The sequence below is a fragment of the Dichotomopilus funicola genome, assembly GCF_033296635.1.
Source record: "Dichotomopilus funicola strain CBS 141.50 unplaced genomic scaffold C8A04scaffold_9, whole genome shotgun sequence".
Classification (NCBI taxonomy): Eukaryota; Fungi; Ascomycota; class Sordariomycetes; order Sordariales; family Chaetomiaceae; genus Dichotomopilus; species Dichotomopilus funicola.
The window spans coordinates 1-118701 of NW_026944030.1; the positions used below are offsets into that span (position 1 = coordinate 1).

General features: G+C 56.1%; 30 protein-coding genes across 30 annotated transcripts; 16 read left to right on the forward strand and 14 right to left on the reverse strand.

Annotated features, from left to right (window-relative positions):
- Window positions 1-369: 369 nt before the first annotated feature.
- C8A04DRAFT_25767 (RecF/RecN/SMC) lies at window positions 370-4222 on the forward strand (the record flags this gene model as incomplete). Its single annotated transcript, XM_062779685.1, has 4 exons — window positions 370-407; window positions 510-3336; window positions 3401-3848; window positions 3930-4222. The coding sequence occupies 4 exons, from the start codon at window positions 370-372 to the stop codon at window positions 4220-4222; spliced, it is 3606 nt and encodes a 1201-aa protein (XP_062639634.1).
- A 673-nt stretch (window positions 4223-4895) lies between these two features.
- On the forward strand, window positions 4896-6666 carry C8A04DRAFT_25768 (uncharacterized protein; the record flags this gene model as incomplete). The annotated part of the gene is made up of 3 exons (XM_062779686.1): window positions 4896-4919; window positions 5050-6405; window positions 6538-6666. The coding sequence occupies 3 exons, from the start codon at window positions 4896-4898 to the stop codon at window positions 6664-6666; spliced, it is 1509 nt and encodes a 502-aa protein (XP_062639635.1).
- Window positions 6667-8768: 2102 nt separating this feature from the next.
- C8A04DRAFT_25769 (uncharacterized protein) lies at window positions 8769-12627 on the forward strand (the record flags this gene model as incomplete). Its single annotated transcript, XM_062779687.1, has 2 exons — window positions 8769-8818; window positions 8889-12627. 2 exons carry the CDS (start codon window positions 8769-8771, stop codon window positions 12625-12627), a joined length of 3789 nt encoding a protein of 1262 aa, XP_062639636.1.
- Window positions 12628-13499: 872 nt separating this feature from the next.
- Window positions 13500-15283, forward strand: C8A04DRAFT_9879 (uncharacterized protein; the record flags this gene model as incomplete). Its single annotated transcript, XM_062785666.1, has 2 exons — window positions 13500-15135; window positions 15210-15283. The coding sequence occupies 2 exons, from the start codon at window positions 13500-13502 to the stop codon at window positions 15281-15283; spliced, it is 1710 nt and encodes a 569-aa protein (XP_062639637.1).
- Window positions 15284-18680: 3397 nt separating this feature from the next.
- C8A04DRAFT_25773 (uncharacterized protein) lies at window positions 18681-19799 on the reverse strand (the record flags this gene model as incomplete). Its single annotated transcript, XM_062779688.1, has 3 exons — window positions 18681-19304; window positions 19394-19641; window positions 19790-19799. 3 exons carry the CDS (start codon window positions 19797-19799, stop codon window positions 18681-18683), a joined length of 882 nt encoding a protein of 293 aa, XP_062639638.1.
- Window positions 19800-20389: 590 nt separating this feature from the next.
- On the forward strand, window positions 20390-22346 carry C8A04DRAFT_34992 (chaperonin Cpn60/TCP-1 family; the record flags this gene model as incomplete). Its single annotated transcript, XM_062783008.1, has 4 exons — window positions 20390-20448; window positions 20641-22033; window positions 22099-22272; window positions 22329-22346. 4 exons carry the CDS (start codon window positions 20390-20392, stop codon window positions 22344-22346), a joined length of 1644 nt encoding a protein of 547 aa, XP_062639639.1.
- An 8595-nt stretch (window positions 22347-30941) lies between these two features.
- Window positions 30942-35062, forward strand: C8A04DRAFT_25775 (uncharacterized protein; the record flags this gene model as incomplete). The annotated part of the gene is made up of 3 exons (XM_062779689.1): window positions 30942-31200; window positions 31423-31809; window positions 31950-35062. 3 exons carry the CDS (start codon window positions 30942-30944, stop codon window positions 35060-35062), a joined length of 3759 nt encoding a protein of 1252 aa, XP_062639640.1.
- Window positions 35063-38796: 3734 nt separating this feature from the next.
- C8A04DRAFT_9931 (siderophore iron transporter mirC) lies at window positions 38797-41041 on the forward strand (the record flags this gene model as incomplete). Its single annotated transcript, XM_062785687.1, has 3 exons — window positions 38797-39035; window positions 39090-39220; window positions 39270-41041. The coding sequence occupies 3 exons, from the start codon at window positions 38797-38799 to the stop codon at window positions 41039-41041; spliced, it is 2142 nt and encodes a 713-aa protein (XP_062639641.1).
- Window positions 41042-41205: 164 nt separating this feature from the next.
- On the reverse strand, window positions 41206-42630 carry C8A04DRAFT_9918 (Saccharopine dehydrogenase-domain-containing protein; the record flags this gene model as incomplete). Its single annotated transcript, XM_062785683.1, has 3 exons — window positions 41206-41363; window positions 41460-42515; window positions 42576-42630. 3 exons carry the CDS (start codon window positions 42628-42630, stop codon window positions 41206-41208), a joined length of 1269 nt encoding a protein of 422 aa, XP_062639642.1.
- An 831-nt stretch (window positions 42631-43461) lies between these two features.
- Window positions 43462-44599, forward strand: C8A04DRAFT_25778 (60S ribosomal protein L43; the record flags this gene model as incomplete). The annotated part of the gene is made up of 8 exons (XM_062779690.1): window positions 43462-43500; window positions 43601-43611; window positions 43994-44025; window positions 44086-44121; window positions 44235-44249; window positions 44305-44336; window positions 44425-44474; window positions 44536-44599. 8 exons carry the CDS (start codon window positions 43462-43464, stop codon window positions 44597-44599), a joined length of 279 nt encoding a protein of 92 aa, XP_062639643.1.
- A 2110-nt stretch (window positions 44600-46709) lies between these two features.
- C8A04DRAFT_9831 (uncharacterized protein) lies at window positions 46710-49111 on the forward strand (the record flags this gene model as incomplete). The annotated part of the gene is made up of 3 exons (XM_062785646.1): window positions 46710-47109; window positions 47199-48932; window positions 49008-49111. The coding sequence occupies 3 exons, from the start codon at window positions 46710-46712 to the stop codon at window positions 49109-49111; spliced, it is 2238 nt and encodes a 745-aa protein (XP_062639644.1).
- Window positions 49112-50885: 1774 nt separating this feature from the next.
- Window positions 50886-52242, forward strand: C8A04DRAFT_34998 (39S mitochondrial ribosomal protein L46-domain-containing protein; the record flags this gene model as incomplete). Its single annotated transcript, XM_062783009.1, has 3 exons — window positions 50886-50925; window positions 50992-51854; window positions 51961-52242. 3 exons carry the CDS (start codon window positions 50886-50888, stop codon window positions 52240-52242), a joined length of 1185 nt encoding a protein of 394 aa, XP_062639645.1.
- A 444-nt stretch (window positions 52243-52686) lies between these two features.
- Window positions 52687-55590, reverse strand: C8A04DRAFT_25781 (uncharacterized protein; the record flags this gene model as incomplete). Its single annotated transcript, XM_062779691.1, has 3 exons — window positions 52687-52956; window positions 53064-53500; window positions 53646-55590. The coding sequence occupies 3 exons, from the start codon at window positions 55588-55590 to the stop codon at window positions 52687-52689; spliced, it is 2652 nt and encodes an 883-aa protein (XP_062639646.1).
- A 4442-nt stretch (window positions 55591-60032) lies between these two features.
- Window positions 60033-61282, reverse strand: C8A04DRAFT_34999 (uncharacterized protein; the record flags this gene model as incomplete). The annotated part of the gene is made up of 2 exons (XM_062783010.1): window positions 60033-60629; window positions 60692-61282. 2 exons carry the CDS (start codon window positions 61280-61282, stop codon window positions 60033-60035), a joined length of 1188 nt encoding a protein of 395 aa, XP_062639647.1.
- Window positions 61283-61947: 665 nt separating this feature from the next.
- Window positions 61948-62883, reverse strand: C8A04DRAFT_9933 (uncharacterized protein; the record flags this gene model as incomplete). The annotated part of the gene is made up of 1 exon (XM_062785688.1): window positions 61948-62883. One exon carries the CDS (start codon window positions 62881-62883, stop codon window positions 61948-61950), a length of 936 nt encoding a protein of 311 aa, XP_062639648.1.
- Window positions 62884-64109: 1226 nt separating this feature from the next.
- On the forward strand, window positions 64110-66787 carry C8A04DRAFT_9851 (uncharacterized protein; the record flags this gene model as incomplete). Its single annotated transcript, XM_062785656.1, has 3 exons — window positions 64110-64260; window positions 64329-66109; window positions 66206-66787. The coding sequence occupies 3 exons, from the start codon at window positions 64110-64112 to the stop codon at window positions 66785-66787; spliced, it is 2514 nt and encodes an 837-aa protein (XP_062639649.1).
- Window positions 66788-67553: 766 nt separating this feature from the next.
- C8A04DRAFT_25785 (Nnf1-domain-containing protein) lies at window positions 67554-68885 on the forward strand (the record flags this gene model as incomplete). The annotated part of the gene is made up of 3 exons (XM_062779692.1): window positions 67554-67994; window positions 68241-68365; window positions 68486-68885. 3 exons carry the CDS (start codon window positions 67554-67556, stop codon window positions 68883-68885), a joined length of 966 nt encoding a protein of 321 aa, XP_062639650.1.
- A 598-nt stretch (window positions 68886-69483) lies between these two features.
- On the reverse strand, window positions 69484-70748 carry C8A04DRAFT_9836 (uncharacterized protein; the record flags this gene model as incomplete). Its single annotated transcript, XM_062785648.1, has 2 exons — window positions 69484-70141; window positions 70213-70748. 2 exons carry the CDS (start codon window positions 70746-70748, stop codon window positions 69484-69486), a joined length of 1194 nt encoding a protein of 397 aa, XP_062639651.1.
- Window positions 70749-77726: 6978 nt separating this feature from the next.
- C8A04DRAFT_9919 (putative ntf2 and rrm domain-containing protein) lies at window positions 77727-79536 on the reverse strand (the record flags this gene model as incomplete). The annotated part of the gene is made up of 4 exons (XM_062785684.1): window positions 77727-78023; window positions 78100-79152; window positions 79227-79301; window positions 79363-79536. The coding sequence occupies 4 exons, from the start codon at window positions 79534-79536 to the stop codon at window positions 77727-77729; spliced, it is 1599 nt and encodes a 532-aa protein (XP_062639652.1).
- A 2289-nt stretch (window positions 79537-81825) lies between these two features.
- Window positions 81826-83756, forward strand: C8A04DRAFT_35004 (white-opaque regulator 1; the record flags this gene model as incomplete). Its single annotated transcript, XM_062783011.1, has 3 exons — window positions 81826-81885; window positions 82113-82712; window positions 82770-83756. The coding sequence occupies 3 exons, from the start codon at window positions 81826-81828 to the stop codon at window positions 83754-83756; spliced, it is 1647 nt and encodes a 548-aa protein (XP_062639653.1).
- Window positions 83757-84325: 569 nt separating this feature from the next.
- Window positions 84326-85927, reverse strand: C8A04DRAFT_9883 (uncharacterized protein; the record flags this gene model as incomplete). Its single annotated transcript, XM_062785667.1, has 5 exons — window positions 84326-84567; window positions 84733-85331; window positions 85409-85513; window positions 85605-85623; window positions 85714-85927. 5 exons carry the CDS (start codon window positions 85925-85927, stop codon window positions 84326-84328), a joined length of 1179 nt encoding a protein of 392 aa, XP_062639654.1.
- Window positions 85928-86509: 582 nt separating this feature from the next.
- C8A04DRAFT_25790 (uncharacterized protein) lies at window positions 86510-87778 on the forward strand (the record flags this gene model as incomplete). Its single annotated transcript, XM_062779693.1, has 3 exons — window positions 86510-86519; window positions 86623-87209; window positions 87263-87778. The coding sequence occupies 3 exons, from the start codon at window positions 86510-86512 to the stop codon at window positions 87776-87778; spliced, it is 1113 nt and encodes a 370-aa protein (XP_062639655.1).
- Window positions 87779-87951: 173 nt separating this feature from the next.
- Window positions 87952-89243, reverse strand: C8A04DRAFT_35007 (peroxisomal adenine nucleotide transporter 1; the record flags this gene model as incomplete). The annotated part of the gene is made up of 2 exons (XM_062783012.1): window positions 87952-88851; window positions 88947-89243. 2 exons carry the CDS (start codon window positions 89241-89243, stop codon window positions 87952-87954), a joined length of 1197 nt encoding a protein of 398 aa, XP_062639656.1.
- A 3731-nt stretch (window positions 89244-92974) lies between these two features.
- Window positions 92975-94476, reverse strand: C8A04DRAFT_35008 (SCA7, zinc-binding domain-containing protein; the record flags this gene model as incomplete). Its single annotated transcript, XM_062783013.1, has 3 exons — window positions 92975-94080; window positions 94153-94296; window positions 94452-94476. 3 exons carry the CDS (start codon window positions 94474-94476, stop codon window positions 92975-92977), a joined length of 1275 nt encoding a protein of 424 aa, XP_062639657.1.
- A 1763-nt stretch (window positions 94477-96239) lies between these two features.
- On the reverse strand, window positions 96240-99582 carry C8A04DRAFT_35009 (kinase-like domain-containing protein; the record flags this gene model as incomplete). Its single annotated transcript, XM_062783014.1, has 4 exons — window positions 96240-97196; window positions 97267-97336; window positions 98345-98824; window positions 98915-99582. The coding sequence occupies 4 exons, from the start codon at window positions 99580-99582 to the stop codon at window positions 96240-96242; spliced, it is 2175 nt and encodes a 724-aa protein (XP_062639658.1).
- A 1130-nt stretch (window positions 99583-100712) lies between these two features.
- Window positions 100713-102812, reverse strand: C8A04DRAFT_35011 (uncharacterized protein; the record flags this gene model as incomplete). Its single annotated transcript, XM_062783015.1, has 1 exon — window positions 100713-102812. One exon carries the CDS (start codon window positions 102810-102812, stop codon window positions 100713-100715), a length of 2100 nt encoding a protein of 699 aa, XP_062639659.1.
- Window positions 102813-105163: 2351 nt separating this feature from the next.
- Window positions 105164-106047, forward strand: C8A04DRAFT_25796 (nucleotide hydrolase-domain-containing protein; the record flags this gene model as incomplete). Its single annotated transcript, XM_062779694.1, has 2 exons — window positions 105164-105701; window positions 105791-106047. The coding sequence occupies 2 exons, from the start codon at window positions 105164-105166 to the stop codon at window positions 106045-106047; spliced, it is 795 nt and encodes a 264-aa protein (XP_062639660.1).
- A 276-nt stretch (window positions 106048-106323) lies between these two features.
- Window positions 106324-107123, reverse strand: C8A04DRAFT_9907 (uncharacterized protein; the record flags this gene model as incomplete). Its single annotated transcript, XM_062785679.1, has 4 exons — window positions 106324-106419; window positions 106501-106580; window positions 106661-106751; window positions 106953-107123. The coding sequence occupies 4 exons, from the start codon at window positions 107121-107123 to the stop codon at window positions 106324-106326; spliced, it is 438 nt and encodes a 145-aa protein (XP_062639661.1).
- Window positions 107124-108695: 1572 nt separating this feature from the next.
- On the forward strand, window positions 108696-115658 carry C8A04DRAFT_9904 (uncharacterized protein; the record flags this gene model as incomplete). Its single annotated transcript, XM_062785677.1, has 9 exons — window positions 108696-109022; window positions 109085-110504; window positions 110578-111765; window positions 111868-111954; window positions 112197-112357; window positions 112462-112565; window positions 112848-113833; window positions 113918-113986; window positions 115318-115658. The coding sequence occupies 9 exons, from the start codon at window positions 108696-108698 to the stop codon at window positions 115656-115658; spliced, it is 4683 nt and encodes a 1560-aa protein (XP_062639662.1).
- Window positions 115659-117157: 1499 nt separating this feature from the next.
- C8A04DRAFT_25799 (uncharacterized protein) lies at window positions 117158-117401 on the reverse strand (the record flags this gene model as incomplete). The annotated part of the gene is made up of 2 exons (XM_062779695.1): window positions 117158-117311; window positions 117370-117401. The coding sequence occupies 2 exons, from the start codon at window positions 117399-117401 to the stop codon at window positions 117158-117160; spliced, it is 186 nt and encodes a 61-aa protein (XP_062639663.1).
- Window positions 117402-118701: the final 1300 nt, after the last annotated feature.

The window sequence follows — 118701 nt, forward strand, 5'->3', positions numbered from 1 at the left end:
TTTTTGGATCAGCCGCCGGATCAGCCACTATGGGGCGGGTGTGGTTATCCTCCTGATCCCCTCGAATAGGTAACATCACGTGATCTGGCCCTTCAAGATGGCCCGAGCTTTGCGGATCGGATGGAACTGGTGGGTTGCCCTGCAGCGCGCGACGAGACGCGTTTGCGAAAGGCCCCCTCCACAACGCCAACCCGTGATTTTGCGCTTGCGATCTGGACGATGCAGAGCCGAGCCACCGCCCATTCCACGAAACCGGATACTTCACTCCGAAATTGATGCGCGCATAGCCCCGCCGACCGACTGCATACTCAATAACTTTTTCGTGGATGTGTTGACTCGGCTGTCGAGTAGACAGCGCCCGCGGAAAAGATGCACATCAAACAAATTATCATCCAGGGCTTCAAAAGGTACAGAGAGTCCCACTAAAACGCTCCCTGGAAGTACCGCCTCCGATATGACTCGGACTCGCTGACGGCTTTTGCTTTGTGTTTTTTCTTCCCTGCGTACAGCTACAAAGACCAAACCGTTATCGAGCCGTTCTCGCCAGGGACCAATGTCATCGTCGGGCGTAACGGTTCGGGCAAGAGTAACTTCTTCGCCGCCATTCGATTCGTTCTCAGCGATGCCTACACCAACATGAGCCGGGAGGAGCGGCAGGCGCTGCTCCACGAAGGGTCCGGGTCTGCCGTCATGTCCGCCTACGTCGAGATCATCTTCGACAACACGGATAAGCGATTCAGCGAGCCAGGCGACGAGGTCGTGATCCGCCGGACAATCGGCTTGAAGAAGGACGAATACTCCGTCGACAGAAAGGTTCAGACTCGCGCCGACGTTCTCAAAATTCTTGAAACCGCGGGGTTCGCCAAGGAGAACCCGTTCTACATTGTCCCACAGGGCCGTATCGCAGCCATCACCAACATGAAGGAGTCCGAGAGGTTAAATCTGCTGAAGGAGATTGCGGGCACGAACACCTACGACGACCGGAGGATACAATCGCTCAAGATCATGGCTGAGACGAACAGCAAACGCGAGAAGATTGACGAGACCCTGGTGTACATCGAGGAACGCCTGAGCGAATTGGAGGAGGAAAAGGACGAACTGCGCGATTTCCAAGAAAGGGACAGGGAGCGACGATGCCTCGAGTACGCCCACTGGCACCGTCTACAAGCCAACAACGCCGAGGCTCTGGAGCAGATCGAGGAGGTGCGGCAAGGCGGGGCGGGCGCGTCGACTAAGGACCGCGCGCAGCTTCAGCAGACGGAGAAAGAGATTGGGGCGCTGGACCAAAAGTCACATGAGCTCAAGCAGAACTTGGAGTTGCTTGTGATGGAGCGGCAACAACTCGATGACGATCGCAAGGACGCCGCCCGAGCACGCGCCAAGGCCGAACTCAAGACGAAACATCTGGACGAAACTAGGCACGCCCGGGAACAGGCACAGCAAAGACAAGAGCTGGAGTTGCAGGATGTGCGGGCCAAGATCAAGGCGGCCGAGTCAGATATCGCCGAGATCACGCCCGAGTATGAGGAGCGAAAGACGGAGGAGGCTGAGTTGAGACTGAAACGGGACGAGGCAGCCGCCGAGAAGAAACGCCTGCTCACAAAGCAGACTCGCAGCTCCCAGTTTAAGACCAAGGCGGAACGCGACAAGTACCTGCAGCAGGAAATCACCGATGCCACAGCCTCGTTGGGCATGCAAAAGGCCAACGAGATGGATGCGCGCGAACAAGTAAAATCTGTCGAGAAATCGATCGCACAGCTCGAGGAGGCCATCCGGGATATCCGCGAGAAGATCGAGGGCTACGGCGGGAACCGCGTGACACTCTCGGAGAAGCTGACCAAGGCTCAGGAGGCCCGGGAGCAGCTGCACGAGGAGCGGAAACGGTTGCGCCGTGAGGAGGACAGGCTGAGCTCACTCCTTTCCAACACGCGGACGGAGCGGGACCAGGCTGAGTCCTCGCTCTCGCACTCCATGGACTCGGCCACCGCCAAAGGTCTCGCGTCGATTCGGCGACTCAAGCGCGAGAGGGACATTCCCGGGGCGTACGGGACGTTGGCGGAGCTGATGAACGTCCCAGTCGAGGCGTACAAACTACCGGTCGAACAAGTGGCCGGCAACAGCCTATTCCACTACGTCGTTGACAACGACAAGACGGCCACCATGCTCTCCGATCACCTCTACAAGTCATACGGTGGGCGGTTGACGTTCATGCCGCTCGAGCAACTGCGGCCGAGGCAGGTTAAGATGCCCCGAGCGGCCGACGTGCAGCCGTTGATCAGCAAGCTCGAGTATGAGCCCGAGTTCGACAAGGCATTCCAACAGGTCTTTGGCCGCACGATCGTCTGCCCGAACCTATCGATCGCGTCCCAATACGCCCGGTCGCACGGACTCGACGCGATCACGCCAGAGGGTGACACGACGAACAAGCGGGGTGCAATGACGGGCGGGTACGTCGATGCGCGGCGATCACGTCTCGACGCGGTGCAGCGGGTCGGCCAGGTGCGTAAGCTGTACGAGCAGCAGCTCGCAGACATCGACAAAATCCGCAAGGAGGTCGAGGTGGTCGACCAGCGGGTGACGAGCGCGAGCGGCGAGGAGCACAAGCTGGAGCAGCAGATGCGGCAGTTTGAGATGGGCTTTGAGCCGCTCAAGACGGAGCTGCGGACCAAGAACGCACAGCTGGACCGCGAGCGAGCGCACCTGGAGGCGGCCGTGGAGCGCCAGGCGCAGGTGGACCGCAACCTCAAGGAACTGGACGACTCGATCGCGGTGTATCAAGCCGAGATGTCGCAGGATTTCAAGAAGGCACTGTCGGCAGCTGAGGAAACCCAGCTGGCGCAGTTCACGGCCGAATTGTACCAGCTTCAGCGGGAGCTCAAAGAGGTCAGCAAGAAACGGTTCGAGCTCGAGGGCCGCAAGAAGCTGCTCGAGACGGAACTGCAAAGTCACCTGCGGCCGCAGGAAGATCAGCTGCGCAGCCAGGCCTTTGAGAACTCGACGGCGGGCGGCACTGAGAGCTACAAAGACGCGCAGCGGGAACTCAACAAAGCGCAGCGGGCCATGGCCGAGGTGGAGCAGCAGCTGCAGGAGAACGAAGAGAAAGGGGAGAAGGTCGCGGGTGATCTGGCCCGGCTCGAGGCGCGCAAGGCGGAGAGCGAGCAGGAGGTGCAGGAGCTGCAGAAGCGCATCGACCAGCATCAGAAGAAGATGGAGAAGAATATCCAGATGCGGGCCCGTCTCGTCAGCCAGGCGGCTGAGTACGCCAAGAATATCCGCGATCTGGGTATCCTGCCGGAGCAGGCGTTTGGCAAGTATGAGAAGATGAAGCCGGAGCAGGTACGTTTCTTTTTACATATGTGATTGTGGCTGGGTAGACAATCATCTCTAACAACAGGCCTAGATCGAGTCAAAACTGCGCAAGGTCAACGAGGCGCTCAAGAAATACAAGCACATCAACAAGAAGGCCTTCGACCAGTACAACAGCTTCACGACACAGCGCGACCAGCTGCTCAAGCGGCGCAAGGAGCTCGACACCTCGCAGCAGTCGATCGAGGCGCTGATTGAGCACTTGGACCAGGAGAAGGACGAGGCGATCGAGCGCACGTTCAAGCAGGTGTCGCGCGAGTTTGCGACCATCTTCGAGAAGTTGGTACCCGCAGGCCACGGGCGGTTGGTCATTCAGCGCAAGGCAGACCGTGGCGCTAGGAAGGGCGCCGCGGCGGCTGAAGAGTCGGAGGATGAGGCGACGGGGGTGGAGAGCTACACGGGTGTTGGTATCTCGGTGTCGTTCAACTCCAAGGTGATGGACGAGCAGCAAAAGATTCAGCAGCTCAGTGGTGGGCAGAAGAGTGAGTTCTTTTTAAGTGTTTTTTTTTCTCCAATCCCCAGCCCCATATCATCATGACATTTAATACTAACCTCTCGATCAGGTCTCTGCGCCCTCTGCCTAATCTTCGCGCTCCAAGCGGCCGAATCCAGTCCCTTCGTCATCTTCGACGAGGTCGACGCCAACCTGGACGCCCAGTACCGCACGGCCGTGGCCGCGCTGCTGATGAGCATCTCGGAGGAGCAAAAGACGCAGTTCATTTGCACAACCTTCCGGCCGGAGATTGTGCACGTCGCGGACAAGTGCTACGGCGTGACGTTCCACAATAAGACGAGTACTATTGATTGTGTGCCGACGGAGGAGGCGCTGCATTTCGTGGAGGGGCAGAAGAAGTAGGGGGTTTTGTTTTATTTTATCCCAGTTTTGCTCGGTTTCTATTTTATGTTGCTTTGCGTTGTGGTTTAAGGAAGGGAGGGAAGAATCGAGAGTGGGTGAAATGGGAAGGGGATATGATCAAGCTGGGTTGCTTGAAGGGATGGGGGAGATGTAAATGGGATGGATGAGAGTGACACTTGGTCAGATACGGGAAACATATTTTTATCAGTGGCTGTATATTCAGGAGTTCAAGTTGATGGTGCGGCTTGTTTCTTGCTTTGGATGATAAAGTTATACCTCGGTACGCTGATATGCTAGCTATTCTTCTCATGGCGGTATGGACGTAGCCTTGCTCCTATGTGTATGCTGACGGTGAGGCGATGGAAAGATGTTACAGGGAACGGTCTGGACGGAATGCCCAACATCATTTGTCATTGTTGGCGCTAAAGAGCTCAGAAGCTTATGTAGGCGCTGCTCTCCGACCCCACCTAAGCGCGAGCAGAGGATTCGAGAAGCTACCCCGCCATCGTGCAGTGACCTGCTTGAGCTGCAACGACCTCAGCCTCGACATCGCGACACCCCAAAAGTCAACAAACCCGTCTACATCAGTCTTGTCATTAGTACACACCATACATCACAACCCAACAAGAAACACTGTTGATTGGAGTTGCGGCCACGACCGCTGATAGACACCATGCCTGTCGACTACAGCAAATGGGTGCGTGAGATCCTCGGATTTGCCCCTCCATCATACCCGTCACAGCCTTACACCCTTGACCATCCCATCGCCTTCTACCTCTCGTCCCATCCCCTCTATGGGTTTGCTAAGCTAACCGTGACCACTACAGGACGCTCTCGAGCTGAGCGACGACTCAGACGTCGAAGTGCACCCCAACGTCGACAAGCGCTCCTTCATCCGCGCCAAGCAAAACCAAATCCACATGGAGCGCCAACAACGCAAGCGACAGATCGAGACCTTCAAATACGAGCGCATCATCAACAACAGCCTGATCCAGCGCATCTCGGGCCTGCTCACCTCCCTCCAGGCCCACGCGGCCGAGGCCAAGGCCGGAAACCCGGGCGAGGTCGCCTTCCGCGCCGTGATGGAGTCGGCCGCGGGGCTGGACCCCCAAGCCGACCAGCCGCCGCCGCGTCCGGAAGGCGTGCATGGCTCTGAGGAGCCGCTGCCGTCGTATACGAAGATGATGGCTACGCTGCTGGATCAGGTGAACAAGGCGTTGGACGAGAAGAAGGTTGAGCAGGGTGAGCGGTATGATGGGATGGTGGCGGAGATTGGCGAGCATCTGAAGAAGGTCACGGATCTGCAGGGAGAGCTGGAGAAGCAGCTGAAGGAGTTGGAGAAGGTGGAGGCGAGCAAGATTACGAGTGAGGGGATCCATACGGGCTTTGATAGCTCGTTTGTTAACAAGTCGGCTGCTTCTACTTCTTCTGCTTCTGCTGGGGCGGCGAGTAGTAGTGGCTCGAAGCCTGAGCTGCTCAACCCCAACTTCGCGGGCGTTAACGCGCTTCCGGCTGCGTCTTCTTCAACTGGTAAAGATGACGACGATGACGATGACGACGACGAAGTGGCCGCCTCGCCGCTAGCCACAGAATTCGCCAAAATCAAATCCACCTCCTACCGCGACTCACACGCCTTCCTCTCCCAACACCCCGAAATCCTCACCGAAAAAGAAACCGACGGCCTGCTCATCCTCGCCTTCAACGCACAACTCGAAAACCGCGCCGACTACGCGCGCAACTGCGTGCACCAGGCCCTCCTCATACAGTACTGCCGGGCGCTCGGCCGCGACGGCGTCGCCCTCTTCTTCCGCCGCGTCACCACGCCCGGCCACCAGGCGCAGGAGGTCTTCCTCAAGGATGTGCAGGACACATACGCGCGGATCCGTACGCGCACGCGTGAGATTGCGATGCAACGGGCGAAGGATGAGGCGGAAGGAAAGGGGGGCGCGGAAGGGGTTGAGCAGATCCAGTTGCATGCTGTTGAGCCTGGGACGGAGATCAAGATCAGGATTCCGGAAAAGGGGGCTGGGGATGAGGAGGAAAAGAAGGGGCGGGAGATCTTTGAGGGGTTTTCGGCGGATTTGAGGAAGGCGTTGGAGACAGGGAAGCTGGATGAGGTGAATAAGGTGTTGGGGGAGATGAAGGTGGAGGAGGCGGAGGAGGTGGTCAATTTGCTGGGGGAGGTAAGCATTCATTTGTCTCTTTTCTTCGTCGGTTCCATTCCCCCCCTTTTTCGAGTTATCGTATCCTCTCGCAAACTATATCCTCCCGTCCCATCTGCTATCTACGCTCTACTAACATCCCAACCCACACAGGCCAACATTCTCAGCTTGGAAGGCGGGGTCATCGACGCCACTACTGAGGAGGGCAAAGACAAGTGGAAGCAATTGGAGGCAGAGGCCGCAGCAGGGTCCACGAGCGAGTTAGCCGACGACCCGGAATAAGAGGCAAGAAAAGGGGACTGGTAAGCCACAGACCGACTTGGCGAAGTGGAGTATGTATCATATATATGTCTAGGCTCTTACCGATGCCCTCTGTCGTGGTGTGCTCCAGCTTGTGCCTGTTGGTTTTCTGTGTTTTTGTAACGTATATTTCTGTTCCTGTCTAATTATGGCGGATCAAGAATCTCGGTCCCTGAACAAATTCAGTCAATGCCTATAGGAATATGTCTGCATCTTCACGTGCATTGCAGCTGGAACTAGGAACCCGCTCTTTGTTACAAAAGAATCATCTCCTTGTTAGTGTTCCTCTACTAACGTTTAACTTTTCACAGCCCCTGAACGACGTAGTAAAGCGAACAGGACTTGTGTCTGCAAGAAGGTTTTGTTATCTAAGTCCATCAACGTTAAGAAAGGTTGTCTTCAATTTTCACTCGTCTATGAATCCAGTTAATCATTTCATTTTTGGCTGTATTTTCAAAGCGATCTTAATGAACTTGTTAGTGCATTTTCTATCTATCAAGTTCAACTTTTCCTGGTGTTTTCAAAGCTTGTTAATTATGTTAGAATTGTCGTACTTGTCCCCTCCCTGTCTCTAAACTCCTTTTCCTTGCTCTGTTCAGTCCTAACCCTCAGTGTTGTCAAACTTCATTTTTCCAGCCCGAAACCCCCGACTAACATGGTGTTGTCGAACTTACTGCTGTTGTTGTTGTTTTCAAACTTGTGTGTGGTTGCTCTTTTCAATCTTGATTCTCTCCGCATGGTCAAACTCGATTTGTTCGGTCTGAAAAGTTCGAAAAAGTCGGCGTTGTCGTGGCCAATTCTTTTCTTTCTAAAAGACTCGATTGCCTTGGAGTTGTTGAACTCCATTCCCTTAATCTTTTCGGACTCTTGAAAACTCGACGATTTCAATCTCGTCCAACACATTCACTTCACTCCTTTCAGACTCGTTTATCTTTGTTATTTTCAACACTGCTTCTATCAGGGGTTCAAACTTGTCTACGCTGTCATTTTAAAGTTGACATTTTCAAGTCTGAGCCTCAATGCTCTTATTACTATGAGTGACGCTTCTGGACGTTAGGGTTTATTTCTCTCAACGACAACTCTTGTTAGTCCCTTCTCCTTTACACTGTGGATTCACTCTGTGATAGTATGAATAGACTGTGCGCCCTGTCGGTGATTCTCTTAGTAACGGCTCCTTGCCAATTTCTTTGTGGGATAATCACAGAAACACCACGCCCTACTGCCCCGTGATGTTTTGACAGTAACATGTCGCCAGCTCCCTTGACTTCTCTCGGCGGAAACGGATGCGGGCCGTTCCCCTTGTCGTTGATTCTCTCGGCGAAAACCGACCTCCTGATTCCTCGCGGACTTGAGGTCTCTCGACGACGGCCATCGCCAACTTCTTTCCTTCCAAGACTCTGATTTCTCTCGGCGGAATCCTGTCCAGGAGAGTCTCTTTGCCGTTTATTGTGCTGGCGGAAATATGCCCCCCTGTTCTTCATAGACTTGTATTCTCTCGGCTGAACTTGGCACTGCCCGCCCTCCTTCTCGTCGATTCTCTCAACCGCAAGATATCGCCCACTCCTTCTCGAAATTCGTTTCCTCGTGGCGTCGAGGTGTAAGGATGTTCTTTTTCTTCATTAGGGCACTCCTTTGTTTTCTTGATTCCTTTCGCCCACCATGATTTATTTAACCCAACATCTTCAACCTTCTTGTGCTTCCTACACCATCCTTTCACGACATACGCCCTATCTTTTCCACCCTTTACGCCTTCACAACACTCCACCATCACGTTCTTCGGTTATTCGTTTCTCTTCACGACATTTGATTACTCAATTTATCAATTTCTTACCTCTATCTGCGTCGCATCAACCTTCCCCGTCTCATTAAGCGTCGCCAAAATCAAAAACATGGAACACAGCCCAAATTAAAAACCGTCGGAACTCAATTCCAAACCCGGAAAGAAGACCCAACTCAAAAAGTAGAGAACGACACAACAGACGAGAAGAGAGATCAGACGAGACGATAACAAGCAAAGCATCAACAGCACTTGGGACGGACAAAACAAGTCCTCCCTCTCTCTGTGTCTCTCCCATTCTACCAAGATGTCGTCACCCTCGGGAGACAGTGGGCTGGACAAGCCGGCCGATAACAGGTTTGAAGAACACCCTTCGACAGACTAGACAGACTTTACGAGGACCATCAGCTTACCAAATCTCCAACAGACTCTCGAGCAGCTTCATCAAGTACAGCTATGGCGGGCTGTCTAGAGCGCAGGCCGAGGCGCAGGAGATGGAGAGGGAGAAGGACAAAAAGAAGAAGGAGAAGGAGAAGGAGAGAGAGCAAGGGGCTCAACAGCCAGCAGTGGCGTCCTCTGCTCCTCCTCCTCCTCCTCCTACTCTTCGTCCTGGTCTTGCAGCCCCCGCCGATGATTCTCCAGCGCCTGCTCCGACTCCTGCCAAAAGGATGGTGTTCATCGACCTGACCCTCTCCTCGGATGACGAAGCTAGTCCGACACAGCCTGCTCCGGCGCGGTCTACTCCGGCGCAGTCTACTCTGACTCGGGGCCTGGGGAAGAGCCCCGGGAGCAAAAAGCGGAAGCATCGCCATCGCGACGGAGGAGATGGCGAGGAGAGTGGGGATAAGGACCGGGCGCATCGCCATCGTCATCGTGATCGAGATCATAAACATGATGAAGACAGCAACGACCATATCCGAAAGAGAAGAAAAGGAGAGAACTCCGACCAGGCCCACGATTCACGCCCATCAGGCCCGGATCATCCAGCGCCACAGCAACAGGAAGGAAATGCCAGTAGTGATGGTCCCACAGCAGCAGCAACAGCAGCAGCAGTGGCCGCTCTGCCCCGTCTACACCAACCCGTAGAATATCAAACCGGCGGCAGCAGTCTGACATTGGCGGGTCTGGGCATCGGTAATCATGTTCGGCGTAAGACGATGCGTCAGCAGAACGATCAGCTCTGGCTGAGAGAACATAAACGACTGCGGGAAGCATATCGTCAAAGAAGGCGCCGAGCATCAAGCCCGTCGCTCCAGGGTAATTCCCTCCAACATGACCGCGACGTCGTCGAGCGGGCGCAGACCCAGGAACAGGCTACGGCCACGACCACGGCCACAGCACCTAACCGGAGCTCGGAGGTGGCGCTGAGGAGGATTGATACCAACAGGACTATGCTGAGTTTGCATAGTCGGATTCGGGATACTGAGGGCGAGGAGGATGAGGGCGATTTCAATATCAGGAGCCACCGCAGGGCGAGATCGCCCTCTTTTCTTGACTCTACGGTTCCTAGGTCTGTGATACCTAAGACTGTGGTTCCCAGCGGTGTGGGCTCCAACACTAAGCCCGCAGTCCCCAGTGCGCTTCCCAAGGACAAGCAAGACGACCATACCCGAGATGATGAAGAGTTTATTCGCAAGTTACAGGCCAAGCAGCCGGAGAAAAGAACGTCCCAGATAGTCTCTGGTTTGCCGCAGAGTCTGAAGAGAGGGGGTGATAACAAGAAGAGTGAGGCCGGAAGGAAGACTGGGCAGGCGCTGAAGGGGCAGTCTGGCCTTGCCCATCCTAGTCAGGCCCCGACTTTGGCTTCGACGGGTTTGATGAGCGGTAATAACGGGGGTAATATCAATAACAGCACCAGAAACATCGATAACAATACTGACATCAACATAAATATCAACAGAAATATCAACAGCAACACAAACAGTACAACTCCTGTGGCACCTACCTCAGGAATCCGCAAGACCAACAAACCGCCCGCGGCCCCAAAAATATTTCTCCCCAAGCCCAAGCCCAAGCCCAAGCCCAAAGCTGCGGTCCCTCCCAACGCCAAAGCTCGTGGACAGGCCCTGAATCAGCCGGCCCCTCCTGTCCCTGCTCCAGCTCCAGCCTCGGCCCTGACCCCGGCTTCTGTCTCGGCGCCTGCTCCCATAAACATAACAAGTCAACAGCAGCTCACCCTCCCCACGCCCGCGCAAACCCAGTCCCAAGACCAACTAACCTTCCAACAACAGCCAGCTCCCCAACAGCTGCGCGAACCTCCCCCTTCCCCCTCCCCGGAACCCATCTCCCTCCTCGAAGCCCTCGGCCCAGACCGCACGATAACCAAATACATCGTCTACCGCACCGTCCCTTTTTTTCCTCCAACCCGGTCCGAAGTCCGTGATATCCGTGCCAAGGCCGCCCGCGCTGCCCAATACAACTCCCACTATTCCTCCTCTTCCAGCAACAACACCACGTCCAAGGACAGCACAGCCAACAACAACGGTGACGATGGTGACGACGACGATGCACAAGACGACAAAGACCGCTACGGCTACCCACGCACAACATACACCTCCCGCGCGGTCCGCTGCACCGAGCACCTCTCGTTGCACGAGGCGAATACAGCTGCTGCGGCACGGTTGGATCGGCCAAAGGCCGGAGTCGTGGGGAAGATATGGCGGTTGGCGCCGACCACTTCGGTTAGGAGTACTACTGCGACTGCTGCTGGTTCTGGTGGTGGTGAGACTGCCGGTGAGACTGAGGGCCAGGGCAAGGGTCAGATGGATGAGAAGAAGGGGGGAGAAGAGGAACAGGAACAGAAACAGAAACCGACCGCCCCCCAGCTCGGCCGCGGCCGGATCGAATACGCCAATGGCAAAGTCCAGCATATCTGGGTGGCGCAGGAGACGTGGGATTTTGAAGCCAACAGTGCCAATCTCGCTGCTCTCGCTTCTCGGTCTACTATTACCACTACTACTGCTGCTGCCAGTAACAGTGGTGGTGGTAGCCGACGAGGCCAGCAGATACATGCCGGCGGCGGGTTTGGCAGTGAGTGGGTGGATAAGAAGCTGGTCGGGGTGTATACGCGGCACCGGTTTGATGTGTGGTCATCGGTGGTGTGGTTTACGGGGGGCGTGTGGGCGAGTGGGAGGGAGATGAGAGGGGGGAGTGGGCAGTGGGTTGTTGTTGATTGTGGGGGGGATGAGCAGGATCAGAAGGATGAGCAGGATCAGAAGGATGAGAAGGAGGAGAAGGAGGAGAAGGAGGTCCAAAAGGGAGATGAGATGGATTTGGAAGAAGATGAAGAGGACGTTGAGATGGATGATGCGGGGGATCAGGAGGAAGATGGGATGGATGAGGGGGAAGACCAAGAGGAAAATGAGACTGTGGACGGTGACGAGGACGTAATTATGGAGGATGTGGATGAAGCTATGATGGGAGATGACAAGGACGATGCGGTGGAAGAGGAGGAGGACGACACCATGGAAGTTGAGGAAGACAAGACAACGGGAAACAAGCAGAACCAGGACGACAAAGACAAGCAGGTCAGGACGATCAACCCCCACGGCCCCAAAACCATCACCCACTTCGACGACGATTCTTCCTCCGATTCCTCCGACTCGTCCTCCTCCTCTTCCCAAGACGACGAACTCACCCACCAAATCAGCCCCCCAACCCCAACCCCCCCACCCACAACCCCCCTCGACCACCTCCGCATCAACACCACCCACCACGGCTCCTACACCACTCTCCTCCTGGCCAACACCGCCGCCCTCTCCACCTTCCTCGGCCTCACCCGCCCGCAAAACAGAGCCATCGACGACAACCACTACTACCACCACATCGTCGAGCCAGGCATGCGCGCCAGTTTTGAGGACGCCGGCATGGGTGCGGAGGGGTGCACTACCCCGGCCCTGATGGAGTGGGATCCGCCTATGGACCGGACGCATCGCTGGCCTTTTTCGAGGGTGTTGGTTGAGGTTGTGAGGAGTGAGTTGGTGGGACCGGTGGATGTGGGGGATATGGTTGTTGAGGGGCCTGTGGGGCGGGAGGAGAAGAAAACTGAGGAGAAGAAGACCGAAGAGAAGAGGATTGAGGAGGAGGAGGAGGAGGAGGAGGGAAAGAAGGAGGAGGAGAAAAATGAGGTTGTAGAGGAAGAGGCCGAGGTCAGCGAGGAGGAGTAAAACAAGAGGGAATTAACGGTTTCAATGCGCGTGGTTGCGCAAATATACATTAGCTACAAGAAGTATAATAATTCACTTTTGGCGGACTCGCCGCCCCAAATATCATGGCTCATTATTATCCTCAAGAGTCTGGCGATGTCCGTGTCTTGGCGTCAGGGGAAGTCAACAATGCTGGTGTTGACATTATTGGCCAGGCAACGCACGATGCTGGGTTTGAAAATACTGTGGGCATGCAAAATGACCGTGGAGGGTAGACGGAAGTGATTTCAAAACTGCACTGGCAACTGGTTCACCCTCCAAAAAAGGGGATTTGCACCTCTCAGAAAACGATTCAACGGCTCATTCTCCGTACCGTTGATAGGCGATGCAGGATGCACATGTCTGGTCCAACAGCTTGCATGGAGCGGCAGGTGCTACCCAGCGCGGCACCTGATTCGTCGGCCGACCGCTGAAAAACGTGCTGGCCCCGCAGCGCCGTTGTAGAGCGGCCCAGGCCCCAGACGTCATCAAGCAGTGCCCGTCCAACGGTCGTCGCTTTTTCCCTGCTGTCGACCAATTGAAGCCATTCCACCCGTTGCGCCAAAACGCCCTTTCCCCGTCTGCCTGTCTTCCTTTGCCAACCGCCAGCAGCTCTTTTTTCCACAATCCGGCATTGGAATATATTGTTATTTCTCTTTTACATGGCCACGGGTGTCGCATTGATTGCTGCTTGTGTTGTGCTGGCCTGTTGATTCGCGCGTTTGTGCTGCATTGGATTGTTTGGAGACGGGACGTCGAGTCGTGAGGAAGGGAACCAACTGGGGAAAAGAAGACAAAATAGAAGGGAGGACAAGAACAACCACTGAGACAGTACCACCACAACCACCGCCACCATGTCCGAAACCCCCGCCTCCGAGCACACGCCGCTGCTCCCGGCCGAACCCCCATCTCCCGAGTCCGTCCGACCGCCGAAACCACAACGAACCGTCACCTTCAACCCAAACCCCGTCACAAAAACCATCGAACCAGCCGCTGCCTACTCCCAATCCCCTCCCCGAGTCTCCTACCTCCACCACCGCGCTCCCAACACCCCATTGAGCGCCTCCGCCATCAGCACCGGCGGCCCGCCCATGCTTTCGGCCCTCAACAATAAACTCCTCCGCCGCAACAGCCACGCCGGCGTGTCCACCAGCAGCAGCGCGGGCGGTGGCAGCCAGCTCGCAGGGCTAGGGCTGCCCATGGTCGCAGCGGCAGCCGGCCTGCCCAAGATCGGCCCCCAGCGCAGCACCAAAAACGCCCAGAAGCTCAAACTACTCCCGAACCCGGAACCCGAAGCCGACGAGGTCGACGAAGAGAGCGGTCGCGATGTCTACTCGCAGTACACCCGTATCAAAGACCCAACCGCGCGGCGCGATGCTGCGCGGCTCGGCAAAGCCGATCGGGACAAACTCCCGCGTGTGACGGCGTATTGCACGGCGAATCGATACCAGATGGATGGGCTGCAGCGGTTTTTGAAGGGCGGCAGGGGGAAAGGGAGGGGGGCGAATCCGAAACTGATTGATGAGTGCATTTATACGCCGTATAGTTATAGTTCGAAACAGGTGCAGACGGAGCGGCAGGAGAGTTTGCTGGAGGTGCATTCGAACCCGGAACGGCGGTACTCGACGGGGGATCTCGACGAATTGCCTAGTCAGTCGAGTCAGGCGTCCGACGATAGTTTGGTTGCAAACGGACGGCCGTCACACCACGATATGTCTAACAGCCATCACGGTGGCGGTATCGCCGATGACAACGACATTATTCCCCATGGCCTATCCGACCACGATCACCACCCCCACCACCACCATGGCCATGACCGCGATCACTCCAGCAACCCCCTCGGCAGCGAAATCGCCGACTTCGACATCAACGTCCACACGCCCGAAGTCTTCCTCTTCGACTACGGCGTCGTCGTAATCTGGGGCATGACCGCCTCCCAAGAACAACGTTTCCTCAAAGAAATCTCCAAATTCGAAGTCGAGAAACTCGCCCCGGACGACGTCGAAACCGAAAAATTCAACTTCTACTACACCCACGAGTACCAAGCGCGCATCTACAACGACTTCATCGCCCTGCGCGACAAGCGCAACTACATGACCAAGCTCGCCATCTCCCACGCCCTCGCGCAGAGCGTGAAAACCTCGCTCTTTGAAGAACTCATCGCTTCGACGATTGACACCTGCAAGAACATCCCCGCGCAGCTTGCCCTCACGGGGAAGATTGCGCTGTCACGCGCGGAGATCAATATGCAGATTGGCGAGCTGTTTATTCTGCGGATTAGTATTCATTTGAATGGGTCGGTGCTGGATACGCCCGAGTTGTTTTGGGTTGAGCCGCAGCTGGAGCCGGTGTATCAGGCTGTGAGGAGTTATTTGGAGATGGATCAGCGGGTCGGGTTGTTGACGGAGCGGTTGGATGTGATTGCGGACTTGTTGGCTGTGTTAAAGGAGCAGTTGAGTCATGGGCATGGGGAGAAGTTGGAGTGGATTGGTGAGTTCTTCTTTCTCTTTCTCTCTCTCTCCTCACACCCCTATTGTTGAATGAGTACTAACTAATCTCGACAGTCATCGTACTAATCGCGGCTGAAATCGCCGTCGCCGTCGTCAACATCATTGTCGACCTGTGGGCGGGCGTGTAATCAACCAATCAACCCTGGACATGGCCACAAGTATCGATATCGAGGAGCTCCATCATACATAATAGTCATTATTCTCACCGGGCCCGGCGTTTCGGATAGTGGACAACCCAAACAATCAATCAACCAAGCGGGCAGTCAGGTTATCAGGCGTTTTGGTTATGTTTTCGTGTCGGGTTGAGAAAATCATGTCTTTTCCTGTTCTTTTCGTTTCGTTTGTCATAGTTTCTATTCGGCCTTGGGAAAACAGAGTTGGTACGGGTCCATATAGGCCGGCATTCGATATGTCTTTTTTTTTCCTTTTAGCTAGTTCCAGCGAGCAAGAGGGCGGTAAGGGGGTAGTAGCAGTGTACAGTACTTTTACGGGGTTGTATATCTATATCCTCACAAGGGGGCGTTGGGGGTGTTGAATAAAAAATACCTTGCATTGCTACACAAACGGACGGCATACGGCTGGTTGTCATTATTCTTAGGGCGATTAATGAAGTATCATGGTATCATGGCGGTAGAAAGATGAGTGTCTTTCATCCATCTAGGACTCAGTTGGACTGACTGATTTACTTACTCACTTACCCACCCCACCCATCCATCATCCCCAGCGCCCGCAAAACGGCGAGCGATCTCGGGGTCAACCTCACTCCAGGAGTCTGCACCCGACTCGTCGGCATCGGAAGCGGAAACGCCCTGCTCCTGGCCACGGTTGGACAACATCTGGTCGGTCGGAGAGATCGGCACGCGCGTGCGATTGTAGTTGAGGGGGATCGGAGCGTTCCTATCGCGGTTGCGATGGGGGCCGCTGCGGCGTGTGGCAGAAGTCGGCCGGGAGGATTGGCGGGAGCTCTGTGGAGTGCGGACCTGCTCGATAAAGGCGTCTGTGAGTCTCATGTTGTGCTGCAGGGCAGCGGACAGGTCCCGACGCTGCTCAGCCAGCTGCTGGATGAGCTCGGAGTTCTGCTTCAAGGTGGCATCGTTCTGCTGGATCAGCTGCTGATTCTGCTAGTAAGACTGGTTGAGAACGACGCTGGCAGCCTGCAGCTGCATCTGTTGGGAAGCCGCGGCGGAAGCATGCTGTCCACGCCCTCCCGAACTCCCGACACATGGATCAATACTTCCCTCTCTCAAGAGCCCGTATCACCATCTTCAGAAATCACACACTCACAAGCGAAGCATAGGACACCCATGTACATAACAATACACAGAATCTTGATTTGATCCTTATATCTACCATACATGATGTCCCCTCCTCTTTTCGTCCGTCTCGCCCAAAAGCAACACAAATGACTACTCAGCGAGGGGCAGTATACCCACACACAAGCAAGCAAGGGGAGAAAACAACCCCGCCGCTTGGTTTTTTTGTTGTTTTTTGACCATTCTCTGAACGCCTCGCCAAAGGAAAAAGACGACGAAAAGAAAAGGAAATGAAAAGGAATCAAAAGGAAAGAAATGGATGAAAAGGGAAAGAAATCAACGCAATCAGTCATCTCCCATGCGCCGTAAATCATCGGCATCAAGACCCATTCCATCGTCTATAACAGACGTCCAATGCTCATGCCTTGTCCTGTTATCCGTCCCAGCCCGAAATCACAACGGAGAAACCCGGCGGCAAGATCGAATCGGAAAATCAACGATGAGATGGGAAAAGAAAAGAAAGAGAAAAGGGGAAAGAAATCTGGCAGGAAATACAGGGGTATGTGTGAAGGGCAAGAGAAGAAAGAGATAGGAAAGAAAAGAAAGGAAACGAAACGGAAAAAAAGAAGAAAGAAAAAAAAAGACCAGAACCGGTGGACCCGAATGCCATCAGAACTCCTCCCCCAAATCAGTCCTGTCGCTCCTTCTTGATAGGCCCCGAATCAGAACCACCCTCAGGAGCCGAACCGGCAGGAGGAAGAACCTCAGGAAAGAACCGCGGGTTAGGCAGTCGAGGTAACCCATCCACCTCCATCCCAGACGTCATCACTCCTCCTCCGCCCATGTCCATCCCAGACGGACGCGAACAATCCCCAAATCCCCTTTCCCCTTCCACAGTGGGTTGAACAACACCAGCAGCCCCCAAAACCGACGACCAAGCAGGCCGATGCGCAAGTTGCAACACCGGCCTCGCAGGTTCAGCGAGATGGAACCGAGAACGCGGCGCGGGCTGCCCCTGAGCGTACAGGGCCCCCCTATCAACTTGGTCTTCATAGGTTTCGTACGCCTGCCGGGCCTGGCGGGTTTCGTGTGCGCGCAGGGCGACGTGGACGAGATACGCTTGGTGGCTCGGGTGAGACGGGTGGGAGGGGTCGGTATCGGCAGGGTTGGTCGGTTCTGTGGGTTGTGGTTGAGGGATCGGGGGATGGGCCGGGGCCGGGGTATGTGCTGGTGGAGGGCGCATTGGACGTTGTTGGTCTTTTCGGGCAGCTTGCTGGGCGCGTTGAACGGCCTTGTGGACTTGCCGGGGACCTTTTGGTGCCTTCCTGGACGAAGGCAGGGGCTTGCGCGGAGGGGGTCCACGTTGGGATGCTGGCTGGGGACGAACAGGCCCAGAAGGCAGAGGAGTTCGTTGGGCAGGTGCCAACGACCCAGTAGCAGCATTGCCCAGAGGACCAGCCGGATTCGCGGGATACGGCAGCCCAGACGGGTGCGACGAGGTTGGGAAATTAGACGGAGGAAAAGATGAACCACGATGCGATACAGGGGGGTTGGGAACCAAAGGAGGGGGCTGGGCTGGGCTGAAATATGAAGCATAATGCTGTGAACGACTCGGATTCAGAGGAAACCCCGGCGGCGGTGGTTCAGGTGGCAACCCAGGACGGGCCAAGGACGGAATCGGGGCAGGATACGGATACCCTTGAGGTACTTGCCGAGTCGGGTTCGGTAGGTAATGATGATTGCCCTGACAGATGCCCGGATGATAACCCTGATAGAAAGCCTCGCCATGAGAACGCCCGCCCGCAGTCCAGCCGTGGTGCTGTTGATACTGTTGATACTGTTGATACTGCTGATGCTGGTGATGCTGGTGATGCTGGCCTTGAGGACCCGGTTGGGCTGGGGAAGACATAACCGGGACTTGGTAGGGTGAGTGCCTCATCTCTGTGGGTGCCTGAAAACCGCGTCTGAATTGCTGTTGCTGGGGCGCGATGCTGCCAAACCCCAAATAATTCTGCTGTGAATGAGACGCGCCTTGCCTGCTATTCGTACAAGTCCCGCCAAAATAATGCTGTGTCTGTGCCTCTTGCCGATAATTCGCCTTCCTCTCTAACTGTAAAGATGTTCCTGCCGGCTGCTGATCGTACACTCCGCCTCGCGTAAAGAGGCTTTCCACCTCCCTGCTCCGATTGCCCTGATGATTGCCAATGCCGACGGGTTGAGCGCTTGAGTACCCGCCTGGCCGACGCATGGCGTCGCGATGGCCAGAGTAATTCTACTCCTCAGGCTTCTCCCCCTGTGTTTCCTGATCGGTGTCGTAATTTGTCATCTCCACGTCTTCTTGCTGGCGCGAAGCTTCCCGATCACCGGTCTCAACAGCAGGGCGGTCGGACTCGGTTGAGTCGGCCTTGTCGTCGCGATCGTCGGCCTTAAGGACAGTCTCTGCAGCTGCGGTAGCAGCTTCTTGGGCCTTAGCCTTGGCTTCGTCGTACGCTTCCTTGTCCTTTTCGTACTCGGCCAATTGGTTGTCGGCGCGCGACTGGTACTCGTCGCGCTCCTTGTCTGGCAGCTCCTTCCAGGCATTGGAAAGCTCGTCTTCGACATTGTCGCCCTCTTTGGCCTTCTCCTTGGCCGACTCTCTGTTGTCGTCGCAGTACAACTCGAACGCGGTGCCAGGCTTCTTGGGCGCGCCCTTGTGCAGGCCGTTGGACTTGCTGCCCTCGCCCTGCTGGGCGGCTGAGAAGGCGTCGGAGCTAGGCGAGTGAACGAGCAGGTTCTGGCTGATAAAGGTCGTCGAGCCCGGGGTCGCGGCGTTGACGGAAGACGGAGCATCAACATTGGCGGGGAACGCCGACGGCTTGCGGTGGCCGCGCTTGATACGCAGCGGCTTCTCCTTAGGCTGCGATGGCGGGACAAGTCAGCGACACATCCGCTTCATTCGATCCAAGCAATTGAACGAGTCTTAAAGTAACGGCACTGTACACTTACCGTCGGAGGCGGGCTCGGGCTACCGTCGGAATCCTCCACGTTGGTGCTCGAGCGTTTGGCGAGTTGCTCGAGGAGGAACGCACGCTCGAGTCGCATCTTCAGGACCTGGCGCTTAAGCCGGGCGAGTCGAAGGCGGGCGGCATCGTTGGCCTCCTCGACCTCGTTGGTCCGTTGGCGCAGCTGGATGCACTTCCTGCGATACGCCTCCTCCACCGAGGGAGGAAGCGCCGGCGGAACCACAGCCGATGCTAAAGCGAGAAACCACCCAAGTTAGCCGACACCAATTCCTCAGAAGCGACTAACGCATTGATTTCCGAGTTTTCGCAATTGAAAGACGCGTCGATCAACGATATTTCAATGACAATAGTCGATAAAGAAACAAAAACTCCAGCTTACCAGGTGCCATGGTGTCGATTGACGGTTGCAATCAACGATTGAGTGCTGGCGAAGTTCGCGGTTCGGAGAAACAAACGGGAAGAGTAGCCCGCTCGAAAGATTTTTAAATAGACTGGTTTGTTGTCGTGTTTCGAAAAAACGATGCGATCGGTCTCGGCGCTTAGTCGTCAAGTGGACGGGTGTGCGGTTGTGTTATGTGGAAAGTCGAAAGTCACGAAGGGATTCCGGGTTCCGGAACGTGGTGGTTGAGGTGTCGCGAGCAACAAGGCTGACAATCGCAATGGATGGCACAAAGCCGCTACAGTGGGTCACAAACAGCCCGAAAGCATACCTAACAGGGGTGCCTCAGGGCGTCTTTCCGGGGCCCGGTGCCTGGGCACGCGTCGACGCCCAGGCGGTACGGGCAATTTCATTGGGCCTCCCTGGACTGCGGGGCTGAGGCTGCCGTGTGTTGACCGGATTCGATTTGGTTCACCAACTTTTTTTTATGGATCCCAAGGCGGGCAGCAGTGGGAGCTTAGAAGTTGAGCAGTCCGTCGTAAACAGGCGACTCTTTCGCCGAACCATCCCCCTTCGAACAGCCCCCAGACCACCACCGCGATGTCACTAAATATCCCCAATGCGCCCAACGCGGGCTTGTTCAAGCAGGGCTACAACAAGTAAGTTTTCTGCTAGTTTTGCCTTGTTGCAGATGTTTGGGCCCTGGTATCTCGTGCCTCTGCTACCCCGCCATACCGCTCTCTTGGTTTGCTTCAGGGGCGTCTTGAAGTAGACGGTGTTGCCAAAACCTACACCAGCACTCGCATACCCCAGAAACTCGTGCTGACCATCTGCTTTTATCACTGTTCCAGCTACGATTCCGAAGATGGTGCTGTCCTGCGCAACATCGACGCCTGCCGGGCCATCTCGTCGACCGTCCAAACGTCGCTGGGCCCCTACGGCCGCAACAAGATCGTCATCAACCACCTGCAAAAGATGATCCTCACCTCCGACGCTGCCACGATCCTCCGCGAACTTGATGTTGTACACCCCGCCGCCAAGTTGCTGGTCATGGCCAGCCAACAGCAAGAGTCCGAGATGGGCGATGCCACAAACCTCGTCATCGTCCTAGCCGGCGAGCTGCTCAAGAAGGCCGAGGACCTGCTGCGCATGGGGCTAAAGGCGTCGGATATCGTCACGGGATACGAGCGGGCACAAAAGATCGCCCTTGAGACGCTCGAGGAGCTCGAGGTCGACAAGGTGGAGGATCTGCGGTCGCAGGAGCAGCTCAGCAAGGCCGTACGGACAGTCATCGCGAGCAAGCAGAATGGTAACGAGGAGTTTCTCTCGAAACTCGTCGCCGAGGCTGTCCTCTCGGTGCTGCCCAAGAACCCGGCCAACTTCAACGTCGACAACGTGCGTGTGGTCAAGATCCTGGGCGGGAGCCTCGAGCAGAGCCGGGTCGTGCGCGGCATGGTGTTCCCCAAGGAGCCCAATGGGTCGGTCAAGAAGGCGAAGAAGGCCAAGGTCGGTGTCTTCACCTGCCCCATCGACATCACCCAGACCGAGACCAAGGGCACCGTGCTCCTGCACAACGCCCAGGAGATGCTCGACTTCACCAAGGGCGAGGAGGAGCGCCTCGAGGCCGCCATCAAGGAGCTACACGACGTCGGCCTCCGCGTCGTCGTCGCCGGGTCCACCGTCGGCGACCTAGCCATGCACTACCTCAACCGCTACGGCATCCTGACCATCAAGATCCTCAGCAAGTTCGAGCTGCGCCGCGTGTGCCGCGTCGTCGGCGCTACCCCGCTGGCCCGCCTCGGCGCCCCGATGCCCGACGAGATGGGCAACATCGACGTGGTCGAGACGGAGGAGATCGGCGGCGACCGCGTGACTGTCTTCCGCCAGGAGGACGAGGCCACGCGGACCGCAACGCTGGTCCTCCGCGGTGCCACCCAGAACCACCTCGACGACATCGAGCGCGCTGTCGACGACGGTGTCAACGTCATCAAGGCCATCACCAAGGACCCCCGCCTGGTCCCCGGTGCCGGCGCCACAGAGGTTGAGCTGGTTGAGAGGATACAGGCCATCGGTGACAAGACCCAGGGCCTGGCGCAGTACTCTATCAAGAAGTTTGGCGAGGCCTTTGAGGTTGTCCCGCGGACGCTGGCTGAGAGCGCTGGGTTGGACGCCACCGAGGTGCTCAGCCGGTTGTACGCCGCTCATCAGAAATCGGACAGCTGGTCCACGGGTGTCGACATCGAGGTATGGCCAGAACCTAAATTAAGCATTCTTCCATTGATGTAGACATTCCGCTAACTCTTTCCCAGAACCAGGACAACTCAGGGACGCTTGACGCCGAGGACGAAGGTATCCTCGACCTGCTCGTGAGCAAGCAGTGGGCCATCAAGCTGGCCACCGAAGCCGCCCGGACAGTCCTGTCCGTCGACCAGATCATTGTTGCCCGCCAAGCCGGCGGGCCGAAGCCGCCTGGACCTAACCCGGTACGCCCGTCCACTTTTCAGGACTATGAACCCTATTGCTAACTTGTACATACCAGAACTGGGACGAGGACTGATCTTTCTGGATTTGAAACTCAATATGAATGGATTACCTAGTCCCGTGGCGTCCCGGAAACAAAAAAGAAAAGGGGGCGTACGGCCGAGGTGTCAGATAGGGCGAGTGGAAAATTAACACTGGTCCAGACTGGTACAATTATCTCTTTGGCTATGCCTTGGTTGTTTGATGCGATGTGATGCGATGCGTAGCGATGTGTATGCCCTCCGATTTTGTTTCACAGCCTCCCCAGTCCGCCTTCCTGTTACGCATTTATTCGAGGGGAATTTACCGAATCATCACCACCCCCATAAGCCCACCTCAGACTCAATGCCCTCTACCTCGCCTAACTTCGAGGGGTTTTAATCGTTACTCTCACGGTTTCAACCTATTCTTTTTGCTTCAGCCCCTTTTGCGATGTTGCCCCCCACGTTCTTCCTCCCTCCCCTCCCAAAATTCTATTTTGATATTTCTTTTTCTTTTCTTTTTTTACCGCTTCTTACTATGTACTCCTGACCCCCAAGACACGCATGACTGTGTTCCTTTCATTCGTACCCGGGGTTTTGCTTGCCCTCATTCCGTATCTTTTCTTGTTCCATTTTCCTCATCTCGTTCCCCTGAAGTAGCTTGTTTCTGGCAGCTGGATACCTGGAAAAGCAAATCCGGGGCAAGCAGAATCGCACATCATGAACCAGACTACCAGGGACTACTTAAAGGCGGCTCTATTAAATGGGGGAGGGGGAATAAGGTAGTCTTTGCGATAGGTGGGATGTATTCTGCGCCATGATTTTAACAGCCGATCTTATGAACGAAATATTGGTTTGTTTGTCTTGTGTTAGCCTTCTCCGATGCTTTTTTCTTTGTTTTTGCTGCCTATCAACAGGTTCCGTTTGGGGCCATGGTGTAATGATTCCTTGGGTATATCCCCCTTATTATACATCCCCCACCCATCATTGGAAACCGGCTGGCAGGTTCCGGAACAACAGCTGCAGGACTCAACAGCCAACTTTGGGGAGGAACAGGAAACGATCTTGTGCGCCTGTAACAATGCAACTCGAGAACTTTTTGGACCTCTTTCTCTTTCTCTCACGCACAGTCCAGATAGAATACAATACCCCCATAAATAACAGAAAAATGCGAAAGCAAGACTCAAGCCTAAGAACTCACCGTTTTACCAACCATACAGCACAACACAACGTCTGACACAGTCCCCCATCCACATACACCGTACCATAACTTGACAGACTGACAGCACTGATTGAGCTCACCGCCATCTATCTAACCGACATAGTACACAACACGCAATATACAATAACCAAGTAAACTAACAAACAGCACGAGAGATCCCAGCAGAACCAACTCGATATATCCTATGTAGTTCACTATCACCATATCCCACATACCGTACATACCCACAGACACAGGCAAGGCACAGACCCCGATGAGAGAAAAGTCACATGCAGCCCTGCCGTTGGCACAGACACAACATACACATCCAACGCCTTTGTAGTAGTTGAGCCTGGTTCGTTTAGAGTTTAAAATATCTTCGTCCCGAGCTACCTCGTTGCTACCTTCTGTAGTTCGGTAAGGGAAGAGGGGTCGAGCGCGCACGGATAATGCTACGGTAGAGTAGGTAGTGTATATGAACTTGGCTCAGAGGTAGGGACCGAACCGTGCACACTTGGTTCTGTATTATTCGCAGCGGCCAGGTGAGGAGACTCCCAGTGTTGGGGTTCATCATCGATCTGCCCAGGGATATATTTTGGGTATTATACCGGCATGTCTGCACGCACACCTCTCAGATATGCACGACATGCTGCACTTGGGAAAAGGAACATCTGGGAATAAAGGGACTGAGCGGTGTTCCGTGATGCTGTACGGATAGTTTACGGCTCTTACCCTGGCTTACCTGGCCTGACGTCTGTTATTCAGGGCTAGATGACCTGAGGTTATCGATTTTTCTTGATGACGGGGCGAATAGAGCGAATAGCACTGAGAAAACGCCGGCGTTTTCATAACACTCATTTGGGCGTGGCCGACTCTGCGGTGTTGATATCCCGCGACAACCTAGGCCATGATGCCGTGCTGTTTGTCTGCGGTTGACACATACTAGCACTGTAGTGTATGTACGCTTCTGCCCTCCCGAGACTTAATATCATGGCCGCGGAGAGACAGCCTGCTTCACATCCCGCGCCGCACTCCCGAAACCACCAACATCTGCAAGCCACAGTACCGTTTTCCAATTCCTCCCCAGAGCAGCGAGCAGCATATGCCGCCACACAGACGGCTGAGCAACCAACACCACACCCTCTCTTGCCTCTCACCCCCAAAGAGGAATAAATGAGCAGCAAAACTTCTCGTGATGCGTCGTCCATTTCGGGCGGAACTCGGCCGCTAAGGCTCAAGAAAGCTAGGGCTTGCCTGCTTTCCGCCCGTGGATCCCTCTCTCGCCTCACCAGTGCCCGATATTGGCTCTCTCTTCCTTTGGGGCGCGCGGTCAGACCTTCTTCAGAAAGCGTCATAGCTTCTTTGCCGGCCGCTAACGTTAGCCTCGCAACTTGAGCAGAAAATGCGGGGGATGTTCGTCCATTACGTGAACGTCCCCCGTTGTCCAAGACACGCGCCAAGCCAAACGGAACAAGATGAACGGATGATTCGAGCCCGGAAATGTCAAACTTTTGTGTTGCGAGCGCTCAAGCCCACAGTTCACCCAACGGTTTGGGTTGGGAAAATTTCCCGATCACCTTGTCTCGCAGTCTCCCCCCATGTTCGCACAATCAACATCTGTGACACGATGGCTTGACAGACAGCGTTCTGAGACCTGCGGCATGCATGCCAACCCAGAAGCGTCAAGTTATCACACAACACTCCGTTACTGTCTTCTGCCATTGTCTCCTGCCATGCCAAGTCTTCGAATTTGTGCTGCAAGGTCACCACAAGTTAAAAAGCATAGCCGAGCGAAACGGTAACACCGCGTCGTCGGTAAGAAAAGAAACAACGAAAGAAAGAAACAAAGGCGAGCAATAAATGTCTCTCTCATTGGCCCATCGGCTCCAGCCGTGCGACTCGGGGCAGCAGTCTCGTCGAGCCGATCCAAATAATACAGGATGCTCACGGGTCCCGGCAAGCAACCTCGCCGTTAACACGTTGGAAATATAGGCAGGGAAAAACGGCCCCTGATTAACTACCGTGGCTGCGATTCGTTTGGTTTCAAACTGCCGAGGCGTTTTCTGTTGCCTGGGGGGTTCGATTGGGCGACTGCCGTTGTCCTGGTCGAGGACGGGGTCGGAGGTTGTGTGCTTTTCTTCGACTTTGGTGCCACTGTTACTGTCAAGTGTCAACCAAATCCGATGTTTACGAGGCCTGGCCAAAACCCTCTTGGCGCTGGGGACGTCTCGCTCGCTTCGTGATGGAGCGGCTCGAGAGCGGAGACCGTTGCGGGGGACGGGATAATTACTGTGGTACTCCCAAACAACCTGGGCCGAAGGCCCAAGGGGCCAGACGGCCTGTTTGGCAAAACGCAACTTCGCCAGGGGCACAATCGACTGCTTGTGGAGCGTTGCAGTGGGCATCATCTGCAGGAGAAACCGCTCGTGCTGCGGCCGCTGCAACTGCTGATGCATGACAACTTGAAAACCCCCGTCGTGGTGGCATTTCTGGGTTGTGATTGCCTGCCGCTGGCCGTTTCCTGACCCGACCGGACAAGGTGTGCGGCCGCGACACCTGGCCGATGGAAGTTCGCTCCAAGAGAGGAGAAAGAAGGGAGTTGCCGTTGTGTGTTGCCTGCCCTCGTCCCATGTCTCTGACATGAAAAAAACGGAGGATCGGCAGATGAGGAAGTTCGAGCGGAGTCCGGGGAAAATTGCTCGGGGATTTACGCGGTGCTTTTGCTGGGATATGGTACGGCGGGTGGTTGCTTTGCCCGGGGCCTTTGAGAGATACTAACTTGTAGTTTGGCCACAGCCGGGCGTTGAGGATGTGAGTTTGATGTTGAAGCTGGAATCATTTGGCAGCCCCCGCGAACAAACCCGGAGTGACGGAGCCGCTCCCGCCCGGCTCGCCATGCCGATGGTGAAACAATTGCTTGTTCTTTTTTCTGGGGGGGCAGCCGGCTGGGTGGTGTCATGGACAGGGAAGCCTCCCCGAACTGCCCCCAGGGGTCGCTGGGTGGGGCACGAAACCGTTGTGAATCCTCCCAAGCAAGGCTTGTCGAGATGTGTGACATGTGGGATGGGTGTTCACCCCACAGAATTCAGTCCCGTCATGCCGCCCTTGCCTGGAAAGATTGTTTCATGAACTTGCACTAGGATGGCGTGGATGGCTCGATGGGGAGGGATCAAGGGGCATTTCTTTTGAAGACCTTGACATTCACACATAGTGTACATACACTACGCTACACACAACTTGGTTGTCCTTGAAACGGCGCGGCCGATTTGTGTGTAATGGGGTCGCATTTGAGGAAGCTGTGCCCCCCACGAACAAAGTACTCCACTGGCTCACGCCGCGAAACTTGAGTTGCCTTCGAAGATGGCGGCGATGGTGGTATTGGCAAACACACGTGCCCGCCTCCTAAGATTTCAGTCTAGCTCGGCCAGCAACGAACGCCTCGGAGGCCGAGTTCGCAATCCTGAAGACCACGTTTTCTTCGGCGGTTGCCAGAGACAAGATGTTCATCAAGGGACTTTGCTCCCGAGGGTTGATCTTCAAGGCTCTCTAATTCGCTCTCGGGCTCAATGGCGTCTCGGTTGATCCAGGCTAACGCGAACGCAGGTTGGGGACGGATTCTGATTCGACCCAAGCAGCGGGAACTGGATCTCGCTTCTTTGTCGCTGGGAAGGATTGGTGTGGCTCGGCGCTTTTCCGTCTAGGCTGTTGTCGCTCGTTGGCGAGGGTAATCGGGATCTCGGTGCCGTGGCGCGAGCCGGGCCACCGGGTTTAACGTTAGCGGGCGCTGAAGGAATGAGACGGAGATCGAGAACTCGTTGACAGAAACCCTAACCAGGTGAGTGGCGCGAAGTGGGTTGATGGGATCCCACTAGCACAAGATTTACCGTGCTCTAGTACTGGTATAGTTTGATCTCATCAATGTCCGAAAGCAGGGCCCTTTTGCGATTGCGGACAGGACGATCTAGTGTACACTAGACGGGAGACGGTGAGCGTGATGTGCCCGCATGTCCTGCATCGTTCGGTTCCTCCACCGAGATGCCGTCGCTGGACGAGGTGCGTCGACAACTTGTAACATTATTGGCGCGGCGCGCACAGACGAATGCAGCGACCCGGTTTTCGAACCTGGCCCATCGACTCGTCATTTGTTTCTGTTCTCGACAGTGATCCATCACCCTCTCGCCGTTGACAGGATCTCACGCTCCCGCGTGCTCTCCGCCTCGCAACGCCGGAAGGAAATTGGAGATGAGGGTCTCGTGTTTTCATGAATGGCCACTACCCAGCGTGATCGCGTGGCATTTGGTCGGGTGATCAACAAAGTTGTCCCCAATGCAGTTTGTGAAGTAAGGAGCGGCAGATCGTCACAAACCATGGAGCGCCCACGCTGATGAGCGGCAAGCCCAGATTCCATCCAGGCTGACGATCACCCGAGTTCAGTAAGCGGGTGACGACACGAGCATCTGTAATTTGGAAGTGAGACATGGTGAAAAGTGAGAAACTCTCCACCAGGCTCATTGGTGATGCCCTTTTCCAGTGTCATTCTCGGGGACGTGTGGACGAAGTATCTGAAAGTCTACACTATTATCAGGAAAATATCAAGTTTGTGCGTTGTGCGTGTGTGTGTGAGGTGTGGGTGGTTCCTGAAAGCTTCGAGAAGAGCCCGCGCTGTCCAATCTTCTGGTTCTTACTGGATTGGGCAACAGGCGTCAACCTGTCTGGGCTGCTCCTGCTGCTTCGGGGAGCGACGCATCTGGCGCTAACTTCGCACTTGCCAAGTGGGAAAGAGCAAGCCCGCCATGCTTCCTGTTCTTGGCGTCGGTGCAATTTTTCCATCCATCCAAAACGGGAGCTCTCCTCTTCTCACAAGTCTATTTTTTGCCAGTTCGTTGAGCAGAAAACGGGGAGATCAACACAGAACGCGATGGATGACACCAGCAATTCGGCCATACCGGGGACAAGGACGCCAGGGACTAACGTTAACGTTATTTTAGCCGGTTGGCGTTCTCCCGGTCTCAATGCCACGTGCGGCCATGTTTGTGAGCACTGGGCGTTCTGTAGCAAACATCAGACGACGACAGATCGGATTGCGGAGGTCCAAGACCATTTCGACAATCGACGTTTCAAAAAGGTGCCTCGCGAGTTTTGTAGCGGCCGCAGAAATCGAAGAACCTGGCTGTCATGAAGTAGTGTACTTTGTAGGATGTAGGATATCGAGTGAGCCTATTCGTATGCCCCCCCTCTCTCTATCATCACCAACAACCGGACGCAGCGGGGAGTCTAGTTATCGTTTGCTAATGACTCGGGACGTGAGGCCGGAGGGTGATCCGTCCGTCATCCATTACTCGCCGTTCAAAAATGTGGTTGTTGTGCGCTAGGATGACCCGCTCGGCCAAGCCCGGTCTGATCTCATTTGCGCCCGCTGAGCAAGCCCACTTGTGAGCTGCAGAATCCTGCATCACGTTCCAGTGGGCACGAAGGTGCGAGGTCGCGATATTGGTTCGAGGCACGGACGCATCAAGCAGGCGCAAGGGAGGCACTGTCTGTTCGCAGAGGGCGTCAGTCGCACGGACAGGACGTCAAGAAAGGAGGCACAGAAACGGTGGGCGCTACGGCACCGTTTTGGAATCCTCAGAAGCAACCCCAAGCCGTCCCGCCCACAGCGGTACGTTACCGAGACCTCCTTTGAGAGAGTCAAGTGGAAAGTTTGGCCTGTGTTCAGGTCAATATTCCTCCCGATATGTAGGAGACTGCAACGTCCTCGGCTCGCTGCTCCATGTGTCTTTGCGGCAAGGAACAGAAGCGGACGAGAGTGGAAGCTGCCGTCTTGTCACGTCTCGCTGGCTTGGGAACCAATGATCGAAACCCCTGCACGCCTGGGCGAATCGACGCACTGCGTGAACCCTGGCCCGTCCGGTCCTGGTACCTCAATTTTGTCGTGCGAGGAAGAGTGCCTGTCGACCCCACCACGGAAGCAACGACGACGACGAAAGCTGCCAGCAGGGACAGGGCTGATAGCGCCCTTGTCCCTTTTTCGACCCAAACCAGCCACTCACTGCTCAGCGATCTGGGGCCGCAGGGATTCAAGACCGTCCGGCTCCCAGACATGGAAAGCCAGGCCAAACCTCCCAAGTACCTTGTTTCCCCCCTCTCCATCTGCTGGGACAGCGAGATGCCGTAGGAACGCGACCCGGCCACGCCCTTGGTTCGGAGACGTCTCTCAACTTATAATAATACACTCTCCTATAGCCTCGCGGCTCCATTTTTAGTCCCCTGACCACTCGCGATTCCTCCCCCCGCGGTCCTTTGCGAGGTGAACCTGAACACACGGGAACCGCCATTGACCAACGACGGGGCCGTATTTCCTCACCTCTTGCTTCTGTGAAGCATTGCGGCCGGGGACGGGACCAACTTCCTTCTTTTATTATTATTATTATTATATGTTGGGTTTCTTCTTACTATAATTACGCTCAGGAGGCAGCTTCCTGTGCCCAAAGCAGAGAGGACGACAGGCGACGCACAACTTTGCGAAGAAGCGCGCGATAGGTGGCAACGTCGAAAATACGCGCGATCTCGTCGGCTGCAAGCGGCTGACTGACTGGATTTATTGGATTGCCAAGGAGGCTGGGGGGCTTTTTTCCGCGGCTGCAGACAACATCCAACCGCTCTTTGCAACACCAAGCACGCCAGTAGTTACCCGTCTTACGGACAGGATCTCGAGCGAAGTGCCCGCTGAGCTGGTGACTCCAGATCCGAATACCGGGCAACCCTGGTTTGACCCCCATTCTTGGCGCGCAACGCTCACGGCCGGCGCATTTTTGAAGGCAACGGCCAGCAAAAGAAAAAAAGTCTGCTCTCTTTTTCGGGATCCCAAGACCCCCGAAGATCGACACGCCGGCAGAGAGGGAGAGAAGGCAAAAAAAGAAGTGTCAGCAATTCGCCCGCAGGACACACGCCGACCGACCGACTTACTTGTAGCATTCGCTTGCTTCTTGTTCCACTTTCTTTTCTTTTTCTGCTCCGCGCCGACCCGGGCCATGCCCCGCCCCCTTCTCTCCGATCGACACCCGCATTGTTGATACCGCCCCTGAAACACATAGCTTCCAAGGGTCGGCCCCAAGAAATTGTGCTACCCTCTTTCACTCCGACACGACAGCTAGCGATATCTTTTATGGTTTGCAACAATCCCGGACTTATCAGGCAGCAAGAGGATCTTCCGGAACCACGGACACGACGGCATCACATCGACACACCGATCCAGCTATCGATACGTTGAAACCTCGACACCCTAACACTTCGACGCCACTTTGCGATTCACGGTCACGACGCTTGTAGCAACCTGCATTTCTTTCCCTTCCATGCGCCCAGCCTCCCTTGCCGACCGAGCACATCGCAGACGGAGCTTAGCACTTTGACGACAGGCAATAAACGGCACATCGCATCACCACATCCCCACATGTTCGGCAGGTCCCACGGATCTCGCAACAGCAACATCGGGCAGGGTTTTGGAAACGACCGGGAGCACAAGTCGCCCAGTCTCCACCGGTCACTGCTTGCCGGTTTAGGGTTCGGCGGTTCGGGCTCGTCGACGGCGCGGTCTGGTAGTGGCCTTCTGCGGAGGACCGATTCCGGCCGGCCATCGAACGACTACGCGAGCAGCCTGGCCTCGGCGCGCACGTACGCTGCCACGCCTTCGCCATCGCACTTGGAGAGGAGTACGTGGTGTTTTGTCCCCCCTTTTCGTATACGTTTCTCGGTTTGGCGACCGGCCGTAGCCGTGCATCGCGTCGTGTGTAAATTTGGAGTATCCGAGAGCCTGCGGACCCTGCAGACTTGAACACCTGCCCATCCGTGCGCGTGGTCGAGATCGGGATTAGGAGACCATTAGCAGATAAGGAAGCAGCAGGCTAATCTGGGGTGGCGGACGCATGAATTAGGTCACTCCATCTCCTCAGGAACACTCGGCGGAGCACCATCCTCCCATCGAGCTACGACCCCTTCCCTCTTCTCCTCTGACACCACACTACGAGACAACTACTCGCGAGCCGTCTCGGCCACGCCTACGCCGTCTCTCACCAGGATGAATTCCGAACGGAGCCGGCCGCGCCGCGAGCGCACGTTTGTGGGCAGCGAGTGCGCCGTCTGCGAGGAGCCGCTGGAGCACACGCTCCGCGGCGAGAAGATCCTGCAGTTCTCGTGTGCGCACGTCTCGCATGAGGCCTGCTTCTACGAGTACATCCGCGAGTTCGACTCGCAGTATTGCCCGACATGCAATGCGCCACTACATTTAGACACGAGCCGTGGAGGAAATGTGCTCGATATCGGTGAGTTGGCCCCTTTTTGCTACTTTTTTTTTTTGTTTTTCCTTTTTTTGCTATTCTCTGGAAAGTCGTCTCGAGACGTTCATCCGGTCTCCTCCGGAATGCTGGCGATGGGATGGTTACTGACCACTGAGGGCGCGTAGAAAAAATAAGCAACATGGTTCGCGCGAATGACTCGCGCTCCCAAGCAACCCCTACACCCACACCATCCCATTGGGACGACCCACAAGGGCGACCACACAGTCGGGGATCTGGTGCCCGGGGTGGTTCCGCTGGACACGGCGGTCCGCGAGAGGCCGCCAACCATAACAACATCAACAATAGCATCAATAATAGTCACCACAACAGCAACCACAGCCACACCAAGGGTAGCCTTCGTGGGAGCCGAGACAGCCGCGAGGCGCCATCGTCCGAGCACCAATACCAAGGACAACGGCATGCCCGCACGGACAGCGAGGCCACGGGCGTGGCGTCCTCGGGCGGGTACCCCGAGACGACACAGAGCGGGCCACCACGACGACACGACTACGATGTACAGGCGATGGAGACGTCGCTGTCCAGCCCCCGATCGGTGACACGGAATCCGATCCCGGCTCCGACGGTCACAGTGCGGTCCGAATTCCCGACTATCAACCGGTCTCGACAGCAGCAGACACTAACGTGCCTCGTGACGATCGAAGTACCCGACAACAAATGGCGGCCGGACCCGGAGGATCTGCAGAACGCGCCGCCGCTCACGCCGGCCACATCGCGCGGGCCGGGCGAGGAGATGATGCGGTCACCGTCGCCTGCGCGGAGTGCGCCACGGTTCTACCCGTACGAGTCGCCTGAAGTGCTGATCGAGATGACGGAAAACCTGCGCAGCCGGGTGGACAACTGGCACGGGCTGGACTTTAGCCGATTTGGGAAGCTCCGGCTCTACGGCACGCTACGGGTCGGCAAGGACAAGATATCGTGGCAGGAGCTGGAGTGCTTCCTATTTGCCGAGATGCTCATTTGCGTCAAGGAGAAGAAGCAGGCGCCACAGCTAACGCAGCCCACGTGGGGCGAGGAGGCTGCACCGCGTAAACTACCGCGGTGCACGCTCAAGGGCTCGATTCTCATCAAGAAGCACCTGCACGAGGTGCTGGAGACGGGCAACATCGACGAGAACGTGCTGACGCTCAGCTTGTCGGTGGCCGAGCTACCGCAGTTCCATCTGCGGTTTGAGAACCGCAACCAACTCAAGCTATGGCAACAGGCGCTGTTAGACCTCAACGCGGTCGAGACGTCGCCGGTGCGCAGCCCAGACTACGACCGCGGGGATTATTCGGAGGCGGAGGAAGACGAGTGGAACCGGGCATCAGGGGCGGGATCGGGGTCCGGCTCGGGCTCGGGCGTGTCTGGCGCCTCAGGGCGGCCGCAGCGTGTGTCGTCGCTGGCGTCATCGTCGTGGGGCGGTCCCAAGTCGGCCACGACGGCGCCCACAGAGTACACACCCACGCACTCACACTCGCACTCGCACACACACTCCAACACGGCACGCAGCCAAACGGGGCCTCAGGCGTCGATCCACGTGCCGGTTGATGTGGTCGTGGTGGTGCCGATCTCGGCGTCGATGCAGGGTGTCAAGATCAACCTGGTGCGCGACGCGTTACGGTTCATGGTGCAGGCACTTGGGGAACGCGACCGCATGGGTCTGGTGACGTTCGGCTCATCGGGCGGCGGTGTGCCGATCGTGGGCATGACGACCAAGGCATGGGCAGGCTGGAGCAACGTGCTCAACGCGATCAAGCCGGTAGGCCAGAAGAGCCACCGGGCGGACGTGGTCGAGGGCGCCAACGTGGCCATGGACCTGCTGATGGGGCGCAAGTACAACAACCCAATTGCGACCATCATGCTGATCAGCGACGCGTCAACGTCGGACGCCGACAGTGTCGACTTCGTGGTGTCGCGCGCCGAAGCGGCCAAGATCACGATCCACTCGTTCGGCCTGGGCATGACGCACAAACCCGACACCATGATCGAGCTGTCGACGCGCACCAAGGCGTCGTACACGTACGTTAAGGACTGGATGAACTTGCGCGAGTGCCTCGCTGGGTGTCTGGGGGCGAGCCAGACGCTGTCGCACCAGAATGTCAAGCTGAAGCTACGTCTGCCCGAGGGCTCGCCGGCCAAGTTCCACAAGATCAGCGGCGCGCTGCAGATCACGAAGCGCGCCACGGGCCGCGAGGCTGAGGCCTCCCTAGGCGACCTGCGCTTTGGTGACAAGCGTGACGTCCTGGTGCAGCTGGTCGTGCTGCCCGATACGTCGTCGCAGGAGCAGTTGCCCCAAGACCCGTGGGACAACATTGTGTCCGGCCTCGAGGCCCTCGGCGGCGGTGCCATCGACCAGGACGAGCAACGCGCCGTATCAGTCGAGGAGGTGCCGCTGATTCAGGCCGAGATTAGCTGGGGCGACGTCCTGCGCGGCGATGGCTCCGTGCAGCACACCCGCCCCAGCCTGCTGGCCATCACCATGCTGCCTGCTGTGAACCCGCGCAAGACTTGGGGCAACAGCAATGCCCCGCCGATCCCCCCGCATCCGCATATTGTGCAGCGCCGCATGGAACTGCTCACTTCCGACATGCTCACCCGTGCTCTGACCTTGGTAAGCCGCGGCCAACACGACCGCGCACATACCCTGCTGGCCGAGACCCGCTCTATCCTCAAGGGCCTTGGAAAGGGGGGTCTGCCTCCCGTTCCGCCCACTCCGACGACGGCTACAAGCGCGAACACCCTCAAGTCGCAGCCGTCTACGCCTCACCCAGGCTCGGACCGGGACGGTACCTCTCCGAACCGTCTGGGCACTCCGGACCGTAAGAACACGCCCTCGCCTACCTCGGCCCATCTCGCTGCCTCTGCCGCTCTCGGCGGTAACAACAGCCATAACAACCCCATCCCGAACCCCCTGCTCCCGCGCAGCCGGTCCAACGACGGCCTCACCATCGGCACCACCACCTCAGCCGGCATTGACGCTACCACCGTGGCCGCCCTCGACGCCGAGCTCGAGTCCAGCCTCGAATGGATCAGCCACCCAGCGGTGTTTGGCCGCGACAGCCGCAAGGCCGTGCTGCAGGCCATTGGCGTGATCAGCTCGCAGCGTGCGTTTACCTTCCGCACGCCTGTTGAGGCTTTGTGGGCCGGGCGCGTTGGTGGTGTTCGCAGGCTGACGGAGAAGAGCCGGGAGTGGAGGGAAGAGGGGGGCGGCGAGGGAGGGATTATGGAGGAAGCTTGATCTACAAGACTTGTCTCGTTGGTTTGCGACTCCATCCCTCATCTCGTGAGTAGGAGACTTACTCCACCGTACCATACCATACCGTACCATAACGGTGTGCGAGACGGCTCCTGACACGGCAATCAAGATTCGGCGGCCCCGGTCTGGCCAGACACGGCACATTACCCGCCGCTGCCTGTCGTGATAAACGCCACAGACACGCGCAGCCACGGCACAGTGGGCGGTACCAGTGGCTCACAACCGCTCGCTCCGCTGGTTGTGCTGCGCCGCACGCAATATCCGGTCGCTACACTACACGACGGTGATCATCCGGGCATTGAAGATTACCCGACGACGAGTCCGAGGCCGTTCAACGTATCCCATCTGTACCACAACTGATGCATGCGGGACGCCGTTTCTGGGTGTTCAGAACGGATAGGACTTATACGCCGTTTCGTCGCGGTCGTCATTACCGAGCCGCGGGTCTGTCTCTGTCTATGCAAATACACGCTCCACCAGGCTCGACAGCGAAAACACGCACACACATACAACACATAATACACCATACAAACACACATCACAACACAACGCAACACAACACGCCAGCGCTGTCTCGCATGCATCACGATCTATCTTCTTGACATACCTCACTCCCTACCGATCTCCACACGATTCATTTTATCCTCTCCGGACCCGCCATTACTAGTGCACACCTATTTCCTTAACTTTCTTTCTTATCCGGATGGAAGAATATCCGAGGTTTCCCCGGTTGTTTGGCCGGCCGGCCGACTTGTAACACACCCATCCATTTATATCTTGTGCTTAAACTTTTTGTGTAAGAGACGAAGAAGACGGGGGGAAATGAAGAGAAAGGGCCAGGAAAGAAAGGGATACGATACCACAATGTTTTTTGATTGAGCCTTGCTACTTTTTTTTGTTTTACTTTTGATTACTCTGTCTATGTCTATGCCCATCTTTCGTTGCCCCGTTTTTCACGTCGCCCCTGAGTGTCTCTCACGCCGTCGTATGAGTTGATTCCTGTTTTGTTAGTGTTGGTGTTGTTGTTGTTGGTGCTGCTGCTGCTGCTGTTGTTATTGCTGATGTTATTGATATCGTCACTGTTGTTGATATCGCGGTTGGTCTCATGGATGGGGGTGGTGAAAATTATGGTCCTCCTTCCTACTATTTACTTACCCTATCTACTGACTTACTTACTGTTTATGCCTATACCTATTTTATGTCTCCTTTTTCTACCTATGATTTGCAATAAAAGATATACATGTCTGGTTGTCCTTGTGTATTTTCGTTAATCGTTATATGTATATACGCTTACACATGCTCTATCTACACTCTGCATGCTGGATTGCCCTTTTTTTAGGGGGGTCAATCTCCTTTGTTTTCTTCGTCGCGGGCGGATAGGGGTGATGGGACGGACGGATGGTCAACATGGAGCAGGATGGGATGGGCGGATGGGTTGGTCGGTAATATGGTTTGGTTAGGGAATGGTGATGGTATGGGGCCTTGAGTGAAAAGGAGAATATATCCTCATGTTTGACTCGCTTGCTGAACTTGATTTTATTGATCGATTGCTTGCTTGCTCGATTAACCGGTCGAGTGATGGAATGGCGATGAAGATAGGGTTGGAAAGAGGATTGGGTTGGGAAATGTAATGTTTCGATGGGCTGGACCTGCGGGTAGGATATTATGCCTGGTTTACCGTAGGCTGGGGATTGAGATTCCAAATTACATAGCATGCACACAGTACCGTGAACTCTATCTAGGCTCAAAAATTTAATGTTATCCCCGCGCGCCCAAAAAGGGTTCGGCGGCGATTTGGCGATCCTTGCAGGAGATTGCAGCATGCCTGCCCGGCCGAATTTGTAACCGTGAAAAGCCGTCGGGACGGGCCGGAGTTCGTCAGCGTGAGCGTCAGTCCCCGGCTGCTTCGGCAATCTGATCCGGGGTCCGAGAGGGAATTCAGGGTAGGCGATTTATTGCTTTTTATTTTGTAACAGGGCAGGTAAGAGTTAAAAATGATCCCACTTTGTCCCTTGGATTCAAATCGCACGCACAGTTTTCGTATGGTATGAGGGTATGCAAGAGAAACTCCGACGCATCCCCTCTTGCGGAACCCCTCCTACAGAATGCACACATCCGACACGACACGGCCCCAACACCCCGACATCGTCAGGCGACATCGAACGCCAGCCGGGAATCAGGCACTGCAGATGGGCCACCTGCCTTCTCCCCCGAACCGACGGCTGGGCGCTGCAGAAGTGGGGATGTTGCACACCGTCCACACCGTCGTCTGAGGCATGGCTGGAAAGAAAAGTTCCGATGCAGGATAAATGCAATGCGGTGGACAACTACGAGTGATTGGATATTTGATTAAAATGTGTGGAAAAAGTGATTTTAGAACTTTACACTAGCCCATTCCCCCTCATCGTTTCCTCCATGTCTGAGTTCAGACGGGAGAGACAGGCGGAAGAAGGTATTCACGACGGCAGCGGCCCAGCGGGTCATCCGGCCGCCTGATTCCCCACACGACTGACGCTGAGTGGATGCAGATTATCAACAGGATCTGATAAATCCGCCCCAATTGTGGGGTTCCGACGCCCCGGTGACTGCCCTCCTGCCTGAGCATGCAGCTGAGGTGCAGAACTGAAGTGTCACTGGTTCCTGCAAGGTGCTTCGCGCTTTCCGAGTTGCTTTTTTTTTTTTCCTTGTTCGCTTTTTGCGATGCAGCAGTTTGGTTGAGATTTGCCGACCTGGGACGAGAGTGGGCGGTTCGTCTCGGGCTCTGGATTGGGTTGGCCGAAGGCCGAAGGTGACTTGTGTCGGGCTACTGTGTATCCACTGTGTGCGTGTGGGATGTGTTCCCCCTTCCCCGTTCTTCGGAGAGGTGTGTGTGTGTGTGAGTGAAGTGGGATGCCTCGGTCAGGGTGTTTCGTTTTCGCATTTCTTCTGCCGAACTCACCTATTTTCTCATACTTAGAAACTCCGATTCTTGTCTTTTTTATTCTCGCTTTACCTCCGTCCTAGAATCATCTTTTTTTCTTCTTTCCTCTCCTAGCTTCCCTCCAAGACCTCGTCCTATGGCACGATCCGAACCCTCACTGTGACTGGACAACACACCACCCACCCACCACCTGAAACCCGCTCTCCAATCCGGCCTTTGCTGTCCGGCGTGGGGGAACACAAGACAAGACAGGCACGCAGGCCGCAGCAGGCAAAACAGGCGGCGGTCGTTCAATAACTAAATCGGGGACCACAATACGCTGCTTGCTGCCGGAGTGGTGGTTCGCAGCGGGAGCTCGCTCGGTGGCTCAGCTGATGAGCGCGGGCAAGTGAGTCAAATAATAATGCCGAACCACCCCTGATTAAACGACCGATCCGTTCCTACGACTTTTCTGTTTTTGAACGATTTGCTATTGGGGGACTTTTTGTTTATTTTTTTTATTTTTTTCGTTTACCTGCTGGCGGCTTTTGAGACGGCTGGCTTTTTGGGTAGTTGATTTGAATAACATCCTCCCCTACCTACACTGTCACCTTTGGAACCGAAATATCGACCGTTTTTTCGACCGACGAACAACCACAGTCACCGACGCCCCGCAACAAAGAAACCCATGGGCGCGCGAGACACCGGCCTGTCAGACGAGAGGTTCCAAGTTTGTCGGGGGGACCGGGGCTGTAGATGCTCGACCTAAACCCGCGGATAGTATCGATATTCGGCACGCCGGGAACCGACTGCGGACATGGGAGAGGCTAAAACCATCTCGCCCGTCGATGGTGATGTCCGGGCCGCTTTGCTCCCGGGCCGGCCGGACAACACCCGGGATGCGGAATACGGCACTGTTGCGGACTTGGCGGCTGGTTCCGGGAGCGGGGACGTGGACGAGCCGGAGTTGGGTTTGGATGTTCAGGATGGCGTCCGGCGTATTGAGGCGGTGGCCCGGACGTGGTCGAAATGGGGGCTGGTGGTGGCTTATTTGAGGTGGGTGTCCAGTTTGTGGTTTTGGTTAGACGTCCGCTAATATAGGCGACCTAGCATCTTTCTCATGGCCTTTACGGTGTCGTTGGAAGGCCAGGTCACCTATTCCCTGACGGCCTTTGCGGTCAGCTCGTTCAACAACCACTCGCTGCTGTCGACGGTCTTTGTGGTCCAAGGGGTGGTAAACGGTATATTTCATCCCCCTTCCCCTTTTAGATTCCAGACTAACCTGGACAGCCGTTATCAAACCACCCATGGCCAAGCTCGCCGATGTGTTTGGCCGCCTGGAGGCCTTCTGCATCTCCGTCGTGCTCTGCGTGCTGGGCTACATCCAAATGGCCGCCTCGCAGAACGTCCAGACTTACGCGTCCGCCCAGATCTTCTACTCGGCTGGATCGACGGGCCTTCAGATCCTGCAGCAGGTCTTCATCGCCGATACCAGCGACTTCCTGAACCGCGCGCTCTTCTCCTCTCTGCCCGATAGCCCGTTCCTCGTTACCGTGTGGATCGGCCCGGCCATCGCTGCTTTCATCCTCGCCAACTCGACCTGGCGGGTCGGCTACGGGATCTGGGCGATTATCCTCCCGTTTGCGTTTTGCCCCTTGGCCCTGAGTTTGTTCCTCAACGGCCGCAAGGCGGAGAGGATGGGCCTCATCAAGAAGCCGAAGCGTAACCACCAATATCCCGGAAAACGCGAGCCCTTCAGCACAGCCGTCAACCGCTTGTTCCACGATCTCGACGTGGGAGGCACCCTGCTCCTCTCGGGCGGCCTCTCGCTAATCCTAATCCCTCTCACGCTCGTCTCACGCTCCCCCGCAGGCTGGCACGACCCACGACTGCTCCTCATGATGTTCACCGGCGCCGTGCTCCTGGTATTCTTCCCAGTCTGGGAATCCCGCGCGCCGCACCCACTCCTCCCTCTCCAGCTGCTTCGGTCTCGGACCTTTTGCGCCGGTTGCGCCCTCGGCTTCTTCTACTTCGCTGTCTTCTACATCGCCGTCCAGCCCTACTTCTACTCCTACCTCCTCGTCGCCCTGAACCTGCCTGTCTCCCAGGCCGGCCCCATCACCCAGACCTTCTCCTTCGCCTCTACCATCGCTGCCCTTTGTGCCTCGCTCATCATCCGCCGCCTTGCCTCGCCGCGCCCGAGGCCGTTTATCATTACCGGTGCTGTTCTCTACACATTTGCGATTGCCGTGCTCCTGCACACCCGCACTCGCGGCGCGTCTGTGTTCGCGCTCGTGTCGGCCCAGACTGCTTTAGGCGCTGGCGCCGGTTTGATGCATGTCGCTACGCAGCTGGTCGTCCAGGCTGCTGCTAGCAGTCCTGATATCCTTCTTCACCCACGGCGTTCTTCCTCCTCCTCCTCCTCCACCACCACCACCACCTCTCCTCCCCAGCATCAGCAGCAACAACAACAATACGTCGGCGTAGCAACCGCCTCCTTCCTAACCCTAGTGCAAGTCGGCGCCGCCGTCGGCTCCGCCCTCTCCGGCGCCATATGGGGCCGTCTCGTGCCCGGTAAACTCCACGCTTACTTACCCGACTCGGCGCGCAGCGAAGCAGACAAGATTTATGCAAGCGTTGTGGTGGCGTGTAGTTATGCGTGGGGTAGCCCCGAAAGGGAGGCGATTGCGAGATCGTATCAGGAGACGATTACGGTTTTGTTGTGGGTGGCGCTTGTGGGGTGTGGGCCGGTCGTGGGGATGGCTTTGCTTGTGGGGGAGTATAGGTTGGATGGGATTGGGAGAGATGCTCATGATGCTGAGGAGGATGATGTGGGCGGGAGTGAGGATGAGGGGGATGATGACGATGATGATAATGGAGACGAGGACGGGGAGGAAGATGATGACAGTGACGGGATGGGATACATGGGCTCACAAGTACGGCTGGTCGGGTCAAGGGAAAGGGAGCGAACCGAGAACAACGACGGGGTATGGTGGTCGAAATGGTGGGGACGACCTAAAACGAGGACGGTGTCGGTTTCTGTTTCGAGCGTGCATAGCTAGCAAGCACTTGGTATCTTTTCTTTTTTCAGTCTTGTTTCTTTTAGTTTACCCTCTGTTATGAGAGATACCCCCCCGACTTGCGTCGCGCGAGCATGAATAGAATGCATATCTGCTACTACATCTGCAGTCCGCCTCTTGGTCTTGGTCTCTTTGCATCCCCCGCCTCAGTCCTCCAAGTGCCTCGTCTCAAAGTGGAATCCCGCCCGTTCCAGCCGGTCAATATAACCCTGTCCCAGGCACGCAGGTGTGTAGATGCCGCCGGGTAGGTCCACATCGTCTTCGAGAAGCGAGGATGTCGCTTCAGCTACTAGGATGCCCGTTACTGTGTGGTGGTTAGCAACTCGGTTACTACTGCTTATTTTGCAAATAAAGGGAGGAAGAGCTAGGCAATACAGAGAGGAAGAAAATGAGAACTCACAGTAATACATACTCCCCCTAAACTCCGCCCGACACATGACCCTCTCCCCCGCACCCCCATCCCGTCTCCCCACGCCCCTATACTCAATCTCATCCGCCTTCGCCGCCTCAACCTCCGGGCCCTGACCAGGCTGATACCGCAACCAACCCGCCGCAAACCGCCTCAACCACGGCGTAACCATCACCAACCCGGCCCCCAACAACCCATAATGCACCCCAATCCCTGTCAACCAATTCCGCGGCTTCATGAACTCCCGGAACGAGAAGTTCGGTCCGTACGCTTGTTGTTTACGTGTCGGTACCGTCTCTAACAGACCCCAGGTGCGTTGTACCTGTGCTGCGTCGGTCCCGCCTGCCATGGAGGTTGTTAGCAAGCCCAGCGAGGGCACCGTGATGAGGCCCGTGAGGCGGGTCAGCCAGGGTTTGGTCGGGACCGGGGCGGCCGTGGCCGGGCGGGGGATCGGGGATAAGGCGTAGGGTGCATAAGCGGCGCGCAGTTCGGCGAGGGTGAAGTAATCGAAGATGGTCAGGGCGGTGGTGAGGGTGCCTCCGGAGGGGGCCGAGTGCAAGTTGTGGATGGAGACGGTCACGTCGCGCGTGTGGGCGCCGTGGAATTCGGACCGGATGAAGGAGGCTAGGGACCAAGTGACGAGGTCGGCGGGGGCGGATTCGATGCCTGCTTGGGGGAATAAGAGGGCGCCGGAGCGGGATGCGGCGGAGGAGTATTTTTGCAGCATGCGAGCTACGAAGGGGACTTCGCCCGTTACGTCGAGGTAGTGGGTGCCGTTTTCTGCGCAGGCTTTGAAGGCGTGTTCGCCGAGTTTGCCGTAGGGGCCGACGGTGGTGATGAGGATGTAGGTTTTTTGGGCGAGGGAGGCGAGGTCGGCGTCGGTGAGGGCGCAGACTTCGATGGCGGGTTGGAGGCGGTCGGGTTGGAGGGTTTTGCACTCCGCTACGAGCTCTTCGAGCTTGGAGTGGGTGCGGCCGGAGACGGCCCATTTGAGGTCGGTAGGTAGGTGGGTGGTGATGTATTGCGCCGTGTATTTGCCGGTGTAGCCTGGGTTTCGTTAGTGTTTGTTTGATGCTGGTCGACGAGATGATGGTGATGGTGACTTACCGGTAGCGCCGAAGACGACGACGTCATATTGGCGGCCGTGTTGTTTGCGCGCCATGGTGATGATAATGGAATCTAGTGTCGTGAGTTCACTTGGTTTGGCTCAGAAATGGTGCAAGTTTGAAGTTATTCCGAAATGGCGTGCACGGTTCTCGATTGAACCAGAGCAAACTAAATTCTCGATCCTAACTAAACGGGCGGTGACAAAACTGTGTTTGAATTTATTTCACTAGGTGTCGTCTCAAATGTACATGAACAGAAAGATTGGGAAATAGAGTTGCGCTGCTTGTCACCTCTTCATATGCCCAGGACGCTTGCACTTCACCATCGGGTGCGATCCCTGCGCCCGCCACGTTCAAGTTCCCACTGCTGAACTTCGCCAGATCAGGAAACCACCATCCGATGTTGGCCACTAGGTTGAATCGGATCTTGTCCGAGGCCCGGGTTGGCGACGGGATGTTTCCGGGTTGGGAAACGTTTGATTCAAAGTTCAAGCAGTTCAATTCGGTTGTGGCCTCTCTGAGCATGTTCATGAGTCGCTGAGAAGGTTGTCATAAGCAAAGGAATTGAAGACTTCCACATGAAAAGTTGCCAGTGGCCTCAGCTGCGTTTTCGAAATCCTAACCCCACAAAAAACTGACAGCCGTTACCAGCTGTTAGGTCTCTCTTTCATAATAGTTTGTCCCACTTTTCTAGCAATCCGGGAAAACGGTTCTGCCAGTCCCGCCCTAGCTCCGCTCTGCCCGGCAGGCGCGCCCGCACCCCGGTCCCGCACACCAAGAAAAATAAGGTGCACATTTCTCAAAATCGCCTGCCCGCCATCTTTCAAGCGAGTCGCCCAATTTGAAGAGATTCTAGCAACAGCAAGCACCCCTTCAAATCAGTCAAGATGTCCAAGCGCACGAAGAAGGTCGGCATCTCCGGCAAGGTACGTTATCGAACATCCATTTTCTTCTAATCTCCTTTATTCTGGACGTTGGTGCTAGAAGTGTGTTAGTTGTGGCCCTCGCTGACAATGGAGAAAATAGTATGGCACAAGGTTCGTGATCCCAACTTCTCCTACGTTCTGATTCCCGATCCGCCCTCGTCGAAGCACCGTTATTTCGATCATTCCGAAACCTGATCTATCACACCGGCGCCATGGCCTGGAGGAAGCGCGGGGCAGTGTGTTGTGGGTGGTTCGATGGCCCGTCGAATTGGGAGGTCGAAATCTACGAATGAAACGTCCAGTCCCGAAGGCGTTTTCGCTTTTGGCGCTTGGGTTTTGCGAGTCTTAGGGCTATGCATGTGGTTATGGCATCGTTGTAATGCCATACCCGCGCAGCACGGTTCCCATGCCCACCATTTCGAGACGGACCGGTGCTTTGTCGAGGGCGGACCAAGTGATTTTGATGAGAACATGGAACTGACAACAACTTCAGATACGGTGCCTCGCTCCGTAAGCTGGTGAAGAGTACGTTCTACCTTGCCTCCATTCTTGGCGCTATCGTTGCCGTGCTAACCTCAACCACAGAGCAGGAAGTTTCCCAGCACGCCAGGTACACTTGCAGTATGTACCCCGACTGATCCCTTCAGGCCGGCACCATATTTGAACAGAAAATGGCGTAGTCGACCTGTGCGCTTTGTTATACCCATGTACTGACATGCATTTTCCCCGCTCAGCATTCTGCGGCAAGAGTGAGTGCAATCCATTTCCGTTGACAACAAAACTCAAACGCTAACTCGGAACCAGACACCGTTCGTCGCTCGGCCGTTGGCATCTGGGTACGTTTCTATGCGTCGAATCCCGCGAACTCGCCCGATAACTTGCAACAATGCAACCACACCGGCAGCAACTAACATGATTCAACAGAACTGCAAGGCCTGCAAGAAGACCATGGCTGGTGGTGCTTACAGTGTTGCGTAAGTGACCCCGTGCTGTCGCTGGGCTCAGCGAGGGCTGTATTCTGACTTGGCAATTTAGGACCCCCGCGGCGGCCGCCATGCGGTCAACCCTCCGCCGTCTCCGCGAGATCACCGAGGTTTAGAGGAGCGTTGGGCGTGCTTTTGCTTTCAGGTTTGGTGTCAAGGAAAAGGACAACGGAGGCTGCGCGATACACATTCAGCCGTAGGGTACGGCGGGTCCATCAATGACAATTCTTTGAGCAACGATGAGTCCCCGGTCTCGAGTCACGATGTCAGATATATGATACGGGCGAGAACCGAACCGGCACTCCGCGAAACCCCCCTCATGACGATGATCGCTGGGGGGCGAGGCCGTCAAGGTCGCCGATTTTTTAGACCTTGCAGTTTATCGAATGACCATGACACATCCCATTGGCTGCGGTTCCACGACAGGGCGAACCGACCTTCGGTGCATTTCGGGTGAATGTGCAAAGTAACGACGAAACGAACCCCGGCTCCGTTCTCTCCCCATTTACGCCTGGGCGCCCTGCCCGCCTCGTCAGCCACAGACTCACTCAAAATAGTAGGGCGATACCGGTCTTCACAGAGCGCGATGACTACGAATATGATTTCTAACTTTCCGGATGTGAACGTGGAGCTGCCAGTCACAACCCCCATACCTAATAGCCCCCACGCAGGCCTACCAAGGCCCATGATTGGAGGCCTGGGGCCAAGGGACTGTCTCGAATGCTAACCGTGCCACAATTCACCACAGTACCTGACATGATCAGGCCCTGATGACCGAACGGAGGGCTGTCGGGATAAGGCGACTGAGATGCGGTGCAAACGAAGAGGATGACGGAATCGGATGCCCAGTGTGGGCTTGGCAGGTGGGAAACCCGTCTCGAGTTGTTTTGCCGTTTCGCCTACCACAATTGCTGTGGATCGCACTCACCAACCTTAACGTCTCCCGAATCGGGTGAAGTGAGGGGCGAGCACGCTGCGGGCTCAGGACTCATGTCCCCAACCCTTTGCAATTTCGTCATTTCGTTGACGCAGAATCAGAGGAACTACATATTTATTTATGTGTGATGCTGAGAGAAATAGGCCCGCCCCCAATCCGGCTTTACTAGGAGCAAGTCCGTGAACTCGGTCAAACAACTCGTGTAACTCTGGCTCCAACCGGTGGCGAGGTCTCACGTCCCAGCAGAGTCCGGGGGAAGAAAGAGCTACAACTTCGGCATACCCATGATAGCCACAACACGTGAGAATCGGTCGGCTCCCCTCCTCCTCAGCACAAGCCAAGCGGAAAATCGGATCCAACACTCGTACCAAGTTCCCACCAACCTACTCTACGAACCGACGTAATTCATCTCATCCCCCAATTCCTTCTTTTCTGTTGTCTTTGTCCTAGGGCATCTGGGGCAGATACAAGACACTCCTACCACTCAGCCACGATCCTCATTCTCGATCTGGGGAGATACAGCACCTCTCTACCTTCGTATCCTCCACCAAAAATCCGACGCACTTATCTTGAAGCGGTCAGTCAAACTGCTCCCATTCATTCAACAAAGCTCCCAAGACTCCTCATTCCTCATTTGTCCTGCAAGCCCCGAAATATCCTCCCCACACAGTCTCCGTTCAGGGCAAAAGAGTCAGTCAGCTGGCCCCCGAACTGCCTGCCCGGGCTGGGCCTTCCCGCTACGACCTTGCACTGTGAGGAGCCCTGTTGATTGGCTGCGGCACCCCCAAGCCGGCGCTCACACGGGACCGGACGCAAAAGGGCAGGCACCTCTCTGGCCCAGCACCAAGCAACGCTCTTTCCATCCTTCCCTTCCATTTCTCTCACTTCCACTTTTTCCATGCCCTGCGCTTTGAGCTGCCTGCACGCACGCACACACGCTCCACTCCTCCCGTCATCCCGCCCACGCTCACACACTGCAACGGCCAAGGGTTCTAACTCGACCACCCGCAGCAGGCAAACTGAACCTTAACCCTCCCAAAAACCCACTGCAACCACCACTAAGAGACAGCACCACCTTCCCCCAGCCGTTAAAGAGAGCAGCGCAACGCTCAAAGCAACACAGCATCCCAACGCTTTGAATCGACGAAACGCATCAAAAATACCTGCCAATTCCGACCAAAATCAAATACCGATACGAAATTCATTAAAGCGGCATCTGTGCCGGCTTTGGCTCAATTTATTTTGACACTTTCTTTTCCTTTTTTCCCCCGCTCGGGTCGCCACTCGCCATGGCCGATCAGTGCATCGTCTGTCTGGAGCCACTGGACGTGGAGGCCAGCGCTCTCCCGACCCCGCTGGCCCCTGCAGAGCAACAGCAGCAGCAGCAGCAGCAGCACCCAGAACACCAACAACAACAAGAGCAACAACCACAACAGCCACCACAGTCCCCCACAGTCAAACACGAACACCTCGCCATTGCAGATGCAGAAACGCTAGCAGGGAAACAAGCCCTAGGTGACGCCAACAACGGGTTGGTGCATGGGGACAACCACGAAGATGTAGCCAAGATCGATGTGTGCGGCCACATGCTGCACGATAGCTGTCTGCGCGAATGGACCGAGAAGGCCAACAGCTGTCCGATCTGCCGCCAGGCATTTCATAATGTCACCGTTTACGACAAGATTGGAGGTACGTTGCCTTTGTTGTAACTTTGGAATTTGAATCAACAAAAATCAAAGACGGACACCGTTAACTAACAACTTTCCTTTTGGCAATAGGTAAAACACTATCCACCCGTAAAGTCGAGGACAAGAGACAGGCCCCGGTAGTACCCGAGTACGACCCCCGAGAATGGATGGAGGAGTTCACCGAACAGGCCGATGTGCCGGGCCGTCGATGCCCCGTGTGCAACTCGTCCGGCGACGAGGAGACACTCCTACTCTGCGACGGTTGCGACGCCGCATACCACACTTACTGCGTCGAGCTCGACGAAGTGCCCCGTGGCCCCTGGTTCTGCATGGAGTGCGAGCACGCCCTGGGCCCGGACATCATGCAGCCCGTCGACAACGTGCCCAGCCGAGACGGCGGGTTCATGAGCCGTGGGTACTACTTCCCGCGCACACAGGCTAGTATGCGACGTGCGAGGCAGCGGGCACGGTCGGATGAGTGGCAGGGGGCTTGGGGTCGCATCACCGGCCGAGTGTGGGACGCGCTCGAGCTCGACCTTGACTATCAGGACGAGGAGGACTCGGCTGTGTTTGAGGGCTTGCAGCGATCACGGCAGCTGCGCGAGCGAGAGCGGGACGAACACCAGCGCTGGCAGCAACGGCTGAATATCGCGGCCCGACTCGGAGCGAGGGATGTGTTTTTGAACAATATCCCGCGGTGGGTGAATCAACAACAACCACAGCCGAACCCGCCATCACGCGAGGAACGGTTAGCCTGGGGCGCGCTGGAGAAGGCACGGGAGATGGAGTCGAGGAAGCGAAAGTCACGGTCTGCCACGGCAGAGCCGAGCGAGGAACCTCATCACGAGCCAGAAAGGAAACTCAAGCGGCCGCGCACGAGGCGGTTGCTGCCTCAGAACGGCGAGTCATCCTCGTCAGCCGCCCGGGACTCGGCATTATCATCATCAACATCTACATCACGGCAGCAGCAACAACAACCCCACCCTCACCACCAGCAACAGCAGAATCAGCATCAGCCACAGAACGGTTCATCTTCAAGGACGGCCGAGGCTCCACCTTCGTTCCTTTCCTCGTTGCTCAAGGAGGTCGAGATGAGCACGCCATCGGACGAGGATTCACTAGTGCAGATGTTTGGGCCGATTCCGGGTGTTAATGACGCCCCATCACCCGCGCACAGCCACGGATCAACCACACCACCGCCGCCTAATCGCGCAACCTCGCCGGTGATGACACTCAGTTCGCATATCGCACCCATCTACGCTTCACCATCCTACACCCCAACAAGAGGGCTCTCGCTCGACACAGCAGAGGAGTCCCGGTCATCCTCACCACAACGAGGTCGGCCACGGGGACCGTCACGGGACACCGCCCAGTCGTCTCCCGACAACAGCGATTCAGAACACCACCACCGCGGGCGCAGGCAACGACCACAACAACAACAACGGCCACGGCCATCGGCTGCCAGTGCCGCTGCGACAGCCGCTATCAACCGACATGGCCCACTCGAGATCCGCCAGCCCCAACCACAGCGAGCGCCCGGAGGGATCTTGTCATCGTCGACATCAAGGTCCCGGTCACGGCCGCAGAGTACATCACCAACACGAAACCACGCCAACCCGAACCCTAACCCCAACCCACATCCGCACCCACATCCGCACTCCCACGCGCTCCCACTAGAAATGAAGGAGAGCATCAGCAAGATCGTACGGGGCGCGCTCAAGCCACACTGGCATTCAAAACAACTAACGGCAGAGCAATACGAGACTATTAACCGGGATATTTCGCGCAAGATCTATGAAGAGGTCAAGGCTAGGGAGCCTGCGAGTGGAGGCCCATTGGGGGCGACGGCCGCGGGTGGTGTAGGGATAGGGACAACAACCACGGGGACAGGGACGGGAGGAAATGACGCGGTTGGGGAGGCTGTGGATGAGAATGTACAGAAGGGGTGGGAGAGGTTGGCGACGAGGGAGGTGGCGAGGGCTGTGGCTTCTTTGAAGGCGTGAGAACGAGAGTTAAGATTAGGGTTTGGAGTTGAAAGAGGATATGGAATGGAATGAGGAAGAAGAGAGTTGTATGAGGAGTGTACAGTACAATGGAACCTTGACGACGACGCCTCGAATCCGTTGCGACGATATACAACTACAACCACGACGACGGGTTTGGGCGGCCTTCTTTTATGGACATGTGACATTCATATGAATGACGGGCAACAGAGATGGCGGCGGCAGAGGGGAAGATAAGAAGAGCAGTAGAAAATGCGGATCACAGCACGGCATGGCTACCATTGCTACTCAATCATGTCTTCTCTTCTTTTTTCTCAAGGGAGGCACTCCTATTCTATTTTATTTTATTTTATCCGCTTTCTTATTTCCCAGCTCCCATCTCGTGTCAAATTATTACTCAATCACCACTCTAGCGGTTGGCAGGGGGTTGAAGGTGATGATTTGGATGGGGGATGAGGGATAAGGGATGATGGGTGGTTACGGCTGTGAATGAATGAATGGGTTTGATTCAACCTGGAAAGGCGGATGGGACGGGATGGGTTCATAGCGGGTGGGTATTTTCAGAAAAGAAAAGGAAGGGGGGTGGTTGGGGTTGGTTGTGTATTCTATGGGTTATGGGTTATGGGGTATGTATTTAGGTAGGGAGTCATTGATACCTGGGAAGTTTATCGAGTAGGCGTTTTGGTTTTGAGTTTGGGGGGGGGATATTTGATATTGAGTTATTTGAGCTGCTGGCCTCTTTTGGGGGTCACACTACTCTGCTTCTTGATTATCTCATCTCCCTTGGTATGAATCAGTGTCATTGCCCAAGCGTGAGGGTGCTGTTTTGTAGGCTACCCTGGGTCTTATTGTCCTAGCTTGGGGTCTGGTGATGAGGTTGTTTTGTATTCGAGGTGGTTTCCTTCTCCTTTGGAGCATGTTGTTTCGTTGTTTGTTGGGCCTGGGGTGGCCGGTCAGGGCGTTTTTGGATGGGATTTGGATGTGAATTATCTGGGGAATGGTGCTGAGGGTCGAGCGAGGAAGGTCAGTGGTTAAAGTTTGGCCTTGATTACGGCGGCAGTGGCATCTCTTGTATGGATGGTCACGACCTCGCTCCGTGGCATTCACATGACGTTGAATGGGCTTAGGCGAGTGTCCAAATAATCACTGCCTGCCACAAAATACACGTTAAACAGCAGGCGCGGCACAACTGAAGACAGGTCAAAGTGAATGCGGTACAGGATGGCTACTATTGTCATGCAGGTAAGAGAAGTAGCAGCGCTTAGAATTGGAGCACGAATTACGAACCGACATCCCGCGTTGAGCAGAATTCGGTATGTTCGCAGCAACTATCTAACAGCAACCCGGTAGAAAAAAAGGCAGGCACCGCTAGCGAATCAGCCGCATGTCCGTCTAGGCACCTGTAAATGGTCAGGACGTTTTGGAGGTGAGAAACAGTCTTGATGATAAGGATTGGCGCCGCGAAGAAAAAAAAAAAAAAAGGAGAAAGAGGAAACGAAGTGAAATGTTTTTCCGGGTTGTAGTCGACGGAAGCCGGGTGGTCCGTGTGTCAAGCGCTGCGCTAGTCAGAATAAAGCAGGCGGTGTGTGGTTGAGCAGCGGGCAATTGGAAGTGGGTCTTTTTGTTCAGGACGGGAAAAAGTTCACGGTTCAATTCGCAGGCAGCGAGTGGACTTTGCGATTTTGAGGTTCCCATATTCTTAACCCCCCCGTTTAAGCAATTGCAAACTCGCTTAACGACCGGCGTTGGCGTCTGCACAAGTCACACTACCACCATGATGTCGGCGCCGGGAAGAGGGTCGGCCCTGCTTAGGGGTAAGTTTGGGTTGTCTCTGTTTCAATATCAGAATTCCTCGAGCTAACTTATTGTGCCTTCTCCAGGATCCCAGCGAGTGTGCACCCAGTGTGCTCGTCCCGCCCCCCGGCCTAGGATAACCACCACCACCACCTTCCCAGCTGCGACAACACTTACTTCTCGAGCGGCCACCCTTCCCTTAGCCTCCCGCCGTTACTACGCCGTCGAAGCAGCGACAAGCACCGCCAGCACCCCCCACTCTGCCCCGCAGCCCCCATCAGCAACACAACCACCAGCCGCCTCCACAAGCAGCACAACAACCACCACCTCCTCAAACCCCTCCACCTCCAACGCAGCAGCATCAACCTCAACCGCCCCAACCCCCCAACCCAACCCCCCCCTCTACCGCATCAAATCCGCCCTCATCCTCTCCCGCCCCCCCCTCCTAACCCGCGACCAACACCCCTTCGAATCCGCCTTCTACCTCTACCAAAAACGCCTCAACGACCGTCTCACCGCCCCCTTCCGCCGCCCGTTCTACTTCCGCCAAAACACCGCCACCGACATCGACTTCCGCATGAAGCTCCGCGAGCGCCACGGGGTCCCCGCCAAGGACATCGGCCGGTACAACTCGCGGGGCCGCATGGCGTGGAACGACGAGGTACTGGTGGGGTCGACGACGTCGGATCCGCAAGTCGTGGTGGAGAAGTTGTTGGCGGATGCGGAGATGCGGATTAGTGAGGATGGGGAGCCGATTACGGCGGAGGAGAGGGTGCCTGTGGAGAGGCCGATGCCGAGGCGGAGTGAGGCGGATGAGAAGGGGGATGTGAAGAGGTTGGATCGGGCGATGGATCGGACGCTGTATTTGGTGGTGAGGAAGGGGGAAGGGGAGGAAGGGGTGTGGGGGTTTCCGGCGGGGATGGTGATGACGGAGGAGACGTTGGATGAGGTATGTTTTACTTCTTTTTTGTCTTTTTTTTCACTCGTTCCCTCTTTTTTTCTCTTCCACCTCCCCTCTTCTCACACCACGCCTTTGAACTAACAACCCCCCCCAGACCGCCGCCCGCGTCCTCGCCGAATCAGCCGGTATCAACATGAACACCTGGCTGGTCGGCCGCGTCCCCGTAGCCCACCACGTGACCCCGCCGCAGCCCGAACTCGACATCCGCGGCGAAAAGACCTTCTTCATCAAGGGCCGCATCATGGCCGGGCAGGCCGACCTGACGGGGAACACGCACGGTCTGACCGATTTCCGCTGGCTCACGCGTGAAGAACTGGAGGAGCTGCTGCCGGAGAAGTATTTCAAGTCGGTTCGGGGGATGATGGATTTGAGGTAGGGACTGGAGTTCTCTCTCTCTGTGTGTGTGTGGGGATAGAAAAAAAGGGGGAAAGGGAAGGTGGAAAGACGATGGACGGGGCAACCAGTTGCATTTGCGCGGCTGGAATAGCTTGCAAGCGAGCGAGCAAGGGGGTGCTACGAGCACGATACCCGTGGAGAGAGGGTGTTGTAAACTTAGAAATGTATGCTATGTATAAAATGTTTTTTTTCGACCGACCCAATGATCTCTGGTTTGCGCAAGGAAATTCAAACACCGGCTCATACTAACAATTTTTTGAGAAGAAAAAATGGAATTGATTCATCAATCATCAACGTGCCGAACCGACGGACTTATATCACCCAACAAAGTAACAAACAAAAAATTAACAAATGGCAAAGGAAAAACGCCCCTGACCAGCCCATTCATGACCCTTTTAGACAGTACCACTCCCGCAAGCTCCCATCACACCTCAACAACATATCGACCTTGCGGATACACTCCCGAACCCCCCACCCGCCTCCTCACCGCCGGCCGTGGCGCAAACGGATTAGGCGTAAGAACTCTAGCGCCGGCACCCCCGCCAACACCGAGACCAGCAAGCCCACCACTCCCCATCGGCCCCGCCCACTCCCTCTCTCGTTCCATCTCCCGGGCTCTTTCCCGCGCCTCTCGCAGAGCCCACTCCTCTTCCCTCTGCTGCTGCTGCTCCCAGATAGTGTCATCATACACGCCCTGATCATCGTCATTCTCGGGATAGAGAATATGGTGGTGATGGCAGTCACCGCCTAACCGCAGTCTCTCTATGTCCCTCTCTAGCCCCTCTCGATCCATGCCCGCACGGGGTCGGACATATCCATGCGCCGGCTGGACAAGGCGTACACCGGAGCGCGGACGCGAGTGATTGCTGCGGCTGCTGTTGCGGCGTTGAGCTCTCCAAGATCGTTGGCTGCGGCTCCGGCTGCGGCTCCGGCTGCGGCTGCAACTGCGGTCATTGCTATGACTCCGATTGCGTCTTCGCCTGTAATGATCGACAGCACGGCTCTGCGCCTGGCTACGAGCGCGGGTGTGTTGGTGATTGAGACTGCGGCTACGGGTTCTTCCACGGTCCCGATCCCTGTGATCTCTATGATCTTTATAATCTCGGTCTCGATGATCGCGACCCCGGTGATGAGTTCTGCCTTGAGAGTGACCACGGCGCCGGTTGGGACTGGCGCTCCCTCCTCTGCGGTGACGATGGTGATTGTTCGGGGAAGGAGACCGGGATCGAGGAGGCGTCCTAGAAGGCGACCTCGAGGGCGGCCTATCCCGAGAGCGGGACCTCGAAGGCGGCCGATCCGGTGACCGAGAACGAGAACGAGACCGGGACCGGGACCTGGACCTGGATCGTGACCGAGAACGGCCGCGGACCCGGCCGTATCTACGGTCGTTCTGAATGATGATGGGAGTAGAACCGGGGCGCTTGGGCGCGTTTGCCCCGACCATGTGTTGAGCGACACGCTCAGCGATGTTGATGGCCTCCTCTTGAGTTTTGGCACGGCCAGCCTCGAACCCCTTAGCAAAGATGGTGTTGAGCGTTGCCGGGTTCGCTGCCGTGTTTGGCTGATTCATAGGAATAGGGGCCGAAGTGTTTTGTTGCCCCGGAAGTAGCGCCGGATTTCGTGATGCGGTGGGCACGCCCCCAATTTGGTGGTTTGGCTGTGGTTGATTGATCACGGGGGCCATGCCAGAACCCCGGAACTGCTGACCGGAAGGCGGGATAGGCCCGGGAGCCTGGATATGACCGGGAGCCTGGATATGACCGGGAGCCTGACCTTGGGCCTGTACCACAGGCGGTGGAGGCGGCGGGGGGAAGAACGGCATCTGATTTCCACCTTTTGGCCCAGATGCGGTCTGCATTGGGGCCGGTGGTGAGGGTGCCACGGGCGGTACGGCACCTGGCATGTTGATTGTGCCCCGAGGGAGCTGGACAAACCCCTGCGCCCCTGCAGTCCTCTGAGTGGGCGCCGTGACGGCGTGCTGGTGTACCTCGAGGCTAGGACGCCCCTCATCCGGATGATGACGGGGCGGATGGGGCCCGCCTCCTCGGCCAAAGCCGGGCTGGACGGTGTAACGTGTCCGACCCTCCTTAAATTGCGCCTTCTGCGGCGACCAATCGAAGGATCTGCCGCTCGCAGGAGTGGATGGAGGCGTGTAGTCCGTGTCGTTGTCTCCTGCAGAGAAGGTCTCCGAGTATACGGACGCGTTCGAGCTGGCTGGACTCCGGGCCTCGTGATGAATATGAGGTGGCGGCCGGCGATCGTTGAGAGCGCGGCCCCCTGGCTTGGGTTGATGGAGTGCCTCGTGGTGTGATTGCCGCCGCTGGGCAGGCTGGATAACGGCTTCTCCGCGTTGGTGCGGGTAGGCCGTCGTCTTGTAACCAGTGTTGTAACCCGTGTTCACACCTTGCACTCCAACAGTCCTCGGCGGAGGTAGTTCGTGGGCTTGGTGAACATGCGGTGGGTGGTGGTACTGTCCATTTGTGGGAACTTGGACGTTCTGCTGAGCGTTGCGGGATTCGAGGAGGGCGAAGGGGTCGACGCCGGGCCGGGGAGACCTCTTGAAGTATACGGTGATACTCCTCAGGTCGGGCATGGGCTGTTGTAGGTCCCGGAGTTTCTTGGAGCTGGCATCTTTGTGTTGCTTGGAACGCGACTTGGGCGGCGCTACCTTGACCACGCCGAACATGCCGACGTAGTCCTTGCGGCGTTCACGTCTCTTCCACTCTCTCTCCTTTTCCTTCTCTCTCTCCTTCTCTCTCTCCTTCAACCTAGCCCGCTCCTGCTGCTTCACGTCTGTCAGGGCATCCAGCTGCGCGAGCGTGAGTTGGAACCACTGGTCGCCATACTTCTTCTGGACTTCAACTAAGGCGCGCTCAACTTGCTCCTTTTCATATTGGTTGAGAGTCTCCCGCTTTTCCGTAACCGATATGGTTGTGCGGTTGAGTCGGCGTACGATCCGTTCAGCCTCTTCATTGCTGATGCCAGGGACCTCCTTGACGACGGCACTCCTCCATGATGGCTTCTGCCGCCCACCATCGCTGTCGTAGCCGTTCTGGTCGAGCCGAGTGATTCGTACCGCGATGTAATGGGAGCAAGCCTCACGAGCTTCTTCAGTTGTCAAGGGTCGCTCCCGTAAATCGACGACCTTTTCAAGGGGCTCTCCCTGGACAAATGGTGTGGGCCGAGGCTGTGGGGGGAAGGCAACTGGCGCCGTTGGGCCGTACTGTTGCATGTTGACGTTGTGAAGTTGATTGAGGGGTTGCCGGCCGACCTGAACCTGGTAGCCGGGTAGCTGAGGTGGACCAAGAGGACGTTGGGCCTGATCCATGTTGGGTTGTCGGTCAGGGGCTGCCGTGTTGGAGACGGAGCTCTAGGTACTCCGGGGAAACCAAGTGGTGTGAAAAAACAAGGCTTCGTGGAGAGCCTAAAGGTTCTTCTGGCGCCTATCGGCCGATGAGCAGGCGGACAGATGAACTGCAACTTATAAAAAAGCTAATTGTTCAAGATAAACGAGGAACTATATCGAACAGGGGCAGATCGGGGCGCAGCTGGGCACGAGAGGAAGTGCTGGAATTGGAATGCGGGGATGAATCGACACAGAGACCGGGCAACGAAGCACCTTGAGTGTTTTATACACATACCGGCTTCCATTATCTCGAAAGAAGTATGGAGAGGGGAACGGGGCAAATTGCGGGTTACGCAAGACGGAGTACCCCCTGGAGAGGTGTCTCTGGGGGATGGTAAGAAGGGGGTGTCGTCGTCTCGCCCGAGCAAGGAGGGGTGGGAGGCAAAGCAGCCTCTCATCAATGCAGTGGTACGGTCGATCTAGCTCCCTCGATCTGCGGCCGGCCGTCAAGAAGGGCTACAGATAGACGACCTTGACAAGGCAACCGGGCGACGAGCGCCATCCCGACTCCTCGCATCCTTGGTTTGGTTCAGCAACGCCATCGGTGTTCCGGCCCAGGCGGGGTAAAAGCCGCCGACCGGTTTCTGCGCAGTGACCTCGACATGTAAGTTGTACAAAAGAGACTCAGGAGAGAAGGCTTAAGACCCTTGAAGAGAGTGATCCCGGAGCATCGATATGGGAGTAGGATTGGGCCGGCAACTCGAGTTTGGCCGGATGTTTCGATCGCTGCACGTCAGAGGTGCAGGAGCCTTGGATGCCTCCAAGCCTCGTGGGTTATTGATGTTCACTCGCCTTCAGCTCTCGCTAAGGCTGCGGGCAATCCGGGACAGATGGGGGGACGTTTGGGCGAGGAGGGGGCATGTTGGATGTTGCCGGCCCGGGAAAGGGGTCGGAAAGTTCATTCGCTAGAATCTCTCATGCGAACCACGCATCTCGGGCGAACCAAGGCAAAGTTCACTTTAGGGAACAGGAGGTGGTTGCCTCGCCCGGTCTGGTTCTGGGCTCGGCCGGGCAACAATGCAGCGGAGAAGGGAAGCTTGAGGTTCAGGCAAGCTCCTGCCGGGCGTGATAGTGGGGCAGCATTGCCGAAGCAGGTGCGGTCGGGCAACCCCATCTCATCCACCATCAACCCTCAATGCACCTTCCGAGTTGTCCTTGTTGGTCTGCCAAACCCGCACCTCCCTGTGCTCTTTCTTCTTGTCATGTCTCTAGTTGCGGAAGGCCCGAACACAAACTGCAGTCATGACCGCCACGGCATCTTTCCTCCGGTACGTCTCACACAGGGAAGGCGCGGCTCTGCAAGCCGACATCTTCCCCGGGGGCTGTAGTATGCAATGGGGTTGCGCGGCGGCTGCACCACCTACTCCAAGTTTGGTGCCCGCCCGCACTTACAACACAAATGAGTGTCTTGTTGAAGCGGCAGCAACATTGGGGTGACGTCCACACGTGGTCCCCGATGCGGTTGGGCCGTTAGCATGTACACCTGCGTCGGTACCCTGAACACGGTGAATACGATGCGATTCCGATCACTTTGGCCTGAGCAGGTCGCCGTTCTCGAGGCTCATGTTGCTCGAGATATGTGTGATGTATGTGCGCGCTTGGAAAGTTAAGACTCGGGGAGTGTGTCGACTGCCGTCAGGAGTACGCAGGACACTAATCGTGTTGGAGACCGAGGTCAGGAGGGGTAAACCGAGACTGCCCCTCACCTCAAGCCTCACCTTTTTTTCGACTCGCCCGGTATCGATCTGTGGGATGGCTTTTGCCTGCCGTTTGAGACAGCCTCACTTTTCACCCTGACTTTCACCTTTTTCTGTTTCCGTCACCGGGCTCCACGGTTTCCAACGCCCTTTCGCCACCATGCAGTCTCCCGTCTTGCAGGGCTGGAGCTCTTGGGTTGGGCAGCGCAGCGTGCATATCTCAGCTTGCGGAGGGTGGGCGGCTCTTTATCGACATACGTTTGCTCGTAAGCAAGGCAACTCAGGATGCGGTGACCGATCTTTGCCCGGCTACAGTAGGTCCTCCAACGCCAAAGGCGCACAGCTGGTGGCGTCGAAACAGACTTCCGATTAGCCACCAACGAGTTTAAGAGCAAAAGGAGCAATCTCTGCGGTGATATTCAGGGTATTTTTCTCTCTGCGGTACACCAGGCTGTGCAGACTAAGGCCGGTTGGATCTCGGCTGGCCCGTACCCGACAGGTTAACTAGCGTTGACCTGAGACTTCATGGCATCATTCACTCTCACGGCCTAACCTCACCGGTTCCGATCGTAGAGCCACATTCAACTCGCTTAGCAGCCGCGATATTCGGTTGCCTCGTTTTGATCATCGGTTTGCCTTAATCCACTTCAATGCGGCTCAACCACCCACGCTCGGTGTTTCCGGATTATAGCTACCGCCACGTATTGAGAAGGCGAGAACGAGCCGTTGCATGGGAAACTCTGTTGTGGTAGACTGCTGCACGGATGTTGAGAAACGCCTTGATGGTCATCATCCGGCACTTGGTCTAAAAGTATGCCGGCCCGGATTTTGTTGACCTCCTCCAGAACCAACCCAAAGCCGTCGACTCCTGACCCGTCATACCAAACTCAACACTATCATCGTATCTCGCCTTTACCGAAGGGTCCACCTGTCAAACCGGCATACAGGCATACACAACTTTTCTGCGGACCCCAGCGGCCGTCCGTCTGTGAAACTCCAACATGTTGGTTCCACCGCCTCGGTATTTATCTAGGCCTAGCAAATCCGGGGGAATCCGACACATCTAGCAAAACAAACTCGACTTCGAACAAGATCAGCTCCCTCTGTCTGTGCTAGAAACTAGCTGCTCCTCAAAACCTGAATATATGATATAGCTCAATGACGACAGCGTGTCTTGCCCTGCGAGACACTTCAAGGATGTGAGGCCAGGGCCCCAACTGCTCATACACCTGAACCTCCCATTCGTACGGTGATCAACTAACAAGCTTAACACGGTCCCACCAAATACCCCGTGTCTCGCCCTCACTGATCTCATCCATGACCATCCTCGACAGAACCAACCCAGGCAGGGCCCATTATTTTTTCCGCATTTCTTTTCTGACACAAGACCAAACTCCCCATCAAAGAAACACTAACCAGTCAGTCGCCTGAGTAATCGGGCAACACAAGACCCCACGGACGTAACTCCCCCAAAGGGGCAAGGGAAGTTTGAGGGGAATACAGAATAGGATACAACATCCTCCATCACACCATCCGCACGGGAGCGGGGGGGAGGGGGGACAGGGAGAAGAGCATGAGTTGTGTGTTGTGTGGGTAAGGAGGAACACCCACCTACCTATCTACCTACCTACCTCCCTACCTTACTTGCTTACCTCCCCTCATCCTCCACGCTCCACCAGAGCACAAGAACGAAGACCATGCCGTGAGATTTCCCCCCCCTCCCACACCCCACACCGGCTTCTTGGCCCGAAGTTTGACACGTCCAAGTAGTTAAGTAAGACAGCGTCGGGGGTCACGCGCTCGAGGCATTTGCACTGGGGCACAACAAGAGCATCATGCAGCTGGAGGTGCCAATCAAGGATGAGAGTGATAACGATAATTATGATGATGAAAATAGTAAACTAAAACGACACTACACTTTCCAAGAAGGAAAAGACGCAGGGGTTCAGAATGACAAAAGTGTATAGCAGCCGGTGAATTGAAGATTCGAGTAAGCAACCATGGTATTCTAACAGAAAAGAGGGGAGGACAACTGTCAAAAAAGGATCCGGGTTCACTCGCTCAATACCCCTTCACGTGAAGAGCCCAGATCAAGAAACGAATCCACAGAATTGACAACTCGGCTGAAACAAACTGAATTACTCAAAAGGGTCATGGCGGCTCATCGAGACACGTCCTCCTCATGCTCCTAGACACCATTCACTCAACTAGGTTTAAAATCTGACTCTTTTCAAAAACGGGCTTTTATCCTGAATAGGCAAACCGTAACACCTAAACCCTCCAAATTCATTCTTTTATGACATCCATCAGACCTTTCCCAACCCCTGACCACTGTCTGATGCCCTGCAACTAACCTAGGCCCAACTACACACTTGAGCTGTCATATGTTTAGAATGTCTCAACCCACCGATACACCGGCGTCAACAAATTGATGGGAAACCAAAATTTTAGCTTACCACAGTCTAAGACACAAGGCAAGGTGTCAGCTCGGCATAACTCTAGCAGTCGGTGCCAAGGAGGACCATCTCAATGGCATCGTTAACCATTCTTGGGAGTCCCAAATTGCAGAGCAAAGTGTCTGATTCTTAATTCTAGACATCTACCTGATGAACAACGTCCCCTTCTAACGATAGCTCAAGCATTCCAAACACTGTACATGTTACTGGTCTAGCAATCGCAGTCCTCCTTATCCTTATCTGACTCGCCATGTCCCTCATCCTCTTCATCACCATGCTTGTGCTCATCGTGGTGACCCTCATCATCGTGGCCATCACCATGCTTCTCGTCCCCATGCTTCTCGTCCCCATGCTTCTCGTCCCCGTGATCATGGTGGCCGTCATCGTGGGAGTCATGCGAGTCTTCCGAATGCTTCTCCTCGTGAGGCGCTACGAAGTGGGGTTCACAGCTAGACCAGGTTGGGGGCAGGAATGGGAGTACGGGGATTGTCTCAATCTCCTCATGGTGGCCGTGATGACCGTGATGGCCGTGATGACCGTGGTGCTTCTTCGGGATCTTGGTGACTTGGCGGACGCCATGGTGGAACTTCTCAAAAACCCAGCATGAGTGCAGGCTGTCGGTGTTGTAGAACCCGCCAAACTTGCGGTGGTCCTTGGTCAAGAACGTGTGGCTCTCGACCTTGCTTTTGTGGTGGCCCTTCTTCTTGCCATGATCGCTGTGGTCCTCAACCTCCTGGTATTGTCCGGTGCCGTAATGGTCATCAGGACCCCAGCAGTGGAAAAAGTCGTTGCCCTTGCCGCTATGAATCTAAAAGAGATCCGTTAGAGAGACTGCTACGGGAAATCGGAGGAGAAGAGAGGGGGACCCACCTCGAGAGTGTTGTCAATAATGTCGCTAGCCGCCTCATACTGGATGTTCAACTCCCCAGACTTGTTGCTGAGATGGTCAGGGCGACCGGGCCCGGCATACAGAGGCCAGTGTACGCGGGCGGGAAGAGTCGACCAATCGACATGACCATGGCCGGCGAACTCCTCCAAAGTCTGGTTCTTGGGGGGCAGGCTAATCCCGCAGGAATCCTCGCAACAGTCCTCCTCGGGGGTCCAGGCATGCTCGACTGTGCACTTGACTCCATGCTGGGCAGTGGTCAAGAAGGGGAGCACGGTCGATAGTTGTGCCGTGGTCTTAGGGCAAGTATCGGTCACAGTCCAGTTCCAAAAGAAGGACCAGGCGTATGTGCTGATGGTGTGGGTGGTCTCAATCTTGTCCTTGTGCCCGCGCTTGTGATGATGACCATGATGGCCGTGGTGGTGGCCCTCTTCCTTGACCTCGCTGTGGTCGACCTCGACGAAGCAGGTGATGCGGTTCGAGCCGCTCGAAGTCTTCGGGCAAGTTGACCCTGCAACAACAGCACTGGGGCAAAGCAAAGCGGCAACGATGCCGGCCGAAAGTGCGGACTTCATTGTGGACAGTTGTTTATCAATGACAGAGAGGTGATAATGCGGTTAAAACGGCGATAATGAGAGGCTCGGAAACCCAAAAAATGAGAGCGATGCTTTGGCGAGATGAAGACTGTTGAGGTTGGAAGAAGAAAGCTGGGAGTTCAACCGAACACCGGAAGATGGAGTTAAATGTTACTTGTTCCCGCAGAAGCCTCCTTCCGACCTAACTAGCTATAACCTCGAAAAGGCAAGACGTTCCCTAACAGCCGCATGATATTGCTGAGCATCCGGAAGGAATAAAAGCAAAGGAACAACACTGAGGAAAGCCCCGCCTAATGGAAACCGACCCATCAAACCGACATTCAATCCCGACAACAAGGGAATGGACTGACACATCTTTAGCGAAAATTCTAGGCTGTGAAGAAAGGGAGGGATTCAAGGCTGTACTAACCCACTCGTGTTCTCAAACCAGGTGGGTAGCCACCGACCTAGCCCGTGTATGCTCTGTTGAAATATGAGGAAGGCACAACCCGCAAGACGCCTCGCCAATAAACCACCGCAGATTTACATCTTCGCCCTCCTGCCCATGCCGATGAGTGTTAGAAAACCCAGGTTCCGCGGCGTGAAGCTCCTGGATGCCAACATCGCCCGGGATCATCAGAAACCCCCATAACCTTCCAGTTGGTTCATGTCGCTTTCGCTGTGGATCTCTTCTCCCGTACAAAATACCACGAATCCAATATCCGCTTCTCATCAGTCCCAGTGTACAGCACAAACGACGTGTACAGCCTCCATCCCTCATCCTCCATCAACTCCAACAACCTCATAAACATGATCCTCACTGCGTCGCTCGTCTCGCCCCTCGCTCGCCACACCCAGCTCTTGAACTCAAACTCAAACGAGTCATGACTCCAGTCCCCCTTCGAAAACATCCCCAACTCCTGAAGCGTCTTCTTAATCTTCGTGATCAAAACCCCCAAATAATCCCGATCCGATCCCTCCGCATCCTCATCCCCTCCCACTTTATCATACGGTTTTACCCCCTCCGCATCGTAAACCACCCGCAGCTTATCCATCCCCATCGGCGATATTACCGCCCATTCCACCTCCGGAACCACCGCTGCCTCCCCCCTAGCGAGCCCAACCTGCCGAAAAAACAACGTGTCCTTGGCCGTGTATCGCCGACTGCACATGAGCGCCGCAGCGGGCTCCCAACCCTGGTTCCGCAACAGGATCATCACGTTGCGCACCATCCGCAACCCGCCGACACGTTGCTGGTCGTTGAAGTGGCCGAACGGCCGGCCCTTGCATTTGAACTCAACGACGGAGCAGTTGCTGGTGGCGCCTGTCTTGTCGCTGTTGGTGGTGCTGCCTTGGGATTCTAGACCTGGGGGCCAGGAGGCGAGGACGATGGCTTCGAGACTTGAGGTTACGGAGGGGGGGAAGTTAAGGAAGCGGATAGTGTCGGTTTTGCGGAAGGAGAGAGACGCATAGGGGGATGTGGGCGAGGAGACTGAAGAGAATGGGTTGGTGGTAGTAACTGAGGGGGTGAAAGGGTTTGTGGAGGAAGCGAAGGGATTGTTGGGGGAGAAGGGGGACGAAGGGGAGGATGAGGAAGACATGGTGGTTAAGTAAGGTAGTCAATCAGTGTTGTTTTGAGGTTTGATGTGTGGACAAAATAAAATATCAAGTGCGCTCGCCCAGAATGAAATGGCCGTCGAGCTCGTCTAAATACATCGCGTGAAGGGACAATAACTTGGCTCGTATCAACCGTATCAGCCACTCGAGGCGAAGCGTGCCGCCGATCCTAGTCACGGAGAAGGGAAAGCGGCTCGCAGCCCGAGTTCAACACTTCCGTTTCCCAAAGGCGTGACGCTGAGAAGCTAGCCAATTGGCACTGGCAGCATTGAGCTGAGCACGCAAACGAGGCTCTCTCGGTCGCTCAAAGAGAGCATGAGCAAGGAATGTACATTGTACAGTACATAGGTACAATGTGCCTTAGCTGGGGCAACCAATGAGCCCGCAAAGCGAAATACGCGATCCTCGCGCCACAGCCACGCAGACCGGTGGCAGTTCAATTCAAGGTTGGCACTCAAAGAAATGACCTCAGTAAAGGAGCGAGTGCGTTTTGTATCGGGGATGCTCATTTTAGCCGTTGAAAATAGCGTTAGAGCAGGACTCCCGTCCCTGTCTCGGTGACGAGATTCGCGACGGGGCTCTGTCGGGCTGTCACAGGGCAGCTGAGCTCGACCAAGCTTCACCCCCAAGTCGGAAGCGAAATCGGCCCACTTGAGGTTCGGGTAGACCCACATTTAATGCCCCGCAGTCCAGCTAAGTGGGTCAAGGGCTCAAGCTTGGCATGCTTGGTTCCCCGGCAACCAGTTGTTGGCCTTGGCATCCGATGTCGTACAGCGCCAGCACATCAGAGAACCCCGTCTCACTTTTTGAGAGACACCTGCTCCCTCCATGGGCAGGATGATGATGTGAATTTTCGACGACGTGTGTTTCATTTTTTTTTACCCCGGAGACGGCTGGACGACGATTTCCCCGCGAAAACAATCGATTTGCAAAAAGAGCAAGCAATACGGATTTGCCAATCACTCACAGCAACCCATTGGCTTGCCCCGCCATCGGCTGCTTGTCCGGTCCTTCCTTCCTTCGTTTGTTTCTTCCCCACCGCTAGATCGCTCGCCTGGCCGTCAACACCTACTATCGAGCCGACGCAGAGTTTAGAAATTAAGAAAAAAACCGCCATTTTTCGACAGCGAGCATATCGACTGCCGAATAACTCCTATTTACACACCCGCCCTCTGCCCGTGCTGGGCTCCCAACGCCGTGCACCGCCGCCATGGCGCCGGCAGACAATCTTTCCCCTCCGGGGTCGAGTTCCTATTCCTCCGATACCCTGAATGTGGGTGACGGGACATGGGACTTTACGAAAAATACCTTCCTTCTGCCGAATCTCGTGGGGTTAAACTTTGAGACGATGCAATACAATGGTATGAGGGTCGAGTTTTGTTGTTTGGGTTGGTCAGCCACTAATACAAGGGCTAACTGTTTTTTTCAGGAATGGGTAACCGATTTTCGACCGTTGCAGAGTATCACACCCTCATTCTTGGCCACGGCGTTCTCGCAGCAATAACCTTCCTCTTCATCGTCCCTATCGCGGTTCTGCTAGTGAGGTTCTTCACTCGCCAACCCGGGAGCGCCGTTCGGTACCACGCATACCTGCAAATCCTCGCTGTCGGCCTCACCACCGTTATATTCGTCCTCGGTTTCATCGCTGTCGGCCCGCCGCGCAATCTCACGAACCCGCACCACGGCATCGGCGTCGCCATCTACGTCTTAGTTCTGCTCCAGGCCTTTGGTGGTGGGTTGGTCAGGAAGATCACCGGCCGCTCGTTCCGTCTGCACGTCCATCGCTGGTCCGGCCGGGCTATTACCCTCTTGGGCATTGTGCAGGTCCCCCTGGGCCTTACGCTGTACGGCTCTCCCAAGGTTCTGTTCATCCTCTACGCCTTATGGATGGGCTTTCTGCTCGTGCTCTACTTTGTTCTGGACTACCGGGACTATGGACGACATGAATTTGTCAGGGGACGCGCTGCTCACAGCCATGTGGATGACGAGAGCAGCCGCGTGACGGACCATCATGGGGGCAAGATGAAGTGGCTCGGCCCTCTGGCGATCGGCGCCGGTGCGTTGGCACTCTTCCGCCGCAAGAAGCACAAGGATGCCGAGCGTGGCTTGAGTCGGAGCCCGAGCCCCGTGGACCGGCCGCATCGTGCGACTGTGATCTCCTCCCGACGGGAATCCGATAGCTACTATGACGAGAAGGAACCGGAACGACGGCGCGCAAGTACCGGCGGTGGAGGTGGTGGCGGCGGTGGCTTCATGAATAAGATTCTTGCGGCTGGCGCTGGGCTGGGCGCCGGTGCTCTAATATCTAAGATGGTGAACAGGAACGACAGACGCCATGACGACGAGTACTCGGCCGTTGCGACGGACACGCCCAGTCGGCGCAGACACCACCCGGCCAGAAGCGAATTCACGGAGAGCGAGTACACCGACCGGACGGAGGACACGGGGTACCCGAGCCGCCTTGGCCCTGAATCATCTGTTTTGCCGCCACCGCGCCCGCCCGTGGTCGGCGCCGGCCGGCCCCCACGACCTATGACTCCAAAGCGTTCCCATGCCGCGACTTCCAGGTTCGACAGCACACTTGACGGTTCCGACTATTCCTCCTATGTCAGCCCATCCCGACGGACATCAGAGCCGGCGCCGGCGCGAAAGAGCGGGGGTGTTGGAAAGGGACTGCTTGCGGGAATGGGGTTGGGGTTCTTGACCAAGATGGGTAAGGACAGAGCGGATAGGCGGGAAGAGGAGCGGCTGAGGGATGAGGAAGAGAGGCGGAGGGAGGAAGAGGAGGAAAGACGAGCAGGGCGGCGGAACTCGAGGTACACGGGTGACGGCTACCCGACGCCGACGAGGCGTGATTCGAGACGGCAATCTCAATCTCACCGACCCGCGCCTACGCAGACGACATTCACCGAGACTTCCATTTTCTCGGATGAGTCGTCGATCGAGCCGCGTGGGAACACCCCGTATGATCCAGCACCGCCTGGATTCCGGCCCCCTCCACTGGGCGCGGCACCAGCCCCCGTGACGCCTCCTAATCGCACCGGCGCGGCCGCGGTTCCTGTTGTGTCTCCGACCACCGCAGGCCCACCTTCGACCCAGCCCTCACGCTTCGACGTGACCGACCCCGTCTCCATGCCGCCCATGCCAGCCGACCCGCACGGCATCTTCCACCGCGAGTCCGACGGCAGCGAGGCGTATGGCTCGCCTAATGTCACGCACCGCCGGCGCCGGAGCAGACGCGAGACGGACCCTGCTGCCGCGGCTGCAGCGGCCTCGGCTAGTGCCCTGGCCCTGGCCGAAGATGAGGAACGCCGTCGTCACCACTCCCGGGATCCTGTCGGCGTGCGCGTGCGCATCGACGGGGATCGACCTGACCGCGTCACTCTACACCGCGTCCCCACCCAGGAAGCCCGTCGGCGCCGCGCGGACTCGATCAGCTCGCAGTCGGGCAACGAAACCGCTACAGGCAGCAGCCGACGCTACCGTCGTGACTCGACCAGCCGCGGCCGCGCTGAGCGTGCCGCCGAGCAGCGTGTGGAGGGCCTTGTTCCCGGGGAGGACCTGGAGCCACCCACCCCGGCCTTCGCCAAGCGCGCTGCCGGCAAAGACTCGGCATACTACTCGGGCGGCGCTGGTGCCGCTGGCCCATCGGGCAGCGTCCCAGCCGCGGGAACCACGATGTCCAGTTTGCCCGAGAGCCCTGGGCCTAGCACGGCTGCTGGGGCGGGTGCTGGCCCGGGAGCGCCGAGCTTGATGAGCCCGGGCGGTAGTCACGCTACGTTCACGAGCGGGCCTATGACCGATGCAGGCGCTGCGGCGGATCGTAGGCGGAGGCGGAGGTTGGAACGTCGTGATGGGAGCCGGCAGCCGACGGTGGAGTTTTCCTGATCGGGTGGTTTGGGGTCGGGTTTAATAAGTCCATCGTGAGGAGGCTAGTTTTTTTTCTTTGGGGGGAGGTAAAGTCGGATTGTTTCTTTTCGTTGGCGTGGCGTTTTGGACACAGATCGATCCTAATACGCTGGCTATGCGCGCTGATGAGAAAATGGGGATGGCTGAAATGAAAGGTGGACAGCGGATGATTCCGGGGGTGGTGGATGTGTGGAAAGCGAATTTCTTTTGTTTATACATGTGTATATATGACCTGGGAAGAATGACGGGAGGGTAGGGATGATATGACGAGGGTGATGATTTGGGAAGGATGCGGTGGATACTGTGTATTTTGATGTCGAGATTGCGATGGTATTTCATAATGAAGCTTGTTTCTGCTGTCGAATCGCTGCAGTCTCGATCCCAAGTGATAGAGATGGGATGAACTCCTAGAGTGTTCTTTATAGGGGCCGTGCACCCTATCTTTCAGCGTTGAAGCCCGCCAAGACGCCCAGCAATTTGCGCTGCCCCGCTGTATTTCGCTGGGCAGGTTCCCTCGGTACCCCGCTGTCAACGACGTCCCATCAAACGCGCTTGCATGGGACCCGTTCGCGACGCGACTTGCGCATTTCAATTCTCAAATCTTGAAAACCACACTCGCCTCAAGCTCAGGAAGCTGCCAACCATCGATCACAGATCGCCTAATAATTCACGAGGTTCCGATCAAGTCTCCAATCGACGACAAAACGCACGCCACAATACCACATATCTGCTCGAGAACCTCACCATGTCCGCCTCGGCGCAACCGTCGCGCCCGTCGCAGGCGGCCAACGATCGAGATACCGAGATGCTCGATCCGCCACCACCACCACAACAAACTCCCCCAGGAGAACAAACAGAAGGAGAAGACGCCCAAATACCATCACAACAACATGCTTCTTCAGAACCCCCACGAGACCAACAACAGCCACAACAACAACAACAGCCACAACAACAACAGCCACAACAACAACAACCACAAGACGCAAAAGACCAACCGCCAATACCAACCCCCGGCCCACGCGCCGCCCGACTCCAAGCCCTTTTCGCCTCCACGGCACGACACACGCTGGACAAGATTAGTAAAGAGAATTTTGAGGCGTGTTTTCCGACCATGTCGGCGCGGGCGCCGGGGACGTTGGAGTTTGTCCAAAGACAGATGGTGGAGAGGTTGGGGGGGTTGTGGAATGTATGTTTTTTTTCTTTTGTCCCCCCCTTTTTTGGTGTTTTCTCGTTGTTGTTTTTTACAGGTTTATTGTTGTATCTATGTTGTGTTGTTGGGTTTGGTGAGGTTGGAAAGTGGCCGCGGACGGGAGTTTGTGGTCTCAGCAAGTGGTCCCCGAGAAGCAGCTCGATACGTGTTTCCTTGATCTAGAATCTTTCTATTTCAAGGATGTAGTCGATCGAAAGGAACATACACTAACATCCCTCCCAGCGCGAATTCGAAACAATCATGGCCAACCGGCAAGTAGTCGCCCGCCTCAACGAGCTCGAAGCCCTCGTCACCGACGCCGCCCACCGCCGTCGCGAAGCCGACGACCCAACCTCCCCCCCAGTAGCGTACGTCCCCTTCCCCTTTCCCCTTTCCCCTTCCCCCTTCTCCATTATACCCCCCTTCCCCCTTCTTCCTACTATCCCCCCGCCCCTCGCAACCAGCCCATCCAGCTAACATCCTATTAGCCCCCACACCCTCCCAGCCCCGACCATCCTCCAAGCCCACCTCCTCCCGCACCTCACCTCACAGCACACCCACCTCACCGCCACCCTCTCCACCACCCAAACACTCAACACCCAACTCTGGGATGAAATCCGCGCCCAACGCGCTGAAATGGAAGCCCTGCTCTCCGGTGTGGAGAAAGTCATGGCCGATCTTGAAGGGGCGAATGCCTTATTATTCGAGGACGGCACTACCACTCCCAGTGCTGTTACTCCTGGTGGGAAGGAGGCAGCAGGAGGAGGAGAAGTCCGCGTGAGTGTGGCGGAGGAGATTGCGGCGGAGACGCGGGCGGCGGATGAGGCGATACGGGCTGTGAAGGAGAGGGAGAAGGAGAGGGAGGAGGGTAAGGTGGGGCAAGGCTAAGTAAGGGGGTGAGGTGGGAATTAAGGAGGTAAATGGGGTTTAAATCAGGATATACAATACCACCAGTATAGGGAACGCAGTAGGCTATGATAGTCCAACTCGGGCGGAACACGAGAACAACACAGACTCAAGGGCGTCGTCGACTTGAACAGATATACCCAGGTCATCCAATCACAAAGCATTTCGTCGCTTAGGAACATTATTGATGTTTTCCATGTTCACAACTATGTACTGGTAAGTCCTACGCAACCAACCCGACCCGGAGGGGCCCCCAAATCCCAAGCCTCCCCGACGTTCCATCCAAGAAAAGTGGTATATTGATGCTCGCCGTCCTTCCTACCGTTCGCTGCTTCGCAGCCTCCCGGTCCCATGCTAACCAAAAAGAAATATGCAAAGAAATGGCTCGCCAGATGTAATCGCCCAAGATGCTCCGCTATACTCCCGTAAAAAAACTCCTGCCGCTGGTATGACGTAAAATGGAAAAATGACAAAGTAAAAAAAGTGGATATCAAAAAGGAGTCGCCCGAGGCGAAGAAGAATGCGGCAGCCAAACGTTGCCAGTATGGGGGGCCACCATACTTCAACACAAACTGCCCCTTTAAATGAGCCTGTTCTCTGGCATGATGACCTGCCAAGGCCCCATGACGTCCACCTCGCCATACGCCGGCGGTAGCACCCGGATCATGCGGCCGGTGCCCCAGTCGACGTACCAGCGCTTGCCACGCGCAATCACATAGTTGCTCTTGCGCGGGCTCTTGAACAGCAGCACGCTGTAGCATAGTCGCGCATACAACTGGTCGTGGGTCGTGCTCCATCCGTGTTGTGGCCGCCACTTGCCCGTGTCGGGGTCGATGTTCTCATTCGGATACGACGTCGTCGAAAGTCGGCCCACAATCGGGTGGTCGGTCCGCGGTCCATACCCATTGTCGTCTCCTTCATAGTCGAGATCCCCCGGCTCGCCGCCTTCCACGCCGTCGTCACCGTCTTCGTCTACATCGCTCCCATCCTGCCTTCGCTGTTCCGTCAATCGTTGAAACCCGATGCTGTCTTCGGGTTGTGGCCGGTGTCCACGTAACCATCGTATCCTTTGAATTCGCGGAATACTGAAATCCCGCGGAAAATCGCGCTCATCAATCGGAGGCGACACGTTGATAGCTGCGAATATCCCGTCCAGCCAATTGACGAATGTCCCTATCTCCACACAGGACAACAAAAACTGGTCGGTTTCTACCCTCATGCGGATAACATATCGTCGCCTGTTCTTGGTCAGCATCTTACCCCTTAACAACTGATAGATCCATCTCCCCCTCTCCCTGTAAATACGCACTTTCTATAGTCGGCAGCGATCCCCGCATCCGCATGGAGCAAGCTGTAACTCTTTTCAAGCGTCGACTTCTTCACCCACGGCGGGTTGTCGGGCGAGATGTCCGGGCCATCTTGCTTTGTCGACGACCACCACCCTCGTTCCTTTTTGACCGAATAAACGTTGAGCGCGGTACCCCGCAGCTCGACATACACCATCCTCCAGTCGCGGTACTCGGCTCGTTTTGTCGTCTCCTCAATCTCCATCTTGCGCATAAACACTCCTTCCATATGGATTCCACACGAATACTGCGGCAACACATCCTCGGCGATGTGTCCCACAGCTCCTCCTTGCCCAGCAGCAGCAGCCAGCGCCCTCCTCTGGGAGGCGATGACCGCCTTCATAGCAGAGTCATAGCTCGGAGGCTGGGCGGGCCGCGACGTCATGACCTCCCGGTAGAACATGTCTTCCTCCATCGACATGCGTCGCGGGCGACATGACACCGCGTCGCCGGCGCCGGCGCTGTACTGGGAGAAGGCATCGCTAGGCCTTCGCGCCATGGGGCGATGGGACTGCCTAATCTCCTCCGGACGGCGACGTTGCGCGTGCCACTACGGCGGTGGCGGTTTCGTCGAGAATAAGGACCAAGCTGGTTCCGTTCCCCCCTCCCTCCCCCCTCCTCCCGACTGGTGTATCGATCCTGTGGTCGCTGGCGTTGCTGTCGCTGGTGTGAGCATTAACTCACGGTTCGGTTGCTGATCCGGTCTTCGCTGGCATGACATGCCCGGCCCCCAGTGCGCCGTCTAGTGGGGGGTCCTTTCGACGGGAAAGGCGTCGGGGTCGCCGTTCACTCTGGCAATGCCGCGCGTGTGTCCGCTCAGGGGTTGGCGGGCGCAAGTTTCGTCTGAGTTGCGGCTTGAGTCGGCGACGGTGTCCGCGGACAAGAGACGTACTCCAGGACTATGACGGGATGATAGCCGAGAGAGACTCGCAGGTATGAGTGAAATGAGACGGCCGCCAAGACCACGCAGCGCTCCCGTCCAAAAACTCCAAAGGGGAAAAAAAAGGGGGCGCAGAGGTCACTGGGAGGCCAGAAGCCTGCAGGATTGATTTTCTGGGGAAAAAAAGGCGCCTCTGCAGAGTGAGTGCGAGAAAGTAACGGCGGAAATGCGGAAGGCGAGTGCGTGTGCAGTCCGTTTGGTCGTGCGGAGGCAAGTTTGGGCAGCGTCTAGCCGGTGTGTGTGCAGGAGCCCCAGGCGCTTGCAGCAGTTCGGAAGGAACTTGGTCGTCGACTCGTCGGGAAAGGAAACTGCAACTGCCCTCTGGGCTCCCCAGATTGGGTGAAGTGCAAAAGACAGGGAGTGCGAATGAAGAAGGTAACGAGCGGAAACACGACGGAAAACCCCACGCTATGAATAGAGCGGAACTCGGAATACGGAAAGCACGACCTGACTTTGACGTGGCCAGGAGGGTGCGAGGTCGCAGGTCGCAGCTGCTCCCAAACGGGCAGAGTGTGGAGAGAAAGGGCAGCAATGATGGCTAGGAGAACGGGCAAGGTGACAGGATGCGGAAGTTGTTGCCAATTATCCCAAACCATCAGTCAACCAGTCACCCAGCGCTTGGCGACAATTGAGGGGCTGAAAGCAGCCCCCGGCTTGTCAGCAGTGGGTGTTGCGTGGGACAGTGGGTTTTGATTTTGGAGGGTCTCCACATCCCGGATCGCTCATGGATGGCTTGGATGGCTGCCCGGATGCCCCCGTCTTGGTCGTTGATCAATGAGTTCGCAACTAAGAGGTACGGTAACAACATGTATCAATCATCAATATCGATCGTCTTCGTCCACACTATTGAGGCAGGCGGGCTTGTTCGCCGCTCGCTAGCGCAGGGCAGAGCTACAAAAAGGAAGAAATTCAAAAGGGGCTGGCCGATCTGGATTCACACGGGCACCGAGGTCACCTCTGCCGTCTCTTGGAAGGTGTGTGTTCCCCGTGCTTCCATTGCTTCCACCTAGCTGCTGTGCCTGGTTGGGTTTCTTTTACCCGACTGGATCCTGTTGGTGACCAGCAATCATTCCATCAAAAATTTCATTTAACTCGGCGTCCTTCCGCAGCGCTCAAAATGGGTCTTTCGCGGCCGACACCCTCTGTCTGGTCTATATTACGCAAATGTATGTATGATTTTTCCGTTATGGTGCGATGCGCGGCAGGCCCACTGCAACACGGCCCCCCCATTTCCAGCGGGAAAGCGACGACACCGGGGCAGGCGAGACGGGAGGCAGGTGCTTTGCACTGCTTTTCGGTTTCCTCGTCGCGACCCAGCTCCGCTGTGTCCATTGATGGGCGCACCAAAACCAAAGAGTGGCCAATCATCAGGCGCGGGTGCGCCTCACGCAAACGCAAGCTAGGCTGTTCCGGGGAGGTGGTTTGGGGGACTGCATATGGAACCGGGAGCTGGGGTTCGCCAGATGAGTGTGAAATTTGGACCAACAAGCAGGCACGTCAACCGCTAAAACCCGACAGTTTCGGATTGCTCATCGAAGACGACTTCATAATTGTCAATCATTCGCAATTCTGGAGGTTTAGGGGTTGCCAGCGCATCGGTTCCGAAACCTCTACCATCAGCCCAAAGCCCCAAGACGACTATCACATTGGATCTGCCCAAATTCGAACTTGAGCTGACAGAGAGACAGGCACCCTCCTGGCCTTCCTCTCGCCCCCCTGCCTGCAGGCCCTGTCCAACGGTGCCTGCCCCGACTGCTAAATTCTTTGATGTTTCCAGAAGGTGGGACGCTGACCGAGCAGGGCACGTTCAAACAAGCTCTCACCCTCGCTGCCGAAAGCTGAGGTATTTGTAACCCAATGGTACCATCGTCCAGTCGCTCTGTCCGCTCCCACGCCACAATTCAATTTATTCCGGAGCGGCGCTTGCCCCAACGTCAAAAATGCGGCTGCTGAACTTGGCAGGTCAGAATCGTGAGCAGTTCCTTCTTCGGGTGAAATTTGCGCTTAACAGTCCAGACGCGAGCTGCCCGCTGTTTCCCTCCCTCGGCGCTTCTTTTGTTCTTCCGGCCGGACGGCAAGTGGTTGATGTCTTTCCTCCCTCCAACCTTCCCTCACTTCTCGCCCATTTTGGACACACAATGTCGTTCCCTATGGACATCTTCTCGGTTCTGCTTTCGAGGCCAGGAGGCTGAACCAGGTTGAGCCACCTTGAACGTTCGGGTGGGTCCCGAAGCGGGCCCAGACCATCCATTCCGTGCGAAGTGCAGCCGACCGTTTGGGAAGGTGGGAGCAGGACTGCCAAGCCCCTCAGATGTGATCTTCAACAAGGGCGTTGCTCGGTCTGCTCTCGTCCATTTGCAAATGCGGCTGGCCGGGGTTGATCGTCTCCAGACAAGGAAGGCGAAAAGCCGTCGCAGTGATCGGAACGCATCATGATTTCTTTCCCAAAACTTTCCATTCTTTTTGATATTTGGCTTCACAAATTCGATATGAGGACCAGCAGGATGAAGGGAAGTGCTACACATCCTTCATAGCCGCGCTGTTCGAGGGGGGACACGAATTCGTTGTTCACGAAAAGGCGCGTCCGCAGCTGACAGACAGGGAAGGGAAATGGCGCTTGTCAATATCAGGCACGCCGAGGCCAGGATATCGCCAGCAGCCCGATGACGCAGTGCGGACCAGCCTTAACTAGTGGACGCTAGGAACTCAACTCGTCGCTTCCGGAGCCTTGGGAATCGGAGCCGGCACGAGTTGTCGTCCGCTGCCCCTCGAGCTTACCCTTGGCCGAGCCGACCCCGCGATGTCAAAAAGGCTTGGGCGACTCTTTCGACATGGCGTTCCCCAGCCCAGCCTGCCGACGCGGGGTGCCGTGCTCAATCCCCATGGCTTGTCAAGGCGCCGTTCTTCGGCAGCGCCCCGGAGCCGGCGGGACCACGTGGAAGCGCTATCGGACACCATGCCACGGGGCAGACTTCCGAATCGGAAAACGGAAAGTGACTGGATCCGCGCTCTTCCAAGGTTCGCAAACCGGGAGGCCGCCGGCTCGAGTAAAAAGGAGTGAAGACGAACGTTGTCCCCCGGTTCAAGCTTGCGCGGCAAGCTGTCGGCACTCGAGGTTTCACGGCCGATCCCCGGAAGTTGGTGGGTGATCGTCTCGGCGATCCGGTGACGTGATCTCACAGCCCTGGCGAAGCCAGTCTCATCAGTGTGCCTCAAGCAGGCATCCCAGACGGGCAGTTGCGGTGGGGAGATCGGGACTCGATGGGTGGTTTGAGCACGAGGAGACTGGCAAGTCTGGTAACGGGGGAGCGAGCCAAGAAATGTCAACCACCATCAACAATGCCAGGTCTGGGGCATCGGGACTCGGTAAACGATGGAGTGTCGATCTCCTGAGGCGAACCGTCTTCTTATTTTTGCCAATGTGATACTGCCACGCGATATGAAGAGCAACCGATCATCGAATAGATCGATCTGGGGTTCGAGGCATTCCCGCATGATGAAATGTGAGCAGGCTGTCGCGATATCTCTCCTGGAAGAACGCGAGAGGACTCGTGTTTGTCAGCACCATGTGTTAAGTTGCTTCCGAAGCGCAATTACCGACAGCAAGCTTTTCACATGATGGTTAGGAACGCTTTGAGAATTGACCGCCGTTAAGTCCATCGGCCCGAGGCTCTTGAAGCCATTATCCTGCTTGACTCTTTCCACGCGGCCTTGGAAGAAAACAGAACCTCTGCCACCCGAACCTTAACCTTGTACAGATATAACACGCCTGTTCGCTCGCCCACATCGGTACGAGGTTCCGAAGGGTGTCTTGTGTATTGTAATATGTATTGTGTATGTACAGCACGTCCAGCATCGTGCGTTTCGACCTGCCAGAAGCAGACGGCCCTTGGAGAGGAACCCGGTCCACCGTCACCCTGTTATCAATCTGAGAGGGGCCAAGAAAACGCACAGAGGCTTGGGTCACAAGTCATCGCTCGGCCGAATATGTACTCCTCAGAACTCACATGATGCCTCTCAGACAGACATGCATCGTCGGGCAGGAGCTTGGCCCCGGAACGGGCCGATGTTGGTGTTGATGGTGAAGAAGGTGGTTGACGATGTTGTTCAGGTGCCGGCCCAACGCAACCTAAGCGTGGCCACATCTTCTTTGATCTCGTTAACGATGGGGAGTAGCAACGGGCGGGGAAGGAGGTTCCTCTCGACGATCACAAACTCAATACACGGTAGAGTCTTCATCGCGGTCCCTATCTATCTACCAACCGCCTCCCTGTAGTATCCCTTTTCCCTATCGCGAATCCATTGCGCCATAGATCACGAAAGAAACCAACCAACACACATCACAGACTATGGCACGATCCGCCTCGCACAACCCACTCATCCATCCTTCGCGGTCATGATTCCGCTGCTCATGGCTAGAGTAGCTACCACCCCAACAAGCACCGCACCGTCTCATCCTCGGGCACGCCATCATCGGACACACCGTCATCGGGTACGATGCTCCTCTCCCATCACCTCTCGAGCATCACTCGTCCTCCCGTTGTAACGTGCTTGATATTCCCGGCCAATATCCCCAACGTCTTTTTCTGATACCCCGAGACCTGTCGCTCTCATCACCCCCCTTCGAGTCTGGCTTAGGACCCTCTTTAGCTTGTCCCCGTCCCTTTGTGAATGGATAAACACTCTTGGTTCGTTCGTTCGTTCCCCATGTTACATAGTACCTGTACTCGAGCCCTCCACTCCAGTCACACTAGTTCCCTGCGTCACTCGGTCACTCCCCATTTCTCATATGGGGTAACCTCTCCCGTGGGATACTACCCTCCCCTCTCTCCACATCTGTCTCTCTTCCCTTCCCTTCCCTTCTCATCGTTGACGGACCCCCTCCATGGCCTAACCTCGATCGAGTCGACTCGGGTTACTGAAGTGGGATATCCGTCGTCTCCCTCCGATCCCGCTCTCTCACTCTCATGCTGATTCCCCCTTCCCATTACCACTCACGCACTGTCTTTCTTCTTCTTCTTTTCCCCCGTTCTTCCGTGGCCTCTCACCCCCAAGTTATCATATCCCCCACCACTTCAACAACCCAGTCCCCATCTCTTCCGACCGAAGGTCCAGCGTCCTCAATAAATGTCCCTGCTTTCACTCTCAGGGCAAAGAGGAGGAAGGTCACAATACGGGAGCAGAGAGACCAGAGACGAGCATGGGGAAGAGAGGAAGGGGGGGCAAGAAAGAAGCGTAAGAAACAAGAAATAATGGTCCGCCACCGAGACAACTCCATCTAGAGTCCCTACCACACAACCACACTAGATACCCGGGCTTCACTTCCCCCTAGATCACAATAATACGAAGGCACTAGGTATACGAATACACCAGGCCCCAAAGAGTCCAACATATACCAGACTCCGTAGTCCATGGCTTTCACAACCCCATGGTTGAATACCCCAGTTAATACGATATCACTTGATCATTGATGCTCACTACCGTTTCTTATTTCCATTCCCCTACCCCCCTTTCCCCCTCTCCAATCTCGCTCCCCCCATATCCCCAGCACCACCCCTCAAGTAAACAAGCAACGAAAGGAGAAACGAACCGAACAAAACATAACATAAAACATGACATACAACACCCGAAAACAAGCAACCAAGTCCAGCATTACCACCTTCCTCCCCTCTCCTTCTCATAAACCCTGCACTACAGTTATGATCCAACCCCCCAAGCCGTCTGTCCTATAACATAACTAAGTGATTAAGTAGAAATAGGCGGGAAACCAACCCACGGAAGAAAGCACAGTAACATTGTAGTCCGTAGTGAGACGAGGATGGAGCGAGCCGTATGGAATAGACTTTCAGGCCCGTACAATGGAGGCCAAACAAACACCAACATGACGAACTTTGGCCATGGAAACACGACAGACAGAACAGGCCTCGTCCGTTGAAACATGACAGACAGTACAGTACAGCGTAATGATCAAACCAGGCAAAGCAAGACAGTAACAATCAAATCAAAGCAAAGCAAAACAGACCCAAAGACCAATGCGTAAAGTGATATCTTTTAGGCCGGGAGCCGGGATATTTTCCCCCAATTCTCCTTTTCCTGTGTGTCTTTTTTGTCTTCTCCTTTGGTTCCTGTTCCTAAAAGACCCTCCATTTCATTCGTAAGAACACGCACGCCCCCACCCACCTCCTTGACTCCATGACGCACCAAATGTGAATGAATGCCTTCCCTTCCCTTTCCTTTCCTTTACACACACCACCCCCGCCGCCGTCATCATCATCCACCGATTCCATTCTCCGTGCCGCTTATAAAAACAAACCGCGCACCTTCCTCCCAACCCAAACCCAACCTAGCCACCGGGTTTGATATCCACCCCCGCCGCATATGTGTGATGTCGATACGATATGAAAAATGTTCCTAAGATGACAGCCACCCGCTCGTTCGCTTGCGAGTCAGAAGCGCCCGTTTTTCTTCCCTAGAACTGGGAGGCTCGCAAGTCGAAGGACGACAAAGGCAGCTCAGGCGTTAAGCAGTGCTTGCCAACTAGGCAGCACCGATCTGAGAGGCGCCACGGCCGCGAGGACCGCCACCGCGACCGCGGGACTGGCCGGTGAAACCGCCACGGCCACCGCCTTGGGATCCGGAGCGAGAGGGCTCGTACCCGCCGCGACCACCGCGGCCGGGACCACCACGAGGGGTGTTGTAGTTAGCACCACCGTAGGCGTTGGCCTTGGGGCGACGCTGCTCGACCACGACGCTCTCGCCGTTCACAGTGAGGGGGCTAGCGGCAATGGCGGCAGTGTAGCCAGAGAGGGACTTGAACTCGACAAAGGCACAGTTCTAAATGAGAAGAAAAAAGGTCAGTCACCCACACATTATCCATCATGACTCTTGTCTGGCTGTCGGAAATTCATACCTTCAGGCGGTTGACGTCAAAGTAGGCCAAGTCGCCAAAAGCGGATAGGGTGGTCTTCAAGTCCTCCTCCTTGACCTTGTCGGTGACGTACTTGATGTACGCCATGGTGCCCTCCTTCTCCGACGGAACAGCAGCGGGGGGCTGGGCGCGGCTCTGGCGCTTGGTCTCAGCGGTTTGCCACTCACTGCCCTGGTCCTTAGGGGCGGCCGGCGCGGTAGCGCTCTCCTGAGGCTGAGCAGCCGGTGCGGCCTGCTGAGGAGCAGCGGGGACCGGAGCACGCGTCTGAGCCGGGGCAGGGGGTGTAGCGGCCTTGACAGCGGGGACAGCGGGCTTGGGCGCGCCGACAGTGGCAGCGGCAGCGACACGGCTCGCCCACGACATGGGCTTAGGGGGGCCCTTGGGCTTCTCGGGCTGCGCAGGCGCGGGAGCGGCGGCGGCCGCACGGACTGGGACGGGGGCCGCGGCGGGTGTGGGCGCGGGGTCCTTGGGCTCCTCCGGCTTCTTAGCCTCCTCCTCGGCGATCTCCTCGGCAGCCTTCTCAGCATCGGTCGTGGCCTTGGGCTCTTCAGGAGCCGCCTCGTGAACCTCGACGGCGGGCTTAGCAGCGGCGGGTTCCTGGACGGCGGGGGTCTCCTCGGTAGCCTCCAGCTTCTCATCCACAGCCTGGGTGTCCAGAGCAGCCTCCGGCTCACCGGCAGCCTTCTCAGCAGCCTCCTCGGCGGCCTTCTCGGCAGCAACAACCTCGGCCTTGGACTCGGGCTCGGGAGCGGCAGGCATCTCGACGGGGGCCGAAGACTCCTCGGCGGTGCCGGCCTCGACGTCCTCCTCGACGTCCTCGTTAAGGAAACGCAGCATGTCGTTAAGAACGAAGTAGCCGGAGGGTTGTTGGGCGAGGACAAAAGTCTGAACAAACTTCTTGGGTTCGCCATCCTGGTTGGCCATCTCGCCGATGACGGTGATGAGAATGTTCTCCTCGGAGCCCTGGGTGTCGACATTGGAGATGCGAACCTTGCAGTCCTGGAAGTTCATGCCCTTAATGCGCTCTTGGATGGACTGGTTCGGGGATAACAACGTCAGTATTGACTTGCAGCGAGAGTAATCGAATCGGGTCGGGATCGGCAACTCACCTGACGGCCAAAGGAAACGTTCACAACCTCCGCCTCGCGACCGCAAACGAACTGCGCCTTCTTGCCGTAGTACAACTACCCCAAAGCGTCAATGTGATGCCCAGAACAGGATTGGCGACGCTTCAGAAACACTCACATGCAGCCTATCGGGTGACCTGCTCATGGTGGTGTAGTATTGCTCAACGAAATACCAGCCGACCTCGTCCTTGGGCAGCGGGCTGTTGGTGGCCTCGGCGCTTGCCGAGACCTCTGTTGTCTGCGCCGGAGCGGCGACATGCTGGTCGTGATTAAGATTACCGTTCGTCGCCATGGTTGCTACTTTTGTTCTACGACGGGGAGCAGGAAAGGCGGTCCAAGAATCGGGATGCCGGAATTCGGCGCGTGTGAGGTGGGGGTATAGTGTTTTTGTCTTGGAGGGGAAAAGCACCAAGGTTCGTTCGGTCGGTCGGTTTGATCGATCGATTGTAGGAGGAACGAGACGGCTAGCAAGAAAGAGGGTTCAGCGAGAGTTCAAAATAGATCCAACGTGGCATTGGAGGATGTCGGTTCGCAGAAGGTTGGGAGAAACTCACCCCGTAGACTCAGAAAATCAACGGAGGGTTTCGTCAGGTACCAGTTACCTGATCGCGCTCAAAGGACCGGGGGGTAGGCGCGAACAGAGTGTGGCGAAGTCGATGAGTGAAAGAAAATTCTGGGGAGGAGCGCGGTTGTCCTGCCGGGGGTGGGAAATTTTCTCGGCGTCGAGTTTTGGCAGAAGGGGAAGGAGAAGCTCGTGGCGTTATTGCTTTGCGCAGCCTCGAAATCCGAAATCGCGAAACTGTGGTGGTGCTCACTTCAAAATTGATTTGGGCGAGTTCAGGCCCACACAAAACGAGCACGGAACCTCCAGGTCTTGGCGCCGGGCTTGGGCTTGCCACTGCAGCTCATCACTGCACGTTTGACAGGCTGCAACAAAGGATTGAGTTCATTTCACGGTTTTACTACTTCGGTAGGCATGATGGGGTTCTTGAATGCATTTTCTTCCCTTTTGAAGAAATGCGGTGCATGTATGGGCAGGTAGTAGAAGCAAGAAAATCAAGAGATGTTGATTAGATCCGGCACAAACGGTCGAGTGACCTGCGGAGGGGCCTCGTTGACTCTGGCTCAAGAAAACTCTCTCTAACTACACTCCATGCTCTTAGAACCGGCAAGTCCTACATCTAGTTGGGCCAAGTCTTGCCCTCGTGAGCGATCCATGTGGCTAGATGTTGGCCGATATAATTTCGGCGCCATGGCCCCGCGAGTTTCAATTCGGGGTCCGGGCTGAGTAACGTGAGGATGTGGGGTTCTCACTTCGATCCTCATGACATTGAAGAGGCATAAACTTCGCCAATACGCATTCCCTAGGCCCCGGTTGTATTATAGAATGATTCAACGTTCGAAAATGGTAGTTAAATTTCGTTTTCGGAAATACGCATTGTTTGTCCGGTTGAGGATGTCCCGTTTGTTCGTTGTTTCTACACTAAAGACGGAAGGAGCTAGGGAATTATGTAATCATCACCAACCCGAATCGAGCGCTTTGAAGCAACTCGGACGAAGTCGGGGCCTCATGAGCATCGAGGTGAACATGTATCCTGGATGCTGCGATGAATCCTAATTAGCTTACAAAAAGTAGAGAGGGCAATGAGCCTGGAGACAGAGATGACGGCGAAACGGCATGTTCCTGCTGGGCCAAAACATGTTGACAATGCCCAGGCAAGCCGGGCCGGCCGGCTAAGGTGGGGCGCTTTTTGGTGGGGTCGTGCAGCTGGAGAGGCTCCCCGTCACGTGCCCAATCAAGCTTGCTTGGGGACCGGTGACGGGGGACGCACGCCATGTTTCGAGAATCCTCTCACTTCCGCGCCGATCAGCTCATTTGCACGAGTGCGCCCGGCTTTTCCCAAGCTGGACTCGCTGGGCCCCATTCCCTTCTTTGCTAGCTGTTTCATAGGAGTTGAGAACATTCCCGCTTGCCGCCCTCATGTTTTGTGGATTCTGAGAATTGTGCGCTGAATCGTCACTTGAAATCTACATAGTAGATTAGGTAGCTGAGCTGGGCAGCTGAAAACAGGGCTTCACCCCCTTCTTTGTTTTCAACCCTTGCTGTCGACGGCCCAAGGGAAATCAAGCCCCAGGCCTTTGAGACAGGCTTGACAGGCAAGACAGGAACTAACTAAATTTAACTACCCCGCCAACCAGGTAATGCTAGGGTAATCAGACGAACGCCAGACCCATCCACCTCCACAGGCAACGGGCGAGTGGCTTAAGAGCGGCATGCTCCTGCATCGCATGGCTAGCCTTCCCGACACTGGCGCGAACCCCTTGCGGAACCGAATGCGAACGACCTACCGGCCGCTGAGCGCCTGCGGGATGCAGAGAACAAGCCTCAGCCGTTACCGGCCGGCAATCGAGATCGTTTCCGCGGTGAACTGAACTCTCCCATCTCACGATCCTCTCAGCTCTCAGGGGAAACAACGTTACCCGTACCAAACTATCTATCTGCATCGATGACAACGCGCCTAACGAATTGAACTCCCGTCTTGGCTACCATTCATTCCCATGCCTCTGGGTGGGATCAGCCATGGTTTACTGCGGCAAGGCTTCGAAGGGCTGCCAGAATTGCCGGACCCGACGAATCAAGGTCAGCCTTTTCTTCGGTAGTATTTCTTACCATGTACTATAGTACACCACGTGGGAGACATGTTTCGAACGAGATCTTTCAATCACACCCGGATTGTCCGGTTGAACGAAACGGTGTCGGCGTTGTGAATGGTTGCCTTGTTGTTTTGTTGTTTCTTTGAGATCCGTCTCAGCCTTCCGTCATACTCATCTAATGACATTTACATCTCGTGCTGACCGCCAAACCAGTGCGACAGAGTTCAACCACAATGTACACAATGCGTACGGGTTCGCAAGACATGTCCCGGTTATCGAGACCCGCTCTCCCTCATGTTCCGGGATGAGAGCACCAAGGTGATGCAAAAGGCCCAGGCCCAGTGGCAGTCGGAGACCTGGGAATCGTCCAGTTCTTCGTCCTCCCCACCCGACTCAACAAGGAACCAGGAGCCGATCCCAGAATCTACAGCGCCCCCACCAGCCGCCGTAACAGCAAGTGATAGTCGAAAACCGGCCGTAAGTAGGGGACTCACTCTGGAGATTGGCCCGACTGCCGTGGACAAGGCCATCCGGTTTTTTGTCGACCGCTATGTCATAGGACTCCCAGACGAGCCCAGAGCAGGCCATGAACTTCAGGAGGTGCCGTGGGTTCACTCGCCTAGGATGCGGGATATCCTGGCGGCCGTTGGGATGGCCGGCATGTCGAATCTCACCGACGATAAGGAGATGAGCACCCTGGCGAAGCACCACTACGGACTGGCTCTACAGCGGATGGCGGGTGCGGTGCGATACGTGGGGAGTGTGGAATTGGAGATGGTCATGCGGACCGTGGTCATGATGGCCATGTATGAGGTGAGATTCTTTGCGCTGGACTCGAGTCTGTTTGATGCAGAGTATTTATTCTTGCAGGTTATTGCTGGCACAGATGGACCAGCCAGAAGCATACACGTCATGGGAGCCGCCGCTATCTTGAGAAATGCACTCCCCGCACCACAATTACCGTCCGAGGGGCCCCGCGCCCTTCTACAACTATGCTTTTCCACGCTGTCTTCGAAACAGAGTTCGACCCAGCACTCCTCTTCAGAACCCAACGTCCTGATCCCCACCCATATTGACTCGCAATGCGACCCGCTACCGCCAGCCCTTTTCGGCTGGATAGCCGCCATCGACCAGATGGCTTCCGATGAAGACAAACCCTCCGCCAAACTCGTCAAGATCATCGCCCGCTTCGTCCAACTCTCCACCGGCCTCCGCAGCCATCGTTTCCTCGACGGCCACCCCAAAACAGCCGACACAATCCGCGAAGCCCTCGACATCAACCTATCCCTCAAATCCTGGGCCCAACAACAAGACAACACCCCCTGGGCCTTCACCGAAGAGCACATCGATCCCCCCTTCTTTCCCCCCGGCACCGTCTTCGATAACTCCTACCACATCTACACCAACACCTACATCGCCCGCGCCTGGAACCACTACCGCTGGACGCACATCCTCACCAACCAACTCCTCCTCGAAGCCGCTACCCGCTTCCCCATCACATCCACCACCCTCCTGCCCCCGTCCCACCAACACCTCGCCCGCGACCTGATCACCCACCTCGCGCGTGACACTTTAGTCTCCGTCCCAACCCACTACCGCCACCCGAAACTAGAGCCAAAACACTGGGATTGCTTCGACAAGACCAACCCCGGCGCGGTGCTGGGGCTACCGGGGGTGCCGACGGTGTTGTTCCAGGTGAAAGTAGCGGCGTGCGCGCCGGGGGTTTGTAGGAGGTATCGGGAGTGGGCGCTGGAGATGCTGGAGACGGCGTGGAGGGATTTGGGAATGGTGCAGGCGAGGGTGTTGGCGGGGTTTGTGAGAGAATCGACATTGGGAGTTAAGGAAGAGTGTGAATAGGGAGGGATGATGGGGGTTTGATTGGTGATGGGGGGTGATTGGTGATGGGGGGTGATTGGTGATGGGGGGTGATTGGTGATGGGGGGTTGATGTAAGGTGTACAGTACAGGCAGGCGCATAGATACCACAGGGGATAGGAGTTTGGGTTATTTAGCCGTAGCATATGGCACAGGGAGATGTAGCATCTGGCATATAGCACATGATGGTCCTTGGTTAGACCTGGTTGACACATACATGTATATTATCAACATGAAAAGGGCGGTTGGAATAACGTCAAACAAACACTGATTAACAGACACCTTTCTTTCTCAATTTCTCAAGGTCTAGATGACTCTCTCATTTTGGTAGCATGTACAACGCTCTACCTTGCTGCATGCAGCGCATATACACAAATTACACACACATTTTGTCTAACATCTTCCCCATCTATCAGCCTATATATACGTCCTTTTTTCAACCCCACGCACCTCAACCAACTTGAAGACACATCCCATCTCCTGTTTGCCCCCAACGTTTGCCCCCAACCCTCTCCACCAACCCCGACCAGTTAGTCATGTCCATGTCCATAATCAATCCTGACCAATATCACTCCCATCAACCCGACTCTTATACCTTTTCGCCTCAATCCCCCCATCTTCGCGCCACGTCTCGGCGAGGCCAAACGACGGTTCCGGGTCCGGGTACCGGCCCAAAGACCGGCGCAGCTTCAAGATCTCGTCACGCATGCGTAGCGCGACTTGGATGCGGATTTCTTGGGCTTCCGGGCCGTTGCGCAGGGTTGGGGGGAGGGTCGTGTCGTGGTAGGTTGGGTCTGGAGGGGGGTAGAGGGAGGTTTCGGTGGTTGAGGGGGTGGGGGTGGTTGAGGGGGTGTCCAGGGACGTGGTTGAAGGAGTCGTTGGTAGGGGGGAGGGTGGTGGTGATGGTGGTTTTGGTGTTTTCCCCGAAGTAAACGTAAACATCTCCTTCCAGCTCCTACTACCCCCCCTACTAGCCAACCTCTCCCTCTCCCTCTCCCTCACAACCAACCGATCCCACCTCCTCTTCAAATCCCCAAACGTCGCCTCATAATCCAACACCTCCCCAAACGTCACGCGCACCGTCTTTCCAATCCGCGGCAAAAACCGTGGAAACCCCCTGTCTTCGGGCATCGCGTGCTGCGTGCCGTCTATAAACATGGGCAGAACATCGGGTACGGGGTCGGATTCGAGGATGAGGCGGGCCAGACCCCATTTGAAGTAGCGCAGGTCACAGCCCGAGTGCTGGTGCACGCAGCCTTCGGGAAAGACGTGGACCCAGCTGTAGCGGCGGTGGAGGGGGTAGGAGAGTGGTGAAGGGTGGAGGTCGCGGCCGGTGGTGGTGTAGTAGGCTGGGTGGTGTTGGAGCTGGCCGTCGGAGGTTCCGTCGGAGTTTGGTGGTGGTCGGGAGAAGGGTAGGTTGGTGGAGGAGGCGAAGGAGGGTTTGGAGAGCAGGCCGAGGGCTTGGGTGATGGCTGGTTGGAAGGGCCCGCCGTAGGGGGAGTGCTTGAGTCGGTGGCAGGGGAGGACTTGGCCGTGGGTGAAGAAGTTGGAGAAGAGTCTAGTGCGAGGGAAGTGTTAGCGGGAACGGCCAGCGGGCACAAGTGGGAGAAAAATCTCAGGAGAAAGGTAGATTACTTGTTAGCAAAGCAGATGTCGGCCGCGCCGAGGGTCCATCGCAGGTTGGAGGGGTCAATGATGTAGCGAAAGGGCAGGATGCCCCAGACCACGGGGTCGTCGAGTCTACAAAGCAGCGGTTTTATAAGTCCCAGGTTACGGTAGAGGGTGCTCGGCCGGTCGTAAGGAATCGGACGGACGGCATGGCGCAACTCACACACTGACGTGGTTCGAGACTACGGTAGGATGTCATGTCAGCGCAAGTTCAACTACTATTTTACTGCTATTCCTCCCGAAATATGGTGAAGAAAACACGGGTACCGCACCGGTCAAGAGTCCGCGCTCGCGCTTGGCCGGGTCCTTGCGACTGTCGAGAATGTCCAGGAAGCGCGAGAGCCCGTTCACTTCCACGCGGTTGAGCCCGTACAGGAAGGCTTTAGACAAGATGCCGGTAGCGCCCATGATCATGGCCGCCTTGAGACGCAGCGACAGACTCGGCCGCTGGGGCCCGACCCCGGGGATGGGCGCAGGCGTGGCCATCGCCGTGGTGAGGCCGTTACCGGATGGGGCAGGGAACTAAAGGTAGGGTGGGTAATAAAAGAATTAAAGATGGGCTTGTGAAAGCCGAATAAAAAGTTTAGAAATGGCCGCGCGGGATTTCACATGATCCCCTTTCTTGGTCCTTTCCTGGCCCACTGAGCTCTGAACTGCGGCGGAGGGCAGATCCTCGGGCACAAGTTGGGCTCATGGCCTCGGGCGAGAGGAGAGGGAAAAAACAAAAGAAGAAAAAAGATCGAGAGTTGGAAGTTCTTCAGCCGAATCACCGCCGGGTCCCACAGCACATGGGGTTGAGAGTAACCTCTCGGTTTCGCTGAGGGGCGGTAAGTTACCGCCTTTTTTTGTGTTGGTTACAGGAGGGGTTCACTGCTGCAGGGGGTCGCGCCAAGGGCCATGGCGTTAAGTGACCCTGGCCGGCGTGGGGCTGTGGGGAAACGGTCCGCTTTGCTGGAGCTCTGAGCTGGTCTGCCGGAGCACATGCAATTGAACCTCCGACTTTTGTTTGAATTGTTTGAATCCAGCTCAATTATCACCAACTTGTTAAGTAATCGCACATCAAACAAAATGGCGCACAGTAAGTCTGATGTTTATGTTTTATTGTATTGCATCTCATCGGAACTGCCTACATACAAAAAAAAACAAATGCAAAAGAAAGAGAAAAAAAACTAACAACCCAGGCAAAAGAAACACCTCCCGCCCCATCTTCACCTCCCACGAGCGCGCCATGGCCCGCGCAGCCTGGGGTACCTCCACGGCCCGCCTAACTCGCGACTCCTTCCTGCCCTTCGCCTCCTGCTGGCTCTGTCTCGAGCCCGCCGTCGACCCAGTCGCATGTGCCACGCGCGGCGACTTGTTCTGTCGCGAATGCGCGCTCAGTAATATTCTGGCGCAAAAAAAGGAGATTAAGCGGGCTGACCGGGCGCGTGAGGCCGAGGCGAGAGAGGCGAGGGAGGATGGGGAGAGAAGGGATGCGGAGGCGCGGGAACGGGCGGTGAGGGAGTTTGAGTTGACGCAGGCTGGGTTGAGTATTAACAGGGGGGGTCCTGATACGGGGAGAAGGGAGAAAGAGAGGACGGAACCGGGGCGGGATGATAGTAATAGGGAACGAAGTGGGAGTGGGAATGGAAGCGGGAATGGGGATGGCACGGTGGAGGATACGCCGAAAATAGGAGACAAGCGGAAGTTCTCGCTGGATCCGGATGAGGTCGCGCGCATTGCGGAAGAGGAGCGGTCCAAAGCGCGCCGAGCCATTGACGACGAGAAGGTAAGCACATACTCTGCTCAACACCCTCATCCCATGATCTAACGCCCGTACAGTCCTCCAAACCCACGCTCCCCTCCTTCTGGGCACCAACCGTCACGCCCTCCTCTAACACCAGCAACACCCTCCACGAAGTCAAGAAAAAGATCAAGACCCAGCCTGTGTGTCCCGCCTCGGCCGAAGACAGCCCGCACCACTACTCTCTGCACACCCTGATCACGGTCAACTTTTCCGAGGAGCAGCAGCCCGATTCCTCCTCTACCACCAAGAAGCCCCAGAGGATATGTCCCGCCTGTCAAAAGGGCCTGACCAATTCGTCGCGGGCAACACTAGCCAAGCCGTGTGGACATGTGCTGTGCAAGAGCTGCGTGGATCAATTCATGAGGTCGTCGGCGGGGGGCGAGACAATACGTTGTTATGTTTGTGAGGCGGATTTAACGGCAAACGCAAAAGAGTCGGGGAAGAAGGACAAAGTCCAGCCGGGTTTGGTGGAACTGCGGCGCGAAGGCACGGGGTTCTCGGCGGGGGGGAGTAATCAGGTCAAGAAGGATGCCGTGATGTTCCGGTGCTGAGGTTGAGATGAGCCGAGGGTGATGTACCATCCATAATATCTACCCGCCTTCCTTCCTAGCTATTACTCTTCACCACACCCACCAACCCAACCGCCTTGTCCTTCCCCGCGCCCATCACATCCTCCACATACCGCGCCCCCTTTCTCACCTCCTGTCCCCGACGACGACGACGCCTACGCCTTTCCAACCCGTTTCCTCAGCCCCTGACGCACCCTACCCACCGTCGTGATGACCGGCAACACCCACTGCGGATTCCGCAGCAACAACGCCACCACGGCCATGTACACCTGCACAATGAACCGGTGGATGACATCCTTCGCTAGCATTGTCGTGCCGTGACTGAAGAACCCCTTGAGCAGCTCGCCACTGATACCGTCATACAACGCCGATACCCCTTCCGCCTTGCCAATCCGCCACACCGTTGCAAAGATATTCCCCCTCTTCTTTTTACCGTCCCCTTTATCCTCCCCATCATCTTCCGTACTAGCACCGCCCCCCGCCGACACCTGCATCCTCGCCTTAGCAACCAAAAACGGATACGTCACAGCCGTCGCAACCACTTTACTCCCCGCCGCCAAGAAGAATGTCGTCGCCGCGCTCAAGTCATCTGTGCTATCGCTATCCCCATTACGCTTGCCCTGGCCGCGGGAGAGTAGCACCCGTCGTATGGCCTGCTGCAGGAAAAAGGTCAGGCTCGGGTTGAGGGTTAGGACTAGACTGGCGGAGTAGCCGGCCCAGAGACCGCGGAGGCCGCGCTCTCGACGGAGGGCGGAGAGGTGTTGGGTGAGGGTGAGGTCGGTGGGCTGGGGTGGAGGTGTGGTTGTTGATTCGGCTTCCGACTTGGTTCCAGCTTCGGGTTCAGACTTTTCGGTTTCGGGTTGTATGGTAGAAGACGGCGACGAAGACGAAGAAGAATGCAGCAAACTAGCCGTCTGCCGCCGCGTCACGACATTACTGACCGGCGTAGTAAACAATTTCGCACATGCGCCCGCAGCCGCGCCCACGGCGAGTTCCTCGGCCACGCCTAGGTACGGCACACTCTTGTGTGCAGCCAGCCGACGCGCGCGGAACCACTAGACTTCGTTAGCCACCCTTACCACAACCCCCAAACCCACACACAAGACAACCTCTACAAGGAACCAAGCAGGGACGGAGAGAGGAAACTCACAGTATAAAATAAAAAAAACAACCCACTATCCACCGCACTCTTCCCCGCGTCCGCCCCCAGTCCCGCAAAAAACGCCTTCACCCCTCCCTCCCTCGAGTATATCGCTCCAAAAGCGTCCAGTACACCCTCATACGCGTCTGCCGCATCCATGCTCCCGTCCCGTGCGAGCTGCCGCTGCACTTTGAGTCGCGTGTTGACTAGGTCCAAGGGGTAGGTCGCGGCTGTGGAGACGACGGTGCCGGCTGCGCCGGAGGCGGCGTGCCCTAGGGCGGGGAGGAGGTTGGGTGTGGAGGGCATGGTGTTTGTGTGTCTTGATTTGGTGGTTGGTGGTTGTGATGTCTGGTGTTGGTGTAGAGTGAGTTTGAGTATTGCCGAGGTAAACCGCTGGGTAGTAAAGATGGGAATACTAGGCGAGGCAGTGGTATTGTTGAGAAGAAACTCCTTGAAATGGAATGTCGATAAATCTCACTCTCTATATCTTCATTTCGCGTCGAATTGTCATAAAATACCCATCAAGTGTGGTTGTCTTGTCGAAATATGTTCAGCCCGTTGACAGACCCGGCCTTGAGCCGAGGCGCATCGAGATGCCCTGCACCAACGACGTCATCCCGCGTCTCGATGGCTGGGTACTTTTTTGTGCCAGGGGTTCGAGGCCAAGGACTGCAATGTCGTGCAGATGCTGCTGAGGGGACTTTGAAGACTGGTAACCAGTAGGAATAGCATATGTACAATCAATTTTGTGCAAACGCTATCCATCAGATCGTTTCTCTTGGTCATGATCCAAGAGCTGGTTGTCCAAATCCAAATGCGTACACAACCCTAACCCTCTCTCGGAATCCCAATCTTCACATGTCGGCCATTCTCGAGGAAGAAGGCTACCCAATGACTACCACTGTAATGGACGGAAAGCGTAATGCGAATTGAACCCAGGCAGCTAACGGTGACACAAGCTTCACTTAATCAGTCTTATACACGGCAATCATACCTCCATAAAGCTCTATAATAATGTATTTATCCCCCCTCTCAAACCTGAGCTATGTGCGTATAATACACAAAGAACGTTACCATGGAACGCCTCAAATACCATGGACTGAGTAGTGATAAGTACAAGGAAAAGTAAGGCATAGTAACTAAATCCCAGAGCCGAACCAAACGCGCCAAACAACACCAAGCGAAAAAGGTCCAGGTCAAAGCATGCAAGCAAGAAGAAATAGCAGTACAATATAATAAAAACAATATCAAAGCCTGCACCAGAGACCAGAGTAGGGTATAACACATAACTAACATTCATCCTCGCCTGCCGTATTTGCTCCGTTCCGTTCCGTCCTATTTCGTCCCATTCCGTTCCCTTCCTGTCCGTTCCCTGGCCATACCGACCGACCGACCGACCGACCGACCGACCGACCGACTAACGCCCAACCCGGTACGTAGAAAGCAAAACCCCTAGCACTCATCCCCTTCGTTGACCGCGTTCCTTCACCCCCATTATTCGCCCCCACCCTTCATCCCGCTCCTGTCCCCTCTGATAAACCCCCTGACTTGATAAGTGATACCTGCTCCCTGACCACGGATATCAAACCTCCCACGAATATCAACACCCCCAGAGTAGGCTAGGCGTAAGTAATAACGCGGGATTCTACTTCCTATGTGCCTGCTACCCCCCACAACCACAAATCATACCCCATCATCCAGCCTCACCCCCACAGACCCAGCCCTATCCCATGCACCATCCCACCCGGAGCAGGATCAGAACCCTATAGCCCCGATCCCTCCTGCGGAGAAGGACTCGACAACGAAGGAAACAACAACGTCGGTGCGGCCGATGGTTCAGCTGCGGCCACGACCGGCGGGGGCTTTGGCGGTAGACTGGCTGGGTGAGGCGAGATCGATTGTACCGCGGGCGATGAGGGTGTTTTTGCGGGGGTATCGTTGGTTCGTGTTTGTGTTGTTTGGACGACGATGGTGTTTTCGGTTGCGGGAGGAAGCGGTGCGAATGGATTCTGCGATTCGGCGGTTGTGGTAGGTGCATATCCGGGAGGCACCTGTTCTGGTGTTGTGGATGCCAGTTTTGGTGCAGGCACCGCTGATGCAGGCACCGCTGATGTAAGCACCTCTGATGCGTGTCCCTCTAGTGCGGGTACCTCTGATGTAGGCACTACTGAAGCAGATACCCTCGGAGACGCGGGCGCTTGCTGGGTCCGTGGTAAAAGTATCGGACGGGATCCGGATACCATGGGCGATGCCGATAGGCGCGTGTTCGTGCCTTCACCAGCAACCCTAACCCCACCCCCTTGAGCCTGTCCAAGAGTAGCCCGTGGCGAGGGCATCGATGCCGGTATGGACATGGATCTCGGCTCCATCGACGGCGTGCCTATTGGGGCCGTGGACTCGTCGACTACCCCCCCGGCCACGGACATCGACCCCCCATACCCTGAATCCGCATGATCATCCAACCCGGAGCTCGTAAGACCCTGTTGCTGCCTCTGCTGGATTTGCTGGAGGTGCTGCTGCCTCTGCCACTCCCTCATGCTCGCGCCCGTGTTGGCATAGAACTGCGGGATTCCCGGCCCCACATTCACGCCGAATCTGTTCCCGGCTCTCGCCCAAGCCTCGGCCGTCACAATCCTCGGCCCCATCGGGGTCATCACCGCTCGGTTGGCCATCGCAGGGGGACCCATATTCGACGTCGTGGTAGCGGAAACATCAGCGGCAGAGGTAGACCCCCTGGCCATATTAGCCATGCCGACCAGGCTATTCCTCCTGGCTTCCCCTGCCCCTGCTGTTGCTGCTAGGGACATCGGCATCAGCGCCGGGGAGACCACCGGCCGCAGGTTATGCGGGCCCGCGATCGCCACGGCGGTAGCCAGGGCCGCGTTCATGGGGCCCGTGGGATAGGGAGGAGCAGTGAGCTGCGACGACGAGTCACGCTGTTGGGCATGTAGGGCCTGGAGTGCTCGCGCGTGCGCCTGTGCTCGTGCAAGTGTTCGTGCTTGGTGTGTTGGCGAGTTCTGCTGTGCGGCCTGTTGAATCCGTAGGGTCCGAAGTGCTCGCGCGTGCGCTTGTGCTCGTGCAAGTGCTCGTGCTTGGTGTGTTGGGGAGTTCGGTTGTGCCTGTCCCTGGACCTGTGCCTGGGCTTGTAGTTGTGCTCCCGCATGTGCCTGAGCCCGGGCGAGGGCTTCAGCCTGGGAGCGAGCGACGGCGCGGGAGTACGCGGCAGTGTCGGTGTTGATGTCGGCATTGCTGTCGACGACATAGCCGTTCCCAGCGTCGGATCCCCCACGATTTCGAGCTTGTTGTTGCTGTCGCAGCCGTCGCAGCGCTTCTCCAGCCAGCAGGTTCTGCTGCATCCATCGCATCGCGGCAATCTGGTTCTGCGCCTGGCCCATGTGACCCGCGTGCCCGGCGAGACCCAGATGCGCCGGGTGGTTGACGTGGCCGGCGTGGCCCGCTTGGACAGCCGCAATCTGATTCTGGGCGCGAGCTAACATCCGCTGGTGGTAGGCATGTTCCCGTAACGCTTGCGTTGACAAAGCCTGGCTCCCTTGTTGGGGCTGCAATTCTTGGTACTGCTGCTCTGGGCTGACGGCTTGTTGTGCGGTGTTGCGCTGCTGCTTCGACTTCGTCTGCCTCTGTTCCTGTTCCGGCTCTTCCGCAGGCTCTTGCGTCGGCTGCTTCTTTCTCCCCTTCTGCGGTCGGGCTTGCTGCTGTTGCCGCTGCCGCTGACGCTGCAGCTCTGCTTCAGCCTGTCGCTGTCTCTCGGCCGCCTCCCGCCTACGCTGCTGCTGCTGCTGCTGAGCCAGACGAGCCTGTTGCTTCTGATATTGCACGAACCGTTTCCTCAGCGCTTCCTGCATGGCCGCATGGCGTTGTTGATATTCTTCTACCCGCATTTTCAGGCGGTTGTCATACTCCTGGGCAGCGGCAGCAGTACCGTGTATGCCCACGATGTCTAGAATATCCTCGGCCGAGCCGATCGATTGGCGCCGCCGGTACGCGGGGGCCGTCGGCACACTAAAAGACCGAGCACTCTACGCTCGTCCTGTGACTGACGGCCGCCGCTGCGGCGCGCCCGCGCCCGCAAGACTGAAACTGGACGACCGTCGTGAGAAGTCTCCTCCTCCTCCACCTCCTGCTGCGCTGCCTAGAACGGCCGGATCCGGCTCACCCGACGCATCCTCTTGCTCGTACAGTCCCGGATGGCCGTCCGGAAGCCGCTGGGCGCCGAAGCCAACCACCTGGAAGATATTGACACGACCGCCGTTAGTGGCCGTTTGTAGTTGCTCGTGGAGACGCGCCAGTTGGTACTGTCGCTTGGTCGGCGCGAACACGGGCTGCGGGACGACCGGCTGGGGGTTCCAGTTGGCCAGCGCGCTCATAACCGCGGCCGCTTCCTCGTCGCTGTCGACCGCGCCCTGGTTCGCCTCGTCTTCGTCCTCAAGGGGCGCATTGGCGTCAATAGCGGCCTTCTGCTGCTTGGCCTGGTTCTTCTTCTGGTATGCCGCGAGCAGCATGTCGTATGGTAAAGACCGGCCCGGTACAGCCCGCTTGGCGCTCATGCTGTGGCTCTTACAGGTGAGAGACCGCGCGCACGGTTGGCCATTGGCAAGCAGCACACCACACTGCCGCTCCACGTCAACGGGACCCTTGGGCTTGGCGGCCTTCGGCTTGGGCTCGTCCTTCTTCTTCTTCGCCTTGCCCTTCTCCAGGTCGCCGTCCGCCTTCCTCTTCTTGCCCGCAACACTCGTTTTCTTCGCCTTGCCAGCCGTTTTGCCCCCATTCCCATCCTTGCCATCGTCGTCGTCATCGTCACTATCATCGTCCCGCCCCGCCCCATCCCCCTCAGCCTTGCGCGCTTCTTCCTCCCGGGCCGCCTCCTTCAACCGCTCGCGGGCCTCCCGAGCTTCCTTCTTGCGCTGAGCCTTTTCCTTCTTAATCTTGAGGCATCGCGCGACGTGCTCGGTACCGGCAGACCGCGTAATGACTTTCTTACAGTGCTTACACTGAAACATGTCGAGCAGATCCTCGAGCGGGCGCCCGGTGTTGAAGTTTTCGCGCGAGGCATCGTCGAGTTGGACGGTGACGGGGCTGGGTGATGAGGCGATGATGGCGTTGTCTTTGGCTTTTTTCTTGTCTTCTGCGCCGTGTATAGGTTAGTACCCGTCCTCAGACATCCTACCAATGCAGGTCTCAAATCGCGACTGCGCACCTTCAATAATATTCCCTTCCTTCCAATTCCCTGGCTTAATCTGTTTCGGTGGCGCCTTCTTCAGCTTGATCTTACCAAACCGAGCGGGCCGCGACGGAGTGACAGATTTCTTGGTCGACGCGACCTTGATGGTAGCCTCGTCATCTGTGCGGGGTGAATTAGTCAGTATCGTCAATATAAGCAGACACGATAATCATAGTCTGCGTTCTCCTCGCTCAATCAGGGGAACCAAGACGAGGGGAAAGACGCGCGTGTGCTGCGACTATCGCGCCATCACTCTGCCCTTGCTATAGACATACCCTTGGTGGAATCCATCGTCGCCATCTCAGAATAGCGCGGGCGTGATTGCCGCGATCAAAATCGCTTTTTGAGTCGCTCGCTCGCGCTGTCGTTCGTGGCCTCAATCCGTACACCGCAGAAAAAAAGCCGTGGCTAACAGCCCTAGAAAGGCGCAGTCGGGGATGACAACCTATGGTGGTGGGAAATGGGTATTGCCCATTTCCGATGCACCACAGTTACAAATCGTCGCCGTTCCGATATTTTTTCCGGTCGTTCGTTTCGTTTTCTTCTTCCGACACTTTTTCGTGCAAGCGATCGGTCAGTCGAAGGTGGCGATATGCGATACCGGTTCCGGTCGTTAATCGTCGGTCGTTGTTTGTTCGTTTTGGGAAGGATTGGAGTTCGACGTTGAAGGTAGTTAAACGAATGAAGCCAAGGCTGCAGCAGGGATTCCGCGCTCAGGGAAACAACCTCAGACCGCGGAAGTGGGTCACGTGGAGAGCTTAGGTTCGGGGATCTCGTTAGAGTGAAGAAGGGCGTTTATGCATGTATGCGATATAATGTACGACACATCCAACATTCCACATGTGCACAATCATCCCCGAAGTATTAATTATGGCTCACGAGTCGTGATTCTTTTCAAGAACTATCATGTAAAACAATTCCTATACCGGGTACCCTCTTTCAAATACATTTCGCTGACCATCCATTGCCGACCGTCTTTTCATTACAACCCTCCCCCTGTGTTCTGACATTCATGTCAATGATATAGGACACCCCCTCTACGCTACACAAAAGGAAAAGAAACCGCACTTCTATCCATGACACCCGAACTCCCCGCACCTACCACCCGAATCCCATTACCCATTTCCGGAAACTCACTCAATGAAGATAAAAGACACGACCTGATATAACGCACACGATCCCCTCCCACTGCTTACGAAGGAACTTGCATAATCCTGCCGTTACCGGGTGTTGTCATTACTGGTCCCAGCATTGTCATTACTAGTCCCAGCGTTGTTGCCACGGCCGCAGCCATGACCACGACCACGACCACGACCACGGCTCTGGCCCCGGCCCGGAACCCAAACAATAGTCCCGCCACCACGGTAGTCGCTGGGGGGTGACCAGGGCTGAAGCAAAAGATTCAGCGGCATTTTGGCGGTCGTTAGTTCCGGCCGAACGGCTGGCGGGTTAATGACTGGTGGTTGAACGCCTGGCTGGGGGGCATCTGGCGGATTAACGCCTGGCGGGACAGGGGCTGGCGGATGAAGACCTGGCTGGGGAACACCTGACGGGTGAAGGCCTTGCGGAGGAGGGGCTGGTGGGTGAATGCCCGGCTGGTGAAGGCCTGACGGGTGCATGATTGGCTGGGAACGGCTTGAATGGGGCAAGGCTGACACATGACCGTAGCCAGCAGTGTTACTGTAGCTGTCACTCTCCAGGGGGGGTTGTTGGTAGGGGAAATACCCATAATTAGTAGGAAGAGGGAAATCAAAACCGCTGGGGAGCTGCTGGAGGAAAGGTTCCCCACCCGGCTGGGGAACGCCGGGAAAAGGAGTATGACTAGAATGAAGACCCGCTAGCAACGGGGCTGATCGAGATCCTTGGGCAATGGGGGCTGGTCCTGGAAGCTGTACGTTGTATTGTGAAGCCCCGCGTGGGTGTATAGGCAGCTGTGGCTGTTGAAATTGGCTGGTATGCGGTTGTTGCTGTTGGAGTGGTCCTGGTTGCGGTGTTTGCTGGGGCTGTTGTGGTTGCTGGGGCTGTTGTACATAACCGCCCCAGGCTGGCGTCGGTTGCTGGAACTAGTAGCCGCCATAATTCCCTTGGCTTGGGACGGTCTGCTGGTAACCACCATGCGGGTGCATCATTTGCTGCGCCTGGAGATGTTGCTGCTGCTGCGGTTGCGGTTGCGCCTGGGGTTGCTGCGAACGTTGCCCGACCAGGAGGTCGTTGAACCACTGGTGAGTCAGGGCTTCGGCGGCGGAAATGCGCAGCTCAGGGCGGAGTTGTAGCATGCGCTGGAGGAGGTCGATCCCCACCGGGTCGATCTGGGGCAGAATGCTGCTGAGCGGCTGGGTTGCGTACATCTGCCAGGTGGTCTTGTACTCGGGAAACTGCGACAAGCCGGGCCATGTGCGCTCACTCGGGGTTCCCATGATGCGGAAGATGCGGATGATTTGGTCCTCGTTGGTGGTGCCTGGGAACAAGGGGCGACCGGAGAACATCTCGGCCATGATGCAGCCAGCGGACCAGATATCGATGCTGGTATTGTAGGTGCGGCTGCCGAGGAGCACGTCGGGAGCCCGGTACCAAAGGGTGACGACCTCGTTCGAGAAGGTGTTGACCGGTATGCCAAACGCCCGCGCAAGACCAAAGTCGCCCAACTTGAGCTGCCCTTTGCCGTTGATAAGCAGGTTCTGGGGTTTCAGATCGCGGTGGAGGACTCGGTTCTTGTGGCAAAAGTCGATGCCCTTCAGCAGTTGATACATGAAGGACTTTATGACGGGGGGCTTGAGGGCACCCCTGTCACCCTGGGTGTCCATGTACTTCTTGAGATCGCCGTCCATATACTCGAACACGAGCATCAGCTTGTTCTCGGTGTGAATAACATCGTGGAGAGCTACGATGTTCTCGTGCTTGAGTTCCTTCATAAGAGAAATCTCACGGATGGCGGTACTAGGCGTCCCTTCCTCCGAGTCAAGATGGATCTCCTTGAGCGCGACCAGCTCACCCGTTTGGCGATTCCTCCCTTTGAAAACCTAGGCAGAACGTCAGTAGTGGGCTAGAGCATGGTGAAAAAGCGCCAGACGCTTGGAGTTCCAAACTCACAGTAGCATATGTTCCCTCGCCCAGCTTTTCAAGCTGCTGGAATGACGCAGCGTGCCTTTTGCCGTCCATTCTGCAATGTATGGGAGCCGACTTTCCGTGCTACTGAGCAATAAAAGGTGGAAGTCTAGATCGCGATGTCGCAACCGTTTGACTACCAAGCAACTATATTCCTATATTCCGCGATAGACAGTTCCGGAAGTCGCTCGATGACGATCGATGGATTGCTGGGCCCGGGGTTTCTCGATCTCGGAATCTTAAGTTGGAGGGAGCGAGGCGGTTGCGGGGTATCCTATCGTCGATTGACACGAAGAGCGCAGAGGAATTGCAATGGGGCGAAAGAATCAAGCGCGATGCCCAAGACGGTTGGTGCCTGGGGGTTTTGTCTTGTCAGATGAAGATGGCTGAGATGTTTCAATGCCAACCGAAACACCGAAACACTGTTGGGTGCCAGGGAAGGCCGAGACCTGACGCGCTGACCGCTCGGGGCAGCCCCGCCCCCGCCAGTGTATGGTGGGTGCACCGTGTGAAAGCCGTGCAAATAGAATTTCATACTGTAATTCGGTGGGGTGAAACCCGAGTCCTCGTACTGTGCAGGTGTGGTAGACTCACTGACTCATACATCCATGAAGTTAAGGCTTCCATGCCAGGGCAAGACCGATATACTTGACCACCACAAGTGGTTCACTTGAAAAGCCCTGAGCCGGCCAATGTTGAGGACCAGGTGATCCAAGCCTGACTTGACAGAATGACAGAACACTCCCAATCGCCTACAAACTCTGATGCAGTGCAAAAGGTGTCAAGGCTGCGAAGCCATAAAACTAAAATATCACCAGGCCCACCTCATATCTATAAAACCCAGGCCGAGTCCCCAGTTATTTGTCGCACTTTTCGACATCGATGCTCTCGAAACCATCTTGTGCAGTTTGCTGAGTCCCGTTGCCCTCAGAAGTGAGGTGGTAGGGACTATGACGGCCTGCTCTCTCGCCTAAGTCGCGAAGGGATGGACAGAACCACAATGAATGCATGGCCGCCTCAAAATACTTCGTAATTCGTCATTTGTGGTTCAATACAACCTCACTCCCCCCCAGGCTCATGTTTCTGCACATCCATCCACTCCAGCGTAAACGCCGTCACAATCCTCGCCCAGTCCTTGACCGTCGCAATATCCAAATGCTCCCCATCATCGTCCATAGTATGCCACACTTTAGGAAACGGCGTGGGAATCAGATGCAGCACGGGGGCGCCGCGCAGCATAAACGGCACGTGGTCGTCGCCAACAAACCCGCGCCCATTGAACTGCGTCGCCATCTTGCCGCTCTCGGGCAAGAAGGGGGCGCTAGGCCCCGGCTTGCTCTCGAGAAGCTCGAACTGCCGGAGTCGGCCCTCGATGGCGGCCATCCGCTGGTAGGCCCAGTGGGTGTTTTGGAAGTAGGAGGGAATGACGGGGTTAGCGGAACCGAGGAGGTCGAGCAGGACGAAGAGGCTGATTTGTTGCATGGGGTTCCGGAAGGTTGAGCGAGCTGGGTGTACCGTGGATTCCCATTCTGCCGCGAGAGCCCTACACCGCGTTAGTCAAGCCCGGTCTTGTATCTATTTCTACCCCAGGCCTTTCCCCGTCACCCCATCCCCTAGGAGAGAAGAAACTCACCTCGACCCATACAAACTATCCTCATCCGTCCAAGCAACAAACGCCTCCTCCCCATCCAACAACAAAATCTGCACTCCCTCCACACTCTCCCCATCAACCCCAGCCCCTTCCCCCTTCCCTTTCCCTTTCCCCTTCCCATCACCCTCCGCCCACATCCTCGCCAAATACCCCTCCACCGCCCTAGCCACATCCATCAAAACCGCACACGGCGCCGCACTATCCGTAGCACCCACAAACCCCTCAGGCTCAATCTTACTATCATAATGCGCGACCAGCGTCAGATACGACGCCGCGCCCACGCCCCTCGCCTTCGTCCACGGCGGTTCGCGCCTTAGCACCAGATTCGCAAAGGGTATCTGCCTGTCTCCTGTCGCGGGCGTGGTGGATGTGGAGTTCTGCCAGGAGAGGTCCCATGTGGGTAGGTGGGTGCGGAAGAAAGAGGCGAGTTGGGACTGGGCGGCGGTTTGGCCCGGTGTGCCCGGGACCCGGGGGATGAGGAGGGGGGAGAGGAGCGTGCCGGAGGTGATGTTGTAGTCGGTGTCGGAGGGGGTGGGGAGGGATTGGAGGAGGGAGGGGGAGAGGGGGGTGTAGGCTGTTGTTGGGGGGAGGAGGGTGGTGAGGAATAAGGGGTAGAGGAGGGAGGAGAGGGTGGGGGGTTGGAGATGCATCCTTTGTACTGTGGTATGGCTTTCGATTCGGGTCGGGTTTCTGGATATCGAACAGATAGTGTCCGTCGGGGGCACGAGGCCACACCGATCGAGGTCTCGCAGGCTCGTTTGCGGCGGCTAACTAGACGCAACGTCGATGGTCATGCTGTTGGCCGAACGAAGGAAGTTGTCGCAACGCAGATGGAATTCAAAGCTCGATGTTGAAGTTGAGTCCTTGATTGGTACCGGTAATATTACCAGATTACCAGATGAGGTCGTTTCGGCGTATTGCATCAAGCGTCGTCGGATACTAGGCGCAATCCAGCGACACGAGGTCTGGGCATGGAATTATCAATCAAAATCTGAGCCCCAAGCAACAAGGCAGATAATAATCTCAATCGCAATCGGATTGGCGTACGTGGTGTTTTCTTCGGGACCAAGTCCCGTTGTTCTGTCCCGTCGCTTTCGGAGGACAAACCCCCGAGCATGTTTGACACGGTTGCTTGTGCGCTCATTGGCTGTTTCACATCACACTGAGAGAGAGTCGACAGGCCTAAAACAGCTGCAGAGAGCCCCGCTGCCGATCAACTGGGATTCAGGCCGGTTCCCTTGCATCAGGGGGAAACCAAGTAACTATTGGGGGTGACGTTGAGCGGTTGATGACGAGATTCTGGAACTCGAAATCAAAGCTCGAACTCGTCCTCATTTTCACTTCGATTGATAAATATGTACGAGCACGCAAAAACAAATCAGGACACGATCCATTGATTATCAGGGAAGCCCATCGTAATTACGGACCTCACTAACGAAGAACATGTCCTAAATGCCGAATGCACCTCATCCTTAAACATTTAACCCAAAACTCCATCTCCCCCGAATTCCCGTTTCACTTGAGACAGTCCCCATCATGCCGATGACAACACTACCCACAATAGTGTCGCGATGCAAAATCTAGCCCAGCCCAGCCCAGCCCAGTCTCTAATACATATATAGCACACACCCGTAAAATCTACTTGATGGTATTTCCGACCCCTGGACCTCCCATATTACCATGTCCTGATGTAATGCAATCACCAACCCACACCAACAAACACACCAAACAAACAACACACTCACTATCACCAACCAGTCCACCAAACCGAATCAACCCCCTAAAACTCGTCATCCCCCCCTTCCCCCGCAACCCGCCTCCTCTCCATCTCATCCTCTAACACCAACCGCTCCGAAAAGCTCCTCGGCGTAAACCCACTATCCCTCGCCAAACTCGGCGCCGAAGCGCGATAACTCCCCATCGCGGCAGCCTCAATCCCCGTCACATCCTTCAGACTGCCGACCGAAAACCGCACGTCCCGCATCTCGGCGATTTCATCGTACAGCTTGGCGTCCTTGATCGGGGCGATGGTTACGGAGCGGCCCATATAGGAGCCGATGCTGTGGTCAAAGAGGGCGGAGGAAGGGGACATGGGGGTGGCATTGGTGTTGGCTTTGGCGTTGGTGGTTGTAGGGCCGGACGGGGAGGAAACGGTATCGCCGCCTGCTTGTTGCTGCTGTAACCGTTGCTGCTCTTCGCGCGCGGCTTTGCGGAGGCGGCCTGGGGTTGGGTCTTCGTCGGATGAGTCGGGGTCGGGGAGATATTTTTGGTGTTTTTGCGGGGAGGAACTGGAAGGTCCGCCGACTTCATCATCGAACTCAAAAAACGGGTCGTCGTCTACGCTATTGTCTAGGCTGGCCGACTCCGATTGCTGGGGCTGTGCTGGTTCGGCTGCTTTCAGCGTTGGGCGCGTCAAATTTGGTGGCCGAGCTGGCAGAGCGCCGGGATCTGATGGTGGTGATGTTGGTTTGCGTCGGATAGGGATAGACAAAAACTCGTCCTCAGATGCTGAGTCCTCCTCATCCTCCTCTTCATCTTCATCCCCTTCCTCGCTATCGCTGTCATCGTCAACGTCTTGCACTACTTCATCGACGTATACCCTAGTATCCTGATCGACAACCTTATACCCATTCCCATTCGGCCGGATCGTCGCCTGCGAATCGTTTCTCGTCGTCAGGCCCTTTGGGCGTTCTGGAACTTTCTCGCCGTTCATGCTGCTGGGGGGAACCTCTTCAGGATCTGGATTGACGACCCTCCAAGTTGTGCCCTCCTCTAGCGGGCTCCGGGTTAGTGCCTGTAGTGCCTGTGTCGAAGAAACCTTTTTTGGTTTTGGAAACGCGTCCTCCTCTCCTTCGACATCCAACAAAGAAGTCCCCGAGTATGTGATTGACTCATCATCACCATTCCCCTGCACCCTGTCAACGTTATCCTGTTCGGTGGCAAATTCCAGTGACTCCGCCTCAGCCTCAGCGGTAGCAGCAGCAGTCGCAGTCGCAGTGGGAGCCTGCGCCTCGGCGGCCCCACTCTCGTCGGTGAACGTCATCGCCGTCGGTGTCCGGGGAGACGACGACGCCGGAAAAATCTCCTCGCCCTCAAACTCGAAGCGCACGCGTCGCGGACTGTCCTTGTTCGAGCTAGACGACCGCCGCAATGCGCTCCGCCGGCGACCTTTGCTCGTCGTCGTAATATTGGACTCGCTGCCGTAGGACTCGAGCGACGAGGACGCCTCGGACCGGTCCGTCAGCCTGCGCAGCGGCACCGGCCTGTTATCAAAGTTGGTCGTGAGAGCCGGCGGCTTCGGGTCTTGGGCGGCTGCCAATGCCTTGTTTACTTTGTCCACGTTGTCGGTCGACAGCGGCAGCGGCGAGCCTTCGGACGTCGGGGGCGGCGACATCGGGGGCGAATGGAGAGATGACCGGCGACTGTCGTTCTCGAGCAGTGGGAGGTAGGTCGGTGTAAATAAGCCCTGGAATTCTTTCTCTCTGGCATGGGGACTGCGTGAGCCTTCCATCGGGGTTCCCGACGTGTGGCGGAGAATAGGTGGGGGGGATTTGCGGCCACCGGGACTGCCCCAGGTGCCGCGGCTTGTTGATGAGTTGACGATGGCCGGAGAGACCGGCGGTCGTGTTGTCAGTGTCAGTGGTGGTCTAGAAGCGTCGCGAAGATGCGAGGGGCTTAGTGACGGGTAATCCCCCGCGAATACCGAAGCGGTAACGGTGCGTGATACTTCGCTCGAGACGTCGTCCGGGTATTTCCTCAGACACTCGTCCATATGACGGTGGAACTCGGCGAGCATATCCCGCTGGTAGGCGGCCACCTTCCCATCGAGCTCGGCCAGCCGATCTCGCAGCTCCAACACGAGGCGGGCAGCGTCGTCCATGGCGGGCATAGGCAAGGCGGGCAAGGCGCATAGGGCGGCTGCAAGCGATGCACCAGAGCCCGGGACAACCCCGCGATTGTTTAGCGATGCGCGTGACTCAATTGATTGGCGATCTGCAGGCTGCAAACCATGATTCGCGCGTTTCGGTGCCCTCGAAGATCCCGCGTGCCTGATACGCCGCGTATTACTGCGTAAGGAAGGTTTCGCCGTGTGTTTGCCGGGGAAAAAGAAAGAAAGAAAAGGCCTGATGGGAGGAGGGGGACAAAATCACGGGAAAGACCGGAAAGGGCAATGACAAAACGAATGGACGGAAGGGCTCGAGGCCCGTTTTGTGGGTGGAGGTTCCGGGGGGAAACTTTCATGGGGGGGCTTGTCATTAGGTCAGTGGGTGTCCCTCTGGTGGTGAGGCATGGTAACGTCAACGAGGGGACCCCGCTGCATGGCTTGGGGGTTCCAGAACCTGCACGTCCCGCCCTATTCGACCGCCTGGACTCTTTGTCCAGAGCCTCCGCCCTGGCAGACCTGGGCGAGCTGGGTTCCAGGTTCCAAAGGACATCGGTCGTTGGCCGTGCCGGTGCAACGAGGCCATAGGGGCCTCGAGCCATCGTGGGAGGGCCCGCTTCCTTGCATCGCAAGCTTGCCCGCCTTCGCCCCCGTTGGTGCTCTTTACATAGTAACGTACGAATAGACTCGCCCAATTTGTGATGCAGCTTCCGACGACGCTTTCATCCTTCTGCACGCAATCAACAACCATTGCAGCTCGATAGATGGAGTCGGCTTCCGGTCAGGCTAAGCGAGCCCTGCGAGAGGGCTGCTTCAGCGCATTATTGGCGGCCAGCCCGACAGGGGCACGCTGCAGGCCATCGAAGCCTCACAATACGCACCTCATCGCTCGGGTTAGTACCCGGGAGGAGCACGAGGTTTGACCTCTGGTAGTGCATGGTCGAGTCCGCAGGATAGGTCACGACAAGACCTAGCCGGCCGCAACTCCGCTTGCTCACGAGAGAGTCACGGGTGAGGGGTGCATGCGGTACTGGGCGGGGTTTGTCACGAGCTGCATCGGACCGTCATCATGGATACGACTCTTATTACTGGCGCAACTTGCACGACTTTGTGGCTGAGGCCGAGTCATCTCGGACGGTACACAATCACCAATTGCTTCACCCGATGCTTCCAGAAGTTCGACTCGTGATCGTATCTTGTGTAGCCGTAATCTAAATTATCGCAGGGCAGCCTTGCTGTGCCTTTCCCTCGCACATCCTATGACAAGGGGAGGGAGAGGAGTGAGGGGGAAGAGGAGGCCTGGGTATGCTATTGTTTACGTTAACGGGCGAGGCTTTGCTGGGATTTCCTACAGTAATTAGATGCCGCGGGGTTGGTGGGGGTACATTTCCAAAGATACCCGGCTTCTCGATCGCGATAACGAGATAGGGACCTGGTGTTATCAACTCTGCAGTCTGTACCAATGGCCACTCTTGGTCATCTCCGGACCCTGGGGGACATCCGAGATCTCAAGATGAATCCCGAAGCCCGATTACCTGCCGATTACTCTACAGAGTAACCCGTTCGCACGATATCGGCCCGGCACTTGTCTGAGCCGCAACGGTCAAATAAAGTGGGCAGCCCTGAGCTGTGTGGGAGCCAATAGTGACATCCATGTATACCGTATCGCGAATTGGTTGACCACTTCTCATAATTCATGTTTTAAAGCACCACCGAACGAGTCCCCTCACTTAATCAAAGATTAATGCGGCGACTATTTGTCTCCGGCTTATGTGGGGAGAAAACCTCCAATTCTCAGAGCAACCTTGGCACGACTGCGAGACATCCGGTCGTGTCAGTCGCCCGGCAAGCCCGGGCCGCTTGAAGCCGTCGTCAAGCATGTTGAACTGGAATTGATTCTTTTTGAAAAAGTCAAAAGATTTGAACCCATTCTCGGCTCAAAGTCTGAGCCGAACCTCCCGTCATAAGTCTCCTGCGAAGTGTGAGCAAAGCGAGTGCCGAGTTTGGGGGTGCCTGACCCATTAAACCCACGTGCGGATTGACCGCCTTCCTGTTCTGGTCATTTTGCCAATCGATTCTCCAACTTCTCGCCCGTATGGGGAATCCACCGTCCCATTTCGCCTTTCCATGGATGCGACGAAACATCTTGTGGTTATTAGTGTATTGAACAAACCACGTGCCACCCATCACGGCCTCCGACGACACACATTGGTATTCGACGAAATCAACTTCACCGCGGCCCCGATCGTTTTGTCGCTTCTTCACCTCCCTTCTTCCAACCTTACCACCAGATTCATCACCTAACCCAAATAATAACACAGCCTCCTTTACCCTTTCTCTCATCCACCATGTCCACCATCGCCCCAACAGCGCTACAGAGCGCTCAGGCGCCCGTCATTCCGCTCGACTTCAACGCCAACCAGCCCCAGACCATCCGCCTCTTCCCTCTCTCCAACTACACCTTCGGCGTCAAGGAGACCCAACCCGAGGAGGACCCCAGCGTTTTGGCCCGCCTGAAGCGTCTCGAGGAGCACTACGACGCGCACGGCATGCGGCGCACCTGCGAGGGCATCCTCGTCTGCCACGAGCACAACCATCCGCACATCTTGATGCTGCAGATCGCCAATGCCTTCTTCAAATTGCCCGGCGATTACTTGCGCCCGGAAGACGAGGAGATTGAAGGGTTCAAGACGCGTTTGGACGAGCGCCTGGCGCCCGTGGGCAGCCTGGGCGAGGGCAATAAGGCGGCGGACTGGGAGGTCGGCGATTGCTTGGCGCAGTGGTGGCGACCGAACTTTGAGACGTTCATGTACCCGTTTGTGCCGGCGCATATCACCCGGCCCAAGGAGTGCAAGAAGTTGTACTTTATCCAGCTGCCTCACTCAAGTACGCCTTTTCCCCATAGGCCCTTCCGCTACTTGGCAACCGTTTGTTTTATTGCCGGGCTTGACTAACCGCCGGATTTCGTCCTCCAGAGGTGCTGAGTGTCCCCAAAAACATGAAACTGCTCGCAGTCCCGCTCTTCGAGCTCTACGAAAACACCCAGCGCTATGGCCCCCAACTGTCCGCCATCCCCCACCTGCTGAGCCGATACAACTTTGAGTTTGTCAACGAGGATGGTGAGGTGGTCGCCATGACGCCCGGTGCTGGCCCGACCGACTATGTCCCCAAGACCAAGGTTCTAGCGGGTGGCGACGACGTCGACATGAATACCGAGAACGGGACGCACTAATCCAACGGAAGAAAATCTCTAACAATGACGCGTCCCGGGGGGAAAGGAGGAAGGAAAAAGGGATAGGAAATAAAGGATCTGATTTTCTTTTATTATTTAGCAGGCGTCCGGCGTCAGGATCCGGGTCATCATCATCATCATTAGCCAAAATGGAACGGCGATCTAACTATGGGTAGAGAAGGTCGGCGCTTCACATACACGCTTGTCATTTAGATGGCAGATGGGAGGGAAGTTATACCCGAAAATATGAACGCGTTCGCAATATTTTGAAACTATTCATGCCTTCTCGCCTTGGATGGTGGCAACTATCTTGCGTGTGTGCTTTGCGGCCCGGAACTCGAGGTACCATATTCCTTGCCAGGTTCCCGTTGCCTATGGGTTGGTTAGCCATGGTTTCAGCCCTCCTGGAGGTTCATGGGGGGAAATAAGGGGTCCCGAAAATTTATCACTTACCAACTTCCCATCCTTGATAGGGATCGTGACACTGGCCCCGATCAACGCAGACTTGACGTGGGCAGGCAGATCGTCGGGTCCTATCTGTTTTGTTAGAGTCTCTAGATTCTCGTACTGTGCAAGTGCACTCCTTCGGGAGCGAGAGCTAGGGGAAACGCACCCTCTGCATCGTGCCTGTACAAAGCTTCGCCTTTCGGGCCGGCCTCGGGGACAATCCTGTCCAAGGTGTCGCTCATGTCGGCCCTGACGTCCTGGAGATGGGCATATACACGGTTAGTAGTCTGGGTGGGTTTCATGGGATCCGCAGCCTCTCTGTACATCGTTTTTATTCAGAGGCCAACATGTGTGCAGTCTAAAAAAACACAGAGGAACCATACGAAGAAAAGATTCAGGAAATACAACTAAACCAGCTGTGGAATCCGAGAGAACTGAGAGAAATAAAAAAAACGCACCTCATCCCAATTCTCATTCAAACTCAACGCACAGCTCGTGTGCTGGATAAACAGATGCAGCAGCCCCACCTTGTAGGACTTAATCTCAGGCAACTCCTTCAGCACCGTGTCGGTGATGAGATAGGACCCACGGGAGCGGGAGGGAAGTGTGAACTGCTTTTGCGACCACATTGTTGTTGTTATCGTTGTTAGTGGTGGTGTGTTGAGGTCTGCTTCGTGTTGGTGGTGATGGTGATGGTGTTGATGGTGGTCAGTTGGGTTGTGAGTTGGAGAGGAAAAGAGCAAGTTAAGGGGGAGGGTCCAGAGGAGATGGAAGAGACTTGGGAAGAGAGCGATGAGGAGGAGCAGGAAGATGAGGAGGGTTGTGAAGGTTGCGGAGGTAGAGTTGTTGGCGATGGTGGGGGGTGCGGGTGTTGATTTTGGCTTGGGGGATGTTGGCCGTTTCAAAGGCATCACGAATGTTTGGGGGGCCGCAGGAGGGGCAAGCTAGAGCCCCAACGTCATGGCTCTTGGCTTTTGGTGTGGTTGTTACGTTTGTGGGGTTTTGAGAATTGAGTGGGCGTGCAATTGGCGGGCTAATTTGTTGCTGCCGGATTTAAGACAGGCAAAAGGCAGAGACAGTAAACCATGAATGAGGTATACAGTGGGCTTGAGAGAGGCTATTACTTGAGTCAACTAACACTGGGCAACTCCTATCAAGGTGTCATGATCTGATGTCTATTGATTACGACAGTCTGGGTTCTGGTTGGAAGAGACAACCACCTTGAATGTTGCCATGTGTAATAACTACAATACTGTGCAAAAGGCACACTTTAACTCCGCCGAGATCCGAGCAGAGTTTTCCACCCTTTTTCCACAAAGTCCGGTGCTCCGAATGGTCCCTTCGTTTAATTAATGCTAGTAATACACGTGCAGCCCCTTTCGTATTTCGGTTTTTTTTACTTCGAAAGGGTGGGAAGAAAATTTAAACTTCATCTTATTACAAAGCATCGAACGAGGCAGACGCCGTGAACGTCACTTTTCTTGGGGTCCAGTTCCAATCTGGAAGGATTGCAGGGATCGGTTGTCGGGTGCCCGAGCTCCGAGGTCGGGTGGGGTAGCTGTGGCTCGGTAGCCCTGCCGGCTCTCGCGGCTGAAGGTCAGGTACTGGCGCTTGGCAACTGGGCGAGGTGACTTTCAGCGAGGCACGTCCACTGAACAGGTTCCCTGTTAGGCTTCCAGCGGGGTCGCCCCGCTAGAGCTGCATGCAGGACAGTTGGGGAATCCATCCCGTCCCCCGGCGAGACAAGCCCACCGCCCCGGATTGCTGACAATTGCGCTGCAGCACAGAAGGGCATGACAAAGAGGAGCCGCGCCGCGTCTCGTTGGAGTCCAGTGGAACGCGGCCGGCGTCTTTTTTTCCTGTGGCTATCTTTTTTATCGCTTTCCTGCACCTTTCCATCTTATAACCACCACCTTCGCTGCCCCTTTTCTGTGGCAGGAATTTGCTGGGGCCCAATGCGATAGCTTCGTTGTGCAGTCAACCACGGAGCTTTAATCCAGCGTGACTTTGCTCTCCTGTCCCGCTGATCTTTTGTCCCGGCGGTGGACGTCATACTCGATCTCGCCCGCTGCAAATCCGCCGGCCGCATCTCTCCAACCTCCGACAGCTAAGCTTACGGCAACAACGACAGCTCAATTCAACACTTTCTACCCTGACATGTTGCCTCTGAACGCTGATCTGAATCCATAATGTCCGCGCCAATGGGGCTGGCCGATTACGCCGACGGCCTGCCGGGGGCGCAAAAGATATTGACGGGGTCTTTCACCGGTTACCGCCATGCCGTGTCGGAGTTAGGGAGTGGCTATCTCGACGCTGAGCGCGTCTTCAAGCAGCCGCTGTGTGGGAACGCAGAAGGATGGGGCCCGTTGAGCCCGTTTCGATATGACTTCACGCCGTGCTTCATCGACGTGTGGGTATCGGCGGTGGCCGCGTTCGGTATTGTCGTTGGCGCGATGGCCGTGTGGTGGTTAGTGAAGCACAAGCAGCCCACGCCCGTGTCGAAGGATTGGCATTTCTGGACAAAACAGGTGGGTTTGCGACTTTGGGACTTTGGTTGGGTTTCTGTGTCTGTGTTCTGACATCGTATTAGACGATTCTCGGTTTGATCATTGCCGATGTCGCGGTGCAATTGGGCTTCCAGATCGCGAAGTATAAGGATATCTGGTACGGCGACTTCCGCGTTTACACCACCACCGCTACGATCGTCTCCCTCTTCGTCATCTTCACAATCCAATGGCTCGAGCACTCGCGACTGCGAAACGCGAACGGCGTCGTCTTATTCTACTGGCTATTGCTTCTGATCGCACTTGCCGTCAAGCTCCGGTCGTTGATCTCCCAGCAAATCTACGCCAAGAGCCTGCCGTATTTCGTCACATATGCTGTCGGTTTTGGGCTTTCCGTGGTCGAGTTCTTGCTTGAGTGGTTGTGGCCTAAGAAGAACAGCACGTATGAGGCGCTTGTCGACGAGGAGGAGTGCCCAGTGGAGTACGCTACCGTCTTCTCGCTGCTCACTTTCTCGTGGATGACTCCCATGATGAAACACGGCTACAAGGCGTTTTTGACCGAGGAGGACCTCTGGGGGCTGTCCAAGAATGATACAACCAGGTCGACGGGCGAAGCGTTTGACAAGCAGTGGCAGTACCAGCTAGAGCATCGAAAGAACCCTTCGCTGTGGATGGCGCTCTTCGGTGCTTACGGTACCCCTTACATGTTGGCGGCCATCTTCAAGGTCGGGAACGACATCTCCCAATTCATCCAGCCGCAACTCCTCAGGTACCTAATTTCTTTCATTGGGTCATACTACTACCCCGACCAGACACCGCAGCCCGTGATCCAGGGTGCGGCCATTGCGTTGGCCATGTTCGCCGTCGCGGTCTTTCAGACCACTATGATCCACCAGTACTTCCAGCTGGCTTTTGTTACCGGCATGCGGATCAAGGGTGGCTTGACCTCGTCTATCTACAAGAAGGCGCTGAAGCTGTCGAACGAGGGCCGGTCGTCCAAGACCACGGGTGATATCGTCAACTACATGGCGGTTGACGCTCAGCGTCTTCAAGACCTGACGCAATTCGCCCAGCAAATGTGGTCGGCACCATTCCAAATCATTATCTGCATGGCATCGCTCTACGACTTGGTCGGATGGTCCATGTTGGCGGGTATCGGTGTCATGATCTTCATGGTCCCCATCAACGGCATGATTGCCCGGATCATGAAGAACCTGCAGAAGAAGCAGATGAAGAACAAGGATGCGAGGACCCGCTTGGTGGCCGAGATCATCAACAACATGAAGAGCATCAAGCTCTACGCCTGGGGCGCCGCCTTCATGAACAAGCTTAACTACATCCGAAACGACCAGGAGCTGAAGAACCTCCGCAAGATTGGTGCTGGCCAGGCCTTTGCCAACTTTACGTGGTCCAGCACCCCGTTCCTTGTCTCTTGCTGCACTTTTACCGTGTTCGTGCTTACCGATGGCCGTCCTCTGACGACGGAGATTGTCTTCCCTGCGCTGGGTATGTCTTCTGGGATCCCGTTTCCTTCCTCCTCCGCAAGCCTTTTACTACTTGTACTAACTGATATACTCAGCCTTGTTCAACCTTCTTACCTTCCCGCTCGCCGTCCTTCCCATGGTCATCACGTCCATCATCGAAGCTAGTGTTGCTGTCGGACGTCTGACGTCGTATCTCACTGCGGAGGAGCTCCAGCCTGAGGCTATCACCCCCAAGCCGGCCGTCGAAATCATGGGCGAGGAGTCCGTCGTGATCCGCGATGCTTCATTCTCTTGGAATCGCCACGAAGATAAGACGGTCCTCAAGGACATCAACTTCAGCGCTCACAAGGGCGACCTCTCTTGTGTTGTGGGCCGTGTGGGTGCTGGCAAGAGCTCGCTTCTGCAGAGTGTTCTCGGCGACCTGTGGAAGACGCAAGGCCAGGTCCAAGTCCACGGAACAGTGGCCTACGTTAGCCAGTCACCCTGGATCATGAACGCCACGGTCCGGGAGAATATCGTGTTTGGTTACCGGTACGATTCTACCTTCTACGAAAAGACGGTGAAGGCTTGCGCTCTGCTGGACGACTTTGCCCAGCTTCCCGATGGCGACGAGACGGTCGTGGGCGAACGCGGTATCTCGCTCAGCGGTGGACAGAAGGCTCGTGTTGCGCTCGCTCGGGCTGTCTACGCGCGCGCGGATGTGTATCTCTTGGATGACTGCCTGTCTGCTGTCGACTCGCACGTCGGCCGCCACATCATCGACAACGTTCTCGGCGCGAAGGGTCTGCTCAACACCAAGACCCGCATCCTAGCCACTAACTCGATCCCTGTACTCGTCGAGTCAGACTACATCTGCATGATTAAGGACGGCGAGATTGTCGAGCGGGGCACGTACCGACAGCTTACGGCCATGCGTGGCGCCGTCTTCGAGCTGATCAAGACGTCGCGGCAGAACGAGTCAGGCAACAACACGGCGACCGCATCGCCAGACGACAGCGAGAGTGAGACGTCGACGGTCATCGGGGCCGCCAGTAGCAGCCAAGACAAGGAAGAGCTGGAGGAGGCCCAGGAGGGGTTGGGTGCGCTTCAGGCGATCAAGCCGGGTCCCGCGAGCTCGTCGTACCAGGCGCGGGATAAGGCACGGACGGGGAGCATGGCTACCCTTCGGCGGGCTAGTGCTGCTAGTTTCAAGGGCCCGCGGGGGAAGCTTCACGACGAGGAGAACCCCAGCAAGACTAGGCAGGCTAAGGAACACCTGGAGCAGGGCAAGGTCAAGTGGTCAGGTATGTGGAGAAGAGTTTGTGACTTTGATACGAGAGAGGGGTCATACCTACTCCGCTTTGGTTTGTGGTGGGTGCGTGCTAACACGACTCTTTTTTGCCTAGTTTACGGCGAGTATGCCAAGGCGAACAACCTCGCGGCCGTGGCGACGTATTTGTTTACCCTAGTCGCTGCTCAGTCGGCGCAGATTGGTAAGTTATCGTCATCGTCATCGTACTCTCACCTTTCACCGTAGAAGTGGCATCAATCAGCATCAGCAGCATCATGCCGTGTCGCCTCACGGTCTTGTTGCCTTCTTCTGCCCTGCTGCTTGCTCACCGCTTCTTCTTCTTTTTCGTCTTCTCCTTTTGCCTCATCCTCGGTCACCGACCTTGGTTCCCTTGTGACACGCATGGACCGCGACCGCATAGGCATAGGCTAACCCGATGCAAAGCTGGCAGCGTCTGGCTCAAAAACTGGGCCGACAGAAACACCGAGGCCGGCAGTAACCCCGAGGTGGGCAAGTACATTGGCGTGTACTTTGCGTTCGGCATCGGCGCTGCGGCCCTGACGGTCGTACAGACCCTCATTCTCTGGATCTTTTGCTCGATTGAGGTATGTGATGGCGAAGAACGGTGAATAAGACGGTGAAGAAGATGGCGAAAAGGGGAGAAAGGGAGAAAGAGGCAACTGACTAATGTGTGAACTCCCGCGTGTAGGCGTCGCGCAAGTTACACGAGAGGATGGCGACGGCCATCTTTCGCTCGCCCATGTCCTTTTTCGACGTCACACCGGCTGGTCGCATTCTCAACCGGTTCTCGAGGTGCGTTATCTGTGGCACTGCCTCTTTTCTCTTTTCGGTCTCGGGTTCTCTTAGTTCTTGCGGTCTTGGGCTCGTAAGGGGGTAGGACGGGCCTAGTGTTGTGTGATACACTTGTGTCAACAGTGCGGGAGTTGTCGTCACGGGCGTTGGGAGGTGTACCTCGATGTCACGAAACGGCCCTTCTTTCTGTTTTGTTTTTGTTTTTCTTTTGTTTTCCCCGGGGTTCCCTCCGTTTTGTGTTTACGGTTACGGTTCTTCGTGGCATGCTGACTCTCTTGGCAGTGACATCTACCGCGTCGACGAGGTGCTGGCCCGATCGTTCAACATGCTGTTCAGCAACTTGGCCCGATCGGGATTCACACTCGTGGTGATCTCGGTCACAACCCCTCCCTTCCTTGCGCTGATTATCCCGCTCGGAGCAATGTACGTTTGGATCCAGCGGTACTACCTGCGCACGTCGCGGGAGCTCAAGCGGCTGGACAGCGTGAGCCGCAGCCCGATCTACGCGCACTTCCAGGAGTCGCTGGGTGGCATCTCGACGATCCGCGCGTACCGGCAACAGGACCGCTTTGAGCTGGAGAACGAGTGGCGCGTCGACGCCAACCTGCGGGCCTACTTCCCGTCCATCAGCGCCAACCGCTGGCTGGCGGTGCGGCTCGAGTTCATCGGCGCCGTGGTCATCCTGGCCGCTGCGGGCTTTGCCGTCATCGCCGTGGCTACGGGTACCAAACTCGGCCCGGGCATGGTCGGCCTGGCCATGTCGTACGGCCTGCAGATCACAACGTCGCTCAACTGGATCGTGCGCCAGACCGTCGAGGTCGAGACCAACATCGTCTCGGTCGAGCGTGTGCTCGAGTACGCACGCCTGCCCAGCGAGGCCCCCGAGATCATCCACCGCAACCGGCCCCCCGTCAGCTGGCCGTCGCGCGGCGAGATCGAGTTTGTCAACTACAGCACCCGCTACCGCGAGGGGCTCGACCTCGTGCTCAAGAATATTAGCTTGGACATCAAGTCGCACGAGAAGATCGGCGTTGTCGGCCGCACAGGTGCCGGCAAGTCCTCGCTGACCCTCGCGCTGTTCCGAATCATCGAGCCGGACACGGGCAATATCAGTCTTGACGGGCTCAACACGTCGACTGTCGGCCTGCTGGACCTGCGTAGGCGTCTGGCCATCATCCCGCAGGATGCCGCGCTCTTTGAGGGCACCATTCGGGACAATCTCGATCCGGGGCATGTGCATGACGACACGGAGCTGTGGAGTGTTCTTGGTATGTTTAGTCCCGTAGTGTTCATTCACATGCCTTTTGTTTTGTTTCAATTTTGGTCTTAGACTAATCCGTTTTGTCACACAGACCACGCCCGGCTCAAGGACCACGTCGCTTCCATGGACGGGGGGCTAGAGGCCAAGATCCATGAAGGAGGTACGTGACACATGCATCCCATCTATCTTCCTTCCCCTATTTCCCATCACCCCCCGCCCCTTCCCACGTGGTGTTTCTCGCTTCCTGCCTCTTGTCTCTGTCGCCTTATCTCGTAACTTGCGGGTTTTGTCGGCTTTCTTTTTCTCTTCCCTTCCAGTTCTTGCCCCTTCCCTGTTTATTTTTGTCCCCCCTTGTCCCCCCTTGCCCCCGTTCCCAAACCTATATACCCAACCATCATGCTCCTTACCCCGCGTCTCGTGTCATCATGAGACGTGATGAGGGCGCGGCATGTGTGCTAGTTATACCCTGTGCTCGGCTGCATCGCGGCGCGACACGGGTGGCTGCATGACGCGAACTCCACCTCCACCTCCAAGACGATCAGCGATGGGTCTGGATACGAGTTTCCTCTGTGGCGACCGTTGCCTTGGATTTAAATTCGGGTTATCGAGCCAGTCAGCGAGTGGATGGCATACGGGCACACAGATACAGATGGCATACCGCGGTGTCTTCGGAGCTGCGTAGGTAGCACTCACGCGGGCAGGCCGAGGGTGTGTTCGTGTGTCTGTCTGTGTCTGTGGGTGGGTGGGTGGTTGGGCAGGATGACTATGCCGCGGTCTTTTTCGAGTGAACGGCCCAAGGCACCGTTTTCTGTCCTACCCTGCCTTGCCTTTGCCTTCACACCATACACACACACACTCTCTCTCTTTCTATCTGCCCTTAACGGTCTAGGCCTCCTCAGCACACACCCATGCACAGGAAAGGCCCCTGCAGGATCTCCGATGCGGCACTTTTAAGTTACCACATCGGACAAATCGCGTGCGTCGGGGGGTGGCTTTTTTCGTAACGGTTTTCTCGGTCACGTTTCATATCCCCCCTTTTCTTCAACATACCACACTCACACACACATGCACACACGCGTCATTTTTGTGTGTTGTTGCTCTCTCCTGCCCGCTTACCAATGGTTTTGGGTCGCCCAATTGCCCCTTGTTTACGAAGTTGTCGGGGAGAAAAGGGGTCGGAGATCGTACAAGAAGGTCGCCACGATGGACCAAGTGGTTCGTTTTGTGGCATCCTCCCTCGTTCATCTACCCAACAGGATGGGATGGTTGACTGAGTGGTTGACTGAGTGGTTGACTAAACCCGCATGTGTGGGCGTGTGCGTGTGACGTTTCCTGGCCCGGCGAGCTGCGGGATCGAGATGGTGTTGGACGTTACCTCAGTCTATCTTCTTGTTTACCCCTCACGCGTTGCTCTGTTGACCACGAATTATCCCCTATCTACGTACACACCCTCCCCCCTCCAAAGCCAATACTAACCCGCAAAAAAACCAGGCTCCAACCTCTCCCAAGGCCAACGCCAACTCGTCTCCCTCGCCCGCGCCATGCTCACCCCCTCCAACGTCCTCGTCCTCGACGAAGCCACCGCCGCGGTAGACGTCCAAACCGACGCCATGCTGCAAACCACCCTGCGGGGCCCCTTGTTCCAGAACCGCACCATCGTCACTGTCGCCCACCGTATCAACACTATTATGGACTCGGACCGCGTCGTGGTGCTGGATAAGGGGGAGGTGGTGGAGTTTGATACGCCGGCGGAGTTGATTAGGAGGAAGGGGAGCTTTTGGGGGTTGGTGAAGGAGGCGGGGTTGTTGGAGGAGGGGGAGGAGGGGGAATGATTTGTTGTCAGATTGGGCTATGTCATTGAGTTGGATTGGGTTGGTTGTAATCTGGTTGGATCGATAACCAGCGAAAAGGAAAAGAACGCAACAAAAGTTTAGCGATGTTTTTTGTTCTGTCTGGAGCTAGCTATTTATCTTTTATAGCGCTGACGCTTTCTCTTCTTGTTGTGGGATAATCAGAAGAAAAGAAAATGGTTAAGGTCAAGCCAAGCTCCTTCAGTGTTGAACTAAACGCCTTCAGTGACAAGCCAAGCATCTTGGATGAAACAGAACCAGAAAGAAAAAAACAGGAAACCAAAAGAAAATACTGGGCTGTTATGTATTGTATGGACATACACACGGGTATATCTACATGCAGACCCGTGAGTCCCTCAATGCCGACTTAACACCGAACTTAGATACATGTGTACTACATGATGAAAATTAACTTCAGGGCTGTGTGGTGTGTGTATGGGACACATACATAAGCATATCTTCCTTCCTGACTCTCTGGGCATATGCGTGAGTGTATAGGTTTCTCCTAGGTATCTTAGATATATGACGTGATTATTCGTAGATATTCAAGATTTAGGTACGAAAAGACCGAACGCTTGATGAGGAGTGAGAGATAAAACACAACACGAGAGTGGGGGGAAAAAGTAAACGATGTTATACCAGGAGGAAATAAACAAGCACATGAAACCTAAGAAATGACTAGGAAATAAAAGAGAAATACTTGACACAAGCGGGAAAATAACCACCTTCCACTGCTTTTGTTTTGCCCACATGTGGACGTGCAACACAGGATATAACTACAGATGTTTATATCCTCGTAACAATATATACCCAAAGTAGAGGAATTGTCATCAGAGGCTGTCTGTCTGTCGGGTAGCCTTGGTGAGAGTGAAGAGGAACACTACCCAACCGACGTGAAGAAATATTAGGCAAGAGGAGGGGGAATGTTATTGAGAGAAGGGAGGGACTACCGCTAACCCCCGACTAACTACCTTGGACAAGGAATATCCTCGGTAGAGTAGAGCAGAGCAGAGCAGAGCCTCAACTCTTCAACCCACACCCCATCGACCTATCTGCCCACACACACGCAACCTCCTCCCTCCCTGTTTACTCAGATCCAACATCATGCTCTCACGCCCCCCCATACCCGACCGGTCACGGACAGACAAGTATGTACGTGCAAGCCAGTAGTGACTGACGATGCCACACATCCAATTACCTGCTTTTCCCACAGTTCATACTCTACGCTGGCCCCATCCGATCGGACTGGCCGCTAGGGGAGATCAGAGGGGAAGTCTAAGCCATCCATACAGTCAAGTCATCCACCCGACCATACCTACAGTCAAGTCAAGTAAGCCGTACAGTCGGGGTAGATCTAAGATGGTCTGTGTCTGTGATGAGTGCTGTTAGCTCGGCAGGATCACTACTAGGTATCTCGCAGCTTGACTGGCTCGGCAGCTTCACCTTGGGTAGGCACATGTAGCTCGACGAGCTTGAAGTCTTTATGGAGCGGCTCGCTCGGCAAGTCTGATAAAACTCGCAGCCGCTAGCAGGACAGCAGCAGCAGCACTAGCACTAGCACCAGCACCAGCACCAGCACCACCAGCAGAACCACCAACACCAGCAGCAGTAGCAGCAAGGAACAGCACAGATCCACTTACCAACTCATCCACATCAAACCACGCACGCGTCTACAACGCACATCCTCACTCACTCACGCAGACGCATCCACACACACACGCCCATGCGCACACACATAGATCCACGCCAACATCACACACCTACCTGTATCCCTCCTATCCTATCTTTTCCTCTCCTTTTCCTCAGCCAAAATTCTCACCGCTACTCCCCTCTTCCACTCTTCGCCCCCCTCCCTCCTCCGTTCTCGTCCATCTATCCAACCATCCTCTTACGTGTTGTGTTCTCCCCATCCGTCACTCACTCAACTCACACTCGTGAAAAGAAAAGGGGGGCGGAGCATTTCGACCGGAATCCCCCGGGCACCCCGTCCTGGACCCCAGACCCTCAGCGACCTGACGTCCCACCTCGCCACGACAAACACGATCGGGTACACGTACCCCCAAGCAAAAGCAGGCGCGGGCCGAGACGGGAATCACCAACAACGCTAACCGCTATCTCCACTGATACCGCTAACGGGAGAGAGACGCCAGTGGGGTGTGAGAAGGGGGTGACTTGGCTTGGTGGTTGCGTGTTGGAAGACGGGGGGTGAGCCTCAGAGACAGGGAGAGTGGGAGTTTCAGCTGTTGTCCGCTGTCTGCCTATCTCCAGGGCTAGAGTCCACCGCACGCTGGGCCTGGACCCGGCACGTACTTGTATGGGATGAAGTGAGTTGCCGTTGGACTTGGTCCATCACCTAGGACCTGCGAATCTGAGTCAAGGTGACAAAGAAGCTAGGACAGAAAGGGGTGTGAATGCGGTGGGAGAGTTCCCAAGAGGGACAGACGTGACAAGCAAGGTGTGGAAAGAAATCTGGGACGAAGACGAATCTAGATCGGATAGAGATCAAACGAGAAGAACAAGAAGAAGAAGCAAAAGAAGCCAGACGCAAATCAAACCAAACAAACCATGATGGGCAGAAGAGCGGCAGGTAAATGCCGAAGAGATAGACAAACCTCAAACAGGACGGAGATACTCACCTTCCTCCGTCCGACCATCCGTCCCAAGACAGCTCGTTTGCTTGCTTGCTTTGCGCCCAGCTCCCAGTCATCCAGCCAGCCATCCTCGGAAAAACCACCACCTCGGCCCCAACGCCTATTAAAGTACGAATTCGTCATCCTTGCCCGGCCAACTTCCTCCCCGCCCTCTGCGCCCTGCTGGGCGTGCCGGTCCTTATCACCCATCCATCCACCACATCCTTGAAGCCATGTGCCCATCCTTTCCTTCGTACTGTGCATCTAGCGTATAACTACCGCCAGACGCTCGTTCATCCGCTTATTAACCCACTCAGCACGGCCTGTCCAACCTGGCGGCCGCCTGGCGGCCGTTGATGGCCCGCGCGTGACCGTAAACTCGTGTACCGCGCCAA